Source organism: Sinohyriopsis cumingii, chromosome 4, assembly GCF_028554795.1.
Source record: "Sinohyriopsis cumingii isolate HCF-2022 chromosome 4, ASM2855479v2, whole genome shotgun sequence".
Taxonomy (NCBI): Eukaryota; Metazoa; Mollusca; class Bivalvia; order Unionida; family Unionidae; genus Sinohyriopsis; species Sinohyriopsis cumingii.
In genome coordinates, this window is record NC_142964.1 from 17069381 (window position 1) to 17213559 (window position 144179).

General features: G+C 35.6%; 3 protein-coding genes across 4 annotated transcripts; 1 reads left to right on the forward strand and 2 right to left on the reverse strand.

The window, feature by feature from the left end:
* The first annotated feature begins 11973 nt into the window (after positions 1-11973).
* Positions 11974-82927, forward strand: LOC149800689 (organic cation transporter protein-like). Its single transcript, XM_089954725.1, has 10 exons — positions 11974-12303; positions 24113-24460; positions 30779-31009; positions 40482-40678; positions 46935-47483; positions 52568-52702; positions 55598-55683; positions 56799-56919; positions 65931-66003; positions 68878-82927. Exons 2-10 carry the CDS (start codon positions 24167-24169, stop codon positions 69061-69063), a joined length of 1872 nt encoding a protein of 623 aa, XP_089810851.1. The 5' UTR covers positions 11974-12303; positions 24113-24166; the 3' UTR covers positions 69064-82927.
* Positions 82928-93100: 10173 nt separating this feature from the next.
* On the reverse strand, positions 93101-104781 carry LOC149800690 (uncharacterized). The gene is made up of 3 exons (XM_089954215.1): positions 104039-104781; positions 102822-102968; positions 93101-95376 (listed from the first exon to the last, which is right to left on the reverse strand). Exons 1-3 carry the CDS (start codon positions 104262-104264, stop codon positions 94952-94954), a joined length of 798 nt encoding a protein of 265 aa, XP_089810341.1. The 5' UTR covers positions 104265-104781; the 3' UTR covers positions 93101-94951.
* Positions 104782-118151: 13370 nt separating this feature from the next.
* On the reverse strand, positions 118152-141957 carry LOC149800691 (membrane protein FAM174B-like). Of its 2 annotated transcripts, none has more exons than XM_089954727.1 (3): positions 141523-141957; positions 134645-134801; positions 118152-128339 (listed from the first exon to the last, which is right to left on the reverse strand). In XM_089954727.1, exons 1-2 carry the CDS (start codon positions 141849-141851, stop codon positions 134657-134659), a joined length of 474 nt encoding a protein of 157 aa, XP_089810853.1. In that variant the 5' UTR covers positions 141852-141957; the 3' UTR covers positions 118152-128339; positions 134645-134656. The 2 variants fall into 2 exon arrangements, with proteins under 2 accessions (XP_089810853.1, XP_089810852.1); XM_089954726.1 differs by having other exon boundaries at positions 118152-128342.
* Between the last annotated feature and the right edge of the window lie 2222 nt (positions 141958-144179).

Here is a 144179-nt window from a genome sequence, read left to right on the forward strand (position 1 = left end):
AAATGCGGGGTGCGTTGTTCTTGCCAACGATGGTAATCCATCCATCGTTTGTAAGGTACTAAAGCTAGTTTTCGTCCTTCCATGGGGTTGTCAGGGGTCCATTCTGAGATCTTGGGACTTCAGAGGGCCTTTTTATCTTGCTCCCATCAGTCCTCCCAACATGGTTCCCAAGACTCCTTTCAGTAAGGGGCCTAACAAGAGGGGTATAATACCGCTTCCTCTAGGTTTCAAAATGATTTGTTTTTTGGTTTGAGTGTCGATGCGGGGATCGGCCAGTTGGGTCAAAGCGACTTTATTTCGATCAAAAAAGCATTTGGTTTGATGAAGAATCTGAATGATTCCTTGGAGTAATTGACGTGCCGTCACCGTGAACCATCGTAAGACTTCTTTGAGACTAGCTTCTAAGACACGAGCTCGTGTTTGTGGATTTTTTTCTCGACTGATGCCATACAAGGCACGAATCAATTTGACGGGAAGATGCGACTGAAGGGACGTCATGTTCACACTGTGTGAGACAGACGAAAAGGGTCTGAGGTTTTTATAGATTTTTTTTGTGGAGTGAAATTAAGTCGAGGACGGAGACGTGTACAGGACAGGCCCTCCGTCTTGGCACCAGTGGTGAAACAAGTGGGTACGAAATCGCAAATCCTCGGGGGTCGTAGGTTTCAAATCGACGAGTAAATAGACGTGTGGAGTTTGAGTGGCATCGTCGTACGCCTGAGTCAGCCAAGGCGTTCCTAACTGTTTGGCTAAGACTTGCACTTGCGATTTATCTCGAGGGCTTTTAAACAAGACCACGTAATGCGCATTGAGACTGATGGTGCGATGGGCTTTACTTTGTTGAAACAAATTTTGGGTGATGTAAACGACACTGGCATTACGGTGATGCCCTTTGCGCGTGAACCACAGTTTAATTTCTTCTTCGTCTTCTCCTAACATGTCGTCGAAAATGACCAAATGGGTTTGATGGGAGTCAGAGACGATGCCGTCGTCTTCTTTAGGAATGCCTTCCACAAACACGATGGAATCGCCTTGACTTTCTCGCAAGAGGCTGTACGCCGATTGCCACTCTCTGTAACACCACACGATCCGCTGAGGTGGTCGATCGATCAAATGTTATGTTCGATCAAACGTTTGACGAATTCGGTTTTGCCTGAACCGCTAGGTCCAGCAATGAGCATGTTAAAGGGATGGCGAAGATACAAAGCCTCCCAACTGGCACGATCTAAGTGTTCGTCGATGACTTTGACAGTGGAGGAAGAGGGAGCAGAGACAGCAGAAGTAGCCATAGTGTCAGGAATGTCACTTGTGACACGAAAACAAACAAGACGAGAGTGTATATACTTTTTTTCAGAACAAGTTTATTGAACGTTTTAAACATGAATACGAAAGACAAAAATACATAAAAGCCAAAGGCTTAAGTACAACAATAAAAGGCACATGAAAATCATTAACGTGGAATAAAAACAAGTGTCTGTACAACATGTTTTGGGTAAAGTTCTGACCAGTTCTATAGGGGGTAAGGTCACACAAGTGTCCTCCCGAAAGGGTCTTTCAGGCCTGTCCACGACAGTCCTGTCCTGGGTGACGGGTTCTTCTGGCACCGTCACTAACACAGGTTGAAAAGTAACTTTTTTCTTTGGGCGTTGAAAGGAAGGATCACAACTCTCGAGCATACTGGGCCACTTCTTGGGTCCAAGCCTCAAAATCCCATTTTTTCCAGGCACGGACATCTGTCCAATGGGGGTGTAAGTCACAAGCTACACACACATCGTCATACACGTCTTGGGTAGCTAGAAGTTGACGAATCTTTTTTTCCCGTAGAGGTTGAGAAGTATCCAGATGAAAACGTAAGGCTTTGAGCAAAAGGAGTCTCTCGTGAACATTTAAAGGCACCACTTTCATGTTGAATGGGGTGGTAAATACTGTTCGTAAAGAGTCCACAAGGAATCGGCTGGTAAACGAAATCCCAGAAAACAAGTCACTAAGACACACACCACTTGTCGACCCAAACTGAATGGATACAGTTCTTGTAATAATCGATGGTAATAATCCACGGTTTGAATATGGTTATTGAGTTCCTTCCACGGAATCTGTTCAATAAGATACGACATAAGTCGTGGCATGGCAGCCTGTTTTTATATTCTCTTTTTTTCGGATGCAATACACGTACTTTCTAGCCAGAGATCTTCGTTCTCCAGTGGGGAATCTAAATGTTGCATACTGTAATCGAAACGTCAGAGTTTGTTTAGAAGTTTCCTCTTCCACTAAGTAGATTCCACGTAAAATATGTTTGTAATCCTTTAACTTGTCTTCCTCGATGCGTTGCACTAGGTGAATCTCGAAGTAACCAAAATTATGAATATGTCGATCATTGGCGACCTCAAAATTTGAATAATGTCTGACCAATGAAACAATTTCTGACGAATCAGTTCTTTTATACCATTCAGGTACCAGTGGTTAAAGATCTGGTGACGTAACGGATGCAAATGTTCTTTACGTTTCACTTGTATTTTGACCAGCTCTCGGTAAATCCTTTCTCTCAACTCCACAGGCAAGCCCAAAATGTTCTCTTGTAAAGTATCCATAAGTATATACACTGTTTTTGGAATCCTTGGGCGGTGGCCAATAGCCTCGTTTACCTTTGTGCCTGATGTAATGTCCACTCATAATCAGTCTTCTTATACTTTGGAACAAAGCATAATTTAAAAACGGATGAATAACCTGCGTTTGCGTTTCACTTGTATTTTGATCAGTTCTCGGTAAATGCGTTCTCTCAACTCCACAGGCAAAGCACGAATGTTCTCTTGTAAAGTATCCATAAACAGATTATGGTAAGTTACTTCAATGTCTCGGTCCCACTAAGGGTAAGTAATGACAATTCGGTGACCATCGAGCATGTTCTAGGTAGGCCGAATCTTGCGGTTCCCAGTGGTGAAGTGACACACCGCAACTGAAGCACTTGACTTTATCTCCTTCGCCCAAGTAGAAAAATCCGGCTCTGGCTAATTCTTCGGGGTTCGGGCCTCCCAGATACTTAGGCCATTTTCCTTTGAACGATTGAAGACGATTTTCAAAGTCGCAATATTCCGACAAACGCACAGGAAACGAATATTCGTCTTTCACAGGTTCGTTTCGATGAGGGTTGGGTGACATGGACAGGAGTTTGCTCAGAGCTGGGTGACATCCGTGGGGGTGGGGTGGGGTGGTGGTAGACGTGAAGGTGAACATCCAACTTTAAAACGAAACCCAGTAAAATGTCCAAGAGGACGAACGGCATCGCTTTCGCATCCCTCAGGTTTGACACGCACAGCATCACTTTCCATGATAGGGGTAGTGATAACAAAGTTCGCATGATGCTTTACGGCATCGCTAAGGTCACAACGTACAGCATCGTACCCATCGCAAGGCTCACAATCGCATTCCACTTCAGAAGCCCCACACTTGAAGTGTGCCTGTCTGAAATTGTTTTGTGTTTCTCTGAAAGTATTCATCTTGTTCGCTTAGTCTTGGTAGTCACAATGAACTATCGATCCTACCTAGGGTTCCTTTTTATACTAGTCGCAATGCAGTCTCAAGCTTGTACATTGTTCCTGTTTTATGTCTTGTTTTGGAAGGTACCGTCTCTAAGGTGCCGTCATCATTGTACCGTAGTGTCATGGGTGGAAAGGCCATAGAAAGGTAAGGGCAGTGCGGACACCATCGAGTATGTTCCAGAATAGCTGAATCTTTATAGATACATAGATCCATTCGTAACTTCAGTCCGCAAGCGAACCACTGTACTTCGTATCCCAATCCTGACTCAGGTCCCAAGTAAACAAATCCTGTTCTAGCTAAAACATGCGAAGAAGGTAATCCTTTCCTATCCGTAGGCCATGCTTGAAACGTGTCCAATCGACGGGCACAATCACAATAGTCAGGCAAGAAAACCGGAAAATGGTAGGGTTTGAACTTGGAGTTCTCATCGGGTTTCTCACTCGATTCTTGCTGTGGCGAAGTCATCCTTCTGGTGGGTGGCTATCCTCTTACAACCAATGTTTTATACCAACATGTCCATACGGCAAAGTAAAGTGGTTGAGCAGTCGCACTCGCTTCTGGTACACGATTTGATAGACTTTTTCCAAGGGTCGACTGACGATGTGGTGAGTGGGTAAACGTACAATCTTGTTGGGTTGATAGATGATCACTTTAAAGTGTTCATCTTCTCTAGACTGCAAGGCTTCTTTCAATACCCCAAAGTTGACCACACGACTGGTACGATAATTCAGAGTCAATCCTTTCACTTTACACTTCGTGTGCACTTCTCCTTGTTTGTCCCGGTATTCGTAGCCGTAATTTTTTGGACCGCCACTGACGAAACTTAGAATCTTGTCGTCGGGATGCTCGTCTGTCCAGGCTCCTAAACGGTCTCCTTCGATGTCAGGGTGATGTTGACTCGGGTGATGGATGTAAATGCAACTGTCCGTGTCAAAGTACAGAACACGTCCCCCTAACAGTTCTAAAGCTTCGTACAATTTTAAGCGAGCATGAGCTGTCACGTAAGCCGCAATGATGACATTTTCAAAGGGGTCGTCTTCTGCAAAGTCCAGATTTTCTTCGTAATTAACCAAGATCAAATTCTCTCGAACGACGTCCACGTGTTTCATGAATTTGGTTTTGTCGTGAATCATCTGGAAATAGCGGGAAGGTTCTGTCAAATATTCCGTCTTGGGTAAACACGGTCGTTGTGCCATTTTACCCCACAAGTAATTTAACATCACTTTGGCAAACGATCGCCTGCCTTCGTTTTTCTCGATGTGATCTAAAGTGATGCCTTCTTGTTCCCGGTATTTCTCTTTGAATTTTATTTGGTCTTCCGGAGTGTGACACTAGGACGGATAGCCACTGGCTTCTTGCTTCAGTTTCAAAAAGGCATCCAAGTAGTCTGCGAAAATGCCTTTCCGCGTGGGGTCACCCTTGTGGTATTGTTGTGTCTTGGGAAAGTGGCAAATTTCGTACACTTCTAACAGTTGGTATCCCATGTCCAAAGCTTTGAACAATTCTACGCTGACCCAGGTTCCCGTCAAGGCCCGTTCTTCCTGGGTGTGATGGCAAGGTTGATCTTGGTTGCACGTTTCCGCACAAGTACGGCACAAAGGAAACATCAGTTTGTCTTGACAATGGTGAGGTAAGACGGGATGGTATAGGTTCGTGGGAGGCAAAACTTTGCACTTGATCAAGACTTCGTATTGTCGAATGTTTTTCAGGTCGATGTGTTCGGTGAACAATTGTGGGTGTCCTGCAGGAAAGCAACAATGTTTGCACACGTAGGGATACAGCGAACACACGTCCAAGTATTTGATTTCTTCTCCTTTCTCTTCGTCAGCTTGGTACAGCAAACAGGTGGCATTGGTCCTTCCTCCGTACTAACTATCCCTCGGGATCAGGGGGTCCATGAACTGGTAACTTTCCACGAGGCGTTTAAACTCGGGATCAGTTTTCAAACGGTGATCGTATTCGTTTTCCCACATTTCCACCACTTGGTATCCTTCCTGTTCTAACTTTAGGCGTCGCTGAAAAGTGGCCTGGTACAAGTCTTCCATGGTTCGTTGTAAAAACTGATTTTTAGTGCCGCGGTCAGGGTAACAGACGGGACATCCGTGAAATAAGCAACCGTTAAACTCGTACATGATCTTGGGGTTTTCTAAGTCCCAACCATCGACCGAATGCGTTCCGATGGTCTTTTCGCCCCCTCCGTTGCGGGCATGCTGAATCCACTTGTCTTCCTTGTCGCACAAGTAATGTAACCAGCGTAGGGCTTTGACCGAGTATTGACGTTTGACATAGTTGGTCGTTTGAGGACTGATGACAGCCACGGTGTTTTCAGGCATGAATCGTTGTCGGTACACTAAGGAACACGCTTTGGCAATGGTGCAAGCTTCTTTCAAAGGATCGACCCCTCCGCGTTCCATGAACAGTTCTCGAAATTTTCCACAGCAACGCCGTAAAATGTCCACGTCGGAACGACAACACTTTAGCATTTCTTCCTGAAAGTCGAAAGGGTCCGAGGCGTGAGCCTGGTACCAAGCGTAGAAAGCTTCTCGTTGTTCGGTACGCTTGTTGTCAGGGTCGTAATAGTGAGCCTCAGGTAAATGGGGTAGAACGGCGTGTTGATTGGCTTCCGTATTGAAAAAGTGTGGAAAGTACCCTTTAGCCATTTCTGTCATTCCAAACGTTTTAGGCATTCGACTCAAAGGCATGGCCAAGTAACTCATCGAATCTTTAAACTGTACTTGTCCCACTTGCATGAAAATGACTTTGGCTCCGTTCAAAGTGACTTTAGGACGCTCGGTGCCATGTTCCGTATAGTACCTCAAAAGAAACTGTCCATCGTATCCGGAAAAATTGTGAGCCATCACCGTGGCATGACGATGACAATCTCCGTAACGGTCGATGTCCTCTTGGCTCCACGTCTTGTCGATGGGGTCTAAGACCCATTGGGCGAAATCGGCTAGCGTGTTCGGTCCTCGAAAGATTTTTTCACGCCCTCCAGGAATCTTGATGCAGTGAGGGCAATGACTGAAGATAGGTTCTTGAATGCACTTCTCGCACGCTCGATGAGCCACGCAGAAATTAGGAATGTGAATGCCGGTCTCTTGCATGCATTCGAAATCAGAAAAGATGAAATTGCCTTTCTTCTTGTGACCGTCCTCTTTCTCTGGTGGGGGTTGGTATTTTTGCACGTAGCATTGGTGTTCCAAGTCCACGATGTGGTGACAAATGTGACATTTTTTCTTTCCTGAACATACATGTGCCTTGGCATTATTGGTACGTATGCCTTGTCCACACGTAGGGCAGAATCTCAGGAGTTGACAAGTACATTTCTGCTGTGAACCTTGCGTCTTCAAATGTTGTTGGTAACAGGTAGGGCTGACAAACGTGCGCAGACAAGTTGAACAATGCACTGGTCCTTCGCTCAGACAGGGTGAAGAGGCCAAACATCCTGAGCATTTCGATCCACAATGTTTGTGTTGTTCTCGATTGTTATAGCCATGGTCACATTTCTCACAGTAATATCTGTATCCCAGGAATCCGGTGATACTGGTAATGGTATCGAAATGGTCATCGTGATAATAGACATGAATGTATTTTCCATCCTTAAAGTCTTTCCCTCGAAACAACAGAGGCCCACGCATTTCTTGAGGGTGCACTTTCAAGGTGTATCGTGGAGCTAGGGCATCTTGCAATTTTTGCATTTCAGGAATGCCAGAGGGTGTGTCTTTGGGCAAGTCGGCTTGTTGCAACAGGAGTTCTGCTTCACTTCGTTGTTTGGCTCGATCCGATTTTCGAATATTCTCCCAAGCTCTTTTCCATTCTACCGTGTCGTTTTTGTTGGCATAGATTCGTCCCAACACGATAGCCCTGGCTAAACACATCTGGTCTTGAGGGTTGTGAATTTGGACGAGGCTACGCTTAATGCTGCGAAGCTCGTTCACCAATAACATCTTTTTGCGTCCAGTCCCTTGAGGAGGAGAGACGTGGGTCATGTCCAGTGTGGCTTTTCCATCGGTGATGTGAAACTGGTCATTGGATTATTGTACGTGTTGAATTTTGTCCATGACTTTGGAAGCGGTCAATTCTGCAGGGGTGCTAAACTCGATCCAAACAAGTGATTTCAAACCGTCTTGTTGTATAGAGAGTCTCAAGCGATCGTCTTCTTTGGGTTGACATTGTCGCTTGAGTGTGGTAAGTAAAGAATCCCACACCCCGGTGATGAACCCTTCTGCTTTCTCTAACAGTACTTCAGCCTTGAAATCTTTAAACTTCACTGTGTATTTGTAAGCCGTGGTTCTAAATTTTCTAGAGGAGCGCTTTTCGGTCTCTCGAATGGAATAGTATTTTTCAGGGTTGACTAAGGGTGGCGAACTTTGTTTAGAGGGTTTGGATTCTGGTTCACTTATGTCGTCTTCAAAATCACTGGCATGAATTTGTGTCAAGACTTCAGCTCTGGTACGAGGCGATAGATCACGTTTCTGCCTCTTACTTTCTTCTTCTTTCTTCTCAAATGAATTGGATCGTTTCATCTTGAGTGCAAAACGTCAAATGACTAAAGTTTAAACACCATAGACTAATTTATAGTCATGGCAGACCAGCGTATATAAAAGGGTGTGTGTCTTGTCCTTTCACTATTCATTTCACTCTCAAGCCGAGCACAACGATGGAAGAGACTACCCAGATGGAACGTTTCATCAGAGCTTTGCGAGGGGTCATTAGAAAATTCTCTTCAGACCAGCCGACGGACTACTCTCCTTCCTTTCGAGATAAAAGTCAAGATACTTGCTATATCTGTCAGAAGAAAGGGCATTGATCTTCAGAGTGTCCAGACCATCAAAAAAGAAAAAAAGGGGCTAGAAAAGACAAAAGTCAAGATACCTGTTATTATTGTAAAGAAAAAGGACATTGGTCTCCAGATTGCCCAAAAAAGAAACAAGAGGAGTCAGAAGAAAAGAGGGATTCTTCTTCAGAAGAGAGGGATTATTCAGAGGAAGAAAGCAGCCAGGTCAAGAAAAAGAAACAGGAGAAGAAAAGAAGGGAAGAAAGTGAGGAGGAAGAGGAGGAAAAGACTGACGGTGATGAAATTGAAAAAACAGAGAGACTAAACAGTGAGACAGAAGAAGTGTATGAACTTTTTAAAGTGCTCTGTTGTGAATTGTGAATTGGATTGTAACTATTGATAAAAGAATACATTAATTATATAAGGTAAGTGTCTTTGGGTTTTGATTTTAAAATAAGAACGTACACTCACGCACTCATATACACGTACTATAGGGGTAAAATGGGTGAGTGGTCCTGAAAAGGGCCTTTGGTTTTTGGTGTAGTGGTGAGTTTAAGCAATCAACTTTAACTGTGTTAAGCCTTTGCCACGGCCGAGGCCTACTTCTGATGATGATGATGATTGGGTTGAAATCACTAAGGGTGGTACGGTAGGCTTAGTCACAGGGTTGGCGTGTTTAGCTCGGGAAGGTCGTATTCTCTTCGGTCGTGATAAAGAAGTCTGATACATTTGTTTCAGACTTCTTAACTCCGTTAAAACGTCTAACAGTACCGTGACCGTTTGATTTTCACCCTCCTGTTTCTTTGCTACTGCTTGTTGTTGTTGTTGTTGTTGTTTTCTTCTTACCTCTTCTTGCTGTTGTTGCTGTAAAAGAAAAGCTTGTTCCGCTTCCTTTTGTCGTTGTATAAATTTCTCCAATTCTTCTTTCTGTCTCTGTCTAAAATTCTCCAATTGCGGTAATGAAGGTGACGAAGGTTCCGGAACAAATTCATGCGAGGTAAGAAAATCCACAAAATCCCAATTCACCTCTTCTGAAAGTAAGTCCGGTTTCCCTTGGGTGGTCTCCACTGCTGGTGCACCCCAATGAATAGTTTTCTGAGTTTCCGTCATGTTGAATCACTGTCGCATGGATTGACACCGCACAGGCGCTAGCGAATCTATATAGACCACGTGACGTCACAGACTGTTCTCTTCGGATTGGATGCGGACTGACTGAATTTTGTAACGCGTGTTTGGATTGGTCAATTAACTCAATCCGTTTCAATCCTTCCTCTACCTATAAATAAGCGCAGTTCACTGCATTGATTCACCTGTTCTCGGCGCCTCAAGATGTGGACCACCGTCGAATCATCCACCCTTGTGTCTTCAATGATGTTTAGGACGGACATGCTAATGTATGTCCGATCCAAGTGGACAGTTGTCCACAAGTCAGACACCAGTCTGTGGATACGAAGAGTCTATGTGGAAAGACAAGGATGCCTCAAGAGGACTCTGATTTATGGCCCTACACTAAGACGCAGCGTGAGGACAAGAAGATGCCGCAGATGCCCTTTATGTTAAGGGCATATTAACATAAACCCAAAGGCCCTTTTCAGGGCCACTCATAGGTCTCGAAAAGAGATTGACTTTCAATTGCCTACCCTTTTTTAAATTTTTTTTTTAAAAAAAATCTCATGTTAAATTCCCCTTGTCCCTAGTTTTTTTTCTCCCATGTTAAATTCCCCTTGTCCCTAAACAAGCCCAAAATCTATTCCCATGTTAAATTCCCCTTGTCCCTAAAGTAGTTTTTTTTTCTCCCATGTTAAATACCCCTTGTCCCTAAACAAGCCCACACTCTATTCCCCATGTTAAATTCCCTTGTCCCTTTAGTGGCCCAGCAATTTTTCCCATCTTAAATTTACATAGTCCCTATAGTGGCCCAGGGGTGTTTTTAATGGTAAGTCCCATTGTCCCTATGGTGGCCCCCTTCACTACTCATACTAGCATAGCATGTAATTGCTCATTAAAATGCAACGTTGTGCAACTCTATCGTAAAAATCAACTAAAACGGTAATACTACCAGAACTTAAAACTGCATTGGTACATAGCTATAAAAATCAATAAATATATACCTACCCAGTTCATTCCGTACGATTTGTTCCTTTCTGTGGTCTCACACCCGGCCCTAGGGCAAGGCGAACGAGGCAACCGCTTTGGGCCCCGCGCTTTCAGGAAATCAACTCTGCAATTAAATTTTTTGGGCTTGGCGCCCCGCCCTCATCGCTTGCTGCCTTAGGCTCCGCACATCCTAGGGCCGGGCCTGTGTGGTCTTTATATTAGAGAAACGGGCGTGAAAATGTAAATAATTGGAGGGCAGTCAGTTTTTGCTTACCTGACTTTTGTCATGATTTTTAAATAGTAAACCAAGATCTTTACTTTAAGTTCAAGGCCTGGTCTTGCTTACGTGCTAGTGGATTTCTCCGTTGGAAATCTATTACGTCGCAGGTCAAGTGAAATTTGTGTATAAAGAAGACTTGTTAAAGAAATTATTCAGTCATGCGTTGTGATCAGTCTGTGGAAAAATTTATAGCTGTGTTCAAATATAATTTGAGAGCTATTATTTATCTAAATATTTCATTGGAACTGCTAAGGGCTCATTGATCAGATTAACTCCGTATTTTTTTTTTATTTTTATGAATTCATTGAGAGACATTCTGGATTGCATCATCGTGTTCCATCAAAACATTGAAGACTATTGGTACATTGCGACTTCAGGTCTGTTGATACATCGGATGTCCAAAACTATTGGAATTTGTTCGCAATATTCTGTACTCTTGGACTTTCATATGATATTTAGGATTAGATGGAATTTAATTCACAATACTGCAAGTTTCACTTAGTATTCTAGTGGAATATATGTTTGTTGAATGTTACTTAAGTTGTTGGTTTCGCTTCTCTCTGCTATTTAGTTCAGACATAGACTCGATGATAGAGTAGTAACTATATATATATATATATATATATATATATATATATATATAGAGAGAGAGAGAGAGAGAGAGAGAGAGAGAGAGAGAGAGAGAGAGAGAATATATGTATAGTATTTCCGCTGTATCAATGATATATCACGAGATGTATACATTTTTCATTAAAAGAAAATGAGGCTTTATACAACTTCATGGCACAATAATACGTATGTATAACCTGTATCCAAACTGGTGAAGGAAAATTAGTATAATTTAACCTTTCGCGGACAGTTATGACAACACGACTCTGTAGTCATTTATTTACGTAAGCCGTACAAGGCATTGTGCTATTACGTATACCTTTAGGAGTGCGAGAACTTTATATCGACCTGCTTAAACACGACGGAAGTGCCCAACTTTCAGAAAAGACTTTCTTGGCTTTGAGGAAACATAGTTTGCAATTGTTGTTTTTACTCCAGTAATTATGTTTTGCTTCCGGTTGATGTAACCGGGCCAACTTCAATGATATGAACAGGTGAAGGTTGAACGTCCAACTTCGCTAGTTCAGTGTGGTGTATTTGAAAACCGATAATTTCCTCATTAGGCATCATGGGATTGCGAACTACAAGCAGGATTTACTTACCTCCATAAATTGAAGAGGTTTACATCGTGCAAATCTACGCATCTCCGAAAATGAAGATTTGACAACGGAAGTGCTCTAATCAGCATCGGCAAGCTTACACTTTGCAAAAACACATATTCACAGCTTTATTGAACACATTTTATTTAGTTACTTCCAAGAGAATATTAGACTGATTTGAGAAAGTTATGAAAATTAACAAAGTAATGTGGCCACGTGTTGGGAACTAATTTGTTGCTCTAACATGCATACGTGACCTCAGAGTTTGTCGACGTAGGGATTATGTCCAAAATTGTAGATGGCAGAGCCGTATATTTAACAGCTCTGTCGCAACGTGTGGATTGAATCGCTGACTGCAAGTGCAACGTGTTTTCGATGTTTCTACATAAACAAGAACATGGATGGTATTTTTAAGTGTTTTTTACTGTATGGGAAAATTACGTTATGACAGTTTTTAAAAGCTTATTAAGTATTTATGTAGCATATACACACAACAGAATGGTAAAAAATAATTACGTAAGTATAACAAAGAAGCTCATGTAGGCTCCTGACAGATAGAAATGCCCTTTACGTCATGAAAGTCATATTTTATATTATTTTTTAAAGTGAAGTATTGCTGCATTATTGTGGACGTGACATTTTATTTATTGGATGTTATCATTTTAATTTTATTTAGGCTTTTTAGAAATTACTGATTATAGGTTTTAAAGAAAACTGGAATGATGCAATTTTTGTTCTTGTTTGCAATAACAAGTTTGCATAGGCATTTTGAAATATTTTTTACATTTTGTGTGAAAGCATAAATTTGCATATAAATTATATATTATTCTCTATCGCCACTTAGATTTTTTAAAATTAAAACAGTTCTTTAATTTTAAAAAGAAAATACACATAATGGTAAAACAGAACAAAATGATATGCAATGCATAATTTGCATTATTGTAGGCCAAAAAGCGACCAACACATCTCGGATTGTTTAGGAACAATCACATAACTACTACATATGTACATATTATGATACAGTAAGGAAGGACCACTGCTATGCAAGACCACTTGTCTTGAGCAACCATATTCTCAGTGCAGAGATTTATTGATTATATGGTGTTATGGCCTGTTATGAGTGACTACCTGTCTTGAGAGACCATATTTTTGGCAGAAGGGGTGGTCTTACAAGACAGGTTCTGCAGTAATTTATTAATTATTTAGGTCTCAAATTTATTCAATAAGTAATGCTGGTATGATGCTACTTGTGTTTACATCTCTTGTGTTATTTTTTTTAATACACTCTCTTTATAGAAATAACATATTATTTAAGAGTGCTTTCTATATATGAACCATTTTGCATCAGTAACATTCAAGTATAATTAGCATTCAATTCTGAAATGCAGAAGATTGAGTAATTAGTTCAAACTTGCATTTATATATTTATCTTTCTGTCCACAATGATGTAAAAGCAAGATGGTTTAGTTATCCTTATCTAGCTAAGGTGATGAAAATGAAGGGTTGTGCTTTACGTGAGAACCGTTATGCCAAAATAAACAAGATTAGAAGTGGACCTCAGAAAATTTGAAAAAATGTAAAACCTAAAATTTTACTTTGGCAAAAGAAACCTAAATAGAAGCCTTGAAAAACTGAAGGAAATCTAAATAAATAATAAAAACATAAAAAGTTTTTATAATGATGAATGGCTGTTCCCTGACCCTTTAAAAAGATTTTTTTTTGCATACTGTTTTTCATTAGAATAGCCTTGTAGCATAGAATGTGCATGAACTATGCAAATTAAAGACATCCAGTCACTTTAAATATTTATCACATAGTTGCTACACTTTGCCTATAGTGTGTGCAGTTTAATACTTTTGATTTTATAACATGTGAACATATCACTTTGTGATTCTGATTGGTCCAAGTAAGCCCATGAAATTATTGTGCAGTATTCTTTTTACTGATTGGCTGCAATCATGGGAAAACTTTTTTAACCCGGCCTTCTGGAATTTTTTGTTTTCATTGAACATTTTTGGCCACCATTTTTTTTTATTTGACTCCTGAAAGGGAATTTGGGAAAAAATGGTCTCGTCTGTTTCAGTATTGCCAGTTGATCCCTACAGGGGTTTGTTATGTCATGTATAACATATAACATGAAAAATGGCCTAACCCACAAGACAAGAACAATAACAACAAGTAAAACTATGGGTATTGCTCAGATGAGGGTGGGGATGGAGGGGCAGTATATCTGTATCATGGAATCCACCTTATATACAAGCTTGGTTTAAATGCGAACTTACAGAAGTAAACAATGAAAATGTGAGATGTTGTTGTTGTTGTGGGGTTTAACGCCATTTTTCAGCACACGATAGGCTGTACATGGCGGCCAGTATTAATGGTGGAGGAAGAACCCGGGAAAACCCCGGAAAGAAGCACCAACCCACGAGAAGCTACTGGCAAGCTTTCTCACATACCCACATTGGCTGAATCCGAGACTTGAACTGGAGCAGACAGAGGTAAGATGGCAGTGATCCATAACGGAGAGCGCTTTAGACCACTCGGCCACTTGGGGCCCCCCCAAATTTGAGATGTAACGTGGAAATACATAATACAATTTTACATGATAAGTACCATTTCAGTTACATATTTCTGGGTTGTCCAAGGATTCGAACCCAAACTAACTTGGATTTAAGAAAGTCAGTGATCCAGAATAAAAAAAATAATTTCAGAATCTGCCATGAAGGATTTTTGTATCCTACATCACATGACATAAAATAGCATTTCACTGGCACACAATGACACTTGGATCTGCTTTTATCATTGCATGCATGATATTATAGTTGTCAGATATGTTTTTGTCAATTTCATTCTTGATAAGACAAAGTGAGCTTATGGTATGATCATGCATCCATCATCTGTTGTCCGCTTGTAAACATTTGCTATTTTCAACTTCTCAAAAACCACTTGACCGTTATCAACTCGTCCTTGTAGAGAGCATCCTATGGTCTTATACAGAGTTATGCAAATGATGCTGATGTGACATTGAATATGGCTGCCATTAGTGAAACTAGACAAACCTTATGACATCTTCTCACTGAAAAGAATTTGACCAAATTTGACAGAAAACATCCTGGTCTGAAGCCCTTTTAAAAAAATGTTGGATTGTTTTATTGTTAATTTTTTTTCTTCTATATTCCCCATACATAGGTAGGCATGGGTCAGGGAGCCATCCAGGGCCTTTTAAAATTTGTACAAATGATGCCAGTTTGTACTGAAATATGACTGCTATTACTAAGTATACACAACTTTTAAGATTAATGATTAATTCTCTACAGCTACTGACCAGAATTGTACCAAAATTGACCGTGTCCTTATTTCAAGTAAAGATGCCAATGGGTACCCAGATACTCAGGGACCTGCCCATTATAATAACCCTGGTAATAAAATGAACAACCAGGTACTCGTTATAAAAAAAAGTATTCCAAGTTCATCTTAAGACACAGAATAATGATTACAGTTCGAGGTTCATGTTGTGTGCACATTTATTCATCATCACAGTGGCTTGTATGGCTGATTACAATTTACTTGTCATACATGTACTATATAATAACACAAGAAAGGACACTTCTCTCTTTTCTTGCGTGACATAATTAATGCTCATATTTAAAGCTAGACCGCCCTAACTTCGTGCCTGTCTATGGTTCATGTGTCACTTTTCTTGCACCTTAAACATGCTTGCTTTGAGATCCTGATGACATTAACCGTTCGTTGACAGCAACAGTAAGTACTGATTAAGAACTATTTGATGAAGTAAAATTTAAATACATAATACAATTCAAATAAAAGAAAGCAAAATAAAAATATTTGTTTAACTAGTGCCATTTTAGCCTCAAGTTTTTGGCCCTGGAGCGAGTATTAGCTGTTCAAGTCAGGGCCACTGGTCACATGTTTGTTTACTGGACTCTATGTTGTTGTTTTATTAGCGGGAAACCCAACAGATATTTTGTAACGGCAAAGACAAAACACAAACTTGTTTACTGTAACATGCACTTCTTATACCATGTTAGGAAATGGTCATTAGGATTGATGGGTATCCGGTAGAAATTTCTGGAAATTTTGACATCTCTAATTTCAAATATGTCAAGTATGGTCTCATTACTAAAAGTAAAGTGGCCTTGAAATGACTAATCAAAAACTGATCAACAGAAGTACATGTTCACAGAAGTTATCCTGGTATACCCACTTGGGCCTGTTGTTTGCCTTTATCAATTTTTTATATCTTTACCAATTTAAAAATGTTAACATGTTATTATGATCTGTAGAACTCTGGTCATTTTTATTTCAGAGAGTAATATCTTTGAAATTATATTGTTTGTTATGCAATTTTTACTTGACATTGTTAGAATTTTTTATTGGAACCATATAACCACATGCCATTAAGACAATGGCCACAGATACTAATAATAGGAAAAAATCCCAACTTTAAATGATTTTTTTCCAAAAACTGGGAAACAAAATTGAATGAAAGTCAACAGAAATCATGGCATGAAGGTTATAGCTCCAGATAAGAATTTAATTATACTGGGTATTTTGCTTCTTACCTTGGAATCATTTGCATTTTTTTAAATTTAAAGGTGTATTTTGCAAACATCACAAAACACAACCATACATTAAAAGACAAGTCTTAATCAACATATTCATTGTGCTTTTTGACTGTGTAATGTGTCATTGTTGACAAAGATTAATTCAGGGTACATTAAATTATATGGTTCTATTTGAGTGAGTGTTCTTTTAAGTCCTCAAGTCTGTCATTACAGACATGCATGAAACATCTGGAATTTGTCTCTGCAGCATAGTATATATTGACTAAATGTGCCATACCATGTAATAAACATAAACTGTGCTTTGGGCCTGACCAAATAGTACACAGGTTATAAGTGGTTATATATGATATATTAGAGATGCAGTCTCACTATTTTGCTGTTGAAGGGAGTCATACAAGTGTAGTGTAAAAGTGGGGTCACCTGATACTGAGGTATATTATACATAATCATGAACACAATAGAACCTTTACTTGGTATTGAAAGCTTGGGTTATGTATAAGTGGCAGATGAAAGCAGCAACGTACTCTGTGTGTGTGTGTGTGTGTGTGTGTGTGTATATTATGTGGCAGTATGTGTAAAGAATAGTTATTAAATGTTTTAGGATACTGACACAGGGTTCTCAGTAGTTATTAAGACTGAAGAGTAATTTAACCCTTGATACCAGAATTGCAAGAGTTGAAATGAAAATCTCTAGTCATAACTGAAATCTCAAGAGTCATTAGTATTTGACAGTCGTGATATCATAATGGCATAGTAATTGTTTAGAGAAGCAAACTAATATTTAAGATTTCTTGTCGTGTTTTGAATAAAGCATAATGTCTGGTAAATTCTTACTGAATGATATATTTAAAAAACAACAGATTTTTAAATATTTCACAGATAGAAGCAAATTAAATGCCAATAAAACACAGTGAAAGTTTGTCCACTAAATTTTGATAAGTGGCTTTGCCAGCTGTCATATTATCTGCAGTTTTGTCTAATTGATTATAATTTGATGTGCAATTTATCAAACAGTGATATTTGATCTTTTTCATTAAAGTCATACTCGATTCCATATTCCTCTTTTTTAAACTTCAAAGATAATCTATCCTTAATCCTATTATGACATCTAAGCGTGGCATAAGTAAGTTGTTACTTCCACCCAGTTCATATTGACTTTGCATATGTGTGATAGTATTGGCCAATAAGGTGTAAATAGTATGACTATAGCACATGTTACTGGCACATTAAGTAAATTTGTTACATACAGCACACACACAGTAGGAAATTACCAGGAGGCAAATCAGAGCTAAGATTGATTTCCTGGACCAAATCAGTGTATGTCAAAAAACACACAGATTGGAATTTCTGTGCGTCAGAAATGATGCAAATTTAAATTTCAAGGATCAAAACCTGAGGGTACATGTCTATAGAGAACCCTGCTGTTATGTATATTTAATTTATATTGTACACCTGACTTTTTTCATGTTCGTGATTGCGAGTTGTTAAGTTTTGCCTGCCTGACTTTTGGCATGTTAATATATTGTAAACAAGATGTTCATTCAAATTTAAGTTCAGGGCCTAACTTTGCTTAAGAGTTTTGTTGAATTTTCAAGAAAATACTATTGTGTCACAGGTCAAATGAGATGGGTATAAATATGGAGGTTTGATAAACAAATTTCTTATTTCTTTTTGGTATCAGTCTTTGGGAATCTATGATCAGGGTTAAAGTTGTATTAACTTGATTGTTGAAGAATTATTTATTAAAATATTCATTGGAATTATAAAGTACTCATTACCTTTTTGGACGAGAACACTGCTTCGGGATTATTCAGTGTCATTCTGGATTACATCATTGTGGTACATCAGAACATTTGAGATTATTGGAATTCATTTTGAATGTTCAGTACTTTTTTATTTGTGTTAGTACATTTAGGATTATTTGGGATTTATTTCACAATACTGTAAGCATCTCTTTAATGTTTTTTTACTTAGAGAAATAAATTGTTTGTTGAACTTAGATAAATAAATTGCTTGTTAAACTTTACTTATCGTAAATTGTTGGTTAACTTTCTTTCTGTTACGTGGTTTAAGACCTAAAGTCATAACACCTGCAAACAGATATGACAGAATGGTGTGTGCATTAGTATTCTATGTATCATGTGAAACACAACATAAACGTACATTATGAAGACCAATTTTTGCAATGTAAAACTCATTCATGTATACATCCCCATACATACATTTATACAAACATTTGTATATGTACTTACAAGTACATGCATCAAAGATTGAATTACAAGTAAAAAGTCATATAGCATACCTGGTGTAATGTTTGCATTATAAGTAAAAAGTCATATAACATACCTAGTGTAATGTTTGCATTATAAGTAAAAAGTCATATAGCATACCTAGTGTAATGTTTGCATTATAAGTAAAAAGTCATATAACATACCTAATGTAATGTTTGCATTATAAGTAAAAAGTCATATAACATACCTAGTGTAATGTTTGTATTATAAGTAAAAAGTCATATAGCATACCTAGTGTAATGTTTGCATTATAAGTAAAAAGTCATATAACATACCTAGTGTAATGTTTGTATTATAAGTAAAAAGTCCTATAGCATACCTAGTGTAATGTTTGTATTATAAGTAAAAAGTCATATAGCATACCTAGTGTAATGTTTGTATTATAAGTAAAAAGTCATATAACATACCTAGTGTAATGTTTGTATTATAAGTAAAAAGTCATATAACATACCTAGTGTAATGTTTGCATTATAAGTAAAAAGTCATATAGCATACCTAGTGTAATGTTTGCATTATAAGTAAAAAGTCATATAACATACCTAATGTAATGTTTGCATTATAAGTAAAAAGTCATATAACATACCTAGTGTAATGTTTGCATTATAAGTAAAAAGTCATATAGCATACCTAGTGTAATGTTTGCATTATAAGTAAAAAGTCATATAACATACCTAGTGTAATGTTTGTATTATAAGTAAAAAGTCATATAACATACTTAGTGTAATGTTTGTATTATAAGTAAAAAGTCATATAACATACCTAGTGTAATGTTTGCATTATAAGTAAAAAGTCATATAACATACTTAGTGTAATGTTTGCATTATAAGTAAAAAGTCATATAACATACCTAGTGTAATGTTTGTATTATAAGTAAAAAGTCATATAGCATACCTAGTGTAAAGTTTGTTATTATTTTTGATACTGGTAATACTTTTCTAGAAATCTGGGCTTTTCCTTTTCAGTTGAAGTTTGCATGTATAAGGTAATTTTACACATTGACATGGAACTTCATGATTTGCTTTTAATACTTACATGTACATTGACTTGGAACTTCATGATTCCCTTGTAATATTTACATGCACATTGACATGGAACTTCATGATTCCCTTGTAATATTTACATGCACACTGACATGGAACTTCATGATTCCCTTGTAATATTTACATGTACATTGACATGGAACTTCATGATTCCCTTGTAATAGTTACATGTACATTGACATGGAACTTCATCATTCCCTTGTAATATTTACATGCACACTGACATGGAACTTCATGATTCCCTTGTAATATTTACATGCACACTGACATGGAACTTCATGATTCCCTTGTAATATTTACATGTACATTGACATGGAACTTCATGATTCGCTTGTAATATTTACATGTACATTGACATGGAACTTCATGATTCCCTTGTAATAGTTACATGTACATTGACATGGAACTTCATGATTCCCTTGTAATATTTACATGCACACTGACATGGAACTTCATGATTCCCTTGTAATATTTACATGTACATTGACATGGAACTTCATGATTCCCTTGTAATAGTTACATGTACATTGACATGGAACTTCATGATTCCCTTGTAATATTTACATGCACACTGACATGGAACTTCATGATTCCCTTGTAATATTTACATGTACATTGACATGGAACTTCATGATTCCCTTGTAATATTTACATGCACATTGACATGGAACTTCATGATTCCCTTGTAATACTTACATGTACATTGACATGGAACTTCATGATTTCCTTGTAATATTTACATGTACATTGACATGGAACTTCATGATTCGCTTGTAATATTTACATGTACATTGACATGGAACTTCATGATTTCCTCGTAATATTTTCATGTACATTGACATGGAACTTCATGATTTCCTTGTAATATTTACATGCACATTGAGATGGAACTTCATGATTCCCTTGTAATATTTACATGTACATTGACATGGAACTTCATGATTCCCTTGTAATATTTCCATGCACATTGACATGGAACTTCATGATTCCCTTGTAATATTTACATGTACATTGACATGGAACTTCATGATTTGCTTGTAATATTTACATGCACATTGACATCGAGCTTCATGTTTCGCTTGTAATATTTACATGCACACTGACATGGAACTTCATGATTCCCTTGTAATATTTACATGTACATTGACATGGAACTTCATGATTTCCTTGTAATATTTACATGTACATTGACATGGAACTTCATGATTCCCTTGTAATATTTACATGCACACTGACATGGAACTTCATGATTCCTTGTAATATTTACATGCACATTGACATGGAACTTCATGATTCCCTTGTAATATTTACATGTACATTGACATGGAACTTCATGATTCCCTTGTAATAGTTACATGTACATTGACATGGAACTTCATGATTCCCTTGTAATATTTACATGCACACTGACATGGAACTTCATGATTCCCTTGTAATATTTACATGTACATTGACATGGAACTTCATGATTTCCTTGTAATATTTACATGTACATTGACATGGAACTTCATGATTCGCTTGTAATATTTACATGTACATTGACATGGAACTTCATGATTTCCTCGTAATATTTTCATGTACATTGACATGGAACTTCATGATTTCCTTGTAATATTTACATGCACATTGAGATGGAACTTCATGATTCCCTTGTAATACTTACATGTACATTGACATGGAACTTCATGATTCCCTTGTAATATTTCCATGCACATTGACATGGAACTTCATGATTCCCTTGTAATATTTACATGTACATTGACATGGAACTTCATGATTTGCTTGTAATATTTACATGCACATTGAGACGGAACTTCACGATTCCCTTGTAATATTTACATGCACATTGACATGGAACTTCATGATTTCCTTGTAATATTTACATGTACATTGACATGGAACTTCATGATTTGCCTGTAATATTTACATGTACATTGACATCGAGCTTCATGTTTTGCTTGTAATATTTACATGCACACTGACATGGAACTTCATGATTCCCTTGTAATATTTACATGTACATTGACATGGAACTTCATGATTCCCTTGTAATATTTACATGCACATTGACATGGAACTTCATGATTTGCTTGTAATATTTACATGCACATTGACTTGGAACTTCATGATTCGCTTGTAATATTTACATGCACATTGACTTGGAACTTCATGATTCGCTTGTAATATTTACATGTACATTGGACATTATGCTTATTCCTTTGTGAAGGATTACAGTTAGAAATTTTTCTTGTTCATGTAAGTGGTATTTTCCCCACATATTGTGACAGTCTCACAAACCATGATTTTTAAAATGAGATTGTTTTCATTTATAGCGCTACCTTTAGAACTTAGGAATCTTTTATCAGCTGAATCAAGAAATAATTTTGATATCTTTGAGAAGATAGTTTTATTTACTTGTGCACTTTATATGCTTCTGTGCAAAGCATTTGCTTTCATTGTATGCCTGTTTCTCATAAAATCACTTGACCACATTTTCATTCAGCCTATTCTTTAAGGTCATCAAATTATTCTGCAAGTCGTTCTGATTGTATATAGTGCCAACAAATTTTAGTGTAGTTGTAAGAAGCAAATGACCATATGAATAGAGTGAGTCGAGTTCATCTACTATTATTATTACATAATGTAATGGAAGCCATGATCCTGCACTCCGTATTAAATAGACTGTTATACCAAGGTGCCTTGTGGTGAGGGAGTACTGTATCATTTCACTCATGACTATGTGAGGGAGTACTGTGTCATTTCAGAGGGAGTACTGTATCATTTCAGTCATGATTGTGAGGGAGTACTGTATCATTTCAGTCGTGACTGTGAGGGAGTACTGTATCATTTCAGTCATGACTAAGGGATTACTGTATCATTTCAGAGGGAGTACTGTATCATGTCAGTCATGACTGTGTGAGGGAGTACTTTATCATTTTAGTCATGACTGTAAGGGAGTACTGTATCTTAGACTGTAATACTTTGAACAATCTATATCTAACATATAATGAAAGTTGAAACCAGACTCTTTTCATTTTTGCTTGAATTTGCATGGATGACCATGAAAATAGTTGGAGCCATTTGTTTTGTCAAATCTCATTTGACTCTACAAGTGCCACAGGTGTACATCATGTGATGGCATTTTAGGATCAGTACTGTATATATAGGAAAAATTCACACTTTGATTTGAAAAATGGGTGTGCATATTCATTATTTTTTGGGAAGTTTTTTAAAAACAAATCATTGTGAACAACACCTGCTAGAATAGACCTGCCACTTTATATTACTTGGCTTCAACACAGTCCATCATTATTTTTTTATACAGAGTCCAAGAGGATATTAAGAATTGTTCAATATTGATGATATGGCAGAACTTTGACACATGGATGCCTTCTTAAAAATTGGGCAGATCCATGAGGCTTGTCTTTGTAGTGGTTTTGATACAAAGAGAGGTCACATGCAGATGTGCATTCATATTTAGGTGGCACTGAATGATGTTTGTCCCACTTCCATCTCATATTTGTATTGACTTGGAGGGATTTAAATATCTACATGCTTTTGGAATGGCATCCAATTTGTGTAACTTACCAAATAGATTATATTAATAAAATGAGCTACAAACTTTATGGTATTGCTGAAATTATTAACAAAGTATAGAGAGGGGCCCTGAGTGGCCGAGTGGTCTAAAGCGCTCTCCGTTACGGATCACTGCTATCTCACCGCTGTTTGCGTCAGTTCAAGTCTCGAATTCAGCCAATGTGGGTATTTGAGAAAGCTTGCCAGTAGCTTCTCATGGGTCGGTGGTTCTTGCTGGGGTTTTCCTGGGTTCTTCCTTCACCATTAATACTGGCTGCCATGTATAGCCTATTGTGTGCTGAAAAATGGCATTAAACCCCACAACAACAACAAAGTATAGATCAACTGGACAACATGTCAATTTTTTTGTTATGTCAATTGAGGCAATTTAAATTTAGGTAAATTATTAGAGCTGGTAATAGTTATCTCTCTTGTAAATTGTTTTACTGATGGTAAAACTTGAAACAATAGTAGAAAATGGATTGAAAAGGAAATCACAGTTTCTCAAGTAATGTTTATAATATAAAATAAATTATCTTGAGGCTTATAAAGAAAAGAAAATAGAAGAAAATATAAAGATTATTGAGGGCAAAATATTTATAATAGTGAAAGCATCCATGAATTTCAGTATCTCTGGAGTTCTTTCTTCTGATCTCAAAATTGGTATCATTTCAGCCCTTCTAGCCAACAGAGTTCTCAGACTTTGGTCTTCTTTTCCAGATTCCTATTCGGGAATAAAAAGGTGGATCTAGCAATACCCAGACGATTGTTTCCATGGATACTGATCTAGTTTTACATAGTTTGGGAGGATGGGGCAGATTTCAAACCCTTGTCTTTCTGGTGTTGTCCTTGATTTATATGCGTGGAGCATGGCAGACATATGTAATATTATTTCTTGGGGCCAAACCAGACAGTTACCACTGCACCCTGCCCAGTGGCACAACACATAACCAATCTAGCCTGGAGCAACATGGATCATGCATGCTATATCTTCCCAACAACAAAGAGGAGACCTGTCCATATGGATTCACCTATGAATCTGAGTTTGATCCATCTATTGTAACAGAGGTACTATAATATATAATCTTGCAGATTCAGTAAATTTTAGGAGGCTCTGTGAATTCTGCAGATTTTGTTATGCAAAATTTAGTCACTGATGTTATTAAATTGATGATAAAATATCAATTACTGACAATTTTGTGCATGGAAATTCTCTTGTATGCAAATAATGCATTTTTTTGTGGTCCATTTTTTTGAAAATATATCGGCCTTTTTAATGTAGTAATGGGATGCTGCTTTATACTTATATTGACAGCACGTTTAAATCAGTCAGGCTGTGCTGAAGACGTACATGTCTGAATGGAAGAATCCCTATGGTGGATTGATATGTTGATTAATAAGCATGCTCTTAAACAACTCTGAATTTGGTTTAGGTAAACATAACTTTTTGCTTGAGATGGATCTTAGTACATTTTTAACAGATTTAAAGTTTCATTTAAGATAATAAGGAACCAGTCCATTTAAGGATTTATAGACTGGTAAACCCTTTGAAACTGAGTTCTCTGCTGAAATGGAAGACACTTAAGGGTTTTAAAGAGATTTGTTGATGGTGTATTATCAAGAAGAATAACTTTAGGTGCTCTTTTTGAAATTTCAGTAATCTTTACTGAATTTCTGTACCACTATTACCCCAGAGTGAACAGTATTATTCTAGGTGTGGCATGATATATGCATTTTAGAATACCTTTCTCTGTTCTTGTGGGAGATAAGATTATATTTTGTTGAAGAGATAAATTAGTGTGTTAACTTTTTTAATAACCTTATCAACTTGCATTTTCCAGCACAGTGTCTCTCACATGTTCTGTTAGCTATACAATGCTGCGGAAATGGTCAATAATGTGTTCCGTTTGCTATACCAAGCTGTGGATAGGGTCAATAATGTCTTCTGTTTGCCATACCATGCTATGGATAGGGTCAATAATGTGTTCTGTTTGCCTTACCATGCTGTGGATAGGGTCAATAATGTATTCTGTTTGCCTTACCATGCTGTGGATAGGGTCAATAATGTATTCTGTTTGCCATACCATGCTGTGGATAGGGTCAATAATGTGTTCTGTTTGCCATACCATGCTATGGATAGGGTCAATAATGTGTTCTGTTTGCCATACCATGCTGTGGATAGGGTCAATAATGTGTTCTGTTTGCCATACCATGCTATGGATAGGGTCAATAATGTGTTCTGTTTGCCATACCATGCTATGGATAGGGTCAATAATGTGTTTTGTTAGCCATACCATGCTATGGAAAGGGTCAATAATGTGTTCTGTTTGCCATACCATGCTATGGATAGGGTCAATAATGTGTTCTGTTTGCCATACCATGCTATGGATAGGGTCAATAATGTGTTCTGTTTGCCATACCATGCTATGGATAGGGTCAATAATGTGTTCTGTTAGCCATACCATGCTATGGATAGGGTCAATAATGTGTTCTGTTAGCCATACCATGCTATGGATAGGGTCAATAATGTGTTCTGTTAGCCATACCATGCTATGGATAGGGTCAATAATGTGTTCTGTTTGCCATACCATGCTGTGGATAGGGTCAATAATGTGTTCTGTTAGCCATACCATGCTATGGATAGGGTCAATAATGTGTTCTGTTAGCCATACCATGCTATGGATAGGGTCAATAATGTGTTCTGTTTGCCATACCATGCTATGGATAGGGTCAATAATGTGTTCTGTTTGCCATACCATGCTATGGATAGGGTCAATAATGTATTCTGTTTGCCATACCATGCTGTGGAAATGGTCAATAGTGTGTTCTGTTTGCTATACCATGCTGTGGATAGGGTCAATAATGTGTTCTGTTTGCCATACCATGCTGTGGATAGGGTCAATAATGTGTTCTGTTTGCCATACCATGCTATGGATAGGGTCAATAATGTTCTGTTAGCCATACCATGCTGTGGATAGGGTCAATAATGTGTTCTGTTTGCCTTACCATGCTGTGGATAGGGTCAATAATGTATTCTGTTTGCCATACCATGCTATGGATAGGGTCAATAATGTTCTGTTAGCCATACCATGCTGTGGATAGGGTCAATAATGTGTTCTGTTTGCCTTACCATGCTGTGGATAGGGTCAATAATGTGTTCTGTTTGCCATACCATGCTGTGGATAGGGTCAGTAATGTATTCTGTTTGCCATACCATGCTGTGGATAGGGTCAATAATGTGTTCTGTTTGCCTTACCATGCTGTGGATAGGGTCAATAATGTGTTCTGTTTGCCATACCATGCTGTGGATAGGGTCAATAATGTATTCTGTTTGCCATACCATGCTGTGGATAGGGTCAATAATGTGTTCTGTTTGCCATACCATGCTATGGATAGGGTCAATAATGTTCTGTTAGCCATACCATGCTGTGGATAGGGTCAATAATGTGTTCTGTTGCCTTACCATGCTGTGGATAGGGTCAATAATGTATTCTGTTTGCCATACCATGCTATGGATAGGGTCAATAATGTTCTGTTAGCCATACCATGCTGTGGATAGGGTCAATAATGTGTTCTGTTTGCCTTACCATGCTGTGGATAGGGTCAATAATGTGTTCTGTTTGACATACCATGCTGTGGATAGGGTCAATAATGTGTTCTGTTGGCCATACCGTGCTATGGATAGGGTCAATAATGTATTCTGTTTGCCATACCATGCTGTGGAAATGGTCAATAGTGTGTTCTGTTTGCTATACCATGCTGTGGATAGGATCAATAATGTGTTCTGTTACCCATACCATGCTTTGGATAGGGTCAATAATGTATTCTGTTTGCTATACCATGCTGTGGATAGGGTCAGTAATGTGTTCTGTTTGCCTTACCAAGCTGTGGATACGGTCAATAATGTGTTGATAGTGCTGTTGAAAAACAACCAACAACAACATCCGCCTTGATGAGGAATGTAAGGATCAGAAGCCATTCCTTACAGTTATCAACTGACAGTGGCACAGGTTCTTGTAGAATAGTTGTTCCTAACCCACCCACCCCATGTTACAGCATAAATCAGGGTTGCAAGGACATTCTGGAAGGTATTTTTTAAGGTCACAGCCAGAAAGGTTGGGAACCACTGTTGTAGATAGTACTATTTTCCATTAAGAGACAGATGTTTATTATATGAACTCAGGTAAGAAGCTTTTTGATGATGTACCCCAATGAAAATCTTGGGCTTTTCTTTCAAAAGAATTTAATTTATATGAAGCTATTTTAATGAGTTTATATTATTATAATATTTTAGAATTATCTTATATTTTATATACCTTTTAAAGAATTATTACTTGTTTACAGTCTGTTTTTAACTTGTATGAAAATGGCCAACATTAATTAAAATTAATAGAATTAGATCAAATTTGACAAAACAGCCAACATTTCTAAACATGGAAAAACATGTAAAGAGCAGGCCCTTTAAAACTATTGAATAGAATTGGACCAAACTTGACAGAAACTAGCTTGAGATGAAGACATTTCAAACTGATACATAAAAGGCCAATCTGCCATTAAATATGGTCACCATTGCTAAAAATATTTTTTTAAAAGTTTTAAATTGATTTTATATTTTTTTTAAAAATAACAAAACAGAATTTGACTTAATTTGGTAGAAAGTATTCTGGCAAATGGGGCTTCAGTTTTGTACAAATTATGCTGAGAGACCGTTAAATATATGTCATTACTAAAAATAGAACAATACTGTACTTGCACTTTTCCTATTAAAGCAAGGGAAGTAAGCTGTGTGAGGAATATTGAAAATTACACGTTTGAGTTGCACAGAATCTCCTTCTTGTAGAAAAAATGATACCAGATTGTACAAAATAATTTTGGGGCCCTGAGTGTCCGAGTGGTCTGAAGCACTCACCGTTCCTGATCACTGCCTTCTCACCTCTGTCTGCATGTGTTCAAGTCTCAGGCTCGGCTACCATGGGTACGTGAGAAAGCTTGCCAACAGTTTCTTTTAGGTCGGTGGTTCTTCCCTGGGTTTTCTAGGGTTCTTCCTCCACCATTAATACTGGCTGCCATGTATAGCCTATCTTGTGCTGAAAAATGGCATTAAACCCTACAACAACAACAACAACAAAATAATTTTACAGTACAGGATACATACATTTAAAGAAAAATGTCATTTAAAGTTACTAAAATAATATACATTAGAAATCAAATTGGAATAATCTATAGTTTAAAGTGAAGAAAAATATAAAATAGAAATACCAGAAGCAGATGAAATAAATTATGGACAAGATTAGCTTGGAAACATTAAAGTGTGTGCAGTCATGGAAATGTATTGTGTCTTTGACATGATACTTAACTCTCGTTGCTAAGTAAAAACAAACCAAAGCTACTAAATTCCATAAAATCGTTGCCACTACATTTTAAAATGGTACAGCCATGTTAAATGTCATATGTATTTGTTGTTTTCTTGTCACAGCATCATATGCTTCATATATTAAATGCTCTTAATTTGTTAAGATCAGTTATCCAGAAAACTTATATTCTAAACAAAGCCATATTCTAATAGATCTGGATATATTCACTTACAAGTCAACTTGACTATAACCCCCTTCCCTTTTTTAGTCTACAATAAGCCAATTTCTCTTTTACCCTCCTTTAAGTCGGGATGTAATTTGCAAGTCGGATCATCAGACTTGTTGGAAAATAAGGAAGCCCAACTGGATGAATGGTTAGGTTGGGAGGGAAGGAGGAAGATATGTAGAACCAGTGTAAAATACACTTGTAGAGTGGAATATAAATAAATAAATAAAGTGACATCTTTAAGTTTGTCCTAATTAAGTCCATTAAAATGCATAATACTTGACATATTGAATTCATTTATGTGATAAATTCATGAATTCAACTGTAGGTAACATACTGGTATAAAAATAGTTTAGAACTAAGGCAAACAGCAAAACACAAATATTAACACTAATACAGGTTGTTAGGACTTGCAAGAAATTGGAAGCATTATACTGTAATAATTATTGCTAATAAACATCCACAGTAAATAACATTGACAGACACTTCACTTTGGGGTGGGTAAGGTTTAATTTACCTATAAAATTTTAAAATTATTAGGATCCAAATAACTGTAGATACAAGTACATGTATTGTGTAATCAATACTGTCAGAACACAGTGCATACTATATAAGTATTTCTGATTGGGAATAGAGGCATGAAAATGAAAAAAAACCACATTTGAATTGACCATATTTTAGTGTACTGCAGACAGCTCATCTTTCCAACATTAACCCAAAATTTATCAAACATTTGTATGTCGCACTTATAAGATGATCTCCAATTAGCATGAATCAGATTTTCAGTAAAAAAAAATTATCAACTTTTCAGCAAGTATATACAGTATATTGCATTTTTTGGGTCCTAACAGGGATTCTTTTGATTAATGATTTACTGTGGTAAAAAGTCCCTGACTGATAAACTCAAAGAACCATATATTTTGGCTGTTTTACAGAGGTGACCAGAATAAAGAAGTTTGATTATTGTATCTAAATAGCCTTTTTGAGGCCAAAATATCAGGCCAGATTGGAAAGGATGCTGGTTTTTAGAGGGACTCACAGTTTCACTGTATTTGGTTACCATTTTTAATATCACCATCTTTAGCATAAAAGTACATTTACCTATAAGATGGATAACAACTGATGACAAGTCACAAGTAAACATCAGTTTTCATGGTATTTGATGCCAAAGGCCATGCTGGGCAAATATAAGATATAAACAGAACTCACAATTGTCCTTTGGAGTTATTTAAACTTACAGACTGTTCTGGTGGCCTAGTGGTTAGAGCTTCCACCTTGGGTGCAGGAGGACACAGGTTTTAATCCTGGCCGAGTCATACCAAAGGTTTTTAAAAATGGTACTAACAGCTGCCTCACTGGGTGCTCAGCATTAGGAGGTTAGTGTTAGGACTGGTCATCTGGTGTCAGGATAATGTGACTGGGTGGGACTTGATGCTACATGTCTGTGGCATGATCCCCTGTGCTAGACATCACTATAAACTGCCACACTGCAGACATCTTAGCAGTGTGACTGAAAAATTGTTAAAGCTACGTTAAAAATCCAGATCACACACACACACACATGTAAACTTATGAAAGCTTGCTATCTAACAATGCACTTGTTAAATGGGAAAGTAATATATTTTCAAAGAGTTCATAATAAATGGCTTTCTGTCAATTGCCATCAAATCACAGAGGAAAAAGTGGAAAAATTAAAACAGGTGCATTTCTTTCAGATATAAATCACCTGGGAATTTTTTTTAATGATCGTTTGATTTTATGGTTGATTATGTATGCTGCATAATATTTGTAAAACTCTTTTGACAGTGGGACCTTGTCTGTGGAAAGGAATACCTTGTAGATCTCTCCACAACAATCTACATGGTTGGAAACTCATGTGGTGCTGCCTTGCTGACCTCACTTTCGGACAGATTTGGTCGCAGAATGTTTATACTGGTTTGTCTGTTTGTTCAGGCAGCTATAGGAGTTGGTGTGGCTTTTATCAACAGCATCATTCTGTTTATACTTCTGCGGTTCTTTGTTGGATTCTTTAACATGGTAGGTTTTACTGAAGTTACAAAATACAGTAGATGTTTAACATTTTTTCAAGTATTTTTATCATTTAATTTTCATTTACAGAAAGTATTGATTAAAACATCTATTCTGTTTTGTATGTACCTATTTCCCCCCATTTTTAGCTTTACTTGTGATAGACCAGGAGAGTTTATGGAATGGTCTTTTGTCCCTCCATTGTCTGTTCTTTCATTAGCTCAAGTTTGTTATTGCTACTCCTCTTCAACTACTTGGAGGAAAGCCATTAAACTTTACATACACATTCATATCTCCTAAAGGATAATGGTGCTGCTCTGGACTTCTAAATGGATGGGATGGTCATATCAGTTTTCAATAACAGACTTATTATAAGGTGTAATTGATCCTACATGAAAATGGCTGACTGAGCAAACATCTGTTGGTAATGTTTTTCCAGGATGATCCTACATGAAAATGGCTGACTGAGCAAACATCTGTTGGTAATGTTTTTCCAGGACTTGAAGACGAAGAATACTGAATAGTCTCATTGTTGATGGTTTCATAATAATTATATTAATAGATATCAGCTTTTTTAAAGAGATAATGTTTCAGAATGAAGCCCAGATCAAAGTACAGTATATAAGATATTACCTTCAACAGGTTACTTCTGTACTGTCCATGTGAATGAGTATACAGATTAGATGAGTGAATTGCATGCTGCATGCTTTTTGTATGGGGCTGTAGAGGTTAATCATGGTAATTATTCATGCATGAACTATGTACTGCTGGCAATCACTTGAAGGTTATTCATGCATGAACTATGTACTGCTGGCAATCACTTGAAGGTTATTCATGCATGAACTATGTACTGCTCCTTCAGTCACTTCAAGGTTATTCAGAATACTGGATGTATAGTGCCAATTAATAGTTCAAATTTTAAATTTTACATAGATTAAAGTTTCAGCTGTAATGATAAATGCTTGTTAGATATATGTTTGGTTAGAAAAGATGTTAAGATAATTTTAGCTTTAATTTATTCTCTGCTTAGAGTGTACAATGACTATTAGAGATTTATAAAAAACAGTGGTAAGCTATATATAGTATATACTCAAGGTAAAGTCCAACTGCCAGTAACAAATATCCTTATTGTCTGCAGCATAATGTGCCTGCAGATCAGGATCTGTGTTGTTTGTTCTACTGATTACTCCTGACAAACTGCACAGACCCAGATCTACTGGCACATTATGCGATGACAGATCTGGGTCTTTAAGTGAGTATAGATTGTTGATCACACTCTCATTCAGCTTATGTATTGAATGATAACATTATCCTCGTAACTTGAATTTTATCACATTTAAACCACCATGTTAATGCCATGGTCATCAAAAAATACGTTGTAACTGTATTAATGGTGATTTAGGTAAAGATATTTTAAATAACTGCATCTTCGCTAGCCAAGGTTCCTATGTGTTAACCCTATCTACACCTTGGCGGATCATACAGTGACATCTATTGCATTTCATTAGTTGTCTCCCTTAGTATGTAATGCCAACTAACCTACAGCGTGTAACAGCAGTGCATTGAATGTCGGCTGGAAATGGTGGAGGCAGTTGACATCAAAAGGATATTTTGTAAGTTTAACATCAAAAGTATGACTAGATATCACAGAGAAACCATTACATTATTTGAGGGAAAGGATGTATTTGTACAAACACAGACCAACAGTGGAAATTGTTTATTTAGGAGTTCATTCCATTGTGTATTCCACCTGTCTTGATCTTGAAGGAACAGTGTTCATATTTGACTAACTTGATTTTGATTGGATGTGGTGGCTTGCTGCTGCATCAAATAAAATTAACAGACCCGAAGCATTGAAATATCGGAATGATCTGCCAAGGTGGTGGTTGTTGTTGTTTAGGGGTTTAACGCCATTTTTCAGCACAAGATAGGCTATACATGGTGGCCAGTATAAATGGTGGAGGAAGAACCCAAGAAACCCTGGAAAGACCAATGAGAAGCTACTGGCAAGCTTTCTCACATACCCACATTGGCCAAACCCGAGACTCGAACTCACTCAGAGAGGGGTGAGAGGGCAATGATTTGTTACAGTGAGCACTTTAGACCACTCAAGCCACCTGCCAATGTGTAGATAGGATTAATACACCGGAATCTTGGTTAGTGAAGATACAATAACTGCTTGGTTTGGTGTTGATGGCCATATCACATATTAGCTGTTTGATTTTAAGTACCCGGTGTAAGTGATTGATCTTGGCATGTGTTTGATTTGTGCTTATACTTGTAGTATTGTTTTTTCTGTTTAATTACCCTATTGTATCACTATTCTTGATACTTCATTTTCTTGCTGCAACTTTTTAATTAGTCTAAAATTTCTGAATAGAAAAGTTATTGTTATATTACAGTTTGTATGAGATGGTATTTATATAGTGAAAATTAGTATTACCCCTTTTCACTTTTTCCCACAGGGTTAAAAAATCCCTCCTCCCCAAATTATACATATAATGTTTTAAAACAAAAATCCCTACATACGAACCTACCCTAATTTTAAAACCACTGCAATAGGAATTTTTGGGTGTTCACAAAAATTAATACTACAACATGGAAAGATTGTGTGGACTTACATTTGATAAATTTTGTTAGATACACGTATGCATGTTATAAGTACAGTGACATTATCTGGGTGCCTGTATTGTCAGAACTGACAGCAGAAGGAAATCCGATCTCATGATCTGATGTCATTCCACAACAGATAAAATGCAATATTGTTATGTATATTTAATTTGTATTGTGCGATTGACCTTTATCCATAATTGAGGGTAGGAGTTTGGGATTAATGTCATTTTTTTTGCAAACATATTACATGGATATGATTGTAGGTTATATATAAATATTTATATTATTTGTGGTGTAAACATGTTTGTTTGGTTTTGAGTTCTAGACACAGCCATGTTTCTAACCATAGAAAATTCTAGAATTGAATTATGTTTGCAGTTTGATGGAAATTTCCATTAAGATGACTCTCATCTTTGTTCTCATTCTGTGACTTTTTTTTTATTGAACATAAGTTGTCAGGATTTTACATGTTCCCATACATCACCACCTGACCAGATCTATGGGGCATCACCTTAAAAATATTTTCCATCCTGAGCTTTACTCCTTTTTGTGATGTGGGTTTTTATATTAGGGTTGTGTATATAAAAATTATTCTTTCCTATCTTGACATTCAAAGTGGAGTCGGTGTTTTTGTTGTACAGTCCTACCCATTTATGTTGATATCCTTGGGCCTGAGGAAATATTGTCGACATAGGCAGATGTCGAGATAAGTGTTGGGGTGGGGGCAGGTCTGAAGAAAAAAATACAAGTTAAATTCATCAGTAAGGGGTGACCTGTCATCAGTGAGTAGCATTTACACTTTGAGAAAACAAACAATGGAAATTTTGAGTACATGAAGAAAAAATCAGTGTGAAATACACTTGTATGTTAGCAAATTACATTTTGGTTACCTTTATGTAATAAAATCCACAATAAGACATTGCATTGGTCACATCCTGATATGATAAACATTCACTACGATATTCATATTCAATGTCGGTATCAGCACATGGTTGCATAGTTGTTATTTACATGCTTCAAGTACATGTACTTAAATTGGCCTAGATTTTGGTCAGTCTGTTCCCATCTTATTGAGGCTTCCAAGGGGATGGGGCTGTTCACAGGGAAATGAAAACATGTCATCAAGTTGATTTAAACAGTACTTTTAGTTACAGAAGTCATCATGAAAAATACATAAAAGCAAACAAGAGATATGTGGCTGATATGATTAATGAAGGCATAATATTGTATTCATTGACACATGCTAAATAAAATTAAAAAGGAAACTGTCACATCACAAAAAACTTGTTTTAATCACCGATCACTTTGGAAAATGCAAGAATTGATCAGATTTCATTGCTTTTATTTAAGTCGCCACAAGAGGCCAACTTTATAGGACCAAACAAAAGCCTGTTTTTTTTCTCTGACCATGACATTAAAGCCTGGCATCAGGGTCAACTAATTGTTGAATAAAGTACAGGTCAGAGATGGCTGCTTGCCGACATAAATGATTAGGCGGGGAAAATTGAAGCCTGTCGGCTAATTGTTGAACAAAGTATGGGTCGGAACTGGCAGCTTGTCGACATAAATGATTAGAAAACAAAGGATTTGTTCAAGCTGGGACCAATGACTTCTGTCAACATGTACGTTTATTTTTTATCTCGACGTCGACATAAGCAAGACAGTTCTGGTAGTAATAGTAGACCAAGGGACCGGGACTTTGCTTTTTTGTTGACATAAGTGATGTTGATATAAGTGGGTAGGACTGTACTCAGTTTAAATTTGAGAGGATTTATTTAAATTATTCGTTGGAATTACAAAGTGCTAATTAATAATTCAGACAGATCACTATTTTGGGTTTATTGTGAATTCATTTAAAGACATTTTGGATTTTATCCTTGTTATACATCAAGACTGTTAGTACATCAACACCATTCCAGGCTATTGGTACATCAGCACATTTAAGATAGGAATTTGTTCGGAACACTACTAGAATTCAATCAGAATACTTTGTTTTTTTTATATTTGTAATAGTACTTTTAGAACTGTTTGGGATTCAATTCACAATACTGTTAGTGCTTTTTAAATTTTCACTTTGTATTTTTGGGAAATAAATTAGTTGCTAAATTTTACAAAACCTTGTTGGGACCAAGATGGCTGAGTGGTCTAAAGTGCTCACCTTTGCCGATCACTGCCATCTCATCTCTATCTACATGGGTTCGAGTCTTGGGCTTGGCCAGTGTGGATATGTGAAAAAGCTTCTGGTAGCTTTCCATGGGCTGTTGGTTTTTACCAGTGTTTTCCTGTGGTTCTTCCTCCACCACTTATACTGGCCACCATATACATGTATTGCTTATCTTGCCTTGAGAAATGGCATTAAACCCCAAAACAGGGGCACAGAGTGGCCGAGTGGTCTAAAGCACTCACCACTGTGGATCACTGCCATCTCACCTCTGTCTGTGGGTTTGAGTCTCGGATTCGGCCAATGTGGGTACATGAGAAATCTTGCCAGTAGCTTCTCATGGGTCAATGGTTCTTTTGGGGGTTTTCCTGGGTTCTCCCTTTACCGTTTATACTGGCCACCATGTATAGCCTATCTTGTGCTGAAAAGAGGCATTAAACCCTACAACAACAACAACAAACCCCAAAACAACAACAACAAACTTCATAGATTTTCACTCTTTTCTATTAGTTTACGACAATAGTCATAATAAAACAAGGTCCCAGATCAAGCTACTGTACTAATGATGTGTTTATTATATTAAATTATAGACCCATAATAATTATTTCATAATAAAAGACAAATTTTGTATGCTGCTGTTCTTTTACTTTCATTCTGTCCATCTGCTTCCCTCTCTGCCATATTTCTGCCATGTAAGCAGTTTTGAAACATACCAAACGTTTGCTCCCTTCAAATAACTGTTGTATTGATAGTTCATCAAATGCAGGGTTCAGATCAGGATAGTTGCCTCTATGAAGAGTTGAAATGATGGGTGTATAGTGAGTCTGAAAGTAGCCTCTGTGAAATGATGTGTGTATAATATGTGATAGTAGCCTCTATGAAAAGTTGAAATAATGGGTGTTTAATAAGTGATAGTAGCCTGTATGAGGAGTTGAAAAGATGGGTGTATAATACATGATAGTTGCCTGTATGAGGAGTTGAAATGATGGGTGTATAATATGTGATAGTAGCCTGTATGAGGAGTTGAAATAATGGGTGTTTAATAAGTGATAGTAGCCTGTATGAGGAGTTGAAATGATGGGTATATAATACGTGATAGTAGCCTGTATAAGGAGTTGAAATAATTGGTGTTTACTAAGTGAATGTAGCCTGTATGAGGAGTTGAAATGATGAGTGTTTAATACGTGATAGTAGCCTGTATGAGGAGTTGAAATGATGGGTGTATAATATGTGATAGTAGCCTGTATGAGGAGTTGAAATAATGGGTGTTTGATAAGTGATAGTAGCCTGTATGAGGAGTTGAAATGATGGGTGTATAATATGTGATAGTAGCCTGTATGAGGAGTTGAAATGATGGTGTTTAATACGTGATAGTAGCCTGTATGAGGAGTTGAAAGAATGTATGTATAATACGTAATAGTAGCATGTATGAGGATTTGAAATGATGGGTGTTTAATACGTGATAGTAGCCTGTAAGAGGAGTTGAAATGATGTGTGTATAATATGTGATAGTAGCCTGTATGAGAAGTTGATATGATGGGTGTATAATACATGATAGTTGTCTGTATGAGGAGTTGAAAGAATGTATGTATAATACGTAATAGTAGCATGTATGAGGAGTTGAAATGATGGGTGTATAATACATGATAGTAGCCTGTATGAGGAGTTGAAATGATGGGTGTTTAATACATGAATGTAGCCTCTATGAGGAGTTGAAATGATGGGTGCTTAATAAGTGATAGTAGCCTGTATGAGGAGTTGAAATAATGGGTGTTTAATACATGAATGTAGCCTCTATGAGGAGTTGAGCTGATGTGTGTATAATACGTGAATGTAGCCTGTATGAGGAGTTGAAATGATGGGTGTATAATATGTGAATGTAGCCTGTATGAGGAGTTGAAATAATGGGTGTTTAATAAGTGATAGTAGCCTGTATGAGGAGTTGAAATGATGGGTGTTTAATACGTGATAGTAGCCTGTATGAGGAGTTGAAAGAATGTATGTATAATACATAATAGTAGCATGTATGAGGAGTTGAAATGATGGGTGTTTAATATGTGATAGTAGCCTGTATGAGAAGTTGATATGATGGGTGTTTAATATGTGATAGTAGCCTGTAAGAGGAGTTGAAATGATGTGTGTATAATATGTGATAGTAGCCTGTATGAGAAGTTGATATGATGGGTGTATAATACATGATAGTTGCCTGTATGAGGAGTTGAAAGAATGTATGTATAATACGTAATAGTAGCCTGTATGAGGAGTTGAAATGATGGGTGCTTAATAAGTGATAGTAGCCTGTATGAGGAGTTGAAATAATGGGTGTTTAATACATGAATGTAGCCTCTATGAGGAGTTGAGCTGATGTGTGTATAATACGTGAATGTAGCCTGTATGAGGAGTTGAAATGATGGGTGTATAATATGTGATAGTAGCCTGTATGAGGAGTTGAAATAATGGGTGTTTAATAAGTGATAGTAGCCTGTATGAGGAGTTGAAATGATTGGTGTTTAATACATGAATGTAGCCTGTATGAGGAGTTGAAAGAATGTGTGTATAATACGTGATAGTAGCCTGTATGAGGAGTTGAAATGATGGGTGTATAATACGTGATAGTAGCCTGCATGAAATGATGTGTGTATAATATGTGATAGTAGCCTCTATGAAAAGTTGAAATGATGAGTGTATAATACGTGATAGTTGCCTGTATGAGGAGTTGAAATGATCTGTGTATAATATGTGATAGTAGCCTCTATGAAATGACGTGTATATAATTTGTGATAGTAGCCTCTATGAAAAGTTGAAATGATGTGTGTATAATATGTGATAGTAGCCTGTATGAGAAGTTGAAATGATGGGTGTTTAATACGTGAAAGTAGCCTGTATGAGAAGTTGCAATGATGGGTGTTTAATACATGATAGTAGCCTGTATGAGAAGTTGAAATGATGGGTGTTTAATAAGTGAAAGTAGCCTGTATGAGAAGTTGTAATGATGGGTGTATAATACATGATAGTAGCCTGTATGAGAAGTTGAAATGATTGGTGTTTAATAAGTGATAGTAGCCTGTATGAGGAGTTGTAATGATGGGTGTATAATATGTGATAGTAGTCTGTATGAGGAGTTGTAATGATGGGTGTATAATACGTGATAGTAGCCTCAATGAGGAGTTGTAATGATGGGTGTATAATATGTGATAGTAGCCTGTATGAGAAGTTGAAATGATGGGTGTTTAATAAGTGAAAGTAGCCAGTATGAGGAGTTGTAATGATGGGTGTATAATACATGATAGTAGCCTGTATGAGAAGTTGAAATGATGGGTGTTTAATAAGTGATAGTAGCCTGTATGAGGAGTTGTAATGATGGGTGTATAATATGTGATAGTAGTCTGTATGAGGAGTTGTAACGATGGGTGTATAATACGTGATAGTAGCCTCTATGAGGAGTTGTAATGATGGGTGTATAATATGTGATAGTAGCCTGTATGAGAAGTTGAAATGATGGGTGTTTAATAAGTGAAAGTAGCCTGTATGAGGAGTTGTAATGATGGGTGTATAATACATGATAGTAGCCTGTATGAGAAGTTGAAATGATGGGTGTTTAATAAGTGATAGTAGCCTGTATGAGGAGTTGTAATGATGGGTGTATAATATGTGATAGTAGTCTGTATGAGGAGTTGTAATGATGGGTGTATAATACGTGATAGTAGCCTCTATGAGGAGTTGTAATGATTGGTGTTTAATATGTGAATGTAGCCTGTATGAGAAGTTGTAATGATTGGTGTTTAATATGTGAATGTAGCCTGTATGAGGAGTTGTAATGATGGGTGTATAATATGTGATAGTAGTCTGTATGAGGAGTTTTAATGATGGGTGTATAATACGTGATAGTAGCCTCTATGAGGAGTTGTAATGATTGGTGTTTAATACGTGATAGTAGCCTCTATGAGGAGTTGTAATGATTGGTGTTTAATATGTGAATGTAGCCTGTATGAGAAGTTGAAATGATGGGTGTTTAATACATGATAGTAGCCTGTATGAGAAGTTGAAATGATGGGTGTTTAATACATGAATGTAGCCTCTATAAGGAGTTGAAATGATGGGTGTTTAATAAGTGATAGTAGTCTGTATGAGGAGTTGTAATGATGGGTGTATAATACGTGATAGTAGCCTCTATGAGGAGTTGTAATGATTGGTGTTTAATATGTGAATGTAGCCTGTATGAAAAGTTGAAATGATGGGTGTTTAATACGTGAAAGTAGCCTGTATGAGGAGTTGAAATGATGGGTGTATAATACATGATAGTAGCCTGTATGAGAAGTTGAAATGATGGGTGTTTAATAAGTGAAAGTAGCCTGTATGAGAAGTTGAAATGATGGGTGTTTAATAAGTGAAAGTAGCCTGTATGAGAAGTTGAAATGATGTGTGTATAATTTGTGATAGTAGTCTGTATGAGGAGTTGTAATGATGGGTGTATAATACGTAATAGTAGCCTCTATGAGGAGTTGTAATGATGGGTGTATAATACGTGTACATATCCAGATTTTGCAGTTTTTAAATGTACAATGTAAAGGTAAAGAAAAAATCAAAAGATGCTCGTCAGTCATTTACAGTAAAGACTTTTTCCCATAAGTCTGCTCTCACTTTAAGAAGGCAAAATTACACAGTCTGTTTATCATCAGAGAAATATTGTAATTTTTTTTTCTTCAGGCAGTTAACCTTGCAGCTTTTGTAATGATCACAGAATGGTTTCCCTCTACCAGTCGGACCCAGCCATCCATATTTGTCAACATATTCTGGTCACTAGGCATAATGTCACTAGCCTTGTTTGGCTATCTTCTCAGGAACTGGAGATATCTGGAGATACTGGTCTCTGTGCCAAATGCTGTTTTGGCATTCATTTGTCTGTAAGACTATTTTACTAATTTTTCTGTTCCTTTTGTCCTGCCAACATTGGCAGTTATTTAATACAAGTCCCTTGCTATTTAACTTTGTGGTACAAGCTTTCGAGCTTGGATCATATTTATATATATATCATGACAAGTGTTGTATCATGGTACATTGCATTAGAGTGTAAGTTATCAATTTATAGGCAGGTAAAAAGTACTAACGCTGGTAAGGCTATCCAGAAGTTGATGAGTCACTTGCAAAGTATTATAAGAAAACCAACGTCATAGGAAGAAAGTGGCTCAAGAATATTAATAAATGACACCTGTTGAAAAGCGTTGTACTGTACTCTCAAATGGAAAGTACTGCTGCCAGTATTGCTGGAAAAGGTCAGTATATCATTGTGATCTGCAGAAAATCCATCAAAATGATTGGTCACAAAGGCTTGGTGCTTGTGGTGACATAGTCCTGTTTTTGGCTCATAAAAAGAAACGGGATGCAGAATTTGGTGGATTTATCAGGTCAATTAAGTTCCAATAAGTATGCACCATGAATTAAGTCACAATGCCAGTATGCACTGTGAATTAAGTTCCATTATTATATGCTCTGTGCACTGTGAAGTCCTAATACCAGTATGCACAATGAATTAAGTTCCATTATTATATGCTCTTTTTTTTTCCGTTAACTTTACATTGTCAGAATCGTTAAGTATTTTAAGTTATTGTACTCAGGTGCACTTCATATTGCACTCGCCTGTGACCAATAGTGTATTAGGAACTACTTCATAAACAAATCATGTACACTCACTTAATAGGCGCTTTACATTTTGGTTGATTAAATTTGTTTTTGAATGAACTAAAGCATATGTTTTGTGGACTGCCACATTCCAGCTGCTTTGCCATATTCTTCGTTAACTTTTTTGATACAATGTTTCGGATTTAGGCTAGCTATAGACACCAGACAGGGTCCTTACAAATAACATGCAAGTGTCAAGGCATAAACTGTCTTCTTTAGCTGGTAATAAGAATGGCAAAAAAATATACTTACAGTTTTACATCCTGAATTTATCCAGTACTCAAATTGTACTTTCTTAGTTCTGCAAATCTGAATTACATGAGCCATGTCATGGGTTCTCAAGCTTGATTACACATTTCAAAATTGTACTGTAATTTCGACTATATTCCGAGTGCAATTACATCCTCCTTTCTGCACTCAAAATGAAATAAACATTATATTCCATAAAATCTTTTTGATAATTGCAATTGAAAGACTTCATTTTTTTCCCACATTATGATTTCAAACATTCAATGACAGAACAGAAACACACTTGCAGATGTCAACACGCTGTGGAAATCCGATGTACTTCATGTAGAATTGGCACAGATAAATCCAGTTCGTGATCACGAAATTTTGTAGAATCGAACAAAATACCGAAATCTATTCATTCTAGATCAAATGGAAAAATTGTTGCAATGTGCATTCATTCACAATATGACTCCAAATTTCAGTTTTAAGTAGACCAAAATGCCACTTTCTTTCAAAAGTTATATCTAGCACACAACCAATTTCAACTTTATCTGGGCAGAGTTATGTGTGCATTTATAATGTGTAATGATGAATCTGCGCTTGTGTATTTAGTTTGGAATACAGCATAACTTCAGTTACTTTGTTTCTTGTAGTGTATTTTTGTTCATATAATTAAGCCTTTCTTAGAATAAGAAAATGAGCATATAGTAAAAAGGTTACTGCATTTGTATGGGAAAATATGAACTTGTTTTGTCGGATGCATATACTGCACTCCCAAGGTTGTGCAGTTTTTCCATTTAAAAAACTCATTCATATTTTCCCATACAAATGCAGTAACCTATAAATACCAGTGAATTAGGTATGTTCCGATACCAGTATGCACAAAAACTATTCAAAGGATTGGAATTCGGTGAACTACCATATGTACTTGCTTATAAGTTGAGTCCCATTTCAAACAACATAGATCCTTATCTGCCATAAGATAGTGCACCTGCAGGTTAGGGTCTATGCTGTTTGCTCTACTGATTACTCCTAACAAACTGAAACAGACCCAGATCTGCCAGTGCATTATGCAATGGCTGTTATGGGTCTGTGCAGTTTGCAGTTGGACTCGACTTATAAATGAGTATTGATGGTAATTGATGTAAGGGTGTTATTTAATGTGGGGGGTGTTATTTAATATAGGGGTGTTATTTAATGTAGGGGTGTTATTTGATGTAGGAGTGTTATTTAATGTAGGGGCATTATGTGATGTAGGGGTGTTATTTAATGTAGGGGCATTATCTGATGTAGGAGTGTTATTTAATGTAGGGGCATTATCTGATGTAGTGGTGTTATTTAATGTAGGGATGTTATTTGATGTAGGAGTGTTATTTAATATAGGGGCATTATTTGATGTAGGGGTGTTATTTAATGTAGGGATGTTATTTGATGTAGGGGTGTTATTTGATGTAGGTCTATTATTTAATGTAGGGGTGTTATTTAATGTAGGGGTGTTAACCACTCCGATGGCCTAGTGGTTAGAGCATCTGGCTCAGATGCAGGAGGTCGTGGGTTCGATCCCTGACCGAGTCATACCAAAGACTTACAAAAATGGTACTAACAGCTGTCTCGCTTGGCGCTCAGCATTAAGAGGTTAGTGTTAGGACTAGTTGGCTTGGTGGCAGGATAATGTGAATGGGTGGGACATCATGCTACATGTCTGCGGCATGATGCTGCAGTGCTAGACATCACTATAAGCTGCCACACTGCAGACATCGTAGTGATATGACTGAAAAATTGTTAAAGCTACATTAAAGATCCAAATCACACACACACATGTAGGGGTTTTATTTGATGTAAGGGGGTTATTTTGATGGAAGGGTGTTATTTAATGTAGAGCATTGTGTTGTTTTGGTCATGAAAACTGGACAAGTGTTTAAAGAAAACTGCAAATATTGTCATCTTGGAACATGTAGTTCCCATGAGGAACAAGAATAAATTTGTGATGGTGTTAGGAGCATTCTTGCTATACAATAGTGGGACCATGGGTGGCAATTAATGGTAGTATGACTAGCAATAAATATATCCAGATATTGGTTAGTCATTTTTTGTATGTTCTCATGGAACAGTTCCAACGAGAGATACTTGTTTCAGGACGGCAAATGCCCCACCCAGGAGTCGTTGAGGACTTGTCAGCTATTGGTACTCTATGGCCTAGCAGAGGGTTACCAGAATTTAACACAGGAAACAACAGATGAAATTGCAGCAGTCATTGAAATTGTAATTCAGAATCTTTTAATATGTGCTCTGCAAGTAATGTTTCCTGCCATTTTTTGTAAAATCAGATTTCTTAGATCTACTTTAGAGCTGATACCCTAATGATTAGAAAGTGAAAAGGTCAAGAGTCACTGGAATGCAAATTGTTTTTATTTTGATTTGTGAAAGATAAAGTTTCTGTTTGAAAATCGCATCAGACTTGATCGATATGCTATTGTTAAGAATGGGTTTGTTCCCTGTGACCATTTTTGATTGCATACCTTAAGGTGAAGCACATTGTGTTATGATACTGTACATATGGCTGTCCATCTGTCTGTCCATCTGTTCCCTTTTTTATTTCCACACTATAGTTTGATATCTATTACAAGTAACTTCCATTTTGGACAAGGAAAAAAGCCACATAGGTCAAAAGGTCACAGATATCAGGGTCACAGGAATTAAATGAATGACAGCAGTTTCCAGACAATAAATTGACTTTTATACCAGATATTATGATTATGCTTTATAAATGGTGTGTCAAAAGGTCAGTCAAGGTCATAGTGACTGGTAAATGGTTTCTGAAGGATATTCAGAATTGTTTATTCCAGCCAAACTTTGTGGATGGCTTGTATTTGAGATTAGGAATATGCATCTTTGTTTTGGTTTTCCATGGTCAAGGTCAAACTGAACTTTTTAAATGATTTGTTGCATTTAAAATTAAAAAATAAGTAAAATAGTACTTGACAAAGGACTCAAAAGTTCTTTACGATAATGATTATATACTTCCAACAATTGACTACTGTTTAGCAATATGGGGAAATTGTACTAGTTCCCAAATGGCTGATTCCAGATGTCCCCACTGATGAATCATCATCAGATATGTTCACAGAATTAAAATGGTTAAGAATAGATGAGAGAACAAATTTTATGAAAGTAGTTCTGGTGTTTAAATGTATCACAGGAGATGTACCAGAGTACATGACAAAGTTATTCAACAGAAAAAAGTACCTTCTCCTTATAATTTAAGATTGAAGTTTTACAACAGTTTAGAAGTTCTGAAACCTTGCATTGTACAATTCAAAGGAAGTATACAGTATTCAGGGGCTAAAATATGGAATTTGCTTCAGGGTCATATTCAATCTGTGGATTCAGTTAAATCCTTTAAAAAAAATACAGATGCAGTATTTCAAACCCACATATTAATGAACTAGAGAAATACAAGATTGAGTTCTGGGATTTATTATAATGCTACCCTTCCAATTTATCACTTGTTTGTTTACATCTTTTATAAAGTATTTAAAAATGTCTTGTATATATAAATTCAGAGTATGAACATCTCTCTTCTTCTGTACCTAATGTTGTTTTATGAAAAAGTATAATGCTGATGTAAACTTTACCATATGCCATATTTTCACAGAATAGCCTAGAGGTATGTCTAAAGAGAAGTGATCATTAACTGCAATGTATATAAAAAAAAGATCTTGCTGAAAGTCCTTTCCTAAACAGTTATTGGAGAGATGAAACAAAACTATATATGCAGTTAAATCCTACTTTCATAATTATTTTTTTATGTATTTGTAGATGTGCTTACTGATAAATAGTATTTTTTTATGAGAGAAACATTTATCTTTGTTTCTTTGCAAAGGGCCCCAAGAGAGATTTCTTATATTTAACTAGATTTGTAATATTTAACTAAGATACCCTCTTTAATTAGTATTATTATTATTTGACATCTATTGATATTGAAATCGAAAGATCAAGTATCCAACCAATGAATGATTTTATATTTAAGAAATATAATAATCCCATTTACCACATGACATTACTATTTATGGTATTCTTGTTGCATAATTTGGAAGTATTTATAAACGGACTATGTGGTAATGTTTTCTTTCTCTTTTAGCCCCTGGGTGATTTTATGGGTTCCAAATGTCCGTTTCATAGAATTTCTGGACATTTTATTGCGTAAATATCTAAGAACTAGTTGCTCCTGAACAAAAGCAGTGCCACTTGAACAACCAATATTGCCACCTCATCAGCCGTCTTGAAAATCTTTTGCTACTCCTCATCAGTGGGTGGTTCTATTGGCATGGGTTTTTACTGAATGACTTCCTTTGTTGTCTAGTTGGACCGAAATAAAATGTGCCTATTTGATGTCCAATATGACCACCGTGATAGCCATCATGGAGATCATGTTATTGTAGCAAAAGCTTTAAACAGTCATATAAACAGGGAGCTTTTACCAAAAGACATCTTAATAATATATAGTCGGCCCTGTAAAAAATGTTGCTAATCATGTATCTAATATGGTTGCCACAATAGCCATCTTAAAAATCTTGTTATCACTTACTCCTACTCCTGAATGGATGAATGATGTCCATGTGGTCCTGAATGAAAAGCTGCTAATCTGACATCCACTATTGCCACCACTGCAGCCAGTATAAAAATCCCAGGACAGAACACTTGTAACAGGGGAGGCAGTTAATGAACAAGTACAATCAAGTCTTGTATTTATTGAATTAATAAATTTTCACTTGTCCAGCATACATATATTAAATGAGTTGTTTATTGCATGGTTTACTTAAGCTAAAATAAATATCCTGAACAACTGATTCCAAGCATATAATGCTGGAAAATTTATTTATTGTAGAAATTAATAAATCCATTGTATGAGTGCATGTGATAATATGTCTGAATTTCTTGAACAAACAATAAACAATTAATGATATCTGTAACTCCTGTTAGTTTTCTAAATGACACCACATTTCGATGCTTTAGGGATCATTGGGCCCCTCTCTTTTCCAATTCTGGAATGAACTCCACACAACACAGGTGGTTTCAACACTCAGGGGTTGAAAAAGAAAAAATGTCCTGGAATTTATGAAATTCTTTTAACACAGCAAAGTCATTTTCTTCAAGGTACTTTTGTTTATTTTATTTTGTTCCTTTTTTGGTAGGAATATGTTTGTCAAATAAGATTTTTCATCTCGTGTATCTCATCTGTAATTTCAGATGTTTACCTGAGTCTATTTCCTGGTTAATAGCCAAACGAAAGTTACAGGAGGCAGAAAAGGTGATAAAGAGGGTGGCTAAATTCAACAAGAAACCTATACCAGACCTATTGTTTATAGATACAGAATCAGCTACAAGAACTATGTCAAATGTTGACAAGCTTGGAAGTCATCATAATTCCACAGTGGAGTCTCTAGCACTAGATCATGACTGCATAAAAACATTACATTCAGTGTTGGCATGTGACAAAAACCATGTAGAGTCTGTCATAGAAAAAGAACAAAACAGTGAATCGGAGGTTGTTACAACAGATGCCCAGAGCTGTACGCAAAAAGAGCCTTTCTTGGCAAAGGATGAAAATTGTACAGAAACTCAGGCAGTAAATGGTGACCAAAAAGCTGTACAATTACATCAATTGACTGACTCAGGAGCAGACAGCTATTCTAATACAGACAAGTCATCTCCAGCAAATGAAACAGAATATACAGTATTAGATTTGTTTAGGACTCCAAAAATCCACAGATACTCTTTAATCATGTTTTACCTAATGTGAGTACATATAAATAGAGAGAAACATACTTTTATTTCAAACTTATTTATGTGTGTGTGTGTGTATATATATATATATACATATATATATATGCACGCACACACACACAGAGTGAGATGTACAGCCCCAGGAAACCCTTGTATATATTGATATTGTACATGCATGTCAATGATAGTATTTTGATCAATTGCAAAACGGTGCTGTTGGATATTTATAGTTGTAAATTTTACTGTTTTGTATTTAATATCAAATCTGAAAAATCAAATAATTTAAAAACCCTTCTCTGCAAACAAGCTCAGGATGGCAAATGACAGGTGTCAGTTGCAATTGGTTTCTAATTAGTTTTGCACTTTCAGCAACAGGCAGATTAAAGTATATACGGCCATGCACATGTATGCCTACTCTCAAGCATCAAACTGAATTTCAGTTGGAAATTGACAGCATTGCTCAGATTTTAAATAAACCAATCTGGTGGCCTAGTGGTTAGAATGTCTGTCTCTGATACAGGAGGTTGGGGGTTTGAACCCCAGCCGAGTCATACCAAAGACTTATGAAAATGGTGCTAACAGCTGCCTCGCTAATCACTCAGCAATTCGAGGTTAGTGTTAGGACTGGTCATCCTGGTGTCAAGATATTGTGACTGGGTGGGACATCATGCTGCATGTCTGTGGCATGATGCCCCAGTGCTAGACATCACTATAAACTGTCACACTACAGACATTGTAGTGATATGACTGAAAAATTGTTAAAGCTACGTTAAAAACCAAAATCACACACACACACACACACAAATGTTAAATACCATTGTGTCTTTGTTATAAGTTGAAGTAATAATGCTGAGAAAAATATGATAGTAAAGACCAGTTAAGTAATCAAAACACCAGATGGTTGTTCAGCAGTAACAACAGCCAGTTGAACAAGTTTGACATCATAAATCATGACTGATCAAGTATTTAACAATTAATAATATTGTGGGAAAGATGGAGTCCTGTTATTTTTGCTGGAGGTCTCATAGATCTTAAATATAAACAACAGGCAATAACCATCATTAATAAGAATGAGGCTGAAAATTTGAATTGGGAAGTTTCAACAGCTAATCAGTTTTCACAGCTGAGATAAACAAAATATTGTTTAGTATTTTTTGAGTCCTGTCAAAAGCACATCATAAGAGTAATGTTAGTCCAGGTGTTTAAAAGTTTGAAAACTGATTTTTTTTTACCATGCTAGATGTAATTAACATCCCTTGAAAGCTAAAACTGGCAAACAAAACAATGCTCATGTTAAACAAAACAATGCTCATGTTACTCTATTGAACAAAGTATCCTTAAGACTGTTACTCATGTTACTCTGTTGGACAAAGTATCCTTAGGACTGTTACTCGTGTTACTCTATTGGACAAAGTATCCTTAAGACTGTTACTTGTGTTACTCTATTGGACAAAGTATCCTTAAGACTGTTATTCATGTTACTCTATTGGACAAAGTATCCTTAAGACTGTTACTCGTGTTACTTTATTGGACAAAGTATCCTTAAGACTGCTACTCATGTTACTCTATTGGACAAAGTATCCTTAAGACTGTTACTCATGTTACTCTATTGGACAAAGTATCCTTAAGACTGTTGAATAAATGTGCTTATTCTGCATCAGTTGATAGTTCTAAACAACTATAGCAGCTGTTCTTAACCTTTTGGGTAGCAACCCAGATTGTGTTTATTATGTTGGCCTCACCACATATAATTTTAAAAGCCACTTGGATGGAAATTTGATATGATGAAGAACCACTGCACTATTGTAATGAACACTAGCAGCTCAACATTCCAGAGAGAAAATGTGCTTAACGCTGTTGAAACACAGGAGTTTAACATTTCATGCATTTAAAAAAAGTTAAGAAACAAAATTAAATGCCTTTATACTATAGATACAAATAACTATCTATACTGTAAAAGGGTACAAATAACTAGATCTGTGTGATAAATATATACAAATAACTATATACTATAAATGTATACAAATACCTGTATCTATACAATAAATATTATACAGACACCCATATCTGTACTATCAATATATACAAATAACTATGTGTACCTTAAATTTATATGGATAACTGTATACTGTAAATATATACAAATACCTGCATCTGGATATATAGAAATATCTGTATCTATACTACAAATTGGTATAAATAATTGTATCTATCATAAATGTGCTTATAATATAGATAGAGGTATTAAGTATGTTTCTCAACTTTTTGATGCTTTTATATGTCAACTCTTGTGGATGCAGTAATTTCAAGTGAAAATGATATGACTTTTGTTTATGGATTTATATAAATCATTTTATTGTTTCATGATAGATTGAAATGATTGTAAGTATATGCAACTGAACAGCTGCCCGCTTTGGTTAGAGCATCCAACTTGGATGCAGGAAGTTGCAGGATCAAACCACAGCCAAGTCATACCATAGACTTTTAAAAATGGTACTAGCAGCTGCCTCACTTTACTTTCAGCATTAAGAGGTTAGTGTTAGGACTAATCAGCCTTGTGTCAGAATAATATGACTGGGTGGGACATGATGCTAAATGTCTGCGGCATGATGCCCCAGTGCGAAACAACACTATAAACTGTCACACTGCAGACATCATAGTGATATTGATATAACTGAAAAATTATTAAAGCTGCATTAAAAATTCCCAAATCACACACACACACACACACACACACCAACTGAACAGTTACTGGAAACTTGAATGTGGTCACACAGACATCCCACCCCTTCTGACACATAGTTCCGACACCCCACACACCTTTGCCACTGCCATAAATAAAACATTCAACAGTTTTCCAGACCAGTTATATGTATTGATATTCTGCTGCTGTTGCCTCTGACTCTGACACTACAATTCTCTTTGGTTATGCTTGTTGGGCTGTCTTTCTTAGACCATTTTGGTGGCCTAAGTGGTTAGAGTATCAACCTCGTATGCAGGAAGTTGTGGGTTCAAACCCTGGCCGAGTCATACCAAAGACAAATAAAAATGGTACTAGCATCTACCTCACTTGGCACTCAGCATTAAGAGGTTAATGTTAGGACTGGTCAGCCTCATGTCAGCATAATATGACTGGGTGGGACATGATGCTACATGTCTGCGGCATGATGCCCCTGTGCTAGACATCAATATAAACTGCAGATATTATAGTGATATGACTGAAAACGTATTAAGCTACAGTTAAAATCCAATGCACACACTCATTTTAATCAGTCTGTGCTATTTCCATTGATAAATCAATGGTTAGTCACTATAAATTAAAGAAACTTATTTTTTATATATGCCACTCTTAAGTCAAGCCATATCATGGCAGTGTCTGTCTCTCTATCCATATATGCATTTGTCTGCTAATACTTGCTTATCTGACCCATAACTGTTGAAGGACTACAGGTTTGCTTTTATTTGAAAAGGTTTGTCTTCCCAAATTTTTTCAGTTTGTTTCCTATATATTTTTAAACTACTTTAATTGGCACTTTAAAGCCAGGATTGTACATACATACATACATGCATGCATGCATGCATGCATCCATACATACATACTTACATATTATATATTCATTTTTTTCTCCGTTAATATTACATTGTCAGAATTGTTCAGTATTTTGCAATACTGAACACATTAATGCTGCAACATGTATACTCATGTAGTTGATGCAATAGGTTTTAGTTTATTAGATTTCTTTGTGGAAGAACTAAGCAGCTGTTTCATCTGTTGAAAGTAGAGATGATAAAGGGTACAATGTAGACAAGTTTACTGAGTCACAAATCAAACTTTCAAAGAAGGAAATGAATGAATGTGATATTTACAATGTCCGTATCAAACTTGAGAGAAGCAGTATTGAAAATACCATCCTGTTCTTTTAATCAGTTATTTAGGTGAAATGTTTGTGTGTGTGTGGTGTGTGTGTGTGTGTGTGATTTGGATTTTTAACATAGCTTTAAAAAAAAATCAATCCTATCGCTATGATGTCTGCAGTGGCTGTTTATAGTGAAGTCTAGCACTGGGGCATCATGCCACAGACATGTAGCATGATGTCCCACCCAAACATATTATCCTGACACCAGGTCAACCAGTCCTAACACTAACCTCCTAACACTGAACACTTAGCGAGGCAGCGGTTAGTACCGTTTTTTTTAAAGTCTTTGGTATGACTCGACTGTGGTTCTAACATGTGACCGCCCACATCCAAGGCAGACAATCTAACCACCAGGCCACTGGAGCAATCAATAAGAGAAATGTTCTTAACTTTTTCTAATTAGAATGCTTTAGACTATGACAGTGCTCTCTGGGGTATATAAAAATAGCACAGAAAAGCATGTTGTGACCAAGGGTTATCGCATAACTATCAGACGTACCATTTTATAAATCAAAGTACTAATTCGAGAAAAGAAATGCAGCTGAAGGTTTTGGTAGAAATGTAAGGGCCTCAGAGCCAATAAGGCAAGACAAAAAAGAATTCTCATTTCCGTTTGCTAAATGGACTGTCATGCACCAGCTGCTTTAATTTTCCTTGATAACTTTTTTGATACAGTGTTTCAGATTTAGGCTAGATGTCATAAGGTCATAACACAGCTGGGATCCCTACAAAGAGCGTGCAGGCGACAAGGCATAATCATGTCTTCTTTAGCTGGTTACAAGAAAATCTCCTTCATATTTTCCCATTCAAATGCAGTAACCTATAAATATATATAGATCCCCATGCTATAACCATATATACACTTGCAGGGTATGGAAGGGCAAATTTATAGATACAGCTTACATTGTTCTCAACTCCCAAGAGACTTTTCCAAAAAGTCATAGATTCCAAACTGTTGAGGTTACCAACTTGTAACCATGTATGTGCTTACAGGACATGAAAAGATGCCTCAAAGGACCTGCCCAGAATAAAAATTTCAGTGTACGAGTCCAAACGGGAAAGCAAAGGTTTATGTTTTACAGATATGTAATTCTTGAGTATTTGTCTCTTTTATGTTTAACTGTTTGTGTGTTGTCTGCTGGGGTATCATTGTAACGTTGTTGTTTTTTTGTTTTTCAGGTTTGTAAACAGCCTTGGCTACACTGGAATTATGTTTAGCACACCCACCCTTCATGGGAACCAGTTTCTTAATCTGTTCATAAGTGGAGCAGCTGAGATACCAGCCTGTTTGATCTGCATGTTTGCTTTAAACTGGTAACTGTTTGTAACCTAAAATGTGTTTTTCTTTCAATACCAGAACAGTAATTATTTGATCCGACAGTTTTGCATAAATGAGTATTTAATTTTTTGTAATATTTGCACTGTTTGAATTGTGTTGCATTGTCAGTGTCACAATAATACCTTAATGACCAATGGAATATCTTTTGAATTGGATGACATCAGATTTTAGTTTCCTAGTTGATGAAGGTATAATATGGAGTGTTGTAATTTTTGCAAAGTTATGTCAGTTTATACTTTGAAATATAGAATCTTTCCAAAGAGCACCAATAACAGTGACTTTATATACTGTCTGTTTTAAAATTGTAAATTTTACAGCTACAGCAATTTTAATTTCTGACCAAATTTGAAAATATAAATATAAGGAATGAAGCATTTTTCATTGTTAAGAAGTTTATGACTTGTCAAGTTGTGCTTAAAAAAAATACTGACCACCAGTAGCTTTCTTGATACAACACACAAATGGAAATCTATATAATTTCATATATTTTGCATGTAGTAAATGCCAGGTTGCAAATTAATATCTAGATTTGTCATTGCATTTCCTAGATTTGCCATAATTGCATCCATTTGTGTGTAACACATGCCAGATTGTGAATAACATAGACCTAAAGATTTGCCATTGCATATTCTCAGTTCGTGTATAATACATCTGCCAGATTGCAAAATAACAGACTTAGATTTGTCATTGCATGTTCTCAGTTTGTTGTTGTTGCTGTGGGATTTAACGCCATTTTTCAGCACACGATAGGCTATACATGGCGGCCAGTATTAATGGTGGATGAAGAACTGGGGAAAACCCCAGAAAGAACCACCAACCCATGAGAAGCTACTGGCAAGCTTTCTCACATACCCATATTGCCTGAACCCGAGACTCAAACCCACGCAGACAGAGGTGAGATGGTAGTGATCCGTAACGGAGAGCGCTTTAGACCACTCGGCCACTCGGGGCCCCTTCTCAGTTTGTGTGTAACACATGCCAGTTTGCAGAATAACAGACCTAGATTTGCCCATGCATATTCTCAGTTTGTGTGTAACACATGCCAGGTTGTAAAATAACAGACCTAGATTTGCCATTGCATATTCTCAGTTTGTGTGTAACACATGCCAGGTTGCAGAATAACAGACCTAGATTTGCCATTGCATACTCTCAGTTTGTGTGTAACACATGCCAGGTTGTAAAATAACAAACCTAGATTTGCCATTGCATATTCTCAGTTTGTGTGTATGCCAGGTTGCAAAATAACAAACCTAGATTTGCCATTGCATATTCTCAGTTTGTGTGTATGCCAGGTTGCAAAATAACAAACCTAGATTTGCCATATTCTCAGTTTGTGTGTATGCCAGGTTGCAAAATAACAAACCTAGATTTGCCATTGCATATTCTCAGTTTGTGTGTATGCCAGGTTGCAAAATAACAAACCTAGATTTGCCATTGCATATTCTCAGTTTGTGTGTATGCCAGGTTGCAAAATAACAAACCTAGATTTGCCATTGCATATTCTCAGTTTGTGTGTAACACATGCCAGTATGCAAAATAACAAACCTAGATTTGCCATTGCATATTCTCAGTTTGTGTGTAACACATGCCAGGTTGTAAAATAACAAACCTAGATTTGCCATTGCATATTCTCAGTTTGTGTGTAACACATGCCAGGTTGCAGAATAACAGACCTAGATTTGCCATTGCATATTCTCAGTTTGTGTGTAACACATGCCAGGTTGCAGAATAACAGACCTAGATTTGCCATTGCATATTCTCAGTTTGTGTGTAACACATGCCAGGTTGCAGAATAACAGACCTAGATTTGCCATTGCATACTCTCAGTTTGTATATAACAGAAATTATTGCTCCTGATTGCCATGGCTTTAAACTTCGGTTTCATGCAAGATAACTGGGAATAATTCGATTTCAGCCAAATTTGGTATGCAGTTTTATATTGATGAGACCCCAAACAAGTCCAATTGACAGGATTACACAACAGCTTAAAATTGATGAGACCTGAACAAGTCTAATTTACAAGATTCCACAACTGCTTTATATTGTTGAGACCTCAAACAAGTCTAATTCACAGGATTTTACAGCTGCTTTATATTGACGAGACCTCAAACAAGTCTAATTCACAGGATTTTACAGCTACTTTATATTGACAAGACCTCAAACAAGTCTAATTCACAGGATTCCACAATTCTTCTGTCACTGTCAAAAATACAGACTGGAGAGTTTAGGGTATGATTGGGAGTGGTGTGGATGTGTACCACAGCAAGGGAATTTGGATTCATATTTATTTATGGAATCTTTATAAGGTGTGCATGCCTATGCATATATGTGTAAGGGATGGGGCTGGGGTTGAAAAAGAGAGAAAAGCATGGGGATAATGGTGCATGCAGCAGACCTCAAAATGTCGGTTATTTCCCTGAAATTCATTGGAAAGCTACAGAATTGTTATTGAGTTAGTTCCTTATTTTCCAACTTTGTTTTTTTTTTGTTGTTGCTCAGAGTTATCCAGGATTTTAAGTGAATTTTAAAGGTGGCATAAAATTGTTATAAGTTTGATTGACAGGCATAAAATTGTTATAAGTTTGATTGACAGGCATACATTTTTTTTAAAGTTTGATTGACAGAATTTATACATCATTATTTCGTAGCCCATCATGGTGGACACACCATCCTTTGCTTCGACAAAGTTCCTCTTTTAATACCCAGCTGCTGAACAAATTGTAAAGAATAGAGCACCTTGCAATATGTCCATTACTAATTTCTGATTAGGGTCTATTATTCCTCACCCATTTTATTGGAAACTTATTCAGCACGTTAATTTATTTAAACTGTTTGTCAGGAAAGTTAAATTACAGTCTTTAATTTTTCAGGGTTGGAAGAAGGAAACCTCTTGCTGTCTTTCTGTGTATATGTGGTGTGATGAATATAGCCACAGTGTTTATACCTCAGGAAACAGGTAGATGAGTAGTCCTTTTTCTTTTTTATGCAGTACATATGTTTTACTTTTGGGCAAAAAATGCACCTTTTGACTCTTTCAACTTTTATGGCTATCAATGAAAACTAATTCATAGAGAATCTTCCATGATTTTAGGATGAGAAAACTATCCCCTCATTGAGATATTTATGGCCAGGTTGGTAGCGGCGGTGTGTCTCTGGGCAAGGCAATTTATTCCATTTGCCTCAACATGATGTATCTTTCATGTGTTTTGTAAATCCATGTTTCTTCACCAGTGAAAATCTCACTCAAATGCTCTGGTTATTCATTTCATATTTGGTGAGTGTCTGTTTGGTAATTTCAGCCCAAGTCCGTCTTTGATCTGCCATCCACCAATGCATGACCCATCTTGCACAAACCTTTGAGCTGCAAATGATACCTCCATATTAGTAATGCGCACAACAATAGAAATATCTTTCACTGTGTATCAATTATCTCTTATCAGCAACATATTCCCACTCACCAATCGCAGACATTCCTCTTCCAAAATGTGAGTCAGCATCCATGGATTTGTGACCATCTTTAAAATGAAGAAACCACCTTACAATTATTGGATAGGACAGAGAACTAATGCATCCATAAACCTTGATATCAGTCAGAGTAGGATGTATGTATTTTAAAGTATGCCTCTTTGCTCATTAGCAGAATTGTTCTCCTTCTCAATCATTTTTAAGTGGGTCAATTACCATCATATTTCACATGTTTATATCTGCAGCTGTATAGCATGATTTAAAAGGAAATTATTTTGTCTATCGATTGTTAACTTTTTGGATAAGTTTAAAAGAAACAAAAAATTTATAACAAAATATTCAAAACTTTTAAAGTACAATTCATGCCATAAAAGAAGCCAGTTTTTTTTTCCTTCCTCAGCACTGCAGACGTCTGGATGTGTTGGGATGAACTTTCAGTGGTTTATTAGAAGCAGGTCAAAAGCAACCCATACAAAGTATTAGAAGTTAAAGTTTTCCTTAAAATAAATTTGAAAGATAAATATTTAATATAATTTTGTTTTAAAATTCTCTTACATAAAACTTGATTATTTGGTAATGTATAATTTTTTCCCCATTTGTTTTCAGATGCAGGTACAGATTTACGTCCACTGGTAATCACTTTTGTGATGATTGGGAAATTTGGAATCACAGGTGCCTACTCGACAGTGTACTTGTACTCTACAGAAATTTTCCCAACTGTAGTCAGGTATGTAAAGCCTTACTGGTGCATTGCATTATACATAGTAGCTAGTCATGTCCCAGAACTTGCACTGTGAACTATTTTTCATGAACTGGAGCAAGTTTGCTACAGACCATGCAGGTTAAAACTGAATGAAGATTTTCGTATGGAGATGATACAACCCCTTCCACATCCATGATTGAAAATGCCAATAAATGTATGAATGTAATTTTCCGTAGAAGACAATACACAAATCTTGGGGGTTATCTTGAGTGAATGTTTGTTTAGTTGACATTAAAAAGTAGGATTTTTTGCAGCAGCACAACATTTTACCACTTTTTAAAATAATGTACCCAAGTAAATTTAGAATATACCTAAACAGATGAGTTTTAAGCATTTTAGACCACTTCTGAATAAGAGTTTTATTTCTTCAGGTTTAGAATATTTTGGGATTTCTTTGATGGGGATAATTCCATAGTTGACTAAATTCAAGCAATTACCAGAGTTTGTGGAGAAACTGTTGAGTTGGAGGTTGGGAGTTCATAATCTTTTCTTAGTGCTTTGGGAAATGTTTTTATTTGCAGTCCATTTATGAAGGTATTTATTATATGAACAAATGCTGAATGAATATTCTATTACAAATTCCTTAAGAGGAAAGAATATGGCCATACCAACATTGACAAACTGAAGTCACATTGGTTATAACGAAAATGATGCCTATCATATATCCAATGTTGCTGCCAGGGTAAACAGCTTGACAAAGTCTTATCACTAATCTACCTGAATGATGGTAATATCTTCATGGGATTTTCACTAACAGTTTTGTGGTGTCTACACAGTACTAAAAAAAATGGTACTCATCAGACCTACAACATAGCCATCAGATCATTTATTGCTACTTAAACAATGCTGTAGTGACTTAGAATTTTCATTAAAAGACTTCATATGATGTCTGGTTGGTCCTAAATGAAAATGGTGCTGATCTGAAATAGCCAGTTGCTGTGGACATCTTGAAAATTTTTGTTGTAGCTACATAGTGACATGGTATTATTACTAAATGACTTCTTACGATATCAATATGGTCATTTTAAAAAAAAGGTGCTGATGAATCTTTGAACATGATGGTCACCTTGAAAATCTTGTTATCACTAGTCTGCATGAAAGAATGGTCATACTGGCAAGAGGTTTTCACTGAATGGCTTCTAACTATATGTAGATGGTCCTAAATGAAAATTGGAAATCCTGAAATTTGACATATCCTATATAAGACACAAAATTTTAAAAAAGACTACTTATTTCTTGCAATATATGATTGTTCCAGCATTAAAATAATGCTGATACAGCAAAATCCAAAATGGTGTACTTGATGGCTCTTCTTAAATTCTAAATATAGATGCTTGTCCTAAATAAAAGGTCAAATTGACATCGAGTTTTCAATACGTTTCTAGTTCTGACCTCTAATCTGGCACCATAGCCATCTTGAAAATCGTTTTATCACTAGTCCCATTAAAAGAATGGAGGCTTTGACATGGGCTTTGCATTAATATGCATCTTGCAATATTTAAGTGGTTCTAAATGAAAATGGCGCAGATCTGACTACTTTAATATCCACTTTTGTATGAAGGAGTTTCAAAACAAGACCTGATTGACACTGGGGTAAAGTTAGGGGTCATTGGTTGCATTTTTATAAGGAGGAGTTTGTTATGTTCTGTTGCCTGTCCATTAGTCTGTTACCAATATGTACATTAACTTGAGCATCTGTCATCTACCAATGTCTTGGGGTAAGAAAGTACACTATTGATTTCAGACTCAAAAGCTCACTGTTACTGAAACAAGGAATTCACTTTCCACACAATAACTTAAATTTTCCACAATCCACAGTTCCTAAACTTTATGGATAAGGAAATTCAAGGTCAAAGGACAAAGATTATGATCACCATGACTGAAAGAAGAAAAATGGTTTCATTACAATAATTCAAGTTCTCTACCATCCTGTTAACAAGCATTGTTGATGGCTTGGGCTTGGGATAAGGAAGATCCCAACTGATTTTAGGCTCAGAAGGTTCAAGGTCCAGCATGACTTGTGTCAAACGAACTTTGATGATGGCTTTCACATGGGGTAAGGAAGAAGGCTGTTAATTCAGGGATCAAAATACCCATGGTCAGGGCTGCTTACTGAAAGAAGGAAAATGGTTTCTGCAGAATAGTAACAGTTCTACATTACAGACATTGCTCTGACTGTGAATGGCTTGCACTTGGCATAACAAGCATGTTCATTTTGGGTTAAACGGCAATGGTCAGGGTCATTGATTTAAAGAAGAAATGTTATTTCTGTACCAAAAAAATCCAGTTACATATACAGAGGACTGTTAAACATTGGCAGGCACATAATGTGCCATTCACTGTATTTTTGATGTACTTCACTGAGCTTATGGCACAGTGACTTGTACATTATACATGTGAAATTTGAACAGACAGTAACAGCGACGCCCAGCTGATTGCCTGGGCTGGCCAGCCCGCTAGAAGACCTTTTGGAAAAATCATGTACACAACACCAACACCTCACCTAACACACCAGTAGGCTACCCAGATATATATGTTGTTTTGGTTAATGTCTTTCTTTTGAAATAAACCGAATTGAGTGCGCATTTCCTGGTTGACTGATGAGAATTAGAGGCCAAATTTTCAAATTTAAATGCTTTAGTCAGACTGTGCTTACTTTGATGTCAAATTCTGACACAAGCATGTTGTTAAAGGTCACCGGCCTTACTTAAAAAATTTCTTTTTGCATCAGATTTGCATTACATGATTAAAAGTAGTTATACTCACACAAAAAGAATAAAAAAATTATCAAGTATAAAAAAGAAATAATTTAATTACTCGAAATAGACATATACAATGCTGTTACTTCCCCATAGCTAAAATTTCCCACCTATAGAGGACACCAGCAGGAAATGACTTACATTTATCCCCACAAGATGAATTATATGCTTCTTGTTGTCAAAAAATAACTATAAACTATGGATAGGGAATATTTAAATGAAATTATTGAAAACTAATTTACTGTTCAGCTGTATATCAGTATTTGTGGATGACATAGTAGACTGTGTCTCTTTCAAAACTGTTCCATTGTTTAAATTTATTTTCAAAATTCCCGTTAATACAGGTAAAATGGAATCAATACTGTCTTCCCTATGTGTGCCAACTTTGTATAATAAAAAAAAGAAGTTGACACATTTAAAAGAATCCAAAGTCAGTTTCCGGGGTTGTCTTGCTTTGTAATAAAATACCTTTATATTTGATATCCTGTTGTTAAAGTTTAAGCAATGAATTTATTACTCATTGCCAGTTGGGTTTATTCATCACCTGGGCTTCTATTTGTTTGCCATGTGTAATCATAATTGATACAAACGTTCACTGATATTTGTAAGGTGAGTAGTATACACAGCAATAACTTGCTTTAATAATACTTTTGTAATCCATGCTAGTGAAAAGGTTGCATACATTTCCACTCACAGTGAATGTATTTTCAATAATAATTTTTATTTGTGAGATACTGTCATATAGTTAACCTGGATACAATCTTGGTTATTTTGCACCTTATAATGTATGATGCATGAATGGCAGGTGCCTTCAAGCAGTCGGGTGATATTCCCGTCTCATTTACGATTTTGTTTATCTGACATAAGCGATACACACTACAGTAAGGATGCATACACCAGCCGGCATCTGCTACATATAGGAAGTTTGTGGATACTTACATCAGATCACCTCTGCATTATATGCCCTCTTGACTTATCAGTCCCTAACTCTCCACCTTTATTTGCTACTAAAAGAAACCTCCGTATGATAAATAGAACCAAACTAATGCATGACATCCAAGCAAACCTAACAACTTGCTTACCTCCTACAGCAGAACAACTCGATAACTGCCTGCATTTATTGCTTGACAAACGTGCCCCAGCCACCAAGCATAGAGTATCAATTCAAAAGTGTTCTCCGTGGTATAGCAGTGTTAGGGACCAGCTTCACGCTGCTAAAAGAGACCGCCGTAAAGCTGAGAGGCTTTGGATTTCCACCAGACTTACTGTTAGTAAACAATTCTATGAAGCCGCTAAGAAGAACATCACAAACATAGTTCATGCAGCGAAATCAGCCCACCACGGTACTAAGATCATGTAAAGTTCCAGCTGCAAAGAGCTCTTTGAGATTACTAACACACTAATGTCAATGAACAAATGTACACCAGTTCCAGCTACCTTCTCTCCAGTTGACCCTCTGGACTTGTTTGCAAATTTCTTCCATGATAAAGTACAAACCATTAGAGATAAGCTTGACAACACAATTTCAGTTGACTCATCGTCACCATACAAATGGGATACAGAATTTAGCAGCAACCATTAGCAGCATTTGAACCTGTCTCTATGGATTTAGTATGTACAATCGTGAAGAAGAGTGCACCAAAGACATGTAAACTTGATCCAGTTCCAACATCACTGCTGCTTGAGTGCTTAGATCCAGTATTGCCTTCACTAACTGATGTTATTAATACCTCTCTCTCATCTGGGGAATTCCCATCATTTTTCAAAACTGCTATTGTAAACCTCTGCTGAATAAACCAACTTGTATCTCATCTGAATTCAAACAGTCTTTTTAGCAATGTACAGTCTGCATATTGTCCTTGCCACAGTACTGAAACTACTCTTCTAAAAGTAGTTAATAACATTCTCTCAGCTTTGGATAGCGGAAAGATTACAGTCCTCGCCCTACTTGATTTGTCTGCAGCATTTGACACAGTAGACCATGATATATTATTTCACTGTCTCCAGCATGTATTTGGCATTCATGATACAGCCTTACTGTGGTTCAAGTCCTACTTGGTCAACAGGACACGAATTGTATCCACAAATGGAATACACTCCAGCCCAGTTGATCTGTGTTATGGTGTTCCACAGGGGTCTGTTCTTGAACCTGTTCTCTTCATTACACTCAGTCGCTCCCAAGTATCATAGATCATCATCCAGTGTCTCACCAATTGTATGCTGACGACACCCAAATATACAAATCTAGCCACCCAACTGAAGTTGATGCTACCATCCAAGGTGTAGAGAGGTGCATTTCTGATGTGAAGTCATGGATGACATGTAATAAGCTGCAGATGAATGATGATAAAACTGAGGCCATTCTGATCACAACACAAAGACTTTCTCATTCACATCATTTACCTCAAACAATAAATATCAGCAACACCAACATTAAGTTCACATAGTCAGTACGAAACCTAGGTGTTGCTCTGGATAGTACTCTCACATTGTACCAACATGTCATGAACATAATACTCATTATTCCCACTATGCAAACGAAGTCATATGTACAACGTTCTTTTGCATACCAGGGCCCAGCAGCGTGGAATGAATTGTCCACTGAACTTAGACACAAAGACACATTAATCTCATTCAAGAGTTCTCTTAAAACTCATGTATTTTGACTGCAAGAAAAAACTTAAAGACCTAATAATATTTCCTACCTTAAATATTTCAGCATGTTTTTGTTTTCTAATTTCATGGTGTTTGTTTTTTGTAATCATATTATTATTCATGTGTTTTGTATGTTATAGGTGTTGTCTAATGTTGTAAAGTCCTCATTATTATTATTATTATTATACGTTTTTTTTCTATAATAAATTTTGCATGATAAAAAAAAAAGGAATACATGACAACAATGCAAGGTTAGTTTCCTTTATTTTATTTTCAGATATTTTATTTATCTATTTTATTGTACCATGTGGGGTGGGGTGGGGGCACAAATTCAACATAAAATTATTTCGTTTCTTAAGTCTTTGGACAAATACCTAGATGAAAGAAAGTTTCACCGTAAGTTCTGGAAAGATTTTTAAACAAATGATTTTATTGTGTCCTAATATAGATGGTAAATGAGGTGTGTGTGTGTGTGTGTGTGTGTATATATATATATATATATATATATATATATATATATATTTGTACAATATATATATATGTATCTATACATATATGTTTGTGTGTGTGTGTGTATACATACATATATATATATATATATATATATATATATATGACTGATTCTACAGACTTGTACGCCTATAAATGACAAATGTTCCAGAGTAATACCTCATATTTCTTTTTAAAAAATCCATTTGAGTTCATATCGGTAATAATAATGCTAAATAAAGAGTTTGATCAAAGTCTACACTCTGCATGTTCAGAAAGTGTTATGATTATTTTAAACATTAATATTTTACATCTGCAGTAACATTACTGTACTGTAATCCTTTATTTGATACATTTTTACTTATGCTTTTTCTATCCCTCTTTTCATATGCACCATAGAGCTTTTTACGAGATTTAGGGCTCCCTCTTTTTTTGGTTACAGCCATTTGCAACACAGTGCACCATATTTACTGTACAAAATCACAATCATAAGCAGGGCTGTAGAGAGCGATCACAGGCCCTGGGGTAAGAAACACCCGGGCCTCTGCTAGTTCTTGTTCAAACAAAATTTTTCTTCAGAGATGTAAGCTATTGCCATCAGTCTTTCTTTCAAAACGTCATGTCTCAATTTGAGACATTGTGGATTCTGTTGACTGGCATGCTCAGTCTGCTTTTCCAGCTTCTGTTTAAATCACATGACCTTGCAAAGTAGGGAACTGAAACTCTGTCCAGTCATAGCTGACCAGACAGTTGCCATGCCCTGTTCATAAAAGTACAAGCCCTTACACAACCTTAAAACTCTTTGCATTTGCCCAGAAAACATCTGCGTGCAGGACAATAGCTACATTTGGATCCCACAGGGATTTCCATAGCAAAAGTATAAATGCCTACTCTTTGGTTGTGCTGTCTTCACGTTAGGAGAAAATAGTCCTTGCAGTAAAGAAGTCATCACAATGTCTGCTGATGTTGGATGCTCAAGCATTTCAGTAAAGAAGTCATCACAGTGTCTGTTGATGTTGGATCCTCAAGCATTTCAGTAAAGAAGTCATCACAATGTCTGTTGACGTTGGATCCTCAAGCATTTCAGTGAAGAAGTCATCACAATGTCTGTTGACATTGGATCCTCAAGCATTTCAGCCTCTTAATGTTATTGGTTGCGTTACGAGTCTGTGCTCTTAAAATAAAGTAACAGAAAAGAGTGAAAGACAACAAGCTTTGTAAAATTTAACAAATAATTTATTTCCTAGCAAATACAAAATGAAATTGAGAAAAAGAACTTATGATATCGTGCAATTTAATCCCAAAATAATCCAAGAAGTGCAGACACAAGTTCTAGTAATTTAAAGTCCTGAATAAATTCAGTAAAAGTCCAGAAAATATCCCAAACTGAGGTCGATGATGTGTCTGTGGTAGCTGTTGAAGTATTGATGTGTCAACAGCCTTTTGTTGAATTACATAAATATTATTCCGGTTTTGAATTTAGTATAAATTTCACTGAATGTCTCTATCCAAGAATTTATAAGAGCACTTTTGTATTTCCAGAGAAAATAATCACTTGAATTCAGTAATTTGAACAAAAAAGATTCCGGCCCAATACTACTGGTCACAACATAAAATACAACTTAAAAGTGCTAGATGTTAGAGCATGAATGACGAAGTCCTCACAATTACAAGATTATATAGTTCTCTACTTGACCTCAGGTCACAATTTGCATTTTCTACAAAAAAATATTATTACCTAATGGAAAATAACCAACTAGAATGTTCCTGTTTACAAAATCAAAACCATAACCTGTAAAATTCGCTTAAGTCCACAACCCTGACCCAAATCAACATATTAACTTCTATTAATAAAGATCCTGATATTAAACCCATAAACATAAAGAATAATTTAGCTATGTATTAGTTGTTAACATTAAATGAAATAAAATTTTTTTTTAAAGTCATTCAGGTCAAGCAGAAATGAACTCAATTTTGGACAAAGTCAGGACCAACATATAATGTTACAGTACAGTAGCATGCAATGAAATTTAATTTTTTTTAAAGCTAACAAACAAACAATTAAATTAAATGTACATAACAGTTGTATTTGAATGAGAAAGACATTTTTGAGTGAAATGCTTCTTTGAAAAAAATGCTTGCCCAGTTACATTACTATTAATTTCCCCCACCCTTCATTGCAAACAAAAGCTGCTAGTTGTAGGTTTCACTCAAGCTGAAACTAGTAAATATTCAGGATATGGGTGGGAGTAAGGAGAGTTGATTGAATCGAGTTACTTCTCTATATGTAAGATATAGATGTAAAGACAGTATTTCATCTTTCAGAGTAGGCTGGATTCAGAGGTAGCTGAGGTTATTTCCTAATGTTGTTTCTGATTTGCTAAGTATTTTCATAGAATTTGGTTTGGATTTGGATTTTTGTAATGCCGCTTTAATAATTTTTCAGTCATATTGCTGCGCTATCTGCAGTGTTGCAGTTATAGTGATGTTTAGCACTGGAGCATCGTGCCACAGACATGTAGCATGATGTTCCACCTAGTCACATTATCCTGACACCAGGCCAACCAGTCCTAACGCTAACCTCTTAATGCTGAGCGCCAAGCAAGGAAGCTGTTAGCACCATTTTTGTAAGTCTTTGGTATGACTCAGCCGGGGATCAAACCCATGACCTCCCACATCCGAGGCAGACGCTCTAACCACTAGGCCACTTTAGTGGTATTTTCATCGAAACATAATTCGCCAACAAATTTCCCTTTGTGTCAGATATATCATTTTTGTAGAGCCTTTATTGGCAGAATTTTGACATGATGATCGCTTTGTTTATGCTAGATTAACCTAAATGAGAAAGTTTAAATAAAAGTTGAGTCTTAAATTTTTTTTAACTTAGCTAAATAAAAGTCAAGGTCAAGAAAATGGGTTTTCTTGTCACGTGTAGACATGTATATTTTAGGTGAATATTTTTAATAACATAATTATTATTATTATTATCATTATTATTATTATTATTAGTACCATCATCTGAATTAGTAGTATCAGTATTAACATCATTATTATTTAATTATTTTCTTTTAGGAACCATGCAGTAGGACTCTCCTCCTTCTTTGAGAATATTGGTGCCATTGTTGCTCCTTTCATAGTTCTTGGGGTGAGTGGTCAAAATAATATATCAGTGAATTAATCAAATTGGTATATAATTAGCTAAGCTGAAAGGTGACTCTGGCACCAAGTTCAGGTAACTTGTCAGGTGAATCTCTTTCACCAAGTCCAGGTAAGTTTTCTACTGATTTGGTATCATTTCATAACAGGTCAGTAACAAACCATACAAGAAATTACCTGCCCATGACCTAAACAGTCTCATTTTATTTTATTTTGTTATCATTTTGATATGGAACCATCACTAGGAAGTGTTGAGCAACTTATAACAAATTGACATCATTCATGATAATTCATAATTTCACTGACATGTTACATTTTCTTCTGACTATATATGGTCTTGCACCAGGTTCTCATACAACTTGCTTTGACCAATAAAATGCAAGGAACTAGTTGGAGATTGGATAATAAATATTAAGTCTAACCTAAATATGGATGCATATGCTTTCACATTGAACCTTCATTTATTTGGAAATGGCTGTTTCATTCATCAAACCTATTAGCTCATTTCCAGGTTCCGTATTGAATAATATTGCTTTTTAACATATTTACATTGTAAATGGATTTTTCAGGTGAATAATTTCAATTTATCAATAAATGAAAGCATATGATCTTTTCTTATATCCATGTACGCTATCACTTGTAACACTTTATTGTTGTTTTAATAAAGAAGAGACAAATTCTTTGTTTGCATATAATACATATTAAATGAATACTAGTGTCAAATAATTTTTGTTACAGGAGATGATTGATTTCTTTTGTTTGTGAGCCTTGGCAAACTTCATTTAAATCATTCCCCTTTTCATGTAAATTTCATTTGAAATGAGTAGTTACAGAATTGTGTGTATCCCATCATGCAACACACATTTAAGTTCTACTGGTCATTAGTCAGAACAGCTTATGGGATGGCCTGTTGTCCATCTTCTGTTGTCTGTCCATCCATTATCATGTGTTTGTTATTGCTACTCCTCCTTAATTACTTGGAGGATGTAACTTTACACATTCATCCCATGGTCTAGTTGATCTTAGGTGAAAATGGTACCGCTTAAAAATCCAGTATGGCCACCAAAAAGGCCATCTTGAAAATCTTGTTATTGCTACTCCTCTTGAATGGATGGTCATATCAGCATGCGGTTTTCGTCAAAAGGCTTGTGTTATCTAGTTGGTTTTAAATGAAAATGGTGCTGATCTGATGTCCATCATTATCATCACTGCATCCATCTTGAAAAGCTTCTAACTACTCCTCCTGAATGGATGGTCTTATCAAAATGGAGTTTTTCACTTAAAGGCTTGAGATCTCTAGTTGGTCCTAAATGAAAATCATGCTGATTTTTTGACCAATATGGCCAGCATGGAAGCCCGCTTGAAAATCTTATCACTACTGATTACATAATGTTAAAGATTTTCACTAAGATTTCTTATGATGTCTGATTTGTCCTAAATAAAAATGGTGCCTGTCTGATATCCACTATGGCCACTACAGCAATGATCTTGAAAATCATGTTATATTATTCTTCCTTAATCGATGGTCAGATATCAAGATAGGTTTTTCACTAAAAGTCTTCTTATGATGTCTAGTTGGTTGTAAATGAAAATGGTGACCATTTCTTGTCCAGTATATGGCCACCATGGAAGCCATCTTGAAAATCTTATTGCTACACATCCTGAATGGATGTTCATATCAACGTGGGGTTTTTACTAAAAGACTTCTTTTGATGTCTAGTTGATCTTAAAAGAAAATGGTGCTGATCTGAGGTCCAGTATGGCTGCCATTTCAGTCGTCTTGAAATTCTTGTTATTGTTACTCTTCCAGAATGGAGGTCATATCAGCATAAGGAATTTGCAATGACGTCTTATGATGTCTTATTGGTGCTAAATGAAAATGATGCAATCCTGATGTCATGTATGGCAGCCATTTTAAAAATCTTGTCATTACTCCTACTGAAAGGATGGTCATATCAATAATGGTATTTTCGCTGAAAGACTTCTTATGATGTTGAGGGAGTCCTAGATGAAAATAGTGTTATCTGGGGTCCAGTATAGCTACCAGAGCAGCCATTTTGAAAATTATGTTTTCGCTATTCCTTATGAATGAATTGTAATATCAACATGGCTAAATGATTTCTAATCAGGACTAGTTAGTCCTAAATAAAAGGGTGCCAATCTGGGTCCATTAATGCAGCCATGTTGAAATTTTTTACTGCAACTCCTCCTGAATAGAAAGTTATATTGACTTGGGGTTTTCACCAAAAGACTCATTATCATGTCCAGTTGGTCTTAAATGAACATGGTGATATTCAGTATGGTCATCACACAACATCCATCCTGAAAAATGTGTTACCACTTCCTCGGAATGGTTGGTCATGTTAGCATCAGATTTTCGCAAAAAAACTTATGTCTGTTTGGTTCTAAATGAAAATGGTGCTAGACCAACATCCAGTATGGCCACCCAGCAGCTATTTAGAAAATCTTTTTATTGCTACTTGTCCTAAATGGGAAGTCATATAAGATGGGGTTTCCACCAAAAGATTTATGTCTACTTGGTCCTAAATGAAAATTGTAATAATCCAATGTCCAGTATGTTAAAAACACCAGATAATGTGATAATCTTGTTATTGCTGAAGATGGTTGCAACACTCAGCAGTTAAAGGAAGAAATGGTCTTAGCTTGAATTTCTGGAAATTGTTTACATCCAGTAGAATATCTTGTCCCTTCACAGGACTCTTGATTTCAATAAATGTTTTGAAAATAGCATTGATTTAGCTAGAAATAAAATTGAGCGCTACTAATATTACTTACATGCTTATCTTATGTTACATCCTATAGTGGACTTTTTTGGTAATTCTATTTATTTACTCTATTTCAGGCATCAACTCTTAATCAACTTCCGCTTGTACTGTTTGGGGTGCTTACACTGATTGGTAGTATCCTGACCTTCTCTTTACCAGAGACTCATCAGCGCCCTCTGCCAGAAAAAATTGAAGAAATAGACAAACTGAATGTGTCTTCTGCTGTTCACCCTGATGAAAGAAGGGAGATAACATCACTCTAAGTGATTATTATGGGAAAATAATATTCAGACACAAGTATTGGCAGGTTTCTATAGGTCATTTTGTACACTTAGGTTGATGGGTAGATATCCAGATTTTGCATATTTTAGTAGGCAGATACTTGAATTATAGAAATATATTAGTAGTTGTTAGTTAGGGTTATGTATGCAATCATGTTTCTCTTTCAAGAAATAGATTGAATAGTTTTAAATCAAATTAAATTTTTAATCAAAATAAATTTAGATAATCACATTGACAGAACATTTAGTACAGACCAAAGGGAGTAGAGTGTCTTACTCAGAGACACTATGGCAGACAACAAGAATACAATTCAGACTCACAGCCCAAAGATTGCAAGTCGGACACAGTAACCACTGAGCCACTGCAGAATTGCCAAAGCAAGGAAACACCTTGATTGTACATGTTTAAATTTGAACCTTGTCATCATTATTTGGCCATATGCAAGAGCTGCATATCTGATAGCATTGATATATTCCATAAACTCAGCTTATAGACCGCCTTAATTGTCCATTTGTCTTTCCATTTTTTTTAAATATTAGAAATGTAATTTTTATAAAAATTGTTTCAAGATTACAGTCTTGTCACATTATCATAAACTTACAATTGGGATATATCATGGATATATCATGGACATTGACATTGGCAGGAACCATGTAAAAATCAAGTCATTGTTCTCATTGTAGTGATCATTTTAGCATTATTTGTAGTATATACACAATCAAGTCTTTCACAGACAATGAATTTTGATGCATTGTGCATATCATTTAGGTTGTGGTTTTATTTGCACCAGATTTTCAAGAAATCTGAATGCTCTTCATTTCTCACCGATTATTATCAGAGTATTTATCATTAATTTAATATAATGAAATGATGAGAAGTCTGCATTGTCCTTCAGATATGATATTCATAAATTGCATTTATACTAGACTTGTACAAATTTATAAACTTGAAAAGAAGTCACCAAATGTTCAAACTTGAAACTTGTGATGATCATAATACACGTAGGCCTGAGGTGCAAGTCTCCGGCTTCAAAGCTGTGTATCCTGGAGTGTGATATCTTAAATGATATCAGGCTTGATAACAAAGGTGATAAAAGTATTGAAATCTTGTAAGCAAGATGGTTTGTTTACATACTTGAATGAATTCACTTTATACACATACAGTTGCACTGATATTCCATAGTTAAAGAAGTAATGGAATGTTGTGCTATCATCAGGTATTTGGAATTCTGGAAAGTCTCATCATTTCACCTTCAAATACAATCCCCAAATGTTAGTAACATAAGCCTCACTGCTCCTCCTCATTTTGTCATTTATGTATGTATATGTATATATGTGTATATATAGATAAAGAGAAGAAACTCACTAAAAATATGAAAAGGTTAAAGAAAGTCATATTAATTTGACTCGTATGTTTATTTTGGAGTTTTTTTTAAAAAATTCACTCAAAGCAATTTTTTCCTCTAGGTCCCAAGGTCAGCTGTTCAATTACTCTAACAATGTCCTTAATCAGCAGACCAACAGTGTCTATGTTCATTAGCATTTTAAGTGTGTCTTGACTTATACAGTCACTGTTTTGATGTTGTTCATAGGTACCACATAATGTGTTTAACCACTGTTTAATTGCACTAGTGTAAGTATGAGCAAGGGACAGCTGAATTATTATTCATTAAGCTTTAACTTGAAACGTCTTGAACAACACATTAAGAGTTCAACAAGACCACTCAGATTAAATCAAAATACTCGCGTGTTTTTGCATCAATTTTAGTCCATTTTTCCTTTTTATCTCAACTCTGCCAGAGGTTGGATGGATGACATTTAATCAAGGACCTAAAAGCCAACACAACCACATTTAAACCCTTTAGTACTTATGATACCTCAAAAAACATCCCATATTTGTTCTAAGCTCACAAAATTACAACAATAAAGTAATCAGTTAATAGCTTGTATATACACAATAACATTAATCTCATTATACACTGGTGGTAATGATTGCTGTAACAGTTCCAGTGCCCACAGGACTGGTTCTGACTAGTTTCTGTATTGTACATAAATATCCAAACTTATATATTAGAATCACATGTATGTTAAAGCCATGTCAGCACTAGTTGCAGTAACCCAAGCAATCTGTTCCCCATTTAAATGCTTCACTTTGTTTTCAAAGTTTACAGCATTCAATAGAGGTATGACTAGTAGATCATCTTCATAAGGGTCAGGGACATACATGAGGATAAATACTAATAATTTACTAATCTTTCAGCATCTTGAAAATAAATTTTCACTATTCATCAGCATAATGTTTTCTCATTCAAATTAGATTTTACAAGCCCACATCATTTTTAATCTAGGAGGGGCCCAATCTGAAATGCTTTTACATAAGGATTGTTACCTCCCCACATACTCTGCTTTTGTCATAGGGATTGTTACCTCCCCACATACTCTGCTTTTGTCATAGAGATTATTACCTCCCCACATACTCTGCTTTTGTCATTGGGATTGTTACCTCCCCACTTACTCTGTTTTTGTCATAGGGATTGTTACCTCCCTACATATTCTGCTTTTGCCATAAGAGTGTCCTCCTGATTTTTAGCAAATTGCAAATAGTGGCTTACAAGATAGCATCTTTCTTTGTGAAAGCAGCCCAGTGGGCAAAAGTCTGTCTGGATCCCCAAGAAACACATGTAAGTCATGGCACATAGGGTATAATTCTGATTGGCTCACATGAGTTTCCAGCCATTGGCACCATACACTACCATTCCAATTATTTGCTGTCCAGCTGTACCTTCCTTTCATCTTGGTGACAAGAAATTCCTTTTGTCAGTGTCTCATACCAGCCTCTCCCATTCCATTGAATATGAAACAGTACAAGTGATCATGTAACTGGTCCATCCATTTTGCCAGTCAGAAGGCCTTCCTTTAGGCCTTCATTAAGTCTTCATCTGAACAAAGGAATATACTTTCTCAGTACAGCAGACAGGCCTACTGTCCACAACTAAGGATGATACTGTGAACTATAGTCTGAATATATCTCCCCATTTTCTTTGTACCCTCCTACCAATTTCAATAACAAAAATCTTAAATGTGATAAAAAGTGCACAGCACTTAGTTCATTCACTGATTTATAATTTCTAACCTGACTTTGACCTGAGTGGCCCTAACACTGCCATCCTTTGTGTCTTTCATGCTTAATAGACTACTTTTCATGCTAACATGGTGCCATATTGTATACACTATGGGTGAGTCTATTTTCCTCAGACAACAGAGTGATGTAACTCATCCTGTTTAGTAGCTGCCAGATAATTCTGTAAATGACCTTACTGTTGAGAGTTTAGAGTTATATCCCTTTGTACACATGAACACGGAAATTACACCGCTTCTTAAATCCACCTGAAAGGCAAATTTGTTGTTGTCATTCTTTTCCTTTGCTTAATATCGCATTGTAAATATCATAGGCAGATGATGTAGTATTTTCCTTCTGTTTACATACATATGTAGTCATGCATACACCCCTTCCCCCAAAATGGACTTGTCCAGCAACTGGAAATGACTGGCAAGCAGGGTCATCTTTTAAACTGAAAACTTCCATTTGGAATAAAATGAACAGACAATAATGGTGTTAGGGCCTCCTTGGTCATAATCAGGTGTGAAATTATTAATAGATAAAATGAATTAAGTTATGTGCATCGTTTATTTCATTTGTGCTTTCCATTTTTAAATTGGTAATGGGGGTGGGTACAAACAAATGGGGAGGTATATTCAGACTATACTTGAATACAGCTTGATATGTTGTAGCAGATATGGAGTTTTTCCAGATGAAGACTGAGGATACCCCCTTTCCCCTCCCAGTCCATTCAAATCCCATCATTGAAAGAACAGAATTAAGTTTCAAGGCTGTGGTGGAGGAAATGTATTAGATTGAAATGATTTTAATGACATCTGATTGCCCACTGCTCTGTGGGCAAGAACTACAGACTTCTGTAGATATCAGTGTCATTAATACTAGATTTAGCATCATTGCAATTGTTCATCTTGCCTAGAAAGTGGTAAATGAGCATGGATTTGAGTCCGCAGCCCATGTGGTCAAAGTGATTAATGGGCAGCTCACCACTCCATGGCCAGAACCTGTGCTGCTTCATCTCACTTTGCTTTGATACAACATGGCACTTTCATTTTCACTGAAACTTTATCTTTGCAATCATTGATGTTTAGTTTGGGCTTTTGTTTGGTAGTCAGTTAAAAGCAGTTTGGAGCAAGCAACAAGCAGCACAAGTTATGTCCCTCCAGCTTGCCTTTTTCTTCCCCCACCTTTCATTCCTATCAGTATCTGTCAGAGAGGGGAGATGTTTGAGGGATAGATGGCAGTATTCTACTCAGCATAAACAAGCTCATCTGGAGCAAAGTATAAGATGACTTTTGGGTCTCAGAAGCACCTTAATAACCCAAAAGCCAATGGAAGACTGGTGATGGACCTTGGCCAGCTAAAAATGTTCATATTAACATCAAAATTCAAGATGTAAATATCATGATCAGTTTGCCTTTCCAACAAAAGGGACAAGTTTACTATCCATCCAACTTCATGCAAGTTCATTTGTTTCAAATTCAGAGGACAGTTTTTCAATGTCTGTCTTTTTGGACTTGGGTGTTGACAAAACTAGTAAATGCTGTTGCCTGTTTGTTCAGAACTGCCTTGTCGACAGTGACTTGAGAGGACACCTGTCCTTCAATAACTTGCATTGTAATTGAGGGCATGAACTACTGATTGACCTCAGACAAAATTAAGAAAGGGATGCCATACCCGCTGGACAGGGAGAAAACTGGGAGGTTGATAATGGGGGCTATTTAATTCTTGTTTTATATCGCACTGGGAGCAAGTTACAATTAAGAACTTTTTCTAATGAAGTTTTTGGCTTTTGTATAAGTTATCTTTTTTTTCAAGATAACCAACCTCTCAAAGATTGTTAATATTACTCAAAGAGGTTTCAGCAACCAACATGTGTATGCAAAAATATTGTGTATTAGGGCACTGCTTCTTGTTATTGATTCACATCAAAACAAGATTCTATTGACAAAACTTGAGACATTTGTTTTGTGAAACAACTGTCAGTGTCATAACTTGATTTTTTATTTTTACTTCTTTTTGTTCTATTAGTACATTATTCATGCTTTGATTTATTTGCAAGTGATAGTTAAACTTATTCTCACCCTTGCGAAAATCTGTCAGTGCCAGGTCAAGAATTTTAAGTCAACTACAAACCTATAACTCACTTCTCTATAATAAACCATACCTAAGAAAAACAAAGCTTTCTATTCAACATGTACTTGTTTCACTTGGTTGTCTTGGTATTGTTAATCACATTTGTATGAGAGTAGGCGGATTTAAGGTAGTTTAAATTATATTTATACATAATAATATTTATAATAGTGTTCAGTTGATCAGTTGAAATGAGTTGACCTGACACAAAACCGTAACCTCTAGCTATTACACAAGTTGGAATTGCATGACTTTTAACTATTCTTTTATTACACCCCTTAGATTTGATACAAAAGATGTAACTGACATGATAATACAAAGCATGTCTGCTTTTAATTGAGTGTAACAATCCAACAGTTACTTCCACATGGCAAAAATAACACTCAGCATTTAACTAGGTGCTCACAGAAACACTTGTGGTCATAGCTGTAATGGTAGGTTGACATTTTTCACCTTTGAAGGTCAATTGCATTAATGATGATTACACTGAACCCAAATTAAAAGATGGAACTAAAACATGAGTTACACTTTACAAAACTTATTTATTTGGTATTTATGTATCAAAATGTTGCCACTAGTAGGTATTAGTGACGTTATCTGAATTTGGTTGAATACTATAATTTCTAAATACTGAAAATACTCTATGGAGAGAAAATGTAACAAAATACTACTTCTTATTAAAATTTGAGATTTTCTTGATGATACTTCAGTTATAAGGGTACTAACCACCATTTCTGACAGCGATTTTCTTCACGTTCAATTAATGGGGGCCAATTTTCTAACAAATAAAATGAGATTCCCCACATTGTAAGTAGGTTCACTAGTTGTCCAGGTGCAAGTTTTCACATTATCCATCAGAAACATGTGGAAGGTTCTGTTTCACTGTGGCAGTGGGACAACATGATGGCAAAATTGAGTCTGCTGAAGCAACTCTGCATGCATGTGTTTCATGTCTGCCCAATAAGGCTTCTTAAAATCTAAGAGAAAAGTTTCCACCTTCAGTATTTAAGAGATGCTTGTGAACAAGAAGGTCCTCTTGTGGGAAATGGCTGTAGCAGAGTGATAAAATTATGAATGCCTAAATTGCTCAGGTGACTTGACCTTTTCATCTGGCTTTTGAAGGAGAATGTTTGCTTTAGTTGCTAAGATGCAGTCAGGCATCATGTAGAGTGAGTAGGGACCTGACAGACCTGGTGCCAACTTTGACATGAATGGGCCTAAATCAATCACCTTGTTTCCCAAATGGAACCTTTCATAGATCTTGACTTGGTACAGCTTTGAGAAGTTCATACCCTTAGCCAGAGCCACTGTGAAGTGGCAAGACATATAGGGTGAATGAGTTGCATGCCCTTTCTGTGGACTCCAACTGTCCACAGCTCAGATCAGATGGTTCTGAGGTTCTTAATCACACAGCTAGGTCTTGTAGCCAAGAAATGGTTGCAATCTGCTGACAGTCCAACTGTCATCCAGTCTGTCTACTCCATCATTGCAGTGAGAGAAGTAGCTATGCAAGACCCAGCCTGTGTGTGCTCAAACTTTATTTTTAATGCATGGAGAAGAATCATTGGTCTCAAAGGCCTCTTTCTCTTCCCCATGAAGGCAGGAAAAGAAAATATAGCCACTCAAACCCTGGCCTCATGGCTGAAATGGTTAATACACTCTATATATTCTAAATTATCATAAGAGGAAATACACTTTGTGAGAATTTCTGCTCATGAGGCTAGAACTATCTCTGAGTCTAGATTTCAAACACAGTGTTTTGATCTGAGATGTTACAGAAACATAGCCAGCCTTCTCAAGCATCTAGATGAAAATAGAGTCTGGTGGATCCAGTGGCTACAGCAACCAAACAGCACCAGAATTTGCCCTTGTTTTTGTTTGCAATTAAGAAATTCTGTTGTCCTTATGTGAGTGTTGTGGGTAGTATAACTTACAGTTGTGATACCTTCATATTAGAAGAGCAGTCTATCATTCTTACAGGAGATTCAGGTATTCCTCCTTAGGAATGATGGAGTACACATTTCCTCCTCGTTTTACCTATCCTCCTTAATGAGTTTGGCTGAACATCTTCAGTGGAATGAAAAAAACTTTTTAGTAAACCATGTTTCTCTGAGAATATTTAACCCAACACATTATTAGTAAACCTTCTGTCACCTCCCCACAAATTCAGTCATCCATGTTGATATATTGCTCAGCATAAACAAGTTTACTGTCAGTGCCACCTGGTGGGGGTAATGGAAGAAGATGCTAAGAGTTTTTTACCTTTGTTAATTTGATATGTAGACATAAAAGATGAAAATTTTGTCTTTCTGGAATTGCTGGATTCCAGTAGTAATGAATCTTTCATTCCTAATGACATGACTGTTGAATTATTATTGAAGTAACATAATGTAATTTAAAAAAATTGTTATTGATCAGGTAACATAATGTAATAAAAAAATTGTTATTCATCAGGTACCATAATGTAATAAAAAATGTTATTCATCAGGTACCATAATGTAATAAAAAATGTTATTCATCAGGTAACATAATTAATTTAAAAAATTGTTACATTATTGTACAAATACTGTGAATGTATTTATCTTTCTAAGGATATATTTTTTTGTTGTATTTTTTGAAGAGCTTGTTTTTAGTGGTGTATACAGTTGTAGATGTGCTTTATATTGAGGGGGGCGCTATTATCAGGTGGATTCTTCTTCCTGGAGTCTTTAAATTCCTGGCTTATATTATTCATGTAATCCATGAGAATGTAGAAGCCAGGAATAAAAATTAAAGTAGACTGGACTATATTCAATTATATTTTATAATGCCACCTTGTTATGATTTCAGGTCATTCTTTTACAATTTCACAGTACAGTCAAACAGGTCCTGAGTGGTCCAAGGCACTCCTCTTTACAGATCACTGAAATCTCACATGGGTTTGATTTTCAGGCTCAGCCAGTATGATTATGTGAGAAAGCTAGCCAGTAGCTTCTGATGGGACTGGTTCTTCCCAGGATTTTCCTGATTCTTCCTCCACCAAATATAATGGCCACAATGTATTGCATTTCATGTGCTGAAAATGTTATTAAACCCCAAAATAACAACAGTAATATAGTCCAAAAGTTCCACAGTTAAGGCATTAGACTGTTTATTGGCCATTAGTCTAGATAAGAATTTAATAAGTTGGGTACTTTACTCCCTGGTTCAGAACTATTTGCATTTTTTAAAGTGATTAAGTTTTTTTTGGCCATTGCAAAACACAAACTTGTGATACCAGTTAGTTGTTGTTGATGTGAGGTTTAACGCCATTTTTCAGCACATGATAGGCTATGCATGGCAGCCAGTATTATTGGTTGAGGAAGAATCACCGACCCACGAGAAGCTACTGGTAAGCTTTCTCACATACCCACTTTGGCCGAATCTGTGATACCAGTCAAAGTCAATCATTGTAGGTATTAATCATGACCTTTAGAATGCATTGAAGTGGCTTAGTGACTAAGACTAATTAAGGTGTGTTTGATTATATGGCTCTCACATGAACAAGTAGTCATTTCAGTTATGCATAGAACATCTGAAACTTCTTCTAAGCATAGTTTATGTTAATAGAATGCAGCATCATAAAATATGGACTGTAGCAGCAGTATGCTGGTAATTTTGGACTAAATCCATGGTTGTTTTATGCAAATTGAATGTATTAAAAACTTGATGCATTTGTAGTCAATTTGTTTGCATATAATACTGTATATATTTGTTTATAAGTCCAGCTGCAAAGAACACAGAACATAATCTGACATCGCACGAGCAGATCAGAGTCTGTGTTGTTTGTTATGGTATACCTATAACTCTAATTTGCAGAAGATGTTTATTCTGTCTTAAACCAGGGTTTCTGCATGGACTTTAGGTCTAATATTAACCATCTGTAGAAAGATAGTTTTGTAAACATGTTAACTATATACTATTTTATAGTTATTGTTAACAAGCTCTTTCCAGAAGTATGGAAGATGTTATTTACATTTTTCTGGAGATCTCAATCCATTGTATTAACCTAATCTGTTTAACTGAAATGCAGATTTGTAATTTGTTGTATATTTGCATACATGATTAATAAGAGACTTTGATGTAGTGGCTGATTATACTGATTGATACAGTGTTACCTTCATATTAAGAACACCTGCTCATAAAATACTCACATTTGGGATGGATCCAGCTCCAGGTTGCATAAACCCAGATCTGCCATCACAAAACATGCTGGTAGATCTAAGTCTGTGCAATATGTAAGGATTAATCATTACAACAAGCAAGAAAGACCCTGATCTACCAGTGCATTATGTGATGGCAGATCATGGCTTGTGTTCTTTGTAGGTATATATGGTACATTTATGGCACAGTTATGATCCCTTGTCAAAGCATCACCTTATGCAGTTATATCTGTAAATGACATATTCAGAAATTTGAACATTTATAAGGTTGCTCATGTGTCTTTAATATACAAATATCAGTATACCTGTTTGTTTTGAGGTATTTTTCTCAGTGCATTTTGCATGGATGTTCATTTCATCAAGAAATTTGTTAATGCATGAAAATGTACTTCACACTTTACATGAGATGAATGATGGCAATTATTATAACCATTTTATATTAGAAAATAATTATTCATAGAAGGGTACAATTTGAGGGGACATGTATGCTGAAATTTTAACCATAATCAAAACTTCCTTTTTTTGGTAAGCTTGTAAATCAGGAGAACTTGAGTTTCTTGTTGTTGTCAAGATGGCATTAATGTATTTAACAGAGAAATGTTAATTATTGAGATGGGGAAATATTTATTTTTCCACTTCTTAGGTAGCCCTGATAAAATACAGCTTATTTCACCAGAATCACACTAATTATGTTATTGTATACTACCATATATAGTCAGTTATAAGTAAAGTCTAATTACAAACATAATAGATCCTGATCTCACAATACACATTGCTGTGGCAGATTAGTATCCATGTTATTTGTTTTACTGATTACTCCAGTTAAACTGCACAGACCCAGATCTCTTGGTGCATTATGCAGTGGCAGATCAGAGTCTCTGCATTTTACAGTGGGACTCGTCTTATAAGCAAGTAATATGGTATTGATTGTTATGTATATTTGATTTACATGGTTTGTTAATTTGTTGGGGTGTTTTTAAGGTTTTTTTTATGATATGCTGTGTTTTATGTAAAATTGTACTTTGTAGTAGTATTATAATTTTAGTGATTGACCATCTAAGTATAGCTAAAATTTTATCTTTTAAAACTTTGGAACCTTCTAGAATGAAATTTCTGGTTAGGTAACTTTTTTCTTTTTGGAAAGTACTAATTGTGACCTAGGTCAGGTAGAAGAGTATAAAATCTTGTTTGCTGGAAAAATTATCTATTCTTGTAATAACATCTGAAGCAGAAATCGGTCTTATTATTGTGTTCAATATTTCTTTTGGGTTGGAATTTATTTATTCAATATATGTATTCGCTGGAAATACAAAGTGCTCATCTAAATTAATCACAATACCATTTTTTTATTTAAATTTTCATTTTGTATTTTAAGGAAATAATTTATTTGTTGAATTTTTAAAGCTTATTGCTTCTCGTTTATTACTGTTACTTGTTTTTAGACCACAGAGTTGTAATACAATACAGTATATAAATTCAAGTTTCAGTAATATTGAGAGGTTATAAATACGAATTTTAATTTGGGACTTTTGGTTTTGAAATAAGTGTTTTGCTCAGTTTTAGGTTTTGAGGCTTGATTTGTGGTCACCAGTCATTCTACTGGTCATATCAAGTTAACAGTGGAAACCCATGTCTACTGGGGCAATACATGACAGTTGATTAGGATCATCATCATTGGCAGCATGCGTATGTTGTGCATTCTGATGTTATTCATTCTAAAATAATGATAGTAACATCTAGACGTGTTACAAAAAAATACAGATAGTAAAATCTAAATACAGATGGTAACATCTAGATGTGTTCCAAAATACAGATAATAACATCAAGATGTGTTACAAAAAGTACAGATAGTGACATCTAGATGTGTTACTAAATACAGATAGTAACATCTAGATGTGTTACAAAAAATACAGATAGTAACATCTAAATGTGTTACAAAAAATACAGTAAAATCTAGATGTGTTACAAAATACAGATAGTAACATGGAGATTTGTTACAGTACAGTATTTTTGAGGCTGTTCTTGATGGAATGTATTTGCAAAAACTTGGATATGCGTTTATATTGCTATCAGAGTGATGTGTGATTTTGTAATTGTATAGTGATCTAATTATGAGACCAGCCGTTTTGCATTTCATAGGTGGCCTAAAAAAATTGGCTGCTTTTCTTGAGGAAGAAAAATGCTAACAATGTACTACTTTGAATAAAGTAGGCACTGATTATTCCTACATAGACATATCATTTTATTTGAAATATATCCAGTATTTGATGCCACATTTTATGTTTAAGGATTTATTTGTGTTAAATTCATGATGATTATTCACGAGTTTTAGTTGTGTGTGGTATTATAGAATGAAATTTTTTCAATCACTTTTACATTTTTCATATTATCTTTAAGTCCCCATTTGAAATGTATATTTTGTATGATAAATCGCATTGCAGAGATTTGTTTGCCTTTTGTCAAGCTATGGTCAACTTCACAGTGCAGAAGTAACAATAAAGATGATACATACGAATGTACTTGCATACTATAACAGACCGCTCTGGTGGCCTACTGATTAGAGTCTGCCTCGGATGCGGGAGGTCGCATGTTTGAACTCCGGCCAAGTCATACCAGTGACTTATAAAAATGGTACTTACAGCTGTCTCGCTAGGTGTTTGGCATTAACAGGTTCGTGTTGGGACTGGTCGGCCTGGTGTCAGGATAATGTGACTCCTTGGGACATGATGCTACATGTCTGCGGCATGATGCCCCACTGCTATACAATCACTATAAACTGCCACACTGCAGACATCATAGTGATGCGAGTGAAATTTCGTTAAAGCTACATTTAAAATCTTTTAAAATCGAAATCACACACACTATAATACATAGTCAAAGAAGAGAGTAGGAGTACTTACACATGTATATGAACATAGGCTTCTGCAGATGGAAAGAAGAACAAACTTATTTCAGGGAAGGCACTGGTTTAGTTAACGATCAAGAAGTTATTAACATCTGACTTTGACATCAATATTGTATGGAGCCAATTAGGTTTTTCATTTTGTTATACTTTTTTCGTTTGTGTCTTCCTATTATCTCTTGTTAAAAACTTTGGCAGAAAGTTGTTTTTGCAGAATTGTTTCATGCCTGGTGAAGTAGAATGGGGGGGGGGGTCAGTTTATTACAAATTTACGGTGTTTGTTTTGCCACCTTAGATTTTAATACACTCTGTGACCCCTTGGCACAAGATACACGTCAGCAGAAAGTTGTGTTAAAATAGTGGAGGAAGAACCAGGGAAAACCCGGAAAGAACCACCGACCCACGAGAAGCTACTAGCAAGCTTTCTCAAGTATCCACTTTGGCCGAGCCCGAGACTCGAATCCATGCATACAGAGGTGAGATGGCAGTGATCCGTAACGGTGAGCGCTTTAGACCCAGATAATATCTGTTGTGAGAGAGTTAAGTTTGCACAGACTTCTGTAGACTTTAAGTAAGATTGAAAGAAAAGCAGGCACCAGTTTACTTTAACAATCACTTTGGGTTTACTATGTTGCAAAGTTTGTTGGGGTTTTTTTATTTTGTTTTTTGTTGGGTTTTGTTGCTCTAGATTTAACACAGTGAAATGTTACCAATCATCTGTTGTGAGAGACTTAAGTTTGCCACATTTTCGAACTGTTTCTGAATTTGGTATGAAGGTAAAATTTCTTGTACTATAAGTTTGTAACATTTTCTATTCGAATTTGAAAACCGCAAAACTGAAACACATCAAGTTGCATGGCGTACATGGAGTGTCTGTACTAGTTAAGAAAATACATTTTTTGTCTTTAAAAGTGTGTTTGAGTATATTATAAATACTGGCAACAAAATCAAGACCATAATAGATACACTTATGTTTTTGGTATATTCTCTTGAATAAGAATCACAATAATATTTCAAAACCTAACAAAAGTATATCTTTTCTTCATCTTTAACTGTCTTTATTTGAATTTCTTAACTGGAATGGGTTATTATGCTGTTTCTTCGGCTTGTCTTTAAATATCTTTGCTGGAATGTTTTTTTCCGTTTCTTCTTTCTCATCTTAATCTGCTGCTGCATCAAAAATTTCCTTTTCTCTCTTTTCACTTTCATGACATTCATTAAACCAGTTTCCATTATTGACAATGACAACAGGTCTCTTTTTTTCTGGATTGTTCGTTCCTTTTCGTGGACGTTGTGGATAGCCAGATGTAAAATGTCTGTTCTCTTAATAGACGTAACAAGTACCCTGACTTCTATTTTTGGTAGCATTGGTCTGGAGTTCCTACTTATTGAAAGTGTATTTCGAAAGACTTTGTAAATCTAACCAAAACGTGTCATTTGTTGGGGATCTACCATGCTCACAGTGAATCTGCATGAGTGTATTCTTCTAGGTAAATATGTATGAGACGAAGACCTTTCGTTTTCTTTATCTTTTCTTTCATGGTGCGAGATATGCAACATACTTACTTATAAAAAAACAATGTTCGTGGTTGTTTTTTTTCATGGTGCAGCAAAATTACATTTTTTTAGAGAAAAAAAAAGAGAGTTTATGATTTTCTTTCATTCGTCAATCACACATAATGTCTTTGGCATAATCAGTCGTAAGACTGTTGATGCATCCAACTAATGGTACGAATTTCTTGGTAAGTAAGAAGAATAAATAATGAGCAACTAATGGCTTTCTGACAGAGGGATACAAAAGTGTATTCATCACTACATAGCACTTTTAACGCAATGATTTTCTTTCTATGCACATATAAAGTTTTAGGGGTCATGTCTACGAATGTACTATTCACAAAATGTCTACAAAGAATCCGCCGGTAAGCGAAATCCAAGAAATATTGTTACTAACATACGCACAGACAGGCACGCATACGTCTAAATTCAGAGAAATCGTATCGACTTGTGAAATCGGTTCTTTTAATAGTACCTGGTAGTCACTACATTTTTAATGCTGATGTTCCAGGAATTATTGCAATACGGATGACAGAAGTCATGCCACGGAGAGTCATAAAACGTGTTTGCTTTTTATCAATGTCTGACCGTTTGAAAGAATAAAAAAAACAACAGATCTCTTATATAGCATTCAGATAAAAGAGGTTAAAATGATTATGTTGTAGTTGATGCTTGTGTTTCACATGAATTTGTACAAACTCTGTAGATGTGTTCTCACAGCTTCAGTGTTAAAATACAAATATTCTAAGGTATTGCCACGTGTTTAGGCTCGAATAAACAGTAACACAGAAAGAGTGAAAATAACAAGCTTTTTAAAATTTAACAAAAAATGAAGGGAAAAAAGAAGAACTTAACGGTTTCAGAATCAAATCCAAAAATAATCTAAGAATAATTGACGAATTAAATTGCAAAAGTCTTAGTAATAGATGTTCTAATAATTTCAAAGTCGAATCCTGATGTAAAATCCAAGATGGATGACGATCACATATGATGTAGTCAGTACTGTGCTTATCTACAGTTCCTTGTATAATACAAATAATGGCACTCCGGTATTGGAAATCCAAACTAAACTTGTAAACAATGTCTTTCCAATATCTGTGTGAACACTCTTCAAATATTTCCAGAGAATAAAGAATTAATCCTGTTTAAATCCAAATGATCTGAAGAAAATTATAGCTCGAATCTGTCTACAACAAAGTAACTTGACATCGGTATGAAAAGCCCAAAACTGAGAAATCTCTCTTCACATCTTTATTAAAACTAACAAATGCGTAGTTATGGAAAAACCAGAATTGCGAAATCAAACGGGGGAGTCATGTGATCATGTTTATATCACGTACACAGAATATGGCATTGATTAAACCAATGATTTTATTTCCAGAATACAAATTTTAAAAAAGTGTTTACTTCTTAACCCACGTAGACCCATCATGACCTTGACAACAACCAATCACTTTAAAATAAAATAGAACCTTGTTTACTAATTTTGAATCAAGGTCAGAATTTAGATCAACACCTGGTGTTTATAAAACTAACAGTCAAGGTCAAACAATTTTCTGAAAAAGTATCTCTAGTGAAAAAAATGTACATTATAATAGAACAAATTTTTTAAAACTGACTATATATATATATATATATATATATATATATATATATATATATATATATATATATATATATATAAATCAGATATACGCAACAGTATCTACGAGGATAATAATCATGACCCACCAAAGGAAGGTATTGGCAGCACGGAGACCTTCAGCCATGCTCAACGGTAGCTCAATATTTATAGTCAGACTACAAATAAAACAGTGCGCATGATTTTCTCGTCGAAAGTATGCATATGATCAGGCTAACGATTTGGAAGCTGGGCATTCAGATCTTTAGGCCATTTCCATTTAATCATCTGGAATAGACATTGAAGTCACAATAGCCAGGTAAAACCACAGAAAACGTTTTCTTTGATTTCTCATTTTCGTTGGTTTGTGAATGCGTGGATGTACACACGAACGGCATCTCTTTCGAACGTGGAGCGGCAAAGTTGTGCTGTATCGCAAGCGCAGCATAAGGTTGGTTGCATGGCGTGGTTTCACATTCTTCGTTTAAATTTTAGTAGGGTACATCTTATTTTTTCTGAGTGGAAATCATCTTTTTCGATGAACGAATGTAGTCAAAACGATATTTTTCAGGCCACCCAGTTATCTTAGAAGCAGAGATATTATTCAGTCGTTGCAAATATGTTTTATGCTTGTATATTTCTGTCTTTTCCACAACAGCTAAAACGTATACCTCTTGCTTTCTTGTGTGATAGTATACGAGTATGTTTGTAGATATACTGTGTGTAATCATTCCTACCCTTCGCCTTTTTACAGGTAGAAAGTTCTTTTCTGAAGAAGTACAAATACTCCAAATAAGGTGCAAAGCTTCCTTTCTCTGTTTTGTCCAACATGCTACTTTAGTTTTACCTTTTTTACAATTTCGTAAATTATCTCTCTCACTCTCAGTCTTTTGTTTGGCAGACAAATTATATACCAAGCAACATCAGTACCCTAAATTTAAAAGTGAACAGCCATACTTGAAAAGGAAAATTAAGAAATGATAACCGAAAAACCAAATTAAAAATGAAAAATGAGAACGATAAATGAAAAGCCAAAATTAAAACTGACAATTGAAAACATAAATTAAAAAATTAAACTGAAAAACCAAACTCGAAAATGAAAATTAAAAACCCAAACATGTACTCAAATAAATATGACAAATGCAAGTCCAGATGTTGTTTACAATCCTTATTTGTAGTGTTTTATAGTGTAGCACTGGTATATATGCATTATACAGAGGATGGACCCTGTGATAGATATTGAGTATGTGTTTCTTTCCTCTGTGCATCTGACATATAACGAAATCAGGATGAACATAATGGTGGGTGTTAATGTGTTGCTGTTCATTTGCCTCCTATCTTAGACCAGAAAAAAAACATACTCGATAGTATGTTGTCCGGCATGTCTTTCTTCATTCTTCCATTACGTAGCAGGCGTTTGTTCTCGCTACACTTTCCATCTACTTGAAGGATTGCGATCAGTTTACAAAGTTTAGTTGGACCTACATGAAACGGTACCGCTCAAAATATGTCAGCCGTGGATTGTCATATCAGCATGGGGTTTCAACATAAGGACTTCGTATGATGTATAACTTGTACTGAATAAAACATTTTCTAGTCTGACATCTAAAAACGATCTCCACAGAGGTTTTGTTAAAATCTTGATGTCACTAGTACATCTAAATAGATGGACATGTCAGCATGGGGTTTTCAGTAAAATGCTTCTTATCGTGCAAAAATGGTCCAGAATGAAATTGTTCCCAGTTTAACATAGAAAGTGGTCACCGCTGCGGTCGTCTTGAAAATATTATCGCTATAAATGTTAAGTATGTTAACACTTGGTTTACTGGCCATATTTGCCGGTTCTCATACAGTTAAAGAGTTATTAGAAATTGATGTAAAACAACCAATTAGTCCCTAATAAAAGTGTTGTCAAAATATTCGCGTATAGAACCAGATTATGGTTACCATGCATTCCTCTTTTATCCAGAGCATGTCCTCCTTTTTGGTCCTTAAATCTCTACACATGTACGTATATACCCACTATCCATAGTGTCCTCTCTTTTCTTTTTTATTTTTTTATTATTTCTGTTTTGAAAGTTCAATATGGTAATCCTAGACAAGATCCAAGTTTTAGGTGTCTAGTATTAATAAAGGTAGTACACACGTATCACCGTACATATATGTACTTACAATAGACCAACGGTTTTTGAAAGTGAAGTATGCTGTTAAGAGTTAGTAATAACATTTGTCATGCGTAATTCGGTTACAAAATAGAACCTTTTGAGTGCAACAACTTGTACTCTTGTCACGTTGGATATTCCCTATAAATATCCTGCAGACCATACAACTGATAAATATCACCCATAAAGGACTTTTCAAGCTTCTGCCACTAGGTACGAAATAACTACAATCTTATATAGCGAATGTCATGTAGTATAAAGTAGGTCAATCCAATCCATGGTGACTTCAGTTTTGTTTTCGTTCATGTGCGGTCAAAGTTCACATGAAACAAAAGATTTGACCGGTTGCTTATCAGAAGATATTTAGTGAAACGTTTTCATAATAAGACACCATGTTTGGCTCCCATTCAATACTAGACATCAAGTTCATCTAGCAGTAATCAGTGCCGAAAACTTTCTCGAGTGTAGGCCATTATGACATAATCCTCCAGATTTATATAGACAAAAATTGTTCTAGTGCGAAATGAACTATCGTGAAGACCGTTCCAGTGATCTAAGTGGTTAGAACAGAGGCGTAGCTATGATATTTTGCGCCCGGGGACGAACTATAAAATTGGCGTCCCAGACCCCCTCCCAGTTTAATCACATTTTTGAATATTACCCTTGTTTACTTATTATAATGTAACGTTGTAAGCCTCATTTTGGCGCCCCTGTACCTTGGCGTTCGGGGACATATGTACCCCCCTGCCCCCCCCCCCAGCTACGCCTCTGGGTTAGAACATCGCCTCCGGTGCAGGAAATCGCGAGTTCGAACAACGGCCGAGTCATACCAAAGACTTATAAAAATGGTATCAACATGTAATGGCATTATTAACACTTGCACCTCTGTCTGCGTGGGTTCGAGTCCCGGATTCAGCCAATGTGGGTATGTGAGAAAGCTTGCCAGTAGCTACTCGTGGGTCGGTGGTTCTTTCCGGGCTTTTCCCGGGTTCTTCCTCCACCATTAATACTGGCCGCCATGTATAGCCTATCGTGTGCTCAAAAATGGCTTTAAATCCTACAACAACAATTAACATTTGCATAACCCACTTGGTAAAGTATATATTTAATACTTGGGAGCATCAGTATATTATTATTATTATTATTATTATTATTATTATTATTAGAACAAGTCAGAAACACATTTTATATATAATGTAACTGCTTTGATCACAATTAAAATGTGCTGGTATACGTGAAGCTTTATTATTTCAGTTAAAAGAAATTAAAAATGGTCTGATGTTGAGAACGGACTCGTGGGTATCATGTAGGCACAATCCCAATGCAACTGTCGTTAAGAAATTCCACGGGAAAAATTGAAACAAACGGTGTTGGCATTAATCCAACAAAAGATGAAGACACGGAATGATTTTATCAGAAAACAAATGTCTGAATGTTTTGAATGACATTAGGAAATCCTTGCTATTTTGATTTTATATCACAACATATAGGCAAATTCCATGGGACGATACTGCCAACATGTAGTGTAGTAATTTGAAGATACGGAACTGTCTGGTATTTTTTCATTGGCTGTATATCCAAGTCCAGGACTACAACATGTAGTGTTGTAATTTGTAGATACGGAACTGTATGGCATTTTTTATTGGCTCTATATCCAAGTCCAGGACTACAACATGTAGTGTTGTAATTTGTAGATACGGAACTGTCTGGTATTTTTCATTGGCTCTATATCCAAGTCCAGGACTACAACATGTAGTGTTGTAATTTGTGGATACGGAACTGTCTGGTATTTTTCATTGGCTCTATATCCAAGTCCAGGACTACAACATGTAGTGTTGTAATTTGTGGATACGGAACTGTATGGTATTTTTTATTGGCTCTATATCCAAGTCCAGGACTACAACATGTAGTGTTGTAATTTGTAGATACGGAACTGTCTGATATTTTTTCATTGGCTCTATATCCAAGTCCAGGACTACAACATGTAGTGTTGTAATTTGTAGATACGGAACTGTCTGGTATTTTTCATTGGCTCTATATCCAAGTCCAGGACTACAACATGTAGTGTTGTAATTTGTGGATACGGAACTGTATGGTATTTTTTATTGGCTCTATATCCAAGTCCAGGACTACAACATGTAGTGTTGTAATTTGTAGATACGGAACTGTCTGGTATTTTTCATTGGCTCTATATCCAAGTCCAGGACTACAACATGTAGTGTTGTAATTTGTAGATACGGAACTGTCTGATATTTTTTCATTGGCTCTATATCCAAGTCCAGGACTACAACATGTAGTGTTGTAATTTGTGGATACGGAACTGTATGGTATTTTTTCATTGGCTGTATATCCAAGTCCAGGACTACAACATGTAGTGTTGTAATTTGTAGATACGGAACTGTATGGTATTTTTCATTGGCTGTATATCCAAGTCCAGGACTACAACATGTAGTGTTGTAATTTGTAGATATGGAACTGTCTGGTATTTTTCATTGGCTCTATATCCAAGTCCAGGACTACAACATGTAGTGTTGTAATTTGTAGATACGGAACTGTCTGATATTTTTTCATTGGCTCTATATCCAAGTCCAGGACTACAACATGTAGCGTTGTAATTTGTGGATACGGAACTGTATGGTATTTTTTATTGGCTCTATATCCAAGTCCAGGACTACAACATGTAGTGTTGTAATTTGTAGATACGGAACTGTCTGGTATTTTTCATTGGCTCTATATCCAAGTCCAGGACTACAACATGTAGTGTTGTAATTTGTAGATACGGAACTGTCTGATATTTTTTCATTGGCTCTATATCCAAGTCCAGGACTACAACATGTAGTGTTGTAATTTGTAGATACGGAACTGTCTGATATTTTTTCATTGGCTCTATATCCAAGTCCAGGACTACAACATGTAGTGTTGTAATTTGTGGATACGGAACTGTATGGTATTTTTCATTGGCTCTATATCCAAGTCCAGGACTACAACATGTAGTGTTGTAATTTGTAGATACGGAACTGTCTGATATTTTTTCATTGGCTCTATATCCAAGTCCAGGACTACAACATGTAGTGTTGTAATTTGTAGATACGGAACTGTCTGGTATTTTTCATTGGCTTTATATCCAAGTCCAGGACTACAATATGTAGTGTTGTAATTTGTAGATACGGAACCGTCTGGTATTTTTCATTGGCTCTATATCCAAGTCCAGGACTACAACATGTAGTGTTGTAATTTGTAGATACGGGACTGTCTGATATTTTTTCATTGGCTCTATATCCAAGTCCAGGACTACAACATGTAGTGTTGTAATTTGTAGATACGGAACCGTCTGATATTTTTTCATTGGCTCTATATCCAAGTCCAGGACTACAACATGTAGTGTTGTAATTTGTAGATACGGAACTGTCTGGTATTTTTCATTGGCTTTATATCCAAGTCCAGGACTACAACATGTAGTGTTGTAATTTGTAGATACGGAACCGTCTGGTATTTTTCATTGGCTTTATATCCAAGTCCAGGACTACAACATGTAGTGTTGTAATTTGTAGATACGGAACCGTCTGGTATTTTTCATTGGCTCTATATCCAAGTCCAGGACTACAACATGTAGTGTTGTAATTTGTAGATACGGAACCGTCTGGTATTTTTCATTGGCTCTATATCCAAGTCCAGGACTACAACATGTAGTGTTGTAATTTGTAGATACGGAACTGTCTAGTATTTTTCATTGGCTCTATGTCCATGTCCAGGACAACTGATCAGTGAAGATTAGCCTATATAGCTAAACAAACTTTCACTTCACCATGGTCGGCAGTGGGGAAAAAAATACACTAAATCAGTTATTTTCATTTGCTTCAAAGATAATAAGATGGTATTGATAAGAAGATCACTAGAAACCAGTACCAAAATATTAATGCTGTCTTTGAGGTGCAGAAATAGCATTGCAGATGGAGGGATTTATATATACAAGTAATACACATTCCTACTAGTACTATTGTGCAATTATCAGTTTCTATAAATTATTTTTCTGTCCATTGCGTGGATTTTGATTAATGAAACGTATCTTTGGTAATTTCATTCATCATTTTAGCCTTTACACATACTTACTGTATACGTTTTACTGAAAGTATACCTTCAAACTAAGAGCAATAATTTGTGCTTCCTTTGATTTAAATTTAGCATATCCTTGAAATAATATTGACACACTGGTGTGCTGAAAGGTAAAATGCTTATTAAAAAGTGGCGTGGATTTCATCCATAGCCATAGAGGGACTGTGGGCTCTATACGGGAAAGAGTTATGAAGAAAACAACACAAACATTTACTGTATGCTTCTTCAGGCACAAAATGTTGTTTTTTTCAACATACATATACGCATACAAAGGAGGGGGATAGAATGTACTAAATCCTAATTTACAGTACATAAACTTTTATATAAAATGTGTATTATTTACAGATGTAACTCATAACTCTTTCTAAACGGGACTATTTTACTCTTAGTGAACTCTGACCTATGGAGCTCTTTCCATGCATAAAAAGCTAAACTGCTCATGATGTGTTATCAAATCTGTTGCGTTCGCACATACTGTTACGTTAGGCCCAATGGCGTCATTAGGGTTGGTGTCACCCAGTGCGGTAACTCATGGTATCACCCACATGGACCTCCTTCCTGCACAAAAATTCAAAATTTTATGGACAGTCACGTGCGGTAATTCATGGTGCCACCCCCATGGACCTCCTTCCTGCACAAAATTCAAAAATGTTATAGACAGTCATGTGCGGTAACTCATGGTGTCACCCACCCACCTCATGGACCTCCTTCCTGCACAAAAATTCAAAATTTTTATAGACAGTCGTTTTGGTGTCACCCCCTCTGATGGTGTCATTTGATGCAGTCCGCACCCGCCTAGTGACGCAACTGGTTAGGCCTAGATGTCTATTCATAAAATCTTCGTTTTCGATTTTATACATTTTTTATGACAATAAAAAATTAAAATTGTAGCGTCAGTAGAGGCCCAATATTAATTCTAACCTTATAAAGTATAACAATGCATAACTGTATTCTCTGTCAAGCGATCCATCGAGCACAGACTTGGTTCCTACAGGCTAAACACTAAGTGTTCGAATTAATTATATTTGTTCACTCGTAGGTAGCAGGTGCTAAAGTAAACTGTTGACCTGATTATCACATGAATTTGATTTTGTCATTGTGGCTTTTCAGTCTCTATAGATATATAATTGTATGAATTACCAGTTTTGGTTTTAAAACAAAAGACAATAATGAACAAGTCGGTTGTTGGCTTAACGCCATTTTCAGCACAGGATAGACTATATATGTAGACCAGTGTAACTGGTGGAGAAAGAGCCACCAACCAGCGAGAACCTACTGGTAAGCTTTCTCACATACACGCATTAGCTGAGGCGAGACTCGAACCAACGAGGACAGAGGTGATAAGGCAGTGATTGGTAAAAGGCGAACGCTTTAGACCACTGGGTCACCAAGGGTCCCTCAAAACAAATTTATAATTGTCTTGATCTCGATTAGTTTGGTGCTCTGTCATGATGTGCTGACGCACTGCAAAAAGACGTTTCGCCAATGTGGGTATGTGAGAAAGCTTGCTAGTAGCTTCTCGTGGGTCGGTGGTTCTTTCCGGGGTTTTCCGGGTTCTTCCTCCACCATTAATACTGGCCGCCATGTATAGTCTATCGTGTGTTGAAAAATGGCGTTAAACCCTACAACAACAACAACAACAACAACAACAATAATAACAACAAAAAGACGAATCAGTAAAAAGGTGACTACATATGTTAAAAATGTATCAATTTGGTTCATGAATGTTCTGGAGCTGTGGAAGATGTTATCAAAAGCAAACTGAATTGTAAACATTCTTCTAAATGCTGTCAATGGATACTTAAAGCTTTATATTGTCAGTTTTATCTTCTCTTTTTTAACTGAATGTAATTACATATGTTCAGACCAGTAAAGATTTGCCTGGTTAATGTTGTCAGACTGGACAGTATGCCTTCTTGTATGCCGACATAGGTGAAATGTTTATATAACATGTACATTTTTTTGTCACTAAAGTTTTGTATCTAGGCTCATTTTTTAAATGCATGTACATATGTATAAAATAGAAATACTAGATACAGTAATCAAGGCCTTTAGGTCATTATGGCTCATCTTTTCTGGCTTCATGTGACTTTTGTGTTGGTCTTTAGCCAGCGTTGAAAGTGCAGCGATGAAGATGCATCTCCAACGGCACTTCAGGGTCATGTGTGAAGTTCATTACTTCAAAGTGTGTTTTTTTCACACCAACGGCACATCAGGGTCAGGTGTGAAGTTCATTACTTCAAACTGTTTTTTTTTCTCTCACACCAACGGCACGTTAGGGTCAGGTGTGAAGTCCATTACTTCAAACTGGCCTTTTTTTTCACTCCAACGGCACGTCAGGGTCAGGTGTGAAGTTCATTACTTCAAACTGGATATTTTTTCCTCCAACAGCACGTCAGGGTCAGGTGTGAAGTTCTTTACTTCATACTGGTCTTTTTTTTTCACTCCAACGGCATGGCAGGGTCAGGTGTGAAGTGCATTACATCAAACTGGCTTTTTTCACTCATTTTATTTTGATTGATCAATTAATCTCTTCATCATGTTGGCCAATCAAAAATGAAAATTAATGGAAGTAGGCAAAAGGTAAAAACAAGTTCTAAGTTTGGTACTAGTCAAGTGAAATTTGTCTCACCTGCTTTAACAAAGAAAAAAAAACCCTAGAAATATGGATACATATTTTGATATACAATATTTATAAAGTTCTCTCTGAAATTGGATAACTATTTCGATATACAAATTCTTGAGGATAAGGTGTACTTATAAAGTTCTCTTTGAAATGGAATAAACATTGTAATACCCATACAACTTATAATAAAGACAGTACATACATGTAAAATTCTTTATGAAATTTGATAGACATCATAAATGCAAATTCTTGTGAAGACAAGGTTTCCCAATAGTTTTTTTTCTGGTACTGGATAAATATTTCGATATACAAGTTATTGTAAGGACATTGTGTCTTTATACAATTTTATTAGAAATTATATAAACTTTTTAATACAATTATTGTGAGGACAATGTGTCCTAATTTTTTTTTCTAAAATGGGATAAACATTTTGGTATCTACACAAATTATCACAGAACAGATATACTTATAAACAGTTAGATAAATAGTTTAGTATGCATATTATTGTGACAACTAGGTGTCTTCATAAAAATGGATGGAACAAATAGCGAAAGAGAAGAATCAAAGTAGAGCGCTAAACAACTGAATGCACGCAGTCATGACATCACGAAAATATATTATCAAAAACACTATCCACTTTGTGATCGTCTAGTCAGCTGAAAATGATCATATCAGAACGTAATTGATTTTTTGTTTTATTTGGTATCCGGCTATTACATTATTGTCCAAAAAGACTTGATTCTTTATTTGGTGTCTGGCTATTACTAATGTACAAAAACTGTAAACGTCTTTTTTGTGAAGAAACTCAGCAAGGAACACCTACAATGTCCTTAACGTGGCAATTCTGTCAAGAGTTCGACACTCAAACCAGTGCTAAATGTATACATAAGAAAACGTTTTTAATGAAAAGTAGGTTTCAGAGGTAATCAGCCGTGCTTAATGGAAATATGCACATCATTTCAACAAGGTCGCAAAGCAACTAGTTTTTTTTTTTCTTTTGGGGGCGAGTGTTTATCGTTGACTTTTAAGCATACTGAGCACTGTTCCCCTATTGAACTCACAAGTTCGCACGTGCGTATCGAGCTGTTTACAGCAAAAAAAAATCATTCGGCTGTTTTCGTCGATGTTGCATTTTGGAAGCAATTAAATAAACATATCTCCTGATTCAGTGAATGAACGTGCGTTAAGTCTTTGCAGTGCAAGTGAAATGTCTAAGAAATCAAGATTCCCTATTGCAGTATGTAGCATTCATGTCAACCTTCAAGGTCAATTTATCCATGGTTAATGACTTCTTTATCTCCGAATATGATCAATTATTATTGGTTACCAATAATTCGTTGATCATATATCGAAACACATGAACGACTGCAAACGAGTATAAACATTGGTATTTACAGTTTCGCAGATTTCGCATGTAGTTCAGAACAATAAAAAAAAGGGGAAAAATATCATTTAAAAAACTAAAATTCATTGCTTGTGGGGCCTTGCCTGCCTTGATTTAAGGCACTCGTGTAATATGGGACGGGAGACTGAATTGCTTTTCTGAGTGGACGGTTATCTGATATCTGCGGCACATCTGGTGTGTTGCCCATTTCTCTATTATAGTGGTATAGCTTGGAGAACTTGTCCCTGCCATCGTTCATGTGAAATTTAGTGTTGGCCACCATGGGTTGGAGGCCCTTGGATGTAATCCGCTGCGTCTCCACGTAGGGCTTTACCAGCAGTCGATCGCGATAGTCGTATTCCCGAACGTCCGGTATCAGCAGTACACCAGCAATAATGACCAAGGCCAAGGCTAGAACGACCAGGCCCATTGACCAATTGGGATAATGCCAGGCCGGCAGGCTGGTGACCCATACCACGATTCCTGTGACGGAAAACGCCGCTGGAATAATAAGAAAGCATGATTGATTATAGTTTGATTTCTACTGCAGCCATCTTCACACAGTAAATCCACTTGTACAAAGGTCAGATATAACTGGAACTATTTATGCATAATTAGTAACTATTTACCTGTACATAACGACCATCCGTTCGCATAGACCATATGGGACAGAATAGCACGGCGGTGACGCTCTCACTTTGCATATCTGTACAAGAATATAGGGACACTCAGCTATTTTCTCGGTTTTTTTTCATGCTTCCTTCACCTTTGGCTACATCAAGCAAGCATCCGAACCGTTGAAAGAACGTTGCATAAGTTGTTATATATTGATTTGATTGCATTCTGTTTTACAATGATATAATTTAGGCTGGGGAAAAAGTCCCTCCCCTCAATTATCCAAAAGGAGCACGGATAATGTAATGGCTACCTTACTCTATACCACTTGGGTCCCAAGGTTGACTCCATATACCATCAAGTGCAGAAACTAAATGTAGCTATGTTATAAGTTACTGTCTTACCAAAAGTGTTTTTAACCCCGCTAAACGGCTTACGGCACATAAGAAAATGAAAGAGATCAAATTAAATACATTATCGTCTGGATTATTGCTTTGCTAAATCATCCAAGCCCTGAAAAGCTTCCCAAGGAGGTTGATCTGCAATGAAGAATCGTGGCCAGTTATCTTCCCTTTAAACCAATAGGTGGCAGCATGGAACAAAGCGGTCCAAGATTATTTCCAGTATATATTTCAGACTCAACAAACAAGTAATAAAAATACAGCATCTTCATCTTGCTTTACAAAATGTCTCAGCCGGATGGATTATCGACATTATTGTCGGCGAGAGAGGATTTAAAAAAGACGATGAGCTAAGTTATCTTGGCGAATAAAGGAGTTTATCGATAGGCAAGTAAAATATTGGTAAAATCTGTGATATTTATAGTCACAAATGGAAAATCAAATTTTCTCATATCTGCATACAAATAAAATACTTATTTTCACACAATTAATTCTGTGATTCTTTTTGAAATTATTTTTCCACTTATTCATATCCCTAAAATTGTATAAATCATGGACTATTCAGCCATTTATTCTGAATTAGTCTTTAGATAGTTACTTTGTGGGGTAGTTTTGTAAAACGTTTCGACTTATTTAGAAAAACGATTTTAGCTGTTTAGTTTGGAAATATACAAGATTATTGTTGAATATTTTTTACGTTAAACATAGATTTGATAAATTATTAAGGTGATATCATATCTGCATTATATACAACTGTAAATGTTCTTTTTCTTCTCAATTTGGAGGTCTACGACACTACGTTTTTCAAAGATGTCGTCCTAGGCCAGTATTTTTATAAGACATATAAGTGAAAAATTGTTTACTATGTTAGTGCTGCTCACTTCCAGAAAATCATTTTTGGTTAATAGAGCCAGAATATTATTATCTTTATTATGACGACGTGTTTAAATTGGGTTTAATTTTATATTAAGCCATAGATGAGAGAGAGAGAGAGAGAGAGAGAGAGAGAGAGAGAGAGAGAGAGACTGTATGTGTGCGTGTGTGTGCAATGATATATGTCAAAATTGCTAGAAGTGAAATGATCTAATTTCATTTTATTCAGACAACCTATACATAAATATATTACCTGGAAGGAAAAAAAGGAGAGAATTATCATGGTCTAAATAAAGTTGTATTGTTCCTGGTGTGTTAAAATTCAGTATTGCAATGACAGTTTGCAATAACCTTAAGAACATTACATTTTATTTTGTTGCAATAAAACATATGGTATAATATTTTAAATGGGAAGTGTTTTTTGATGACTAAACACACACACACACACACACACACACACACACACACACACATCTGTTCCTTTATCAACCAGTTATTTACACGAGTTATGACCCTTTTCATAGAGGTAATTATTTTAAATTCATACCAAGTCTATCTACCTTTTTGTGACTATATTTCTCTTTTGTTGACCAAATAAAAGTAATTATTTTCTTTTCATTTAAAGTTTAAATACGAAACTGTTCTTATAGCTATTTTGCAGAAATCAATTGTTTTATAACAAGTGAATAAAAATAGTAAGACAATAAATTATACATTTTGTATTTACTTATTAAGATCTTTCTGTCATGTACTTAAATAGAAAATGCAGCGTTCCATTTGTAACTATTGTCTAAGAGATTTTCATTAGACCACACTAATCATGAGGTTTTATTAAAGCCACACTAAACATGAGGTTTGATCAAAGCCACACTCATCATGAGTTTTTTAAAGCCACATTAATCATGCGGTTGTATTAAGCCACACTAATTATGAGGTTGTATTAAAGCCACACTAATCATGAGGTTTTATTAAAGCCACACAAAACGTGAGGTTTTATTAAAGCCACACTCATCACGAGGTTTTATTAAAGCCACACTCATCATGCGGTTGTATTAAAGCCACACTAATCATGCGGTTTTATTAAAGCCACACTAAACATGAGGTTTTATTAAAGCCACACTAATCATGATGTTTTATTAAAGCCACACTAAACATGAGGTTTTATTAAAGCCACACTAAACATGGGGTTTTATTAAAGCCGCACTAAACATGAGGTTTTATTAAAGCCACACTCATCATGAGGTTTTATTAAAGCCACACTAATCATAAGGTCTTATTAAAGCCACACTAAACATGAGGTTTTATTAAAGCCACACTAAACATAAGGTCTTATTAAAGCCACACTCATCATGAGGTTTTATTAAAGCCACACTAATCATAAGGTCTTATTAAAGCCACACTAAACATGAGGTTTTATTAAAGCCACACTAAACATGAGGTTTTATTAAAGCCACACTTATCAGAGGATAAGAAAATGAAGTTAATATCATTAAGATATTATATATATATATAGGTTGGAACTAAATGTTTCAACATAAGGAGACCAAAACTGGTAAGATATAATATTTTTATTAAACTGAAAAAGAAGACAAATAGCAATTTTAGAATCTTCTAGTGCTAACATATGATATATTTCGTTACACTGAAAAATGAAATAAGACAATATTACTTTTCGTTGATATTTGTATTATTGTAGTTTTGAAAATTATTTATCGCTGGATTGATCGGCAATTGATTGTTCTGGCTAACGATAAACTCCGAGGATGACCAAATATCGGGACCGTTTTTTTTTTTGTGTGGTTCCACCTGTTGGAAAGATGACTGGCTACGATCCCTCATTGGCAACAAACAGATAGCAATTAGCATGGAACATGCATGTACGCTAATTGTAGCTGGCAGAATGCAATTGGAGTGCTCAGTAGCAAAAAGCATAAAACAATGAGCGATGGGCATTTAGCAATAAACAATTAGCATGTCGGTACCAATCTGACAGTCAAGACTCTATTATGTACTTTCATCCAATCATCTCGCTTAATTCACAGTTGAGCAGATTCATTGGTTGATTCTCGTACCGACACAAGATTAAACAAACTTATCTCCCAACAGTAGTGTAGGATGACGATATAGCCTCCAATGTGATTCTCGTGTTATATACGGTTAAAAGTTTATTAAATTAAAAACAGCATTAGGCCGCCATTAAACCTCGTTATCCGTGTAAATTGTTTACCCTTTTTAACAAAGAATCACCCTTGTCGCTTTGAATTAATAAACAGGACAAGCCAATGGTAATTTTTCCTTGTCCTATAATGCAACAAAATAATATAAAAATGTGGCAACCTACTTTTCTTCCTTTTTTTCATTTCACTTATACAATTGTATGGATGATGAGAACAGTAAAGAGGATGTTAATTTTGTTTAGAAAAGGATTATAGGGAAGGGTAGGGACATAATAAAATGGGTGGATATTGTAGTTGTGTTTATAATGGGTATGGCTATAGGGAACTTATTTTTATAGATAAGGTCTTTAAATTCTAATTTTCTCATTACCCTTCTTTTATATCCTACTCATTCTTTGGATATTATGTATGGGATTTTGTTCATCACACCGCGTATTGGATATTAAATGCAGGGTGTTGAATGGTATGGTGTGGGGTGTTGCATTATGCACTGCGTGTCGATTATTATGTAATGGGGTATTGATCACTATACATGCTGGATAATAAATAACTACATCATGGATAGTATATATATATATATATATATATATATATATATATATATATATATATATATATATATATATATATATATATACATATACATATACATATATATATATATATATATATATATATATATATATATATATATATATATATATATATATATATATATATTGCCATCCCCATGGTAAATTCTAGTTTGTGGCAATGAACCTTTCGCCCAGTCTAGCACATTTGTCCAATTTGAGGCTACCTAGCCTATGTGAAATTTGCATTCAGTGTACGATAAAAACAGTTTTGTAACAAGTACATTGACTTGGGAACAAAAGTGGGCCAGAATCATGATAGTAGAATTTAGGCCATGGTTTGTAATACGGAATGGGAAAAATTTAAGAACAAATTCCGGCGCACACTAAATTAAGTGCTAGCAGAATATTGCAGCATATTTAAGAAGTATGTTTAGCACACGCCAAGAAAAAGTGCTTTACGTATTTTTAAACGAACAAGATAAATGAACATTTGACAACCTTGAGTTTGCACCATTTGTCACCGAGATAATTTGCTGGACTTGATACTCCGGTCACAAACAAATAAAAATAAAAATATTCAAATACAAACAAATGGCGGTCTAGTGTTAATATATCGTAAGACGCTATACATTTTTGACCATGTCTAACATAAGATTCTCCTTTGATGCTGTAAATTTGTTCACCCTTTTTATTACCATGTTAAATTCCTGGTTGAGGCTATAAACTTTTATCATGTTTAAAACGACGAGTCCTGTCTGAAGTTATATCGTCGTCATGTACTACTCTCGATTCTATACATGTGTTGAAAGTTATATGGAATGGGTGATATCGCTGTAAAATGTAATGTAACTCGGAATAAAACAACCAACCAGACAACCAAACAACAACAAGAACTAAACAGAACAAAATTAAACTTTATATGGGCAAAAGGCTGTTTCTCCCATCAAAGGAACTAAAATGTGAATCTAGAAAATTAATTAATTACCAACAACAACTACAACAGCAGCAATAATAATAATAACAACAACAAAAGAAAAAGGCAGAACAATAACAACAACAATAGCAATAACAACAGCCTTTGTGACTTAAATTGCTTTTGATTTCACAAAAGTTTATAATTATTAAAACCGTCATGGAATTGTGTGGCGTAAGATGCTATACACTATATATGAACAAAGCGTGCTCGTTTTTTGTTGTCGCGTACACCGTTCCCCGAGGATAGTTTAGTTTTAGCTGTATTTATTCAAAAATAATATTTTCGATGTACCCATTTCTGCAAAGGGCCTGCAGCGAGAAACCCAATTACCTCGTGTTTTCTGGTCGTAGATTTGACCAAACATAGGGAACAAAAGTATCGCTTTATAAGAGTTTTGTCAGGAAACTGTCAACTATGCGGGGGCAATCTTCTGTTGTATAGCTGTTTTTGTTGGGTCTTTTAACGGCGAGTCGTTGATCTCTGTGGGGTTTAGTGCAACCCGGATGCTGGAATCGATGGTAACTTTGACTCAGAGCTGTCCTAGGATTCAAAGTCACCATCGATCCCAGCATCCGGGTTACACTAAACCCTTATAGGTTTACTGACAGGGAGGGGCCAAAGCTTCGAGACCAGCTCTCGAGGAATCATACGGCAGAATGGGATGAACGGTCATACATGGTGGCTTCTTGACTATTCAAAGAGAGATGTGAAATCGGAAATATATCGTGATCGTCGACTGGAAGCCACGAGATACATATGTTCGGTTTTGAATCAATATTTTGCATTATAACTGCATTCGTAAAATCAATAATTTAATATCACTATATGAGGGAAAATCAATACAATAAGTCTTACGTGGGGATAAAACATACATTATTTATATTTTTATATATTATATATCCTATACTTTAATTGCCCATGATGATATAATTATAAATTGCTCATATTTGTGTATCAATCCTATACTTTGATCACCCTTGGTGATATAATCATACATTTTTCATACTGGTGTATACATTCAATACATTGATCATTTATGGTGATACAGCCATATATCAATCATTTTTGTTTATAAGTTCAATACATTGGTTCTAGTTTGATTACTGGTTGATGTTACGTGTTCTCATTAGTTCCAGATAGGAACAATATTAATTCATTATATCAGTTGATGAACTCTGTGCGCATCATTCTGTCAAATTCATTGCTGGAATTCCTGCGCATGAGTATGGTGACAGATTCGTCAATCGTTCAATCAAATTTTAAGCAAACATCTCATTCAAGAAATTGCTTTAATTGTTTTCGTTAAATCAAATCACAACCTGGCTTCAACCTGCTATAATAACAGTGTTTGTGGGTGGGTGGGGGTTGTGCGTTAAAAATGTCTTAGAGTGTTTTCATGTGCAACTTTTACCACAGAGATTAATTCTTTTCAGTTGTTCTTGATGAACTCAGATTATCAGGCATGTCGACTACCAAATTGTAAGAAGGGCCCCGAGTGACCGAGTGGTCTAAAGGGCTCGCCTTCACAGATCACTGCCATCTCGCCTCTCTTCGCGTGGGTTAGAGTCTCAGGCGCGATCGATGTGGATCTGTGAGAAAGCTGCCAAGCATGAGTCGGTGGTTCTTTCATGTGTTTTCCTGGGTTCCTCCTCCACCATTTATACTCGCCGCCATATATAGCTTCTCTTCTGCTGAGATATGGCGTTAAACTTTCAAACAATAACCCTTCGAGATAAACGAAAAAAGAAAAATAACTTATTTGAGCGTGGATGCTCTTGAATTGTTGCCTATTGTCCCTCCTGACCAGCATATTAGCAAACACAACATTTTGTGAAGCAGTACTACTGTATTTTAAGACCTGAGTACATTTTTTTTTAAATTTTTCACTCCTTGGCCGTACGATCAAATACAATGAGTTGCAAGGATACTAATCCGGTTTAAGTTTCAAATCATTTTGTGACGCACATGCTAAAGTATCATCTAAAAATAGGTTCGAGTCCAAGGCTCGGCTAGCGTGGGTATATGGGAAAGCCTGCCAGTAGCTTCTCGTGGGTCGGTGGTTCTTCCCTGAGTTTTCCAGGGTTCTTCCTCCATCATTTATACTGGCCGCCATGTATAGCCTATCTTGTGCTGAAAAATGGCGTTAAACCTTACAACAACAACAACATCATCTAAAAATAAATATATCAAAGGAATTAGTGACTAAAGTTGAAAGAAAACTAGTTTGTCTATCGGAACACACACACACACACACGCACACACACACACACACAGGTAGATCGTTATGTTGATAGACAGGTTTAGGTGGGTTGCAAGGTATGTTGCTTACCTCCAACAAAATCTACAACAATGATCGCGATCGCCAGTCCCCTGGTTCGAGCCCGTTCTGAGGCAACATAGAATCCTGTCATTGCACAGGTGACAAACAGCAAGATTAGAGTACTGGAGGCAAACGCCCGCGTAACAATTACCTGATCTGAAGAAATAAGTAAATAAATAACATTCTTAATAGCTTAATAAACTGTATGGAACCACAGAATCACTTGTAAGAGAGAGAGAGAGAGAGAGAGAGAGAGAGAGAGAGAGAGAGAGACTGTATGTGTGCGTGTGTGTGCAATGATATATGTCAAAATTGCTAGAAGTGAAATGATCTAATTTCATTTTATTCAGACAACCTATACATCAATATATTACCTGGAAGGAAAAAAAGGAGAGAATTATCATGGTCTAAATAAAGTGACTTTTTATTAACATATACTGAATTTGTCGTTCTTCTTAAGTTCTTGTTATTACCATATTAATAGGTCATTTTTTTGTCCTTTGAGTCGTTCACTTTTGTTTTAGTGACAAGGAATCAAACACTTGTAAAGCACCCAAAAATATGTGTGATATGTGTGTTTCCTATTGCACTGGTTTTAATATTAGGGTAGGTAGGTATTTATTTTTTCAAACATTATATATTATATCTAAGTATAGATAAGTGTCTTCACGTACTAGGCAAAACGGGCTCAATTGGATGCACAAATCAATTTCGGGGATTTTTAAAAATTTATTTTTTTATTTTTTTAAATTTTATTTACCCTTGGGAAAAGTGCTATGGTCGGCAAAGAAAAACAGGGACGGTTGGCCAGCCGGAAAAATATTATTTTGCCTATTTTGCTTAGTCTATACATGTGCATTTTCTATTGCTGTAATTTTTAAAAATATCCCCTTGAACCTTAAAATGTTAATGTGATACAAAAATATTATTAGCAGGTTGAAGATTTATGTATTAACCAGACACTAACTTTTCTAATCATTTCCTAATCAATAGCTATTACGATATGTTATTATTATTATTATTATTATTATTATTATTATTATTATTATTATTGTTGTTGTTGTTGTTGTAAATCTAAGACTTTGAACAAGCATATAGATTTGGCGTCTCTGACACGGTATTCGCTTTAAAACGAACATTCAAAATGAATGAGAGAATTACCCAAACGCATAAAGAAGTAGACAGACAAGCAAACGCAATAACGCACACAGGAAAATGAAACATACGGTTGTAATAGCTGCCAGGAAATGAGCTATCTTCACAAGGGGCTTGGTAATAACCAGAACAGTTGGTCATCTTCCAGAGACCGATCATGAAGTTGTATTTATCCCTTACTGTGGTTCGCGTCATCCAGGCGTTGGTAGCGAATCCCGTCGTGTGGAGACCAAATGCCGTTATCACCAACAGGAAGGACACTTTAGCCCAACTAGAGGCATCTCCGCAAAACGTCATTGCGTCGAATATACGCCAATCTTTGTAAAATCCCAGACAAGGCAGATACTATTTCAACGTTCAAAGTCTTGGAGTGAACACGTTTTTAACAATTCTCTTTAAAACCATAAACAATGATACACGATTTCTAGCGTTTCTAGTCCAGTTATGAACAGCTGTTCGTGGTATGCGATTTCGGTTTTCGTTCCAAATCTTTATGGGATTAGACTTTTACCAAATATGTTACTTTCCGGTTTCGATAATAGAACAGAGACATGTTTCCTAACAAAGTTCTACGAACCACCTGGTTCAAAATCTTGAAGAAAACTACACAAGAAAACTAATTGCAACTTTGGAAATTTTGACAGATAATCTTTCGACAAGGAAGTTTCTGAAAACATAAAAAATCGTGGTAGATCTGTCGATATTTTCACTACACTTGAAAAATTCCAAACAATGTCATATCCTTTTGCGTCAGTCTACACAAAATTCTGGTGTATACCGACTATATCTCCACGGCTTAAAACAAGTACTTAACTCATCGGCAGCCAACAGTTAATGACTCGACACACTTACGACAGTAATATGTCATTTATTTTATTTTTATTGTTTTACATTTTCTGCGCTCTGATTTTGGTTCGGGTATTGTTGGTCACCTGTTGAAATTTTAGATTTTGTTTTTATAGCAGTTCTTTTGATCTTTATTCTCATGGCATATGGGTCGAGGCGATCCACGCAAAGGAGAAACAATTAAATCAATGAACACAGAGAAAGGCGCATCGACGCTAACATATTGACCACGGTTTGGTTGGATGGATATATATACAGCTATTATATTAGTCTTGAATATTCTCTTGAATAGATTTTCCTTTGTCATCGCTTGGTATTATTTCTACAAAAGTACTAGAGCAGTCAGTATGGGGTACTATGAAACAAGTAGACACTCACTTAATTATGTTCTGTAATCGCTAAATGGTATTTTTAATGTATTGATTAATTTGTTAATTTGTGAATTGACTATCTTTTGCAATGCTGTATTACTTTAAAGGATACAATGAAACACTATATATCGTCGTAGGTGGAAAAGTAGGTAGACAGACAGACAGATAGATAGATAGATAGATAGATAAATAGATAGATAGTGGCACTGAGGGGACTATGGGGCTTATAATACGGCACAAATTTGGCTAATTTTTGGATCTGTGGCCACCTGGTTGTTGTTGTTGTTCTAGGGTTTAACGCCAGTTTTCAGCACAAGATAGGCTATCGCAATCGTTCTTCTCTACATACCATGCACTCACTTTGTCTTCTTTTCGTCCTCTAAAATTTATTGTTGTGCTTCACATACTGTTTATCCACCTTTACAGTAAAATTATTTGCTACTTTGTAGGACTTAATTTAAACTTGAACGAGTCGTTAGATTTCTTTATTCTGTTGTATCCATAACTATGTCGCTCAAGTACAAAGGATACGTTTACCTCCAACAGCCTTGTCCAATTCACGTGCCAAGCTGATGTATAATGGGAAATTGTCTTATGTTGTTGTTGTTGTTGTTGTTCTAGGGTTTAACGCCATTTTTCAGCACAAGATAGGCTATACATGGCGGCCAGTATAACTGGTGGAGGAAGAACACTGGAATACCCAGGAAAGAACCACCGACCCACGAGAAGCTACTGGCAGTCTTATGTTATCATCAAACTCGTAACAATGTTCATCTAGTAATATTTGTTTTCTTCAAATAACTTTCTAACTCCCTAGGTTACTATGGAAATTGTGTAACAGATGTTGTTTTGAATCTGTGCATATGAAATGTCGATTATTCCACTCAAGATACTTTGATTTGATCTGGCAATAAACTCATCTGTTCATCCGCTCTTACACTGTATAAAGAAGCATGTCCAGGAAATAAGTTTATCAGTTAAAAAGCTGTATTTTGATATAATTTTCCTTTATCCCTGTTTAAAAAATTTCTTCACAAAATAGGCTAAAGCTTTATTATTTCCAATAGTTTCTATCATTATCTATCACTTTTTTTTTGTTCCCGTATCTCCAATCATGACGTATTAGAATGTCAAAAATGATGCAGGTCAAATTAAAATTGTTTCAGAAATGCCATTCTGGTTTGGATAAAATATATTCTCACCAGGTAGATGCATTGCAGACTAGAAATTAGTTAAATTTAAAATAAGCCTGCAACTTTATTCGACTAATTCTGGGACACTTTTCTTATGTAATGCCTGTGTGAAATCCCACAATCAGCCGTTGTGATGAGCACTGCCTAGATTAGTTAATTCTGCCGAATTTTCCTATCACAATGATCTCTGTATTTGTTCAATTAATCCTCACTACGTTTTGAGCATAGCTATATTAAACTTTGAATGGTTGTATGTGAAAAAGTTTCAATACAGTAAATTATGTTCTAGCTAAATATGTTTGATACTATTACGACTTCAGGTCTAAAAATATTTAACAGAAAGACGTAAAACCACCAATTTAAGTAAAATCAAGTTATTTATTTCTCTAGAATTTCAGAAAAAAACATACAATATCATGAATTAAATCCCAGAAAATCATAAATCCTACCATAAGTAAAAAAATATAAAATGTTCCGAATGAATTCCAATAGTCTTGCAAATGATGCAATCCAGAATGTCTTTAAATGAGTCCACAGTAATTCCAAAATATAGTGTTAATCCATAGTCAACGAGCACTTCGTAATTCCAACGAATAATTTAAATAAATAATTCCTCTCGAATTATATCTAAACAAAACAGTAGCGGATTCCCATAGACTGATCTTAAAACCGAAATGAGTTATTTGTTTATTAAATCATATTTATACCCATTTCAGTTAACCTATACCGTAATAGAATGAAGATTTCCAACGTAAAACCTAGAATAACTATACAAAATACTTACCTTAAACTCTTCTGCGCAAACATGTTGTTTGCAACATACAATCCAGGTCTAAAGTTAAGCAAGTAAACACGTTGTTTACAACTTACAGCCATGGACAAAAGTCAACCACACAATATAAATTAAATATAACGACATAATTTAGATATTACAACAGAAAAAAAAACATGCATAGGAGACAAAGATTAAATTACAATGAAAAGAATGGGTTAGATGAGTTCACCGATTTATTGCATTAAAATGAATTGCTAGGCAAGGATAAGGTGCAATATGAAGTTGAAGTATCCTTAGGTGAAAACACTGAAGTAGAGTATATTCTTTTAGGGCAATATCCAGTCACTTTAGGACCAGATCATGATAATTTTGGACTGGAGTTGTCCAGTGTTGTCGCCGTGCTCCGCATGTGTGCCATAGACACAGTTACATGCCAAAGACTCTAGAATTTCTACAAAATCAGCATTATATATATGCCAGTACATAATATCCACTATATAAAATTAATGTGAAATTTGCTTTTCTCTTGCAAACACATCAAACATATATATATATATATATATATATATATATATATATATATATATATATATATATATATATATATATATATATATATATATATATATATATATACTGTTTCCATATTTACATATAACTATTTAATAGGTGTCAACTTGTACGGTTTACCCGTAATTTGTACGGTGTTTTCCTTTTTCGTCAGTGTACAGCTGTAACAACTGTTTGCACGTTGTTTTTGTACAAATGTTTAATTTTTTTTGTTTGTTTCAATTTTAATTTTTTTGTTTTTGTTTTTGCTTTTATGCTTTGTGTGCAACCGGGGACTATGGGCATACTTTTTTTCAGAACGAGAATTAGTGAGACTAAGGTGGCCCGAAACAACCAATCAGATCATACCCAAAACCGCACTTTTTCTTCGATAATAAAACGAGTTTCATTTCATGGTTCAACTCCTGTGTGTGAATATCGCGTCGTTTATCACTCTGAAATTCGGCGCTCACTAGGATTTCTAAAATTGACTATGTACCAGTGTATTATGTTTTCTTATTTTATACATTATTATTTTATTATTTATACTTATTACTATCAAATGCATACAGTTTGCATCAATTTTCATACTTTACATAGTGTGGCAGTGATGTTGGTGTAACCGTAATTCATCCGACTTTTCTCTGTGAAGATAAAGTCGATTTATTAAAATTTTTAACAATATTCTAAATAAAAATAAATACTCTACTGATTTTGGCACCAGCAATTTATCGTGGTGTTATAGTTTTGAGTTCAGTTTGTCAGATACGTAACGCAAACAGGAAGATGCATTGCCATAATGACGGACGTAGTACAGATACTGAGTGACGTCGTTCTCGTGGTTCGAAAATATGAAACACTGCCAATTTATATCAAAATCGGCATACCATATAGCAAATTCATAACTTTTAAAACACCAGATACGCATTTTTAATAGAGACGATCAACATCTTACGAGGTATAAACTTCTGCTTCTGGACTGTTACTTTGTCAATATTATTTATATCTATATTTCAATTTTGGAGACCTCATGGCGTAATGTCTTGGGGTTTATGGGGAAAAAATAAATTCGTAACATATTTGTAATCGGGAGATTTTCCTTTATCACATGTCAAATCAAAATGTTTAAATTATTTTTTTGATTTTTCTCATCTAGTTGAAATATTCCATCCATCAAATGGCTGAGCCTAACTCAAAATAGTGAAAGAAACGCAAGCTTGAAGAAACTGATCGAGGTCGTGGCAAGTTTCAGACTGATTGGATTAAAGTATTCCCTGGCATTGTAGATGTATCCAAGTTAGGATCTTTACATGCCTTTTGTAAAATATGCAGTAAAGACATTAAAGCAGTGGTGTCGAACATATATGATCTGGAGGAACACTTCAAGACAAAACTGCATGAAAGAAATTTTGAAATGAAGAAGGGAGCATACATCAAAAGCTTCTTTGCTCAGCCAAAGCAGGAAGATGATAGTGTTATAATTAAAAATAATGAAATAAAGTTTCAGAAATGTAAATAATTATATAAATATGTGTAAAAAATACATTGTGTATAGCATTTGTTGTTTTAAAACTTTTGCTCTTATATAATGCATGAATACATTTTTTGTGTAATGTTTGTTAGTTCTTGTAAGGTTTTTTTTGGTTTGGCGTAAAGGTTTTCATCTCACGGGGTTGACACCTATGCTGAGTATTAGTAAATTTTATTTTGTAATCTTTAAGTTTCTTCCACTGAAATACCATTGCAATATCGTTGAATTTATATTCTTTATGTATTTAGTATTTTGAGTTTCGTTTTTCCATTTCCTCTGTCAGTTTTTGTGTTGCATTTCTAGCACTTTACAATAGTTTATGCTTCGCACACATACATTCCACACAACTGGACTTTGTCCACACCATCCCCTGTGAACTGTTTAATTGATTTCTTAAGTTCAGTTTTAGTTACTGCTGGATATAAAACGAAAGTTCTTTGAAAATTACATCTTGATAATCTGTACATCTCCGCACTGATACTAGAATTAACTTCATCTATGTCGTGTAAAGATTTCAAAATCAACCGAGTTTAATTTCATGTTATCCTTTGTAGCAGTTTTATAAATGTATCTTATAAATTAATATTAAAAAATGCATAGTTGATATGTAGTTGGCACAATTGCTACCTTCCTTATTATTATATTCGAGAGAAGCTTAAATGTCCCCATGATTGCATCAACATTTGTGTTTTTAATTGCCTTTATATTTCTTCAAAATCTCTTAGACAATCTTGCCGCCTATTACACTGCATGTTTTTCAGCCTTTTCAGTTCAAGATGTAGTGAAATGCAACTTAAAACTGATAACCTCTTTTTTTGTTCTCTTTCTGTGATGTTAAGCTACACTGTAGATTCCTCAGCACGTATTCCACGTGTTTCATTTAGTGAATTACTGGTGATACTTATGTACGCACTGTCCTTTTCCCCTCTACTTCTGTGATCAACAAAACATCCATGCTGTTTTAACTCTATCACTCTCTATTGTCTCCATCACCCAAGTCACATTATAACAATTTTGTATTTTTCAAAACCTCAAAGTTTTCATGCTTTAATACAGTTATTTATACTCTTCTTCAGCAGTCTTATACAAAAGCATCATTTATTGAATGACATTATTTAGGGAAGGTTAACTCAATTAGTAACTAATTTACCTTGAGGCCTTCTATCTATTGTTATGTATATTTGATTTAATTTATATTTGATTTGATTTGATTGTTAGTTTTAAATTTTTTATTCCATTACATGTTATAGTAATGTAATTTTGTTTACTGGAATTTGACATTTTCCAGAAATTAGTTTGACCTTACTGGTTTTTCGTAAACACCTAAATTTAGAACTTTGTATCTTAATGTTGATCTAGTTCCTGGCCTTGATGCAAAATTAGTAGGAGTTGAAGTAAACAATTTAATTTTTTAAATTCATTCTTAGTGTGGAGTTATAGGATGAAATCGAGGCTGTTCTGGGTGTATGTGACTTTACACATGTAAACAGCCTCTATTTTGAAATTCGGGTTTTACCATAATTGTGCAGTAGTCAGATTTATTAGTGATGTATTTATTGAGAAATAATTTCAGTTGGCTTTTAAACACTTAGATATCAAGGTGTAATTTTTCTTCAAGTTATTTGGATTCTAAGAGACTAATTCTTTTCCTTTGGGAATATTGAAGTGCTCATACAGAATTCATGGACAAAGACATTTATTGAAATTTTTTCCGAATTCAAACACTGGGATATTATTCTGTGGTTCAACAAAGAACTTTTGACACATCAGTGCTATACTGGCTACAGTATATGTCATCGCCTTCCATTTTGGATTTTCGTCGGGACTCGAACTCAAATTTATTAGAACATTTTATTACTAGGACTAATGATTTATAATTCTTGGATTATTTTTGGATTTGAGTCTTAAAACCAAAAGTTCTGTTTTCCATTTTTACCTTGTTTTTCTAGGGAAATAAACTATTTGTTAAATTTTACAAAGCTTGTTGCCTTCACTCTTTTCTTGTTACTGTTTATGAGAGCCTAAACAAGTAACACTATATGTGTACAATATATAAAGTATATACGACATGATGTGAAGAATCTGGCTTGACACTAGATAATTAAGTGATTTTAAAAATCAAAGTATCCAGCCTGGAACATATGCATAGGCATCTGTGAACACATAAACATGTATAAAATATCATCCTGCATTAAAAAATTCAACTGTGAAAATGATACAAAATTACAGAAAAGCAGGCAGTATTTAATGTTTAATTGTCTAAAGATATCACCCATTTGAGGTATTGATTATGAAATGCTAGGAGCCTGCTTTATGTCACTGGGAATGTTATTCCATGCCAGTGGACCAGTATATTGAATTTTTTTAATAAAAACAATTCCTTCTTTTGCCTTGGTATAATGTAACTTTTACTTCTTATGGACCTTATACAGTTCACCATTCATGTAGTTAAAAAAAATTCAACATATATTTATCATAAATTCATCCTGTATAACCTGTAACTTTAAGTCTTCCAGTCTGTAAATAATTGGTTCTGACATACATTACGTGTCCTTTTGTAAATATTTCCTTAAGTTAAGACTTTACCCATTTCAAAAATCATTTCATATTTTGATATTCTGTTTTACCTACCGGTATGTTATGTTTGGTTTTCCCGAAATATATTAGTTGTACAGTCACCAAACAAGATTTATCTATACTTTTCATCTTTCTGTTTATGATTGTTTTATTAGGAGTAATCTCTTTTCATGAGTGCAGTTTTATCCCTCTACTAGCAAAACGTCAACCCATTTTCTGGCTCCATTTTGTGTGATATACCTCTCACATTATATTCTTTAAAGATAATGGTAAACTTTTTACTACAGATGTTGTTTTGTCAAAGTAATCTGAAAAGTACTCAATGTTTTTCCATTTTCATGAAATCCTTAAGTTTTCTGTTTCAAAACTCTTATCTTCATCATATTGTACAGGGTTCCCACGGTATCGGGAAATCGGGAAAAAGTCGAGAGAAACGATACATTTTTTTCTTGACCGTGACAAGTCCTGGAATTTCGCAAAGATTGATGAAAGTCGAGAAAACTGCGGAAATTTTCCGCCACCACTTGACGCCAGAAACATTCACGTAATTGAGTCATAACTAAACTGATCGTGAGTTAAATTTATCGAGTTCTAACCAGAATATTCAGAGGGTGCACTATGGATTATTTGGTTGCTTGCAATAAACATACATGCTGCGTCAATCCAAATGCCCAGTGGATTAGATTCATCTAGTAGACTTTAAATTTCAAAGTCAGCTTGATATCCGTATCTTTCCTTACATGGAAAGTATGAAAACCAATCTAGCATCACAAGAGGCCAAAATGGTGGTGGCAAAGTGCAGCCGCTTAGACCGGATGTCCGAGTAAACTTTAAACATTGCTAGATCAAGTGATACATGCATGAAATCGATATGAAAATTACATATTTTCTCAGAAATTGTGTGTTGTAAAATCGTTATGTCTTTAATCTGCTGAAATACAAGATAAAACTACATCGTTGATGAAATGTGACCTGGTGCTCGCGATTTGCATTGCTAGTCGCATGAGTACTGTACACATATCTAACAACCCACCTTTTCAAATGCTGTAGAGAAAAAAATAAAAAAATATTAAACGAAAGTCGCATACTGGTTATAATAAAAATACAAAAACGAAAGAACTCGAAATTCTCCATAATTATATATTCCAAGAACAACATTTGGAGTTTTGTTGTATCACGTGACCACCATTGTCACGTTATAAGTAAGGAACAATAGCCAGATGGCAACGTGTATATGCTAGACCCTGAGGCTAATTATTCGCTTCATAAATGTTGCCAGTGTCAGCCTTGAGAACAATGAGTGTCAAAGCGATGTGTACACAGCTGGCCGGCCGGCTTATGTTACGATAGTGTAAGCCGACATCAAAAGGACCGGTGGGAAGCCAGTTGTATATAATATGGCCATAGGAACCTGCTACTGGCGCCTTATTTTTTGGCTGCGTGAGATTCACAGGTAAGTGGCATGAATTGCCGGTGTTGGGCTCAAAGGAACATCAAGTGGGGGTCGTAAAAACACCCTTGACAGACTGCCGGGGAGGGGGCAATGTCTGCTAATTAAGTAGACCATGGGTGAATCGACATCCACTCGGAATTGAACAAGGCGTGGCCACCATTGGAATCGCAAGTTGAAATCTAGGGTCTTGAAACTAAACGTCAGTAGTCGCTAAACCATCTTGCGGGAATTACATAAGGAAGTTATAAGCTACTCCGACGTCATTCGAAATTGGCGGGAAACGTTGTTATTCTGGGAATTACAAAGGAGCTTCGGACAGGAAGGTTTTAGGGACCGGAGGAGCTGTAGGAGATAGAGAAGGTAAATACCCTGGTACAATTGGTCCCGAGTCTCTGGGAGACAAGAAAAGGAGAGAACGGAAGTGGATGAAGTGGAAGGGTGAGAGACGTGGTTGTTGGACTGAAGAGGTGCTGGGTACCAGTCAAGAAATACTACAGATGATTAGAAACACAGGACAGGAGGAAAATCTATCACACTAAGTCTGATGATGAAATAGGCCGTCACTTGGTCGAGTGAAAGACGAGTGATAGGGTTTTGAATATTGAATTTCATTTGAGGAAGGACTATCTGTTATTGAATGACATTAAATTTGTTGTTTATTTGTATTTCACCTTTTGTGTATTCAGTAATTTAACTGTCGGCATCGCTGACAAGGGGCTCGGAGCTTTGCATCTCTATCACTACTTCAATTTCTAGTGGCTCCGAGTTATCTAAAGCGTTCTCCGTACCGGATCACTGCCATCTCACCTCTGTCTGCGTGGGTTCGAGTCTAGGATTCGGCTAATGTGGGTATGTGAGAAAGCTTGCCAGTAGCTTCTCGTGGGTCGATGATTCTTCCCGGGGTTTTCCTCCACCATTAATACTGGCCGCCATGCATAGCCTATCGTGTGCTGAAAAATGGCGTTAAACCCCACAAGAACAACAATTTCTAACAAAAACGAGCCAGGGTGGGTCTTCTGTAATAATTAAAGGTAATACTGGGAGCACCCTACCCCAACCTAAGGTAGTCTACGAGACCTTTGCAACCATGTTCACATGTGATCTCTCCTTGATAAATCAGACTGGCCAGATTGCTGGTTTTTACAAAAAGTATCTGACTTTCATTTAATATAAATGAATTTCTGTACAACATCATTATAAAGGAGTTTGTTGTTGGTATCAAGTGAAATTTGGACTTCTGATGTCCTCATTTGAGATATGTGAATTCATGTGACTAGTAATGCACATGGCGAGTATTGGGTCAGGTTTCATCTACGCCGTAGTTTCGTCTTGTCTGACTGCGGATTAACGACATAACTATTATAATACTCGCCATTTCTGAGAAAATAATGGTGAAAATAAAGGCTAATTCGCTGGATTGGATTCATGCAATGGTCGTCCGAGAGTTATGCTTTGGTACGTTACTGTCTTTTGAATGTATATGTGTAGTTTTTCAGTCTTCTTGCGATTCCGAAGCGATAAAAGACGCGTGAGAAAGGTCGAATCGAGCGGAGGGTTGTGGTCACGCTTGCATTCCTTGTGTTATATTACCGATAAAGTGATTTAATGTTGTCAGAGGTTTCGCCATACTTTTTTGATAAAACGTCAGACTCTTGTGCTTGAACCTGTAATCCAGAAACTCCTATTTACTATGTATCTGTTAGAATTATACAAATAACTAAATTTTTATAAAAGATGGAAATTTATACCTTAAAAAGATTATGCATCTTAATCAAAGTTTCCAGTTTTGCAAGAAGTTGTCCCTCACGTACAAAATCGTCTGCTGCCCAACATGTCAGTTTGCCACTAAAACGGGATTCTCACACAATTTCTCTGCGTATAGTCTGTTTCTAAATTCTTTAGTATTTTCCCCCATAAATAATACGTTGTAAACACATTACACCCTATTCATTGTTGTTTCTCTTCCACATAATAGCTCATTTAAAAAAAATATAAAATATAAAATTTTACTATTTTTTTTTACAAGATCGGTTTAGTTGGCTTAATATCGCTTGCCATTTATTGACATTGTTACGTTGCATTTTGTAAAACTAGCTGTAAACCTGATCAAATTACTCGACTGAACTGCTGACAGAAACAGTCCAAAGTAATGTATTTCATTTCTGTAGCCCGATGGATAAAACATTACATCGTTTCAAAGCTGTGCGCAGAATTGGCCGACATATCGCGAGTCATGAAAACACGGTGGTGATATACCGTGTTCCAAAATCAATATTATTTTGAACAGAATATTGTGGTGACAATTGCCTCTTTTCAAATGGTAAGCATTAGAGTATTTTACTTTCGTCAATCGGTCGAATTCGGCATGCGTTTTACTTCAGTATTGGAGACGGAAACCTTAGGGGCGCATAAACGCCTGACATCATTGTATATATTAAAAAACGATACGAACTCTTGTATCAATACATGTCTGGGGACTGGTTTAACGAATTACAAGAAGACAAGTTGTATTTTCATAAATTCAGTCTTTGTTCATTCAACAGTATATAATTTTCAAGGTCTTTTGTCAAAATTTAAATCAATCCTTTTGAAAATGTTTTTCAAATGATGGATTTTTAACCAGATCGTCTTAAGGAGATTAGGTTGCTTGAAAAATTTTGTTTGGGATTTTATTGGCACAGATTAATTCAGGGTCAAATCTTTTCGTGACAAGGCAAGATTCTAATTATTTGCGTTTATTTTATTTTTTCATACTGTAATAGGAAATGTTACTTTCTATAAAATGCAAATAAATATATTGCTATAGAATGCATTAGAATTAAAGGTTTGAAAGGAAACAAAACATAATTCTAATTATGATGTTCTCACTTAGCAGCATAATGCAGCAAAATAAAATCAGATTTTTTTTCTCTGTACAATGAAATGACTTTACATGCTAATTTATAGGAATATAATCAGACTTGTTTCGTGTGATACATTTTGTGGTTTTGTACATGATCATCTTTTCTGACTTCGATGTTTTTGGAGAGTCTTGAAAGAGAAACATCTTTAAATTTAAAAAATGCATGCTTTATAATCCAAAATGTTCTTTATTTCCATTCATTAATGGTCATATGTGAACCTTGAAAAAATTAATTTCAACCTGGAAAAACTTTGGAAATGACCTGGAAATTTATCTTTAGAAAAGCGTGGGAACCATGATTGTATCACTTCTGACTTTCTTTCTCAAGATTTACCTAAATGCACTGCATCCATAATCTCCATTTTCTTTTTTTTTCCTTTGCAGCTGAAGCATATTTTCAGAAAAATACTATCAGTAACAAAATGTATTTGTATCTACCATTGTACATTACTTTTCCTATACTATGTGACTAACACTGACTTTTTTGTAGAGATTTATATTTTTCACTTGCTTGTACATGTATAATGGTTGAAGTTATTCTGTTTCAATCTTGTTTATTTTGTTCAAACTACTGATTGATGGTTGTGTAAGTAAATGGACTTTACGGATCACAGTAAATATATCCTAAAATCTGATTTTACTAACTTAAAATGAAACAAGAGTATCTCAAGGGGTTGTATATTCCACTGACTGAAAAAAATTTCCAGGAATCCATGATAAAAACTTGTCGTCTGTCCTTTATTCTTTAACAGCTGAGTAATGAAACTCTATCACACTAAATATGGTAACAAAATATTTTCTTAGATGTCAAAGTCAACTTGTTGACATGCTACCACATGCATTATTTGTCATGGACTTTGAGCTTGAATCTAAAGATCATGGACAGAAAATCATTAAACTGTTCTCCAACAATGTCAAAAAATAAGTTTCATTAAACCAATATTTTTGTTGTTGGAGAAAACAAAGTTATTTAAGTGGGATAAATTTAAGTATTTACCAGATGCATCCACAAACAGGGTTTGATAAAAATTCATTCACACTTGTTTATCATGCTCACAAGCTATTGCATGTTAAAATCTGAATCTAAACAAGTGACAAGATCAGAGTACTGTTCATTCTTATGAAATTAAATATAAAGTCTGCTAAAAATTCTGTTGTACATGTACAAGCCACTCTATTCATAAGCTCAATGAAGTATAAAATACAAAACCAATATAAATGACTTGTTTTCAAAACTCCTTCACCAAAGTGCCCTAAAGCTGGCTGGTCAGGTCTTTCTTACCATATTCATTCAGAACCAATACTGCAAGAACTGTTTAGTGGAAACTGTATGTTAACCTCACCATTCATGATGTACTTCTGGAAGTCCAATTAGCACCATTTTCATGTAAAACCATCTTAATATTGCTATAAGAGTATTTTATTGAAAACCCTATGTCAATAAGACCATCCATTCAGGAGAAGCAACCATGCAAAGAATTTGATGACAGTTGTCAAAGCAGTCATTTTGGAGGCTAGAGGATATAATGCCTTTGAGTGTGACTGGTTTAGTAATGCAGAGTACTGGCTGTACGAGTGTGGCTGGTTTAGTTAAGCTGAGTACTGGTTGTACTGACAGGCTTTCTCAGAAGAAAAAGATATAACACTTCACCAAGGTTCATGTATATCCATATACATGTATGTACTTCTCAGTGACAGTAATACAAAACTTGTGCAATCAGGTTAACCCGATTCCACACAATGCCGATGACAATGATGATGTTGATGGTGTGTTATACTCTGTCCTAACTTCATACAGATGAGCTAAAAATGCACTCTCTGCTCATTTGAACATGTTTGTGTGTGATGGGGTCTAAAGAAAAGAAGGCATATCAACTGATGCAGACACTATGCAAATGCTTCTCAGTGCTGTAAAAGGAAATGGATTGATATTGTAAAATAGAGCCACTCTGATAGAGATGTGAATTAATGCATGGATAAAACAATGTCCGAGTTAAATTCATTACAATATTGTAATCTTTTAATTTATTGTCTCCAAAGAAACATTTAAAATAAAATGGTTATATTACAGAATATACATATAATAAAATCTAATATTAATGAATCAAGAAGATTCCCAAATAAATTTTTAAATGCATGGAAAAGAAAATGACATGGTAAGGGTCAAATACATACCTGTAATCTCATCAAAAGTAATCAGCAAGTAAAAATTACAGATGAAAGTTTGTAAGTTTGACAATATGGGTCATGGATATAAAATATATTAATATACAGAATCTGGATTAGAACCTTGACTCTGATCTGTCATGAACTATTTCATGATAAATTAAAGTCTATACTGCTTGTTTCATGGAAATATAGTACCATCTATACTCACTTATAAGTCAAGTCCAACTGCAAACAACAGATCCTGATCTGTCATTTTTAAATGTGCCAGCAGATCAGTGTCGATGCTGTTTGTTCCACTGATTACTCCTCACAAACTGCATATCCAATTCTCCCAGCATAATATATGACAGCAGATCTGGGTTTGTGCAGTCTGCAGCTGGACTCCACTTATAATCAAGTATGGACAGCAAATGGAATATTTTGGCATGTTCATCTTGAATTAAATTCAAAATTTCCAATATCTATGATAAAATCTTCACAAATGCACTACTAGTTTCATAAATCATCCCCCCCAAATCTATGTTTACACTGATGGATGATATGCGAGTCTGATGTCACCTGTTTATTAAATTGTGCAATTTTGATACATGCAAATCTTTCTGTAACAGTTTAGACACTTACCGGTATTTGGTAATAGACATATTAAGTGCAAAATTTAAAATGGCCAAAGGACAGAGTGCTGTGTTATTCCACATGGATTTGAAATTCAAAATGGCCAAAGGACAGAGGGCTGTGTTATTCCATTTGGATTCACAAGTCACACACATATGATTTGATCCAGAAACAGTATCTATATCTCATCAAAAGAACCCGTCAGCTGACAGTAACACAACAGCTGCCACAAATACAGTTAATTGTATGAAATATACAGACAAAAGTGTAGCAGATTTTTGCATGTTTTAATGAATATGCGATATCAGAACCTAAACCGCCAGTTAATATTATTTGAGGTAAGGGGCTGATTTATTGGGCTAGTGAACTACTAGCAATTCTCTTAAATGCAAATATTTAATTAATTTAGTACATACTAAAACATTCTTGGATACAAGTACATCGATACCAATATTTATCACATGACTACTGTGTTATTTAGTTTAATAATTTTCATTCAAAATATCTTATGTAATCTGATGGCATAAGAGGCATACAAAGACACCAAGATGTCAATGGCATACAATTGCAATATAGAGTAATTTCTACTGTTGTTGTTTTAATAACTCAATTATGTCAATGTTTTAAACACAATGGACATAAGGGATAGTACCAAATACACTTAAACTATTTTAAATTTCGAAACAGAAATTCTTGATTGCAACAAATTTTCTTTATTGTAAACTCAACTTTTAATGTATATCTACTAACATGAAAACATGCAGAAAATACTGTCTTTCCATAGCTACAACAATATTGAAGATCCACCATTTTCCTTCACAGAGCTTTTCCAATTTGAAATGGGACAAAACAAAGATTAAACATGTCTTGTGTGGAATAGGAAAATTCCCAATCTCAGAAATAGAATCTGTGGGCAATAACATCACAAAACCTCATTACTACCTACAAATTTTGACCTGAAAGTGGGATTTCTTTATTCCAAATTAACCAGATGGGATTTCCCTATACCAAACCAACCAGATGGGATTTCCTTATACCAAACCAACCAGATGGGATTTCCCTGTACGAAACCAACCAGATGAGATTTCTCCTGGTCACAAAAATGCATATCATGGATTCTAGTATTAAGCAATCACATAATGACACAGCCGGAATCTTTCGTAGAATGTAACATCCTTTAAGAAGCATACAAAACTGTTTTAAATGGGGGAGCTCACCAGTTATTATGTACTTCTGAGAGTGACGTATGTAAGGTGAAGTTGTTTGCATTTAAAACATGCACAATGGAGAGAATGTTGGCATACCTCTATGCTACATTAATGTAATGTGGATGATATTTCTTCGGATATTGTACTTTTGGAAATTGTACATGATCTTAGCTTACTGCTAACTAAAATGACTGCTCCCTTGTGCTAAAAAATCAGCCTGAATTAGTCTAAAGTTCACTATCCATAGCAGCTACTAAAATAGGGAAAATGAATTTTGCCACACTAGACAATCCTAGCTTCAGAAATTGCAATGAATGAATGACCAAATATATAAAATGTAAAAAAGTTATCGGCTCTTTTTAATATACAATTTACCTCTGAAATTCAGTAAGTAAAAATGACCAAGTGGAGCTAGCACTTTTTTGAAAGGTGCACATCTGGAGTAAGGCCAAGCTGTATACTCTATAACCTATGTTACACCCATCAATCATACACCAAAATAATGGGAATTAAAGGTTCTTTGAATTATACCCAAGATATACAAGGTCTTTTTTTTAAAAATAGCCAGTATAACCAGTGAGGAAAGCCGGGGAAATTATTTTTCTTTAAAATTCTAACCCTATGCAAAATACGAAACTGTACAGCGCCACCAATAAGAGTCAATTCATCAAATAAAGCCAGGCCCAAACAATGAATGTTACAAAATTATCAAGAGCAACTACTGACCAGGGGAGATAAATCTATAAAAGATGATAAGACATTTGTGTGGTATAAGTCTTTCACCATTAAACTCTAATAGTACATTTTACTTGCTTTAGTAATCATACTATTGTACTAAGCTATATTTCATTTAAATAGGTTATCCTATAAAGCAACAACACTACTGAAATTAAAGAAAATGATGGTAAACTGACAAATGAATTCATTTAAAATGAAAATTAATTAAATTACAAATAATACATAAATCATGCTATAAGAGTAATGAAATAACATAATTTTTGTCAAACATAAATATATGAAATAACATAACTTCTGTCAAACATAAATATATGAAACAAATTTTGTCAAACATAAATATATGAAATAATATGTATATCCACCACTTCATACTATGTCCTACAGATACTAAATGACAGAAAAATAATATCATATGAGAGTAATGAGCAAATAATTAGCAAGAGTCCTAACTGGGCATGAGATTACTCATCTGACTGACATAAAACAAATGTGAAGGCAGTGACCAAGAAATCTGGATCGCTGGGATGCTTCTGTTAAAATTTCTTTCATTGTTGATGACTGTATATATACTTAAAACAAGTGTTTTAAGGATTCTCTATATTTTATCGCACATTAGTACTGCTTATCGAATATTAACAGTCCCATATTCCAGTACATTTTTTGTCCAAGCTGGTTAAATTCTGTTCAGTACATCTGTTCTATTTAAAGTTGTGTTTTTCTACTTGTAGTAATAGTAGCCACATTTGTTGGCTGATCATCATCACACTTAAATTTTTATAATTTATTTGTTCAGATAAATTTGATACAATCATTCTATATTTTTTGTAACAACAGCTATATATCTGATAGCAGATTGGCATAAGTTTTGAAAGTTTGAATGCCCTTTATGTCACAATGTTTTCAAAATCTGATCATGTTTAATTGCAAGTTTGTGATTACTCATTTCTGTTTTTAGTAAGTGGTCTTATTTGAGAGTGAATTGGAATAATCTACATAAACTGAAAGAACTCAACACCAGGATGATTCCTCTAAAATTTGTCAAAATTCTAACTGGCAGTTTCTGAGAAGCTGTTTTGAGAGTTGTTTTCTACTTTGATAAATGGCAGCTATATTTAATAGTTCAATGAGATCATTAGTGCAAACCTTGAAGCACTACATGTCAGGATGCTTTCTGTCAAATGTTGCCGAGTGATTTCAAGAGGACATTTTTAAAGGTATTTTTTTAAATAGTATTGCCAGCCACATCATGATCTAACATCAGATCAACATCCTTTGTATAAATCTTAAGCTCTCAATACCAGAATGCTGTCAAATTTCATCCAGTGAAAGACACCTCATATCAGCATGCTGTCAAATTTCGTCCAGTGAAAGCCTCCCCCCATACCAAAATGCTGTCAAATTTCATGTAGCGAAAGCCCCCTACCCCCGACGTCAAATTTCATCCAGTGAAAGCCCCCCACCGAATACCAGAATGTTGTCACATTTTATCCAGTGAAAGCCCCCCAATACCGGAATGCTGTCAAATTTCACCCAATCCTGCTATGTATTTAACAAGAACCCAAATGTAATAGATTTTACTATTATTAGTAACAGCAGCTACATCTGTTGGAGGATTCATATACTTTGAACAAATGTGAATCTTCCTGCCTAGATACTTTTTGTAAAATCTGATCATGTTTTGTTCAGCAGTTTTTGCAAAGAAGTTGTTTATGTTTTTTTTTCTATCTTTATTAACTGACTGACAAATTGGAATACATCTACAAAATCTGAAAATCCTTTATGTTAGAATGCATCATATGAAACATAATATGCAATTGTGAAAGCAGTTTTTCATAAGTTGTAAATAACTGTACATGGATGAATGATGACACAAAACAAGCAAGAGTTCCTTGAGAGGATAAAAGATTTTGTAGGAATTTAAGATAAGACAATATCTTCCTTTTAAATGCCGAGTTATGAAACCATCTCTGATTTTCTTCAGCAATTTAAAACTGGCTGCTGTGGCAGAAACAATGGATGTCAGTTGGACATCATTTCTATTTAAGATCATGCAATCATTAAAAGTCTTTTGGTGAAAATCTTCATGTCAATTGGATTATTCATTTAGGACTAGAGGCAACATCAAGATTTCAAAACAGCCATCATGACAGCCATACTAGAGAAACAATGTGTACCATTTTCACTAAGACCAACTAGGTATCATAAGAAGTCTACCAGTTAATATAGCCATCCATTTAGGATAATGCTTTCAAGATGGCCATCAAGGTGTCAATGATTTAATTTGGATCAACATTAGAACTCTAAACACCCTATGTCAAAATGACTTACCTTTCCAGTGTATTGATAACAGGATTTTCAAGATGGCTGTCACAAAGGTGGTTATGTCATACTAGCATCATTTTAATATTCGTCAAAACTGCATGTTAATGTGACTCCTGTTTTGGAAGAGTAATAGCTGGGTTCATACAGGTTTATGTGGAAAGAAATTCAATGGCAGAACTCAGATGTTCAAGGAGTAAAGTACAATCAAGATATAAGGTTTCTGCAATAGGCAATGAAAATAAAAATGTAACTTTACTTAAGCAAACTGGTGTGGCCAGATATCTATGCATCATGTAAGCATTTGTCATTGCACCATAATTAAAATTATGTCAAATTACAAACAACAACACAGTGAAGTGAAGGTTAAGTAGGGAGTAATAGTCAAATCTATAGAATCAATGGAGTCTGCATAACTGCTCCTGCCACTTTGGGTTATAAACTTACTTCAACAGTGGTACTGGTTGGTGTGATGTGAATTGGAATTTTAATGTAGCTTTAACAAAATTTCAGTCATATCGCTACTATGTCTGCAATCTAGCAATGGGGCATCATGCCGCAGACCGGTAGCATGATGCCCCACTCAGTCACATTATCCTGACACCAGGCCAATCAGTCCTAACACTAACCTTTTAATGTTGAGCACCAAGTGAGGCAGCTGTTAGTACCATTGTTGTAAGTCTTTGGTATGACTCGGCTGGGGATTGAACCCATGACCTTCCGAGGTGGGCGCTCTAACCACTATGCCACTGGAGCAGTCGGTACTGGTTAGTGCAAGGGTGTATATAATGGCTGACTGAACAGGTGGTGGTTGCACATTGTTTTTCCTTAAATAGGTAGGTCAATTAATTAGTTTATAAATTCAGGTGATAAGCATTTTAAGACCACTGTGAATCTTGGGACAAGTAAATCATTAAGCATGGCTTATCAATGAATAAGGAAATATTGAATTTAATAAGCAAGATATATTCACCACAGTTTGGGTCCAATTACACTTGGCAAACTTTACAAAGCGTTAAAAAAAATTTACATTTCAACAAACAACATAGAAAAGTCTCACATTATGCAGGGTACAGAAAAAAACAAATACTTTTTCAAATTGTATAATAATTAAAATATATACAAATGGAATGTATGACTGCTTAATTTATGCAATCAAAGGATTTCTCACTATAACCAACAAAAAGAATAATACCATATTGAAAAATAATTATTAGAAACTGTACATTGTTTGAAGCAACTACCCAAACTGCAAAATATTTCTTGAACACAGAAAAAACAACAGATTTACTTTCTGTTCAAAGGATCACACATCTTGCATATGTAAATTAATTTACAAAAAATGCATTCAGTTGGGACTCCTAAGCAGTGATTTGAGGACAAATGCTTATAGTTTTTCTCCTTTCTTGATGCTTACAAGGTTTAAAAAATAAGATTCATACACACCCACACACATATACTATCAAATCTGACCTAACACCTCTTCAAAATGGCCATTCTACCCCTCCATAAAATGTCCTACATAAATGTCACTTGCCTTCTGTGGTCAATGAATGAATGGTTTAAGCAGTCACTGGTGTGTACAACAGTTACTACTAAGTCTTCTGTTTCATGAGGAATGCATTGTTTAGATAAAGGAATATCATGCGACTTGATGTGCAAACATTTCATATTTTGCTTGTACTCATCATACTCTAGTCATACTGATAGTCAAAGGTGTCCCTATGTCAAATTCAAAAGCAAGACAGTTTTATCATTAGTGTCAAAGTCGCAATAAGATTGAAATGCATGTACTCCCCTACTGAAACAGAGATGTTGATCCCTATTGGCTGCGGGTATGTAATAGGTGTAGCCAATAAAGTTCTTTATCTTTCCAAGTATTGCTGCTACTAAGAGCTCACGATCAAAACTGAAGTTGTGGTCAGGTTGGTTAAAGCGTTTTGACACATGGGGTCTACTTTCTTGTTATGGATATCCCTGAGATGTTCCTTTATTTGCACTTAGAATTCAAGTGGTTTGGTAGCAGAAGACTCCTGACTTGTTGGCATTTTAAAAACAGGTCATCCAGTTTTTTTCTTTACATCAATGTTAGCATCTCTTCTAATCACTGTGGTTGGGGAAGAACTGGATAGAAGCTCTGATGCAGTTCCATAAAGACTCAATGGGCTCTCTGTGGAGTTGGGATCTATACAATCGGTATTCCCTAGATGACCGACTAGACCACCCCAGCAGATGGGAGGGAACTCCTCCACATCCTATCAGGCAGTACTGTCCTATAGGGGGTTGAAACAATTCATTTTCTGGATAGTAAGAAAAATAGTTGTGCTATAGTAGCATAAATGGAAGTCACCTTATGTTCCAGTTTGACAGGTATAGCTAGATATCTTCCTATATTTGTATGTGAATTAAAGATACCTCTGAAGAAGAAAGATACTCTGAAAAGAGTTACATCCCCTTTACTTTGGGCCAGGGGATATTCAATATTAAAAACTTGCCTGTAAAGGTTGGTGATGTTTTGGTACAGGGTTCACAAAGAATAGCCATATATAGCTTCTTTTGATTTCCTATTCATCACAGGCTTCTCACTGTCTTTTTGATCTACAAAGCTGAGAAAATGATTAATCCAGATATTCTTTTTAAAGAATGAATAAACTAAGATAAGTGTAGATTTTAAGTTTGTGATAATTTCATTTATAGGATGGATTAATGTAAGCATCATACACTAATCTTGTGTCAGTGTGTTAGATAAAAATTTGGGGGTCAACAACAACAACACATACACTTAAATTATATTTTGTTGTACAGTGCACACACACCCTATCTTAACATAATAATAGTAATAATGATATCTGCTCAAAAACCAATTTTAAAAGGTGAGGTGAACCTGTGTACAGAGGTCACCTGTGTGTAATAGTCAGTTTTACCTTATTCCATGAGTGGTCACTAACAACAGATCTCTCTCTCTCTCTCTCTCTCTCTCTCTCTCTCTCTCTCTCTCTCTATATATATATATATATCTCCAAACATGCTGAAAGATTACATAGAATGGCTATGTAATGAATATTCTGACATCAAGGATAGAAGCCAATTCTCTGAATGTATAAAGGCATGCAATGTTTACATAATAAAAATCCGTCTAGAATATATGAAGCTAGTCACCATAATAACTGCAATGTGTACTAAGAAACTTTGAGGATAAATTTCAAGTCTCATTATATTAAGTCGACATCCCTCTACTCTGGGGTTAATTCTTCCAGCATGGTCATGCCCAATAAAATATCTTACATGTTTTTAAGACAAATTTAACCCACCATTGGAAATTCGAAACATTGGCTAGCATGGTGACAGGATGCAACAAAATCATAATGTTCAATGAATAATTTTAATTTGTGTATCTCGTGTAGTTTTTGCCACTTTATGCAAAAGGGTTTTACTCACAAAGTGTCTGTATGAAAAAGTTCAAAAGTATGTTAATTGTTTTACAATTCAAACAAAGGCTGTAAAATCTATTAAGAACATATGTTACCAAAAATAAAATTGCTGTAAAGACATGAAAGTCTTAACAGGTCATATAAAATTGAGTTGTCTGCCTCATGTCTCTTATTTAATGGTGCTAATAAGGTTTTAATTACACACAAAAAATAATTAAAAAATGCGAAGGAAAACCCCCACAGAAGAATTGGAATAAAATTGCTGTAATGACTAGAAGGTAAATCAGGCGATTTAGATATGGATATAAATAGGCTAAAATAATTGCATTTGTCTACAATGAGTGGGTTGTGTAATTTTGCTAAGAAGCTTCTTGGGACAGAGGGATGGATAAGACCAAATCTAGATAACCCCACTGCAAGCAACTGAGGCCAAAACATTTCCTCAACAGAAGACATTTAAGGTTTCAAAATCCTTTCTGACTCATTTAATTTTATACAATGTATTCATATAGTTTAATTTGATTTACATCTTAAAAATGAATATGACAAACCTCTTTTCCTGCATTTTTGAAAACTGCAAAATATACTTTGCACGAAATCATTAAGGATCATAATGAAATTAAAAACAACCAATATGTTCATCTTGTAAGATCAAACTTCTAAGTTAAAAGGGACATAACCCAGTAAAATTGTATAAAAATGGTGAAAATAAAACAGTACTAATGTCTTCCCAAATTGGCCTTAATACTATGGACTTCTTATCACATGCAATAAAGATAATACTATTTAGTCCTTCAAAAGTGATCAAATGTAAACAAACTTCATCACAGAAGCAGAAAATTCAATTTCCAACAGGAGACCTAAGTCAAATTTTTCTTGATCATAAGATGTAGGTCTTTTCTGGACTCACTTCACCAAGTCCATCAAAGGTTGTTCAGGGGAAACAAAATTAATGATTTAAGTTATATTCAGGTAAATGGATGAAAGGATTTAGGTTACCCCATATGCTCCCTCCAACAGCATACCAATATAGTACAAAACATTTGTAAAAAAAATATTACTGATCCGCTGTATACTGTATATATGAAATAATGTGATAAGACTGTCTGTATACATGGAGTTATGTTAGCTTGACATCTTTCAGTCATCATTACTAAAGCTAGGATAAATCAAACAAGTGTTACTATGTCTTAATAAGACCCCCAAACAAATCCATGTTTAAACGATTAAATGAATTTGTGTTATGTGTCATCTCTACACTACAAGTCGTTTAATATGCATGTAGACAGTCAGACAGACATACACATATATTACTGCTCACAAGTTATAAGGCCACCAAAATGTTCATCTTTTCTTTCACTGAGATAACAATATTTAAAATGGGACATTTCTGATGCACTTATAAACTGACATACTGTGCTACTTTCAATCCAACATATCTAAATAAACATACTCTTTCTAAATTGGCCCAGATAATATAGAATTAACACACTGTACCCACTGCCTTCAGCATAATGTTCTTTTCTGTTAATTTGGACAAGATAAAATATTGCACATTAGGTAGTCTCATACGAAAACTGGTCATTGTTGACTGCAGTGTGGACCTTGAGTGAATTTCCATTTTATCTCTTCTTTTATGTGTCTGTCAAGGTTCAGTTGTAGTTGTTCTCAGAATTGTAATGGCGAAATCCCTCAACACTGCTACAAAAAAAGAAAAAAAATTGAAAGAAATTTTGGATTTACAGAGTGATTTATTGTTGTTGGCACATACCAGTCACAGTACTATATTTGACAATGTAGATCAAGTTGAAGTATTGATAAACTGCAATAAGTATTCTATGAGAAACAATTAAAGCATGATATTTCTTAATTACACTGAAGTCACCAAATTTATATGGCAATGCCTTTGGCAGATTTTTTAATATTCATTGTTATAAAATAATGAATGGCAGATAACTGAAAATAACAGTGAAAATAACAGAACATGAAAAGGGGACTAATAATGTAAATTTTGGAGACACAGTTTACATGATTCTAATGTACTGCACTACAGTGACTGGAGATTAGTAGGGATTAACCCTTTTGTATTGCTTTGTACATGTTTCTGTCAAAGTTTCCAATCCCAACCCATTTCATCAAATTCAAGAACTTTTGTGCAGAAGTATTTTAGTTGGTCATATTCCCTGTTTATTGCAATGCTCACCTGAAAACCCGCTACAAAATAGGCAACATAGTTTCTAAACTTTATTCATGTGAAAATGTTAAAACAAGCCATGTATAAAAATATGGTGGCAAATATCGGAAGTGAAGCGATGAAATTCTAAAAATTATTCATAACTCTAATACAGCACATGAAATCATTCATTTTCCACCCACCAAACTGGGGCAACCAATCCTTTCATATTCCTCACTGAAGCCCTGCAGTGGAAAGGTTAGTAGCTAGAACTGTACTGCAGTCACATTCTGTGCTTCTCCACCATTGAATGGCTGGGAGTAGTCAATGTGAGTAACATGGCTGGGAGTAGTCAATGTGAGTAACATGGCTGGGAGTAGTCAATGTGAGTAACATGGCTAGGAGTAGTCAATGTGAGTAACATGGCTGGGAGTAGTCAATGTGAGTAACATGGCTGGGAGTAGTCAATGTGAGTAACATGGCTGGGAGTAGTCAATGTGAGTAACATGGCTAGGAGTAGTCAATGTGAGTAACATGGCTGGGAGTAGTCAATGTGAGTAACATGGCTGGGAGTAGTCAATGTGAGTAACATGGCTGGGAGTAGTCAATGTGAGTAACATGGCTGGGAGTAGTCAATGTGAGTAACATGGCTAGGAGTAGTCAATGTGAGTAACATGGCTAGGAGTAGTCAATGTGAGTAACATGGCTGGGAGTAGTCAATGTGAGTAACATGGCTAGGAGTAGTCAATGTGAGTGACATGGCTAGGAGTAGTCAATGTGAGTGACATGGCTGGGAGTAGTCAATGTGAGTGACATGGCTGGGAGTAGTCAATGTGAGTAACATGGCTGGGAGTAGTCAATGTGAGTAACATGGCTGGGAGTAGTCAATGTGAGTAACATGGCTGGGAGTAGTCAATGTGAGTAACATGGCTGGGAGTAGTCAATGTGAGTAACATGGCTAGGAGTAGTCAATGTGAGTAACATGGCTAGGAGTAGTCAATGTGAGTAACATGGCTAGGAGTAGTCAATGTGAGTAACATGGTTGGGAGTAGTCAATGTGAGTAACATGGCTAGTAGTAGTCAATGTGAGTAACATGGCTGGGAGTAGTCAATGTGAGTAACATGGCTAGGAGTAGTCAATGTGAGTAACATGGCTAGGAGTAGTCAATGTGAGTTACAGTTTAATAACCAATGTGTGACAGTCACCCATGGAAAGACAAACTTTTGAGTTACAGGATATTCATTTTAAAAAATCTTTTTGTCCATGATCTGCCAATAAAAAAAGAAGACGTGTATTCAGTGCATGTTTATTTAAAGATAGGTTGGTCCACCATCCATTTGCCATTTACTGTTAAAAAATCAAGATGCATTTGTACTATAATTTAAACAAAGAAACTTTTTGATTTCACATCACAATCAGTGTGCGTGTGTGCTGGGCAAATTTTTTTTTATAACCACTAGTCCAGGACAAGTGGTTTCAGAGAATTAACTAGTCCCACCTTTCTCTTCACTAGTCCCACCTTAATTTTCACTGGTCCCAAAATGGTAATCACTTGCCGCGATTTGATGAGACATATGTACTTAATCCACAGAAAGAAAAAAAACCCGAAATAATATACAACATAATTATTTCTTAAAAGAATTTAATTTTTAAAAACATTAGTTGTTATACATTTGGCTTCTTCAAGTTCATGTATATATGTTTTAGCTCATGGATTTGAAAATATGTCCATGTATATGTCTGTCACCTTCCGAGTCATATATTCAAGACAGGGATAACAGAATCCGTCTTATGTTTTATCCCTCCATTTTCAAACAAATTTACCTTCTCCGAATCGCTGTTATTACTATCCTTGTGAAAATAATTTAGCAAACTCATTTTATCCACAGAGTAACTATCAGCCTGCTTGACAACTACTTCTAAAGTGATCATAAGATCAAACTTCTCTTTTAAATACAAACTGAAACAGCTCAATAATTAGCGTAATTGTTTTGCTTCAAACACAACATCGCATGTGGAAGTTAATCATCTTTGTAATCAATTATAAATTAAAGAATTATTACTGTCATTTAATCAGTTCATAAAGGAAACCAACACTGATGTCGGTAAAGTACCTTTCATTAATTTAATTACACTGACTCGCTGGATTAAAATCATAGTGAGCCGCTGGTTATGATCTAGATTGAGTAAACTCATTGCAACAAAACTGCTTACAACACTGTTAATTGATCATACTGGCTTTCTTTTGTTTGATGTGTTTTGATTTGCTGATAATTTGGTCGCTTAGCCCAATATGCAGTGAAGCGGTAACAGGATGTAAATGTATACGTGAAGAGGAGTAGATCAAGTGTTCAGTACGCCTGGACGGCATGATTGGCAAATAAAGGTAGATATAGTGATTAAAGCACGAAAATAAGGACTAGCCAGACTTTTTTAAAAAGCACTTGTCCCGGACTAGCGACTTGGAAAATTTTACTTGCCCGACTTCAAAAATGACTAGTCCGGGACGTCAGGCTATGGGATTTGCTCAGCCCTGGTGTGATTTGGATTTTTAACATAGCTCTAACAATTTTTCAGTCATATCGCTATGATGTCTGCAGTGTGGCAGTTTATAGTGATGTCTAGCACTGGGGAATTATGCCACAGACCCACCCAGTCATAATACTAACTACTTAATGCTGAGCACCTAGTGAGGCACCTGTTAGTACCATTTTTATGTCTTTGGTATGACTTGACTGGGGTTCGAACCTGCGATCACCCACATTGCAGGCAGCCACTAAAGCCACTAGGACACTGGACATCACAATCAGAAGAAAATGGACTTAACATGTCTAAATTTTATGTTTTCACTTTATTTAATATAAATCTGAATTTTAACCTGCATTAAATTAAAGATATGCACAGGTTTCATTAAGTAGGGATGAAAGAATTAATATATTTATGCATCTATACTTTTTCCATATCAGTACTCATATCGATACAAGCGTGAAGAACTGATACAACATGATAATTATCCTACACAAGCAGGAAACCAGCACTCATTTCTGTCTGGAAAAATGAAAAACTGTTGCCAGATAACATTTACGTTTCCTGTCTTTCACAAATTAACAAAAACAAGGTGGCTAAAACAAATGGTTTGAAATATGCCCCATGTCCCAATCCTGCCAACTCCATGCTGATTTTTTTAAATACCCTTGGAATGCTCAGCCATTGAGAATGTTTCAGAATAAGGAACATCATTCCAGATTTGTTTCCCATTTATGATTTAAGAATTCTACTGATCATTTAATAAGCACATTATGCAAAGTTTCTCTACTACTTCACAACTTGTCTAATTCAATCAATTTGAGGGCTACACTTCCAGTGTCACATTTAAAGCTGACAGGTGGTTTAAGTCCAGAGTAAAACAATAACCACCAACCAGAACTTAGGTGTATTCACTGTGTGACACACTGGAAGTGTTGACATCCAAACTAGGTTGATTTTGAAACAAAGCAACAGAGAAACTTCATGCAAATGATCTTTAAGGCACTTAAATCATACAAGTTTTTAACCGATATGTAATCAGTGATTAAACATCCCAACAGGATAAAAATATTTAGCAGGGGCCAGATTCCAAACCACACAAATTATAGTCACCTTGTTTATTTGTAGAAGTGGAGTGGGTGTTGGCAACTATTTCCTTTCTCAATGGCAGAAACAAGTCTGTCGCCATGGCAGTTGTCATGAAGTACAATGCAATGAATTCTGTTGTCAGTCATATCCACACGTACACGAAGTACAATGCGATGAATTTTTTGGTTTGTCATATCCACATGTACATGAAGTACAATGCAATGAATTTTGTTGTTAGTCATATCCACACTTACACAAAGACATGTTCAAGCCAAGATTTTCTTTATATGAGGAAATTGCACTATTTTTCAGGTTTTTTTTATTCTGTTTAAGATAGCACTGTATTGACTTCCAAATTTAAGTGAAATTATGACTCTGTCATTTTAAAAACATTCATGCTGTGCACAATAAAGGGAATGGCAACCAAGACATGTTCCACATGTGATCAAATGGAGAAGCCTGAAATGGCCTAAAAGACTAAATACAAATCCCTAACACCTAGCAGGTAGTCTGTTTGGAAGTACTTTTAATATCTTGTCAAGGATGAGAACAGAATATAAGAATGGCCCACTTTCATTTAGGTCCAACTAGACATCATTGAAGGTCTGTTGGTAAAAACCCCATCTCAATATGACTACTATTCTGGAGGAGTGGTGATAATATTTCCAAGACAGTTGCTATGAAGGCCATATTGGACATCAGATCGGTACCATTTAGGACAAACTAGACATCACAAAATTATTTTTGTGAAAGCACCATGTTGATATGGCTATCCATTCTGTGGTGATGACAATTTCAAGATGACTGCTGTGGAAGCCATAGTAGATGTCCAAAAGGCAACAGCTTCATTCAAGACCAAATTAAGCCATAAATGTGTTTGTAAAGTTTCATTGCAATCCTTCAAGCAGTTTAGAAGAGGTAGGTATAACAAACATGCAAATGAATGGATGGATGTCAGGCCACACGCTAATGAAGGGATGGATGTCAGGCAGCATGCTAATGAAGGGATGGATGTCAGGCCACACGCTAATGAAGGGATGGATGTCAGGCAACACGCTAATGAAGGGATGGATGTCAGGCCACACGCTAATGAAGGGATGGATGTCAGGCCACACACTAACAAAGGGATGGATGTCAGGCAGCATGCTAATGAAGGGATGGATGTCAGGCCACATGCTAATGAAGGGATGGATGTCAGGCCACACGCTAATAAAGGGATGGATGTCAGGCAGCATGCTAATGAAGGGATGGATGTCAGGCAGCATGCTAATGAATGGATGGATGTCAGGCAACAGGTCATGTCATAAGATCTTTTGGTCTAAGACCCGTATATCTTAAAAACAATCTCTTTCTCCAACAGCCACGGTAATTAAAACCATTGCAACATCATACTTAAACAATTTTGGGAAACAAAAACATATTCTCATAAAGTTCTCTGCTCTATTGCAAAGTCTAGTGTACAGCTTAATAAGAGCATTTTGCACTGTCTACTGTAGCTCAGTTCATGTGATTTTGCAGATGACCACTACCGTATATTTATATTACTTTCTGGGTAATGGCAAGAAAACTTAAAATCTATCCACTACAAGCCATGATGACCACTATACTATGTCAGTGATAAACACAAGGTGAATGGAGTGTTTTTTTTTTGTATACAGTTTTTAGCATAATTTTAACAAATGTTGTCATATCCTTACGATGTTTGCAGTGTGGCAGTTTATAGTGATGTCTAGCACTGAAGCATCATGCCACAAACCTGTAGCATCATGTCCCACCAAGTCACATTATCCAGACCTCAGGCTGACCAGTTCTAAAACTAACCTCTTAATGCTGTGCCAAGCGAAGCAGCTGGTAGCACCATTGTTATAAGTGTCTGGTATGATACTGCCATGGTTTGAACCCCCATCTGTGGCAGATGCTTGAACCATTCAGGCCACCAGAGCAGTCTCAGTGTGGATGGAATAAATGTTTTTTATAAGATGGGCTTTCTGACAACCTTCCCCATGTGAGTTGTGGAAAAACTGCACTGTATAAACTTTTGTAAATCAGGATGTCTTTTCTTATAGAAATATGTTCAAACTTTACTGATTTGAATACTTCCTGCAAATACGTTTAAGAAGGCTGGTTTATTTGCATTGAAAGCAAACACAGATTGTAAGCAAATGTTTTCCTACTGCACACTAATGATTACTACTTTGGGGACTGACAAATTACCTGTAACAAAAGTTATTTCTTTTTGTTTTTGTTATTTATTTCAAACACGGTCAAGTCCTCTTCATCATCATCACCCTTGCCTAGTGGCTCCATCTCCAGGTCTGCACCTTTAGTTATAATACCATATTTCCGTGACTTGCTCTTCCTTCTGTGAACTCTGAAATTATGAAGTAAACACGAATTTATTCATCGAACTATGAAATCTGTGTGGAAATCATGGAAAGCTCAGTTGTTAAAGCATCAGACCTAAAATCCAATGGTCACTGGTTCCATACATACCCATGCCAACTGGGGTCAGCTACCTCATTGTGTCCTTTAGAAAGGTACCCACATTTACTCAGCACGATAGCCAATAGTTTGTAAAAAGTACTGTTAAAACTAACAAAAACAAAACAAGCAAGGCTCACTTGAAGGGACTGTTGCTCCATTAGCTGAAAATAACTTGCATGAATTCAATACAAGACCAATTCTTCTTTTTAAGTGTGGACTGTTTAAACCATCTCTGATATTCTTGTGCAACAAGATCTTCAAATCAGTCACTATGGTACCCTTATTGGATTAACATGTAACATTTTTTATTCAGGACAAAATGGACACCAATAGAAGACTTTTTCAACATGTTCTCTGTGGCAGCTCTATCTGAAGTTAAATCATCACCATTTTCATTCAGGACCAATTTGATATATAATTAGTCTGCAGGTCAAAACCTTATTGCAATAAGCTTTCCATTTAGGAGGAAGAACTATAAAAAAAATGTCAAGGTGGCTGCCCATACTGAGTGTCAGATTGACACCATTTTCATTTAGTGCTAACTAGACATCATTGAAAGAAATTCTGGTGAAAATCAAAGGTTGATATGATTTTCTATCTTTAAGCAGAGGTAGCGCTAGGATTTTAAAACTAGGAGTCCAGGACTCCCATTTTGGTAAAAATAGGAGTCCCACCATCAAAAGCTGCAGTCCTGTCTTTCCTACAGAATCAACACAGACGTGAGTGCATCCATTTTTAGATGGAGAGGTTTCTGTAATGTAATCACTCACTTTAATATAGCTTCATTACAACAGTCCAGTGACAGGATTGCAAATTTATGGTTTATTTGTCTACGTCCATGTAGTAATTTTAGGCAATGGTTAAATAGCATCTGATTTGCTCTTTTTTCCCTGTGTTTTTGCAAATACATGTCAAGTCGGAAAACAGCTTAGACCTTAAAGCGCATCTCGTGAATTTCACAACATAGCATTGTCCCATTCGTTTCTGACCTACATAATTTGCATTTTAAAGTTAAATCTTTAATAAAATAATACCTTGGCTTTGCTTTCAATGATTAGTATATTTTTCTGAAAATATCTGCCCGATTATTTATGAACGCAGACAATCTAATATCCCAGACTTAGCAAAGTCCGCCATTATTTCCCCGTTAGACCTACTGTTTCACTTAAAGTTTCAAACTAATTTTATGAAGAAATAGTGTACAAGAGGCAGTTAATATATATCCAGATCACTGATTCTGATCTTAAAACACATGTTTGTATGTTTTATCATCAAAGGATATCGTGCAGATAATTGACAGTTGCTACTTTACTCGGAAAAGGGTTAATGGTCAATCAGCTATCAAAACATATGCTTGTGAATGGGCAAGAGTTTGTTTGTCAACGTAACTGATATCAGAACTAGGCCTAGCTACTGATGTATTGATGAATACATTTCACTACAACACTAGAACTAACCAGGCTAAGGCGAGGGACATTTTAAAAAAAGGTATGGTCAGTCAATGTACCTCTTAAATAGTTCTTGTTCATCTATCAGAGTGATACTGAATTTTGTAAATCCAAGTAAGAACTTATTCCAAACACTAAGCTAGGCATCACACACTTTCTTACACTTAGCTACTGTCCTATCCAAACTATCAATTCTAGCAGCTTTAGCACTCTTTTGAATTTCGTTACAATCTTCATAAGTTTGCCGTTTAACCCCAAAATACTTATCCAAATTTACAAATGACATTTTGTCTAAGTCTCAACATGTCTTGATTCTCGTGCACTACTTATTCCGATACATTCGGAAATGAACACAATAACGAAAGCTAAAGTTGTTTATTTGATGTACTTTTATAAATGACCACATGTACATCTCAGGGTCTTTTGCATGCAGCATGAAATTGTGAATTACTAAAAACAAGTCACGAAATTCACGCCAAAATTATGAGGGTTGGCAGCTATAAAACACTGCAAGGTCAAGGTTATTTTCTGATTATCACTCCTTTTTTTTGAAAATATGTACAAAAATGAGAAGCAAATATATTTAACCAATATACTGTATGATGTTACTACAAGTACACAGGCAAACAATAAAACCATTAAATTAAAATCTTTTCAATGGATTGTTGTAATGAAGCTATAAAGTGAGTGGTTACATTAAGAAAATCTCTTTACAAAAACAGATACAGTCACATGTTATGTATGGTGCATACATGTTAGTTTTGTTGATTCTGTTGGAAATAAGGGTCTAGTTCATTCATAAATCAATCTTAATGCTTCAGTGTGTTATCTATGAACAGTTACAGTGATGTTAATCACCAGCAATGAATTCTGGACGAACAATACAGTATGAAGACATGTATTTGCTCTCATATACATGTTACAGTGGTTATTTCATAGCAGTTTCAAAATCTTTATAACTGCTATTTTATAGTGAATTTTCAGAAAGAAAACAAAATTTGCTTAAGCATTTTTACCAGCATTCAATTACTATAATGTAATCCCATATTCCCATCAGTTAAAATTAATTACAGTACATCATTTAGTTTTTGCTGTGCTCTTTTAAAATTAAATGGCCAAAATACTATGAACATATCTCTTCATCCAAATATATATAATTTCAATTATGAATACATTTTTTTCATTACTAAATGTGTTATATACACACACACATCTCTTGCATTGCTCCCACTTCTCCCTATTCAGCTTACACTTCTACCTTATCTGTCCAAAAGGAAAAGTAATGCTCCCAAAAATTCAAGTCTAGCTTGACCCCTGGTCATTACAGAATGTAATCAATATATCTGAACTGGGACTGGTATTTCAAGACAGGTGGTCCCATTTCCAATGTTACTGTAGGAATACAAAATGAAAATATAAATGAAAGTCATATAATGTATACAGAGAAATGAAAGAACATAAACGTAAACTTAACAACATATTTATTATCAGAATAATGACCAGAAATGTGTCACTGTCATGGCAACCTGGAGAAAGCCATGTTCACCATCTAAAGAGCACATGTCACTGCAATAGTCAAAAGATACCAGGTTTCTGCAATACAGACAGGTTTCTGGTTGTTGTTACTGGAATATGTTCACAATTAAGTGTGCATTACGTTTTTTTTACAATAACATTATGTGACTTTCATTTAATGTTTTTGAATTCTGTGAACAACATTGTAAATTGGTTATTTGTTATCATGTGGCTATTTGACCTCTAATGTTATGAACATGTTGATTGCAAGATCATAGTAGTCATCTTACTTGCAATGAAGACTGCTTTATTGGCCTAGCGGTTAGAGCATCTGCCTTGGATGCAACACATTGTGGGTTCAAACCCCAGCTGAATCATTCCAAAGGCATATAAAAATGATACTAACAGACGCCTCACTGAGTGCTCAGCATTAAGAGGTTAGTGTTATTACCTCGTAGGCCTGGTATCAGGATAATGTGACAAAATATGTCTGTGGCATGATGCCCTAGTGCTAGACATCACTGTAAAAAGCAACACTGCAGATATCAGAGCAATGCAAATGGCAAGTTTCAAGTCAAATTTGATCAATGTTGTAGTTTTGTCTTGTCAGTCAGTGGATTAAAGATACATTATACCACAATTTCTGAGAGAAAAAAATCATCTATTGATATCATGCATTATATGGTTTGATGTAAGGTTGTTGAAGTTTGCTAGGCCTGCTATAAAGCAGCTAATCTATGCCAACAATGCATGACGTTGGCAAATTCCAACTTTTCAATTGGCAAATGGCCCTAACCCTACAACCCAATATAAAGGTCCAAATATCAAAAATGGGGTGGGATGGGTCAGAGGTTAACTCCCCCGCATGTACATTGCAAACCTGAGCTTGCCCGGTCCAAATGTGAGATTGTCCTGAGAGTTGGACAAGTGGATTTGTAAATCACTGATTAGACATTTTAGAAATTAGTTCCAATATGTTATGATAACACCAAGACAATGAAACTGCTACTATACCCACATATATAGATTTGAACCCAATATGAGCATTATTGAAAATACCACAGGAGTCTGACATTTTATCAATAAATAATCCATCAGGCCAAAGTAGCTATTCTGCCACAGTTTGAATAACACTCTGAAAGTAATGTCACAAAATAAAATGTTGAACTTGCCTTTGATTTCAGATTGTATCATATAATAATTTTATATAAATGTTCTGAATAGAAATATCTAGTTAAAGTTAAGATAGTAAGAATGACAATTGATGATGTCATCACATTTCCAATATTAAAGCCAAGATGGATGCTGGATTCAGTAGTATTAAAAGATAACACAGACTCTGCTCCATGATCGGTACAAGTATTAGACCCTTAGAGGCTTATTTTCTGCTGCAGGACTGAGCAATTTTTTTTTTAAACCACTAGTCCAGGACAAGTGGTTTCATAAAATTCACTAGTCCCACCTTTCTCTTCACTAGTCCCACCTTACTTGTCACTAGTCCCACCTTATTTTTCACTGGTCCCAAAATGGTAATCACTTGCCGAGATTTGATGAGACATGTGCTTAATCCATAGAAATAAACAAAGAAAAAAAAAACAATATACAACATAATTATTTCTTAAAAGAATTAAATTTTTCAAAAACATTGGTTGTTATACATTTGGCTTCTTCAGGTTCATGTATATATGTTTTATCTGATGGATTTGAAAATATGTCCATGTATATGTCTGCCACCTGCACCAGCACTAAGCCAGCAGTTGATAGCTGTATCTGGGTTAAAGTCCTCAAGCTCTAGTCCATTTGCAGAAATGTTCATTAGCATTTGTAAACTCTTTTGGTTTAAGGAATTCTAAAAGAAGTCTTGATTAAGTTCATTGAACTAAATCCTCGTTCACACTCAGAAATAGCTACCGCACACTCAGTATCCATCTTACGTTTTATCCCTCCATTTTCAAACAAATTTACCTTCGCCGAATCACCGTTATTACCTTACTGGCGAAAATAATCTAGCAAACTCATTTTATCCAGAGAGTAGCTATCAGCTTGCTTGACAACTACTTCATCATAACATCAATTTTCTCTTTTAAATACGAACTGAAACAACTCATTAATTGGTGTAATTGTTTCGCTTCAAACACAATATCGCATGTGGAAGTTAATCATCTGTATAATCAATTTTAATTAAAGAATCATTACTGTCATTTAATCAGTTCATAAAGGAAACCAACACTGATGTCGGTAAAGTACCTTTCATTAATTTAATTACACTGACTCGCTTGATTAAAATCATAGTGAGCCGCTCGTTATGATCTAGATTGAGTAAACTCATTGCAACAAAACTGCTTACAACACTGCTAATTGGTCATACTGGCTTTCTTTTGTTTGACGTCTTTTGATTTGCCGATAATTTGGTCACTTAGCCCAATATGCAGACAAGCGGTAAAAGGATGTAAATGTATACACGTAGAAGGGTAGAATCAAGTATTCAGTATGCCCAGAGGGCGTGATTGGCCAAATAAAGGCAGATATTGTGATTAAAGCACGAAAATAAGGACTAGCCCAACTTTTTTAAAATGCACTTGTCCCGGATTAGCGACATGGAAAAGTTTACTTGTCCGACTTCAAAAATGACTAGTCCGGGACGTCGGGCTATGAGATTTGATCAGCCCTGTGCTGGGTAGAATCTTGTGAAATTGGCTACATTACTCTCTTTGAATGGATATTAGTCCTACAATGTAAGACATAGCACATGTTGGTTTTGTTTTAGTACTATGTCTTACTATCCAAACAGCGGCCTTGTATAGCATGTTATCAAAGTTTCAGGAATATCTCACACATTTGGCAGCATATATTGATACTATTCCACTAATTTATGTGTAATTAATATACTTACTGTGTTGTCTTTATCCTGGTAGAATGAAAATATGACACTAGCAAAATGGACACATTTTCATGTTCTGCTGACATACATTTGAATTTCTTGCAATGCAACAGTAGTCTAGGCATGCCGAAGTATGTTTCAGTAGGTTCATGTTGCGGATATCTTTCTTGAACGAAATGAACCATTTCTTTACATTTCCAATAAGCAAAAAATTATTCTTATTCATTTCGTTAAAGAATATTTCAACTTAACCTGATTTTGGCATTCCTGGCTTTCATCACTTTCCAGTCAACTGAAATGTAGGCCAATGAAGCTTGAAAACAGGTCCATTTTGTTTGTGAGAAATTGAATTTATTAGAGAAAAGACATTAGAGTAAGTAAAGTCTGACATTATGACTCTACTTTGTATTAAAGCGCCGTTATTTTAGTTGCCAGTTGTGTGAGATATTCCTGAAAATTTTACTTTCATTATGATGTTAGTCGACAACAAAACACACTATGCATTACTGTTAGGCAGTAAGACCCTGACGCCCAAAATATAAATATCAGCGTCAAGGTCTTACATGTAGGACTAAATGGATATGTATAGCTTTTCTGTCTTCGGCGATTCTGAAGCTATAAAAGACGCATGATAAAAGTTGAATCGAGCGGGTCACGCTTGCACTCTTTGTGTTAATTCATAGTACCGATAAAGTGACTTCGTGTTGTCAGAGACCTCATCATACTTTATTGATAACAGGTCTGACTCATGTGAAAATACTAACCTCCATGCTTTGATTCCAAAATAAATAATGACGATGGTAGTGACTGCAATCAAAACATACAATGCTCTAAGCAACATGTCTTTGTTTTTTCCCAAAGAGTCGAAAAATTTATTGACAACAGGATTTGTGTCGTTTTCAGCTTTTTTGGAAGGTCTGGTTGTTTCAATGGCATGACTTTCAGTTGTGGTCGAATGCAGTGCAACTGTATCGTTAACATTCGCTGTCGTTGTTCCGTCACTATTCTCTAGACTATTCCTTGGAATGAAAATAATCATTAAAACAAAAACGAAAGATATGACGTCTACTTTGCAAATAGATTTAAAACTCATTTTTGGAAATTAAGACACTTTTCTGTAAAATGAAAATGGTATTATCTGCTGAAGTATTATTCGTCACGACGGCCACATCATACAAGACTAAGTCACTTGAGAATCCCTTTGCTTTTTCCCTTCAATAGGTAATTGGAAACTAACCGAAATATTCCAAATAAAGTCAGTAAACTTAAAGTTCCGGTGCAGATTATTATCTCTAGAACGAAACACGCTCACGGATGTATGGAACGTATGAACACAATGCGGATTTGAATACTGCCAACCAGTAGAGAGGGTGAACAGACCTTTTGCTGAAACGTAATTTTTGAAACCTAAAGATTCTTACGAAAAAAAAACTTAAAAAAATAAGGTCAATAACGTCAAACCGAAGCATCTAACTTACCGAGAATTTTTCTATTTGGGTTAGTTTATTTTGTTACTTATCTTTGTCGTTCGTGTTTATTTTTTTATATAAAATTTGTATGTGTGTTCGTTTACCCGCCGGACTTTTCATCGAGGTCGCACCCTCTCTGCTGCTATAAATGTATGACTAATTAAATCAATCTCTCAACCAAATATTTTATCAAGACCTATGCAGTATCGTGATCGATGATCATGCAAATTTATTGTTATAAAACCGTGTGGAGCAGATTATGCTTTTGAAAAAGTTTTTGAACCTAATCATATCCATATCTCTACTACACCAAGTCTGATGAATATTTCGCAGAGTATGTGTATCGAATCCATTAAACACATATAAAATATTACATTTATCTCTGATCACTTTAGGTATTTGTGTATATCGCTGATTAACATAAATATCATCAGTATTTTTATGACTGCCTCTAGAAAATATTCTAGCTGGATTTGATTGCTTATCCAGCAACACATCATCGTATACTACTAAATTATTAATAAATCCATCGAGGTCATCTAAAGATGGGGCTTCATCAATATCGGTGATAAAATCAATAATATCATTACCATCTTCGTCCAACAATTTTGCATTTTCATTAAAATCTTTAAACACTTCGTAGCATCGCTGATCATCAACTGAATACAACTTATCCTACTTGAGCCATCTCATTATCAGATTAAGTAATAATTGTGTCTTACCAGACCCAGTTGGACCTATGATAATTACTCTGATAGAACTTGGTAGCGCTGGATGATGCTTGACTGACTCTTGATATCGTGTCGCTGAGAAATCAGTGACATCCATGTTATACAAATATAATAAATAACATAAATCTATATTGTGTTCGATGCAGAGCATCCACACTCACAAGCTGGTTAACAACAATAATAACAAAAAATAAAAAGCGTGCACTTACAGGTAAATGTGTAAAATGTGGTACAAATAAATATAAATTTATGTCCGGACACAAAGTGTCTGATGGGTATATCGCGACTTCATTAGGAAAATTACCAGGAACTCCATGGGCTAAATACCCAGGAGAAAAACATCTTCCTTGATATAATTATTGTGGTCCTGGAACCCGACTTTATATCCGACTTGACGAGCGAGATCAACCAAGATCAGGAGAGTATCCAGTAAATGCGATTGATCAAGCATGTCACGCTCATCATGTAGCTTATACAAGTAAGGATCTGCAACAATGACATATTGCAGATGTGAAGTTGATTCATTCGTTAAATTCCACAAAAAATCTTTTAGAGAATCATTAGCTAATTGGTTGGTAAGATCTGTAATGAGCCGGTAATTAATCAGCCGATTATTATAAAATAATGGAATCGATTTATTATAGCCCAAGAGGATATTGGAAAGGTAGAGCAGCGATTAGTAAAGTTGCTGATGCAGCAAATGTTACACGTTCTGTTACTGAAAAATGATTAGCACGACAGGCAATATGGCAAATTTATTTACTACCACATAAAAACATTCAGCATGCACATTTTGCTTTCATCACTCCTAATGAAGTTTATCAAACAGATATTTTATCTTTAACACATGATACTATTAAAATTGGTAGACGTCAATCACGCACATACAAATACGCGTTAACTGTCGTTGATGTTGCAAGTAGATATAAGGAACTAGAGCCTTTATCAACTAAAACAGCATCTGAAGTTTCTTCTGCTCATGAACGAGGACCCTTACGATGGCTACAGTTACTACAGGTTGACCCTGGCAAGGAGTTTCTTGGTGCAGTATCATCTCGGAAGAAAAAACATAACGTCAAAATCAGAATAGGACATACTGCAATTCATCGTAATCAGGCAATTGTTGAACGATTTAATCAAATACTTGCTGAGCGGTTATTTGGATATCAGTACGCAAAGGAAATTATTCAGAAAGATATGAGATCTCGCGAATGGGTTGCA

Coding starts and splice junctions, on each gene's coding strand:
- LOC149800689 (XM_089954725.1), top strand. CDS start 24,167: ATGGATACTGATCTAGTTTTACATAGTTTGGGAGGATGGGGCAGATTT. Junction 40,679..46,934: donor GTTTTGGCATTCATTTGTCT/GTAAGACTATTT, acceptor CTGTAATTTCAG/ATGTTTACCTGAGTCTATTT. Junction 52,703..55,597: donor TGCATGTTTGCTTTAAACTG/GTAACTGTTTGT, acceptor TTAATTTTTCAG/GGTTGGAAGAAGGAAACCTC.
- LOC149800690 (XM_089954215.1), bottom strand. CDS start 104,264: ATGACGTTTTGCGGAGATGCCTCTAGTTGGGCTAAAGTGTCCTTCCTG. Junction 102,969..104,038: donor TCCTGGCAGCTATTACAACC/GTATGTTTCATT, acceptor TTATTTCTTCAG/ATCAGGTAATTGTTACGCGG. Junction 95,377..102,821: donor TGTTGTAGATTTTGTTGGAG/GTAAGCAACATA, acceptor TTATTATTCCAG/CGGCGTTTTCCGTCACAGGA.
- LOC149800691 (XM_089954727.1), bottom strand. CDS start 141,851: ATGAGTTTTAAATCTATTTGCAAAGTAGACGTCATATCTTTCGTTTTT. Junction 134,802..141,522: donor TTTGGAATCAAAGCATGGAG/GTTAGTATTTTC, acceptor TCATAATTTCAG/AGTTCACAGAAGGAAGAGCA.